The sequence below is a fragment of the Gossypium raimondii genome, chromosome 12 (assembly GCF_025698545.1).
Source record: "Gossypium raimondii isolate GPD5lz chromosome 12, ASM2569854v1, whole genome shotgun sequence".
Classification (NCBI taxonomy): domain Eukaryota; kingdom Viridiplantae; phylum Streptophyta; class Magnoliopsida; order Malvales; family Malvaceae; genus Gossypium; species Gossypium raimondii.
Window position 1 is genome coordinate 53148686 of NC_068576.1, and position 125186 is coordinate 53273871.

At 32.7% G+C, this 125186-nt stretch overlaps 15 protein-coding genes and 2 long non-coding RNA genes across 20 annotated transcripts; 10 read left to right on the plus strand and 7 right to left on the minus strand.

The window, feature by feature from the left end:
• Positions 1-828: 828 nt before the first annotated feature.
• On the minus strand, positions 829-1730 carry LOC105765140 (21 kDa protein). Its single transcript, XM_012584091.2, has one exon. It carries the CDS (start codon positions 1603-1605, stop codon positions 1000-1002), a length of 606 nt encoding a protein of 201 aa, XP_012439545.1. The 5' UTR covers positions 1606-1730; the 3' UTR covers positions 829-999.
• Positions 1731-3831: 2101 nt separating this feature from the next.
• On the minus strand, positions 3832-4631 carry LOC105762534 (21 kDa protein). Its single transcript, XM_012580292.2, has one exon. The coding sequence runs from the start codon at positions 4625-4627 to the stop codon at positions 4013-4015; it is 615 nt and encodes a 204-aa protein (XP_012435746.1). The 5' UTR covers positions 4628-4631; the 3' UTR covers positions 3832-4012.
• Positions 4632-10716: 6085 nt separating this feature from the next.
• LOC105765141 (21 kDa protein) lies at positions 10717-11616 on the minus strand. The gene has a single exon (XM_012584092.2). The coding sequence runs from the start codon at positions 11566-11568 to the stop codon at positions 10948-10950; it is 621 nt and encodes a 206-aa protein (XP_012439546.1). The 5' UTR covers positions 11569-11616; the 3' UTR covers positions 10717-10947.
• An 18064-nt stretch (positions 11617-29680) lies between these two features.
• LOC105765142 (MYB-like transcription factor ODO1) lies at positions 29681-31139 on the plus strand. Of its 2 annotated transcripts, XM_012584094.2 has the most exons (3): positions 29681-30078; positions 30177-30735; positions 30826-31139. In XM_012584094.2, exons 1-2 carry the CDS (start codon positions 29816-29818, stop codon positions 30703-30705), a joined length of 792 nt encoding a protein of 263 aa, XP_012439548.1. In that variant the 5' UTR covers positions 29681-29815; the 3' UTR covers positions 30706-30735; positions 30826-31139. The 2 variants fall into 2 exon arrangements, with proteins under 2 accessions (XP_012439548.1, XP_012439547.1); XM_012584093.2 differs by having other exon boundaries at positions 30177-31139.
• Positions 31140-38615: 7476 nt separating this feature from the next.
• Positions 38616-40426, plus strand: LOC105765143 (hypothetical protein). The gene is made up of 2 exons (XM_012584095.2): positions 38616-38784; positions 39528-40426. Exon 2 carries the CDS (start codon positions 39554-39556, stop codon positions 40097-40099), a length of 546 nt encoding a protein of 181 aa, XP_012439549.1. The 5' UTR covers positions 38616-38784; positions 39528-39553; the 3' UTR covers positions 40100-40426.
• An 8715-nt stretch (positions 40427-49141) lies between these two features.
• On the plus strand, positions 49142-51842 carry LOC105765144 (uncharacterized). The gene is made up of 4 exons (XR_008192184.1): positions 49142-49555; positions 49715-49799; positions 50873-51248; positions 51630-51842. It is a non-coding gene; the product is annotated as an uncharacterized LOC105765144 (long non-coding RNA).
• A 2516-nt stretch (positions 51843-54358) lies between these two features.
• Positions 54359-56691, plus strand: LOC105765146 (flavonoid 3'-monooxygenase CYP75B137). The gene is made up of 2 exons (XM_012584097.2): positions 54359-55393; positions 55809-56691. Exons 1-2 carry the CDS (start codon positions 54509-54511, stop codon positions 56430-56432), a joined length of 1509 nt encoding a protein of 502 aa, XP_012439551.1. The 5' UTR covers positions 54359-54508; the 3' UTR covers positions 56433-56691.
• A 3520-nt stretch (positions 56692-60211) lies between these two features.
• On the plus strand, positions 60212-64315 carry LOC105765147 (uncharacterized). The gene is made up of 8 exons (XM_012584100.2): positions 60212-60428; positions 60961-61086; positions 61721-61819; positions 62032-62174; positions 62646-62754; positions 63111-63218; positions 63553-63693; positions 63769-64315. The coding sequence occupies exons 1-8, from the start codon at positions 60357-60359 to the stop codon at positions 64165-64167; spliced, it is 1197 nt and encodes a 398-aa protein (XP_012439554.1). The 5' UTR covers positions 60212-60356; the 3' UTR covers positions 64168-64315.
• Positions 64316-65687: 1372 nt separating this feature from the next.
• On the minus strand, positions 65688-66468 carry LOC105765149 (probable calcium-binding protein CML13). Its single transcript, XM_012584102.2, has one exon. The coding sequence runs from the start codon at positions 66377-66379 to the stop codon at positions 65936-65938; it is 444 nt and encodes a 147-aa protein (XP_012439556.1). The 5' UTR covers positions 66380-66468; the 3' UTR covers positions 65688-65935.
• Positions 66469-76329: 9861 nt separating this feature from the next.
• On the plus strand, positions 76330-79847 carry LOC105765145 (probable LRR receptor-like serine/threonine-protein kinase At5g45780). Its single transcript, XM_012584096.2, has 4 exons — positions 76330-77182; positions 77538-77798; positions 77884-78765; positions 78860-79847. Exons 1-4 carry the CDS (start codon positions 76753-76755, stop codon positions 79339-79341), a joined length of 2055 nt encoding a protein of 684 aa, XP_012439550.1. The 5' UTR covers positions 76330-76752; the 3' UTR covers positions 79342-79847.
• On the minus strand, positions 79560-81994 carry LOC105765148 (putative transferase At4g12130, mitochondrial). The gene is made up of 5 exons (XM_012584101.2): positions 81283-81994; positions 80627-80880; positions 80352-80450; positions 80088-80246; positions 79560-80012 (listed from the first exon to the last, which is right to left on the minus strand). The coding sequence occupies exons 1-5, from the start codon at positions 81705-81707 to the stop codon at positions 79777-79779; spliced, it is 1173 nt and encodes a 390-aa protein (XP_012439555.1). The 5' UTR covers positions 81708-81994; the 3' UTR covers positions 79560-79776.
• A 7634-nt stretch (positions 81995-89628) lies between these two features.
• On the plus strand, positions 89629-90644 carry LOC105765150 (hypothetical protein). The gene is made up of 2 exons (XM_012584103.2): positions 89629-89801; positions 89890-90644. Exons 1-2 carry the CDS (start codon positions 89742-89744, stop codon positions 90481-90483), a joined length of 654 nt encoding a protein of 217 aa, XP_012439557.1. The 5' UTR covers positions 89629-89741; the 3' UTR covers positions 90484-90644.
• Positions 90645-96449: 5805 nt separating this feature from the next.
• LOC105765152 (hypothetical protein) lies at positions 96450-98244 on the plus strand. Its single transcript, XM_012584105.2, has 2 exons — positions 96450-96674; positions 96780-98244. Exons 1-2 carry the CDS (start codon positions 96585-96587, stop codon positions 98133-98135), a joined length of 1446 nt encoding a protein of 481 aa, XP_012439559.1. The 5' UTR covers positions 96450-96584; the 3' UTR covers positions 98136-98244.
• A 2614-nt stretch (positions 98245-100858) lies between these two features.
• On the minus strand, positions 100859-103161 carry LOC128035343 (uncharacterized). Its single transcript, XR_008191738.1, has 2 exons — positions 102197-103161; positions 100859-102112 (listed from the first exon to the last, which is right to left on the minus strand). It is a non-coding gene; the product is annotated as an uncharacterized LOC128035343 (long non-coding RNA).
• A 2087-nt stretch (positions 103162-105248) lies between these two features.
• LOC105765151 (SNARE-interacting protein KEULE) lies at positions 105249-113520 on the plus strand. Its single transcript, XM_012584104.2, has 21 exons — positions 105249-105505; positions 106954-107012; positions 107137-107218; positions 107364-107442; positions 107912-107962; positions 108070-108166; positions 108307-108339; positions 108861-108986; positions 109059-109247; positions 109338-109421; positions 109509-109607; positions 109910-109986; positions 110385-110481; positions 111063-111188; positions 111268-111363; positions 111840-111959; positions 112072-112149; positions 112483-112673; positions 112826-112916; positions 113020-113109; positions 113198-113520. The coding sequence occupies exons 1-21, from the start codon at positions 105433-105435 to the stop codon at positions 113249-113251; spliced, it is 1992 nt and encodes a 663-aa protein (XP_012439558.1). The 5' UTR covers positions 105249-105432; the 3' UTR covers positions 113252-113520.
• Positions 113521-114070: 550 nt separating this feature from the next.
• Positions 114071-117078, minus strand: LOC105765153 (methylsterol monooxygenase 1-1). The gene is made up of 5 exons (XM_012584106.2): positions 116582-117078; positions 116105-116427; positions 115068-115215; positions 114939-114971; positions 114071-114485 (listed from the first exon to the last, which is right to left on the minus strand). Exons 1-5 carry the CDS (start codon positions 116909-116911, stop codon positions 114405-114407), a joined length of 915 nt encoding a protein of 304 aa, XP_012439560.1. The 5' UTR covers positions 116912-117078; the 3' UTR covers positions 114071-114404.
• A 2666-nt stretch (positions 117079-119744) lies between these two features.
• On the plus strand, positions 119745-121465 carry LOC105765156 (UPF0161 protein At3g09310). Of its 3 annotated transcripts, XR_001124802.2 has the most exons (6): positions 119745-119961; positions 120059-120118; positions 120201-120341; positions 120434-120613; positions 120954-121017; positions 121139-121465. XR_001124802.2 is itself a non-coding variant. In XM_012584110.2 (4 exons), the coding sequence occupies exons 1-4, from the start codon at positions 119775-119777 to the stop codon at positions 120490-120492; spliced, it is 447 nt and encodes a 148-aa protein (XP_012439564.1). In that variant the 5' UTR covers positions 119745-119774; the 3' UTR covers positions 120493-120736. The 3 variants fall into 3 exon arrangements, 1 of the variants encoding a protein (XP_012439564.1); XR_001124800.2 differs by having other exon boundaries at positions 120954-121465; XM_012584110.2 differs by lacking the exons at positions 120954-121017; positions 121139-121465 and having other exon boundaries at positions 120434-120736.
• Positions 121466-125186: the final 3721 nt, after the last annotated feature.

A 125186-nucleotide genomic window follows, 5' to 3' on the forward strand; every position in this document is an offset into this window, starting at 1 on the left:
ATTTGACTTTGTTGTTCGACGAAATCAACAATCAGAATAAATAATAAAAATTGAATATTAAATTTAAAATTTGAGTATGACAAATATTTTTTTAAAATAGGAATATATTATAAATATGATGAAAATTTTATATTATAACACAATTATGATATATAAACAGGGATTAAGAAGTCGGTAATCAATGTTCGTGCTAAGTGTCCTATGAATTGTTGGAAGCCTCTCAAATTTCACGTGGTGTATAGTTTCATGTATGTGAATTAATAAAGACAAGACAGATGTGATACCCATTGCCCATTAAGCCCTAAGGGGACAAAAAGTGTCACGGTTTCCCTGGGAAGCATGTTGTTTTGGGCTTTTCTTTTTGTGATAAGTAGGACCCTGGATTGGGGAAACAAGGTTCACCTTCATTCTCCAATTCCAAACCCTTATTCGATGGAATTTGTTTTGCTATCTATCACTTTAGTGGAAGAGACTTGCGCATGATCTCTTACCCACTTGTCTTTTTCAGCCGGGCCATATTTATAGTAAAACAAGAGGAATTTTATAATAGGGAGTAATTTTCAGAGATTGAGCTAAAAATTTTGTTTTAAAATGGTTTAAACTAAAAATCTATTTCTCAAAATTGGAATTTTTAATAAAAAGGCTAATAGAGATTAAATTAAATTATTAAAATTAGGAAAATATTGAAATTGTAATTGTACCATTTAATTAAGAGGGCCTGGCTATGCCCTGATGAACCATGGGCAGTCTGTATTTAGCGTGTACATTCATAATTATCCACACAACATTTTGCCTTCACCTTCTAAACAACCCAGAAGCTCAACAAAGTGGAAATAGTTGCATGCAGCAACTAGCAACGCCCTTTTTCTTTGTATTTTCATACTTATTACTGCAAGCCTTGCTAATCGATAAGTAAAATAAGTGAGAAAAAAGAAAAAAAATGAAATACAATTTGCATAGGAAATGAATTGTACAAGTACATGCTTTTGTAATAACAGGTCACTTCTTGGTGCGGGCATACTGGTTGATAAAAGCCAAGGAAATGCTTGTCAACTGTGCAACTTTCTCGATTACAATCCTGACGGAGGCTTTGACATCACCATCCATTGTAGTCTCGGAGAAACCATCCATGCAAGTATCTTCATCGGTCAAAGCTGCACTAACCCATGTTTGGATATCACTCATTCTGAAAGCAAAGCTTTTGCCTTCAATCTCTTCCATTTCAGGAATAGACTTTGTTAGTTCATCGACCGAGTCACTTATTTCTTCCACGCAATCGTGAAGAGGCGCAGCCTCAGTAGGCTTTATGCCCTGCGTTTTGCAGAGCTCCGTCAGGTTTTTGGAAGCCGAGAACGTGGTGTTAAGTGTCAAATTGAGGGACTTGGTAGCTAATATTTTGGGATCGGCTTGGATTTCGGTTGCGTAGCTAGAAAAGGCGGCGAAACAGAGGTCAGGGTAGGTGGTGGCAGCACAGGAAGTTTTGATGAACTCTGTATTTGTGTCAGAGCTGAGAATTCTTCTATATGCTTGGCAGTAGTTTGGGTTAGTTGTAAAGAGAAATAAGATGAAAATAGCTGCTAGTGAAAAGGGTGGACTAACTGCCATTTTGATTTCTTTAATTTTGCTATTTCTGGGGAAAAGCTTGAAAGATTGATAAATGTTTGGGAAGAGAGAGGACTTAATTTATAGGAAGGAGAAAAAAGAAGCAGCTCACGAGTCATGACTGTGGTTCCAACAAAAACAGCTTGATAAATGAAAGGTAGCAAATGAAGCCAATGCTTTGGGGTTAAAATCGGATTGCGACAAATTGGATTTTGTACGTGATGAGAAGTTATTTTATTTGATAGGGTTGAAAGAAAAACAAATTTGTAATAGATGATGTAAAATATTAACGTATAATATTTGTTGTAGTGCATAAGTAATGAGATATATCATTATTAAATTAACTAAAAATTTTGAAAGATTTTTAAATAATTATTAATAATTTTACGATTTGGCTCTTACAGTATACTCATTTTTCATTTTGGCATCTTTTTTTGTTCCAATTTGGTATTTAAAGTACACTTACTTCACAATTTGGTGCTAAAAGTATATTTCTCTTATATTTTTTTGAATAACTTACATCAGGATGATCTAAAACTTTTTAGGTACCAATAAAATTTCGTCACACTATCAAAATTTTAAAATATGAAATTATTATTATACACCCATTCATATTCAACCTACTCTCCAACTTCAGTTTTCTTTTTTAAAAGAAAAACATAAGTAATTAACATAAAAAAATCAAATAACATAAGAAACTTTTTCTTATTAATGAAGATTCTATACAATATGATTTTTACTTTTAAAAATATATAATAGAAAATTTAAAATGAAAACTAAATTTCTTTTAAAAAATTGGTTGCATAAAAATAAAAAATATTAACTTCGAACAAAACAAAATGATTAAAAATTGTAAAAAGAAAAAGAAAAATGTTTGTTTATAATTTAAAAATTAATTATTTTAAGTAATTTCATTAAAGTTAAATTAAGTTGGAGAAAATAGTAGATATAGATAAATGTATAATAATACTTTGTTACCTTTAAATTTTAATGATGTGACACTATTTTATTGATGCCTAAAGGCTATGTTTTTAGGATGATCCTAATATAATTTATACCCATATTTTTAGTCATCCTTTTATAGATGTTAAAAAAATCTTATAACCAATCACAAAGCGTATTTTTATGAAAAAAACAAATTTTTTCTTTTATTAAATGCAATACATATTAAAAATATAAAAGATTAAATATATATAAATTTTAGAAAAAACATATAAATTATAAAAATATAGAAAAATAAAATTTATAAAAAACACGTTAATTGCAAAGAAATTAGTTGAAATTGATAAAATTATTACAAAACTTTCAAAAATATTTAAAAGTTTAAAAATAATTTTTATAAAATTATAAAATTCTAAAGAATATTTAAATTTCAAGTTTTTTGCAATTACATGAAATTTAAATACCTTTGTAATTTTATATATTATTTTAAAATTTATAATTATATATTTTAGAATTTTATAAAAAATTATTTTAAACTTTTTATATATTATATATTATTTTTTTACGTTTAAATCAATATAATATATATAATACTATTTTTTTTAAATGACACATGGTGTGTTCTAATTACATCATGTGGCCGATCAACACCCGACCAACAGTCGATTAAGGTCGGTCAAAGTTAAAAGTATTTTTTAATATTTTAATATTTCATATTATAATTTTTTATTTTAATATTTTAATTTTAAATAAACTTAAATGTCACATGACAATTTTTCATTGTCCAAAACATGTCACGTGTTTTTTCATTGGCCAAAGTTGCTTAATATTTTTTTTAACATTCATTACAAAATGGGCAAAAAATAGAGGAAATTGATATTTTAGGTACCAAATTGGAATAAAAAAGTTTATGTACCAAAATGAGGGATTAAATCATGAATTAAGCCATATTTTCATTTACTAATTTTTTAAATAATATATTTTTAAATAAAGTTTCTAAATTATAAAAGATCACATTAGTGATGATATTTTTGCAATGTTATAAGTGAGATTGCAACAAAAATAAAAGTTAAAAGCTGAAATGAAAAACCACGAAACGTTGCGGGTAAATTTTACAAATTAAATTTAGACTGAAAGTAAAATAAAATCTAAACGGAGAATCCGAACATAATTTAACAACATAGAATCTCAAAAGTTAAAGATTTTGTTGACAAAATATTAAAAATATTAAAATAATCACATTTCTGAATAAATGATAAATCTTATTAATCTTCGAAAGTGGTACAAGAAATTTAAAAGAAGAACAGTAAGATAATTAAAGAAAACAACACTCTGGTATTGCAAATTTAGCTCAAGCATCAATTTCTTCCAATGAATAATATTCCAAAAGCAAAAGTATTGGGTACATTAATTTGCAAAAACTGTAAATGCGAAAAACCTCACTCAATGGGCAACACAGATAGCAATATCATTTATGAGTGGCAGCATAGCGGTTGACGAAAGCCAAAGCAATGCTCGTCAAATGAGCAACCTTCACTACTCGTCTTCTCACTCTACTTCTGAATTTACGGTTAATGGATTTCCCAGACAAGCCATCCATGCAGGTATCATCATCAGTCAAAGCTGCACTCACCCATGTCTGTATATCACTCATTTGACTTCGGAAAGTGCTGCCTCCAGCCCCATGCCGACTTAGTTTCCCGATTGAGTCTTTCAGCTCATCGATAGAGTCCCCTAGTTCTTCCACACAAACACGCAACGCCGCCGCCTCTCTGCGCTTCAACCCGTGGCGTTTGGAGAGGGTTATCATTGATTTCGTAGCGAAACGAGTGGTGTTGAATGCCAAGGAGAGGGCTGTGGTGGCTAACAACCTAGGGCTACCTCCGATTCTGGTCGCATATCGAGAGAAGGTAACGAAACACAAGCTAGGTTGAAGGGTAGTACGGCAAGAGGTTCTAATAAACCGAGTGTTCCTTCCACTGTGACGGATCGGTGTCGCAGCTGAACATGAATTCAGGTTCGTTGCGAGCTGAATGAGGATGATGAGAGCAGTTATTGAGAAGTAAGAACCAGCGGCTGCCATTTGCTCTTGGTATAAGCTGAAAGAAACTCAAATGCTCTTTTAGATGGACGTCTTAATTTATAGAAAAAATAACCTACAGATATCAATTCAATAAATTATTAATTTCTTTATTAATATTATAAATTTATAAATTAATTACTTATTACCTTCTCTTAGAATATTGATGTTACCTACGACTTAATTAGTTTATTTAGCCATACTTTTTCATCCATGATTCAGGGAGAAACAAGCTGGACATGTGTGTTATAGAGTCAAACCGATTTAAAGGTCGGCTAGCTCTACATTATTTCACAAAATTGTGCTCACTGAAACCATAATTTATTGAAAAATACAATTTAAAATAACTCGATGACAGATGATGATGAAGACATCAACTTCTCAAAACTGCAGGATTTTTTAAATAATAGAAGATTGTGACTTTCCTATGTGCGAAAGAGAATGAACGTGCATTCACAACATCCTAATGCTTAATGTCGTCAATGGCCTGCATATTCTGCTACAGAATATCCCCAAGTTTCAATCACCCAAAACAGTACCATTAAATTAATCAAGAAATCAAAGGCAAGGCAAAAAGATATACTAATTAGTACGGTTTACGATAACAATTAAGACACATATGGAAGATAATGGGCAGCCACTTTAAATCAATGATTGCAGGGGAGATTATAGTGAAGATTTTCATCCATCGGATGCTGTTATATACCCCAAAATATTGGTGATATCAAACAATCCATGACTCCTATCTTTGGCTGGGTATCAAATAGATGTTATTGTATGAAAATTATAATTTCAAATTTTTTAAATGATGTATTCCTATTGGGTTAATTATTATTAATTGGTTAAATTATAGATTAAGAATTTAAAGGTTAAAATATGTTCCGAGTGTCCTTACTTTTTGTACATTTGAAATTTAGTTTATACTTTTATTTCAAGAATTTAGTCTCTCTATTTTCAATTTACAAAATCAGATCTAATTGTTGACAATGCTAAAATTCTTAAAATAAATTTATTAATGTGATATTTTAAAATTTTAAAAATAACTCACTAAACATCTAGCAAAAAAAGTTCTTAATGAACTAGATTTAATAATGTTATTAATTCTTAAAAATTCATGTGAACATTTTAACAATAAAAAATATATAGATTTATAGAAATTGAGATATTAAATTACGTAAAAATTAAAATATAAAAAATTAATTTCAAAATTGAGCAAAATGGATACGGAAATTTAATTATTTATAATTTCACAAAAAAAGTAATTGGCCGTGTATTGTGATATTAAGGAATGCATGGACATTGTATAGAAATATTGAAATCCGACATTATCATCAAGTCTCAGTATAGTTGGCTACCTTATTCGAGTTTCTTTAGAAAAGATAAAGATACAAAAGACCCAAAATACTTAAAAGACTAGGCCTAGGTTCTTCCATGGGCACTAGGTTACCCGTTGGGTCTCTGGTTGGCCTTATTTTAACTGCTAGTTTCATAACAGGGTCATCGTGTTTCAAAGATTAATGGAAAATTAACTTGGGTCAGAACATGAAATGAAAATTGTAAAACAAAAGATACATTGTTTGGTGAATTGATCAGACTCCATGGCCATGCTTCACCACCTTTTTGATGCTATGCCTCCTCTTACTCCAATGCTGAGTTCACCTATATCCGATATATGTTTCGCAGCTCCTGCACTGAATCACTTATATCTGCGCTCTAATCTATCATGGCTGCAGTTCCGTTGGTCTCAAGCTTTGGACCCTTTAAAAATCTTTTAACTACCTTGATGTCGCATGGGCAGTTAAAATCATGTACAAATGTTAGTAGAATTAACAACAAAAATCAAGTTAATTTTACGCACGAAAATATCAAAAATCAAAATCTGGTAAATTTTTTTAAAGAGAAATTCATTAATTCATTCCATAAATGAAACCATATAAATCGAAAGAAAAAAACAAAACAAATACCCATCGTAAGAGGTGAAGGACAAGCTCCATCAACACAATAAAAGTTTCAACCTCAGCATCAAATGAACATTATGGCGTATTGATAATTGACTCTATCACAACTCAAGTACGACATATTTGGAGTGATTGCAAACACTTAATACAATAAAGAAATCAACCCGGGATAGTCCAAAGCGGGCAACAATCGACAAAAGAATTGAGCATCCACTAGACTGGAGAAGACAATGACAAAATCATTCCTAAAATCACTTGCAAAAGAAAGACTAAAAAACGTGCTACAAGAGCAGACAAAAAATTCTAAATGTGAAGTCTTGTTAAACAATGGAAAACAAACAAAAAAATATATAAAAATTAAGACAGTACGAGTCCAAACTGACTCGTGAAATTATTTATTGTTTTGAAATACTCTCAAAACATAAACATATTAAGAAACCAACGAAGGGCCATCCACTTTCCAAATGAAAATACTAGTGGCTAGTGGAGTGTCAGTAACAATTTGCATTGTCATCTGTCAATCACAATTTCTGAAGACAACAAAATACCCACAAAATAAATCTTCAAACTAAAAAGAGAGAAAAAACCATGGAGTAAATGAGGAGCAAAAAAAAAAAAGAGAGGCGGGTGTCAGCTAGCTCGGGCAAAACAAAAGAGAAAAAACAAACGACTTGGAGGAAAAAAAGAAAGAAAAGTTTTTAAGGTTTTACAATATTTTTTAAAATTAAAATTAAAATGAAAATTAAATATTAATTTAATTGAAATAGTTTTGTGATCTATCGTAATTTGATATGTCAAGTTAAGTTCTCTAGTACACTTGAGGACCTTATTCTCAAGCAATTTAAGTATATTTTACATGTTTTTATCGATTTTTAATTTCAAACCTTAGTAAATGTTTTTGTTTAGTTTTGTCCCTTTTGAGACCCAAATTGGCTAAACGGTGTCATAAGGAACTTAACGATGTGATTGAGTTGGTGTAGGGGGATAATATTGACCCAACCTTGAGGAAAACATAATTTAGAGTGGGTATCGCGACACTGATTCCATGGAAGTCGCAACACCCAGACCTTTTACCTTGTGGATGCAAAACTTTAACAACAAATCAACATGGAGCTCACTGTCATAGGAGTCGTGATAACGAGGGATGGATTTCGCGACACTAAGCCCACGTTGTGATACTGAGCCTTTGGAGTCATGATACCCCTGAAGGCGTTGAAGTGAAAAAATTGAGGCTAACTCCAGTGGTGTCGCGATACCGATCATTGGGTGTTGCAACACCAAAGCATAGGTGTTGCAATACTGCTGCTTGACGAGTGAAAAATTGCAGGGTCAATTTTGTGTCCAAACAAACTTAAGTCTTTTTTCATTTAAAGGCATAATGGTCAATGTTAGTTTAAATGTTAGTATACTATAAAAACTACTTCATAAGCTTTTGAAGATGGATTTTGTTGGCTGAACATTTGTTCTTTAGTTTTTATATTTCTTAGGGTGGGTTTGGATGGGCAATGTGTTTACATTCGATTAGAATAAAAACAACGGTGGCAGTGAGATTAGATACTGTAGCGTAAGACAAAAAGTAAGCTAAACGCACCGCACCGTCCATTCAAACCCACAATTAGTTTATGTTTTCATTTTATTTCATTCTCTTTTTGTTGTAGTATTTTTGTTTCTTCATTTTTGCTGGAAACATTGTGGATGGAGATGTATTAAACGCTCGTGCTTCATCGGATGTATATCTATTAATGAGAATTTTCTAAACCCTTATCTTTTATATTTTATGCCTACCATGTGTTTGTTAAAATGCTTGTGTGGAATTTGAGTTTAATCATGTGCTAAATTGTTGTATTGGTTGATTGATGAGTGGATACTTAGCTAAGTTATTAACTATGCCTTGTTGGTTGTTTGTTCAAATGTATTAAATTGCATATTACACTAGAATTGACGCATTTAGTGGAAGATTTAGATAGAAAAGACCGATAGGAGACTCTATCATGTAGGAATTTGATACACTTGTGCCGAATAGTTAGACCAAGATGAGATCTATATGACTAAGTGAGACCGAGAGGAGAGCTTAGGTGGTATCTTTTAGTCTAAAATGAGATCAAGAGGTGATTCCTAGCTAACAATAGCAAACAATATAATCATCATAGGTTTATTAGTTTAGTAATCCATAACTCATTCAACCATCATTTTAATCCATCTTCATTGTTTCTAGTAAAAAAGGAGAAAGTTTAGTATTTTTATTTGTTAATTTAGATATAGTTCAAATCTTATGTTATTTGAACTTACATTAATAATTTTCGACTCAATTATATTAGTAATTACTTGTAATTAACTTAATAAACACATTTACTAATTTGGCAATCCCTTGGGTTCGATCCTTAAAATACTCAAGTGTTCCATTATAACATTAAAAAATATTACAACTGACATGTCACACTTGAAGTAACGCCGCTAAATATTTAAGTATAATAGTGTTGATTCATAGTCTTAATACATGCATACCAAGCACGGTCATTATGTTAGTAAATTTTAGTGATTTATAATTTTAGAGTGGGGTAAATTTTATATCACTTTCATATAAATGAATATTATTTTAATTAAAATAAATTAATTCAATTTCGCTCAACATATTTTTTTCATTTGACTCAAATTTATTTTCATTCTATTAGATTCGATAAAATTTCAAATCAAATTTAGTTGATAAAATAACACTCATCAATTTGATTAATTCAAAATTTTAATTTAAATTGACTTGTCTAATGCAAAAATAGAAAAAAATAAAATAATTAACAAATATTAGGTGCAGTGATAAAATATTTTGCACTTTAAAAATAAAATTCAAGTTTAAACTTTCAAGACAATTTAATGAAAGTGGTAAACACATACTCTAAAAAAATTAGTCTTCATGTATCTCAACGAAGAAAAGAATCTTGGTTTAACAAAAAGAGGTGTTGGTAAATTTTAACGAAAATAATTAGAATTTTTAATGAAAAAATTGATCTCATATTTAAAGAGAAAAAAGAAAAAACAGTCGGCAGATGCAAATGTAGGAGCTTTATGAGTTATGCAAATTTAGGCAAGGGAGAGGAGTTATCCAATCTAAACCCTAGCGTGTAGTCAAACAAATCTGTGCCAACCCAAATCATTTTGGTCTTTAATTTTCTCAAAAGAAGAAAAAGAAAGAGAAAAAGAAAAATGAAGATCGATGCTGAGGATAAAAATCTGTGATTTTTCTAGAACCTAGTGGCCACCCACTCAAAGTAAGCTGAGGCCCTCCTTAATGAAGACGGACCACAGTAATAACAAAACAGTATAAGTAGAAGAAAGATTTTCAATGTTAAATCGGTACTAGATCGATATTAAAGAGAAATTTAAACCACAAGCTAGATTTAAAGAAACATTTAAGGTTAAAGCATAAGGCACATTATATATACATCCTTGTGGTCGGATCAGATCATCAGTTCCATTTACTTTTCCTATGCAAATTGGTTCTTTCACATGGTCTCATTTCACTTTGTGGGGACTTGTAGTAATCTCTTTATCCATTCATGAATTTCTAATTGCCAGTCTCAGTCTTAAAGATTTCCTTTGGAAGATTCAGAGACTGACCCTTTATGATTGTCTTTACAGAAAGAGATAAGCTTGTCTACTCCACTTCATCAAAGAGGAGACATATGCATTCATGATATCTTCTTTGTTTTTCTTTTCTTTTCCTTTTCTGCATATTTTATTATTATAATCCAAAGTTGAGGAGCAGGTACAGATTTAAATAATGGTATATTTCACAGATATTCAATACACATGATTCAGAGCTCAAATTTTGTCCTTTCTTTCACTGTGGTTTTTTCTGCTATAATGTCGATTATTGATTGGCCAAACTTGAGAAGATCCAAGTCGTCCGCTACTTTGAATTCACATGCAAGACAAGCAAAACCACTGGAAATACGTACGTTTTAGGGACAGTCAGTACTTATGCTATGTCTCAAACCGAAACTTTAAACTGTCACAATCGGCTCCATTTGTAATAATTTGGAATTATCTTTCATAAGTTCACTTTCAGATCCACAACCTGTTCATTTTACAAACAAAAACAATTCCGGATTATGCGAATCTTGGCATGAAATGATCTGATTGGTTGCTGAACCAGAAGTAGCATATTATTCCATTATACTTAATTACTTCACTATCATACAAGGCAAGGAGGTCTCATTAGCACACACTTGGATTCATTATATGATATAGTTACATGTAATTCAAGCAGGCCCTAGATCCTTTTAGACAAAACCCTGACAGGTATAACCCTTACTTTTGGAAAACAGAGCAGTTTTTTTACATAAACCGGAGATTTTTTTAAGGTTGAAACTAAGGCTTCTCAGTAGATATAGCAGCTCGGTGTCTTGCAGCATAGCGATTCACTAATGCAAGAGCATTGCTAGTAACTTGAGCGACATGGACAACCCTGCGCCTCACTGCAACTTTGACGTTTCCATCCATGACTCTGCCTGCGAAGCCATCAAGGCAAGTATTCTCATCGGTAAGTGCAGCGCTGACCCATGTCTGCACGTTGCTCATGTGCAACATGAAACCCTCACCTCCAGCTCGTCCCATATGGCTGAGCTCCTTCACTGATTGGCTAAGTCGGTCCACTGTATCACCCATGTTCTCTATACAGTCTTTCACTGCTTGACGCTCTCTAGGCTTGATGCCCCTCACATGAGTCATCTTGGCAACATAAGCTGCAGCTGATTGAGCCCCGGATAGGCTGACTGATAAGGCAGTTTGAGCCAGGTGTTGCTCATTTTTTCGAATCGCGTTGGCATAACCTGACAGGTATTCAACGCATAACGCAGGATACCTTGTGGCTTTGCAGGATGCAACGATGTACTCCCTTGGGGTTAAAGCTGTCGTAGAAGCAGATGCAGCTATGCCAGCCAAGTAAAACACGAAGGAGAAAACTAGTACGAAAAAGCCTAATCTTGCCATGTCTTTGAACAAGACGAGATAAAACTGAGAATTGATGTTGATGAAATGAATATAGAGTGTGGAGTTGTTTAATTACTTATAGGGAAATCAAAAGGTGGGTTTCCTATATCGTCTTTTTTGGATTAAATAAAATGTTTATTGCGTTCCTTCTTTCGACTTCCTCCTTTAACTGCTTTATTGATATTGTCTTTTTTTGCGGTGATTGTTTATTGTTTTACCTTAAGTTAGGCGACAAGGCATTGTTGGCCTAATCTTCCTTTCTTTTGCTTTTAAAAGCAGACTATAATTAAAATGAATATGTTGGTGACAAAAGCACAATAATAGCTCAAGATTTGACTTTGACAGTCAAACATCATCGATGGAGGTTCAAATGCACTGGAATACATGTTTGGATGGTCTTTCATGGAGCAAATATCATGAACTAATGCCACCTACAACATTCCTAGAAACCCTGCATTAGACCACAATGAAGCATGGAGTTTAATACACCGCAACACGAGCTTGCAGTCAGTGCACAAGCTGATTACTAGTAGCTCATAGTTTTGCTTTCCTCCCGTTTTTCGATGTTTTTAACTAGATAAGCTTTCAAGTTCACCCGCAAGCCACCCTCGATGAATGTGCATATAAATTGCTAATCACGCCAACTAGCCAATATATAATTGGGTTTTATTGCGATCACTGTGCAGTCACTATTATCTGAAGATATTTATCAGCATTATTATTTGCAAATCCCATAACTCTGTTATTAATTCCTCACCAATTTATTTTTGGTCGTGGGATTAGATAAACTTAAGAGAAATTAATAAAAATTTTAAGTCGTGTATCCATTTTTTTTAGTTCTATTCGTCCTCACTTATATGGTATGGTGTATAAAAAAGTTATTAACAAATGAACCTCGAGGATACAATGAAATTTAATGACTATCTATGTTTTGCATTGACAGAAGCAGTCCATTGAGCCAAGCATAACAAGAATATCAATTTTTATAAAGTATTTGTGCACTAATTTTTTATAAAACAATCTAATATAAAATACGATGGGATAATAGAATTTAATTATTTATAACTTTTATTTGTAACTATTGAAATGTTATATATATTTTGAAAATGTTTTTTTTATGTATTTCTAAAAGGGAAGAAATTATATTAGGATCATTTTAAAAGTATAGTTTTAGGTGCCAATAAAATAGTGTCACGTCATTAAATTTTAAGATAACAAATATTATTATATACTCATTTGTATTTAATATCTTCTCTAACTTTAATTAAATTACTTAAATTACTTAATTTTTAAATTATAAACAAGCATATTTTCTTCTTTTACAAATTTTAATCATTTTAAATTCTTTTCTTCTCCAACATTTTCTTTTACAACCATCTTTTCTTCTATATTTAAAGTTCAGGATTTTGGGTGTAGGATAAGAAAATTACCAAAAACATATGTTATTGAAAAATATAATTAAATAATTAAAATGGATCATGAATAATGTGGTGAGAAGGGTCTATAAAATAATTTCTCTATGAACGAGTGTATAATAATAATTTTATATCTTTAAAATTTAATGATATAACAAAATTTTATTGATACCTAAAAACTTTAACCAAATTTCATTATTCAGAGATAATAAATAGTTAGAATATAGGCTTTAAATAATGAGTCAGACTGTGCTATCATCTTAATTAACGAATTCAGCAACAACAACAAATGATTTGTAAACACTAAAACCAAAGTCACCAGGAACCAATCGAAGCAGGCACTATAATTTTCACTAACATTTAGACATGTGTAGAGTCAAATACTTTAGATGGTCAAATATTCAAGAGTAGCAGTGGCTAGTCATGAGTTTTACTATGACACGCTTGATGAGCATAGAAGTATTCGTCATTCCCCTGTTTCAGAGAACAAATTCATAGCAGATAAGGCTGGGAAAACAGAGTGGAAAGGAAGTTCCAAAAGTAATGGCTAAATTGTTGATGGTGGTGATTTACGTGGTGTTGGGGACGATGGCAACCGTTACGGATAGGCAAGCAACTTGTGCGCAGAAGCTGGTGCCTTGTGCTCCTTACCGTAACAACTCCACGGCCAAACCTCAGAACTACTGCTGACTGCTGTAACCCTATCAGAGAAGCCGTCGCCAATGAGCTTCCCTGCCTTTGCAACCTCTACAAAGACCCAACTTTGCTCGCTTTTTTCAATGTCACAGTCGCTGAAGCTCTCAGGATCTCGCGTGAATGTGGCATCACTACTGATCTCAGCGCCTGCAACGGGATGTGTCTTACAGTCTATGAATGGATTGGATTTTAATTGTATTATATGATAGAATTGTTTATGATATTTACTCACTAAACTGAATGACTGATGATATTTATGCATGTCTAGAATTTTGTTTTCCAGCTACTGCTACTTCTCCTTCGTCTGCTCCACCCCCGCCAGGTAACAAATTATATATTTAATTTTCTCGAATGAACTTTCTTATTCTCTTTCTCGGGAAACAAAAGGAAGAAAAAAAAGCATTGCAGTTAACTCCTTTATAGAAACAAGTGATTCTTCGATGAGTTTACCCTGGAGAAACTGCTAGTGGTAGATAGCCGTCTGTGTCTGTGTCTGAGTTTTTGTCACTTGGAGATAACATGGGAACCCCATTTAGAAAAAAAACTTTTTGGGTTAGAAAGCAGAAAACATGTGAACACGAAGACTCTTCTTTCCAATACTTTCTGCTTCAGCCGATTCTAGGACTTGACACACCATTTTTTAGTTCCTTACAAAGGGCCTATGCACTACAACAAGATGCCTTGTCTAAGAATAGTGCAACTTGATGTTGCAAAAAGAAAAAAAACTTTGGTTGAAAAAGCTAAATTTAATTATCTGGAACTGAATAATATAATAGCCCAATTTTATCTGGGCTCAATACAAAATCAAATAAATAAAATAAGAGTCCAAAATTGCAGTCCATTACAAGCCTAATCTTAAAACATACAACTCAAAAAAAAATTAAAAACCCAATAGGCCCAAACCCCAAGTGACCCAAATAGTCAAACTAGGGTTTCAGCTTTTCTGAAACCCTAGCTATCCTTCTGTCCACCTGCTCTGCCACCGTGCCGCACGCCTCTGCCGCCGCCTACAACCACCTACTCCATCAACGCTTGCAAAAATGATAGAAAAGAAAGCAGAAACATGCAATAAACAGTGCAAAACAGTAGAAGAAAACAAAAAAAATGCATTGTAAATTGACTATAAAAAGCCAGAGAACAGATTTGTAAAGGGGGTTTTTTTGTAAAGGAAATATAAAAAAAATAGAAGTTATCTGAATAAGAACCGAAACAAAGTTTTAAGGTGATTTTTTTTTCTTTTTTATATTATTTTATCATTTTTTTATTTATTTCGAAATAACAAAAAAAGACCTTTTTACCTCTTTCGCCGACATCGGAGTGCTCGGGGAAGCCAAAGGAGTGCGTCGGAAGGAAAAGGGAAATTTTTTAGCTTTTTCATTGCCGTACCTGCTATCGAGGTCAAGCGACAGGCGATGGCCGATGGTCAACTTTGGGCCAATGCCCGAAGAGGGAGAGGGGGGTTGAGAGGTTTTTTGGTTTTTTTTTGGGGAAGTGAAAATGAAGGTTTTAAAAAAATTTTGATTTATATAGCAGGGCCAAACGACGTCGTTTTGGCCTGTGCGCATAGGTCCCAAAACGGCATCGTTTTGCCTAGGACCTCAAGTCCGACCCGCAACCCGACCCGTCTACTCCAGGATCCGCGTGTTTTTAAGACGGAAGGGCTAATTGCGCCTTTAGCCCTTCCGCTTTTTTTTCTTTTTAAATAAAGTATTTTTGTTTTTGTTTCAATTTTACCCCGTAATTTTACTGCGATTTAGATTTAGTTCTTGCTGGAACGATGCCGTTTTGGAGGGGAAGGAAAAATTCCCTATCAGTCCCTCCGTGCTATTTACGCGTTCAAGTTAGTCTATTCTTTTAATTTATTTCGAATCCGCCCCATTTTTTCGTTTTTAGTTCAATTGAGTCCATTTTTTAGCAATTTTATTATTTAATTAATTATTTTAATGTTATTATCATTATTATATTATACCATTAATCTTGTATTATTATTATTATTATTATTATTATTATTATTATTATTATTATTATTATTATTATTATTATTTACTCATTATACCTTTTAAATTTCAAATTTTGTTATATATATACATGCATACATTTTTATAATATGTATATATATACATACATAGATATTTTTTTATAATTTTATTTATTTTCGTTATTATTATTGTTTTATTTAATATTTATTTATTTATGTGTTCATTATTATTTTGAAAACGTTTTAGTCCTATTTGTTTATTTACTTATTATTTCATGTATAATTGATTTGTCCTTTTATTTATCTAATTTTTGTTGTTGTTGCTCATATTATTTATGCTTACATCATCGTATTTATTATTGTTTTGTTACGTATATTAACACCGTATTTTATTTCTACTATTTTGTGCTAGATTAATTTTATTCAATGCATAAATTGTGACTTTTGAATAAGCAAAACTTCGGGTTTAGATTCGAGAAGGTCGTACCCTAAATTACGGGGTTTCGATTTTCGTGATAAATCTATATACACGAATCTTTTCAAACTTAAGTTTTTAAACGATCTCGGGAATTAACAAAAGATCGTGCTCTAACTTACAGGACATGATCCATTTTCTAAACCCAAGATAGTTGAATATATGTTTAAATAAATAATTTTTTGGCATTTATTCACCTATCGGGAATTCGATACGTTGTGTCTTAAGGCATTGGATATGACATGTTGTTTTCTCGAGATGAGGATTTTAAAAAAAAATAATAATGACAATATTCAATGTTTGGAATTTTGAGAAATTGTGCTTTAACGTATTGGACTACGATTTCTTCATCTAACTTAAACAATTGAATGTCCTTTTGAATTTTATTGCATGAGTTTTTAAATGACAAGCTCATTTTTAAGGATGTGAAATATCATACCCTAACCCATTGGGTGTGATATTTTCTCTCTCCGAAATGAGAGAGTCTTAACATGTAATTTGATTTATACAAGTTTTTTTAATACAAGTATCGTATTTTAAAATATTTCCACATTTATTATATTAAGACATTAATTAATCAACAAGGTACCAATTTTGGGTGTGTCGAGGGTGCTAACCCTTCCTCGTGCGTAATCAACTCTTGAACCCGTTTTCTGAATTTTATAAGACCAAAAATTATCGTTTTAGTAAATTTAAATTTTTATTAAAATGATTTAATTATAAGGTGATCCGATCACACCTAAATAAAAAGGAGTGGTGGCGACTCCCGTGTTCATTTTCATTTTCAAAATCCAAGTCGACCCCGTTTTACAAAAAAAAATGGTTTCGACAAATAAGAAAGGCAACCTATTTGTTTGTAACTAGCTAACATGAGTTTGCAACTGTTTAAGCGTTCATGTTTGCACCTAAAATTTTTAGGACAAACGTGCTGAGAGGATACTATTGAGTGAAATTATCACTTTATTCTTATTTTTGATGAAATACAAGAGGAGAGCAAAGCTCTATCAGTAACGCGACTTGCGTCACTCAAATCTAGACCACATTTAAGGCGATGAACATTCTAACCATCAGGTCAACACACGATATTATATTATTCTTATTTTTTGTATCTATAGAGTTGTATCGAGGAGATATTCATAGGAACCGTAATGAGAAGCAACATTTGTTAGAGTAAATAATAATTCCTAATAATAACTGTGGATAAGTGGTTTGTGATGTGAGTTTAGTTTGATTAGAGGTGCTCATGGGCCGGGCCCAGAAAAAAATTTCAGCCTGCATCCTAGGCTCAGGCCCGGCCTGACCCGAAATATGGGCCTAAAATTTTGTTAAGGCCTAGCCCGGGAAAAAATTCCTAAGCCTGAGCACGGCCCATTTTTTTAATAAACATTAAAAATTTATTTTAAAAATAAAAAAATAAAAAAAAGTATTTTAAAAATAAAAAATATTTATTATATTCGGGCCGGGTCGGGCTTGGGCCAAAAAAGTGGTGCCCGAGGCCCGGCCCGTCCAAACCCATATTTCGGGCATATATTTTTACCCGAACCCTCCCATATTTCGGGCAGCCCATGAGCACCTCTAAGTTGGATATATTGTTCTTTTTATTGATTTTATTTTATAATTTTATAATATTATTTATATTTATGGTTTTGCTTATGATTCTACTGTAATTGTACTAGTGATTACCGGTGGTGCAGCCAAAAGAAGGTCAAATTTAAAAAAATTAAAACATTAAAATGTTATACATAATATTAGTATTTAGATAAATTAATGTATAATATAACTAAATGTAATAGTATTCCAAAACTATTAAAAGAAAAACAAGACATCAAATAAATAACTTTCAAAAATCAAGATTTACTGTGATCAAATTACATAATTGTATAAATTTATAATAGGCTTCAAATCCTAAAATAGATTTTCTTTTGTCTATTAGACTCCCTAAACACACTCATTATTATCTTTACTAAAACGCTCTTCCAAATTATTAACTTATTCATCATGATTTTTCGCTCCTTGTTAAAAGATTTCTTGTCCCTACTACATCATTACATTAATTCCACCCAAAACCAAGCTCTTTTATTGACTGATGAATTCATCATTGATTCAATTAGTGCATCATCAAAATTTTGAATTGAGATTTTCAATTTACAAATATATATAATATCATAATTACACCCATTTTCTTATTCCAACTTCTACTTAATTCCATAAAGATTTTATAAAATGAAAATAACAACCTTATAATTACTTTTTACTTTTTACTACCGGTGACTCATATTCTACTTGAAAGAGCATCATTATGACATGAATACCATAAGGCCATAGATAGCATATAGCGACTAATGAACTACCAAGTAGGAATTTGAAGACTTTGCGATTGCTACTACACAAACATGACTATTCAGATGAAAAAAAAGTATAAATATGTTGAATAAGAATTGTGTAATTACATGACCAATGCAGTCGTCATTGAGGAAAGAATTAATTAAATGAATAAATAAGCAAAGAAACACGAGCAAACTTTATATAAAAGGGAAAGCCGACGATGGACAAAGCTCCCCCCCCCCCCCCCCGGAAAACAATGTAAATCAAAGTTCAACTTGTGTAGAGAAATGAAAAGTGAATTTGGTAAAAAATAATACAAGTTGGGGTTTGGATTAAGAATCTGACCCTTAATTATATTTAGGAACCGAAGCTGCCCCCGCACTTAGTGGTGTGTAATGGTAGGACATTCAAAAGATGGGATTTTCTTGATGGATCAACACTGTCCCTTTTCGTGTTACAGGACACATTCATAGGCCTAAGGAATAATATGTGTAATAAAGATAGAGTTTGGTAGGGTGAAGTTTTGCTTACCTTCTGCTTTTTCCTTAGTTTGGTCTTGCAAGTTGCAACTTTCTCTCTCCTAGGGACGAATTATTTGGTTTAAAACCAGAGGGAGTGGTAGGTTATATTAACTGGTTGGTGAGCTTAGATAGCTGACCTATTGAGTATGATTGGAGGAATAGCATGCAATCACCATTGTTTTCAACACAAAGAGGGTGGTGTTTGTGGTAATTGGTGGTATGGATGCTGGGTCAATATCCTTTAGGCCTGATTGAAGATGTAAGAACTGATGGGATTAGGGGTGCTGCTGCCGACTTGGTTCCACTCGCTTATGGAAGTTAGGTCTGGTTTAAATTTCGAATTTCCAAGTTTTACTTAAAACTTATACATATTTGTAAGACATTAATCCAAAATTTCAAACCCATTTAGCATATTTAATATATATTTTTTTTAATTGTAACTCTCCTTTTACTGCCATTATACACCTTTTCTCTTATTAAATTTCTAGTAACATAATTTTCAATTTTTAATATTTACATATTTTATTTTATTTTCATATGATATATAATATAAGAAGTAAAATAAAATATACATATTATAAGCTTGAAAACGAGCTAGATTAAGTTGGACTTAAGCTTTGAATATTAGAGCTTGAACTTACCCTTATATTAAATGAGTTTAATTTTTTTATCGATGCCCATTTTTTGAATCAAATATTTTTGTCCTAACGTTTTCAAATATTAGATATAGTTTCAGTATTTAAGCAAGTAACCCAATCTGTGAACAAGTTTAGATAAAATAAAAATAAGTAAAAATAAAGTTTTTTTTATATATTTATATTATAGGAAATATGAAATTTTATATAAACATGATCTATTATTATATAAAAATATAACAAAAAAGGCCCATTAAACTATTGGAACATGTGGGTTTTGCTTGCTATATAACCATGAGTTGTGGTGTAGTAGTTGCACACCTCATCCATTAACCAAGAGGTCGGAGTTCAATCCCCACCCATAGAAATGGAATACATTTCTTGAGCAACCGTTTACTTCTTTAAAATGCACTTACGACAAGAGAATTTGTCATTACTACCGACAACAACCTAAGCCTACATTTCAAAAGACCAAAATAGGTGCTACCAAGCAAGGAAAATCCAAGCAAACAATAAAATCTCAAGAAATACCTATTTAATAAAATGACCTCCAAATTATATATTTTTATTAGTATAGAATTCTTATTCTATAAAAGTTTCGAAAATGTGAAAATAAATTAATCTCCCCACTTAAAAACTCCCCAAATTTTTTCTTCTCAAATTTCTCTTGTTTTTTCAGGTAATCTCTCTAAAATTCTTACAATATATGTGATCTATCTTTTAATACCTTCAAGTGACTCTTCCTAATTTGGTAACAACTATTCTTTCCTTCCAAATTTTATTGATATTATCTATAGAAAATTATGATTGTGGCTTTTCTTGTAATATATTAAGATTTTTATGCAATATTTTGAATGATTTTAAAATATTGATTTTGTATAAGATTTCTAACATCTTAATTGGGTAATAATTTTAGAGACAAATCCTTGAACAATTAGGATTGGTTGTTTTATAATATTGAATTTCTTGATTGTTGTTGCTAGTGTGTATCTTTTGTTTGTGTTTACATTGTGTTTGACATAACACCATTTTTGTTTTGTGATAGAAAGCTACTAATCGTATGTTGGTTTCATGAACTTTGCAAATTCAGAATTCATTTTTTTATTGTGTCTCAATTTATCTCATATTTACTACAATTTGCTCTAGTAATTTTATTTGACAAATAAGAAAAAAATTCAAATTTAGATATTGAATTTCAGCGTTGAATTTTATATCACTACACCAGAAAATGTTTTTAGCGGCTTTTTTTAGGCCTTTAGCGGCTCTTTTTAACGTCACTAAAGGCATTTGCGGCGCTTGAAGAAGCCGCTAACGACAACGTCGCTAACTTTTGCGGCGCTTACAGAAAAAAATGCCGCTAAAGAACATGTTCTTTAGCGGCGCCAAGAAAATAAACGCCGCTAAAGATAATGTTCTTTAGCGGCGCTTAAGAAAAAACGCCGCTAAAGATCATGTTCTTTAGCGGCGCTTGAAAAACGCCGCTAAAGAACATGATCTTTAGCGGCGCTTAAGAAGAAAACGCCGCTAAATATCATGTTCTTTAGCGGCGCTTAGGAAGAAAACGCTGTTTACATAAAATCAGAAATTTTGCGGCGTTTTCCACATAGCGCCGCTAAATCCAACCTTTAGTGGCGTTTCTACACTTGCGCCGCAAAAGCCATTCAATTCTCAAACAAAACTACACCATTTTGACCAAATATTTAATAACTTTTTGCGGCGTTTTTGCTGAAAACGCCGCTAAATCTCACATCTTTTATTTATTTATTTATTTATTTATTGTATCTTTTATTAATTGTATCTTTTAATTACTTTTGACAATGATAATACAATAATAATAAAATTTTATTAATTATTAAAACATTTGTACACTACTAAAAGTTTACTTTTATATACGTAATTAAATTTTAATATTTTAGACTAAATTGTTATAATATTTTCTTTTGCTTTTCTAGTTCTTATTTATTATTATACAAATACATAACGAATCAAGTATTATATTTTTGGATTTAACCCATTTTGATATATTTTTAAAATATTAATTTATATTTATATTATTTTCATTTATATTAATCTAGAATATCTAAGATTAAACACAAAAACGCTTAATTAATTGTTAAAAGCTAGCCCCAATCTGAAACCCTAAAATCATCAACCATATTATTTATCTGTAACCATCAAACCCCAAACTATAAACCACTATACTGTAAGCCTTAATTAATTGTAAATCCTAAACCCCAAACTATAAACCATTAACCCTAAACCTCAAACCCAAACCGTAAAACTTAAACCCTAAACCCGTCAATTAACCATTAAACATCAAACCACCAAACCATAAAATCCAAACCACAATATATCGTAGACATTAACCGTAGATCTTAAACCCTAAATTAACCATAAACATTAAACCCGCAAACCACAAACAACAACCACCAAATCATAAACTCTAAACCCTAAAATTGGCCAAACCCCTAAAGTCTAAACCATAAGTCATAAACCATAATCCTAAACCATATCTTTGGAAATTCAGGTGGCCAATGTGTTAGTTTAGTACATAACATATATTTTATATTATTTAATTATTTAATATAGGTGTGTTACAACGTGGCATGGATCCCAGTAAAATTAAAATGTTATTCTTTAATTAGTTTTCAAATAGTAGTATATATATATCTTTAAACCTTGAACATCAAACCTTCAATCCCTAGCCCAAAATAAAAAATAGTATTTATACCATAAACCCTAAAACTCTATAGCAAAAATAAATCCTAAAATAATGGAAAAATAAATTAAGTTTCTTGTGGCGTTTTTAATATAAAGCGCCACTAAAAGTTACTCTATAGTAGCGTTTCCAAATAAGCGCCGCTAATGAATCTATATGTGAAGCCGAAACGATGCGTTTTGGTCAAATTTTTTGCGGCGCTTAAGAAGAAGCGCCACTAAAAGCTGATCTATAGCGGCGTTTATGGGTAAGCGCCACTAAAGGCGCTGTAGCTCAAGACGAAACGTTGAGTTTCGGTTTAAAATTTTTCGGCGTTTGTTAGTTAAACGCCACTATTTATGGGATATAGCGGCGTTTTCTGGTAAGCGCCACTAATGCCTTTATACGTCAAACCCAAACGATACGTTTTGTTCAAAATATTTGCGGCGATTGAGGAATAGCGCCACGAAAAGCTGATATATAGCGGCGTTTTCAGCTAAGCGCCGTTAAAGGCGCTATAGCTCAAGACGAAACGTTGCGTTTCGGTTTCAAAAGTTTCGGCATTTTTCGTTTACGCGCCGCTAATAGCGGGCTATAGCGGCGTTTTACACAAGCGCCACTATTGGCTCTATGCCTCATTTCCAAACGCTGCGTTTTGATTCACATATTTTGTGGCGCTTGTACTATAGCGTTGCTAATTATGTGCTTCAGTGGCGTTTTTACAGAAGCGCCACTAATTGTACTATACCTCAATATTGTACGCTGCGTATTGTTTAACATTTTTTGCGGTGCTTACAGACAAACGCCGCTAATTGTGCTCTATAGTGGCGTTTTTATAATGCGCCGCTACTGCCACTATTCCCGAATATTAAACGATGCGTTTTGTCAGATTTATTACGGCGTTTTTGTTTAAAAACGCCACTAATGATGCTCTTTTGCGGCGTTTTCCTAGAAGCGCCGCTATTGTGGGATCTTTACCGGTGTTTTAGGATTAACGCCGCGAATGCCTGATTTTTAGAGGCGTTTTACCTACAAATGCCACAAAAAATGCCGCTAAAGCCCTCTTTTGGTGTAGTGCGTGGGATAAAGGGTTCAGGCTTATTGAATTGGAATGTGATAATACCTTGATAGTCGAGTTGCTTTTAGCTGGATGGCATGCCGATAATAAATTAGTGGAGTTACGCTTAGTATATTCCGAGATATTTGAATGAAGTGGTTGATCATATAACAAAAGGTACTATAATTAGGCTCACAGTTCTACCATGGTTTGAGGAGCCACCATCCTCTGTGGTTAATTTATTGTCGGGCTGATTGCAATATTTCCATGTAAATTTAATTTGAGAGTTTGATATAATTATTTTGTGCTATCTTTTTTTTATCAAAAAAAAAATAATGTGTGTGGTTTTTTCTAAGCATTTTATTTATTTATTTTTATAAAGAGTATAAGGAAACTTAATTAATTTGATATCAACCAGAATAAAAAATTACTGATATACCATCAGCAACTTAGACATACCAGACCAAACAAACAAATACCTCAATAAATACATAAAAGCCAAAGGAATTAAAACACAAAAATATGAACCACCATGTTCGATCATAAAACTCTCTTGACACCTGCTTCGGCTAAAGCTCCACAACCAAGGAGTACATCTTCCATCATTTCAAATAAATTGGAAGAACGTTCTTACTATAAAATTTTGATTTAACAAAAAAATAATTAACAACTTGGAGAAATTTAATTGTCATGAATGTACTGTCTAAGCTTTTTGGATGTCGATATTAGTGATGGTATTTTTTAGATCCCATCCTAAATATCATTGAATTCAATTGACTCGTCATGATCTTCTTATTTTTACAAAAGGGACAGTTGATTCAATAGTTGGGGTATGGAGTATTTTGAAATATTTCTATCAAATTTCAATGCTGCAATAAAATGTTGCTAAGATTTTTTTTGCACTGGCGTCTCAAATTAGGATATGGAATAGATTCATCTCACTACTAGGTTTAAAAAGGGAGAGTGGATGGATTAAGGTTGGTGGCAGTTTCTGTCTCATGGATGGATTAAGGTGAATGTGGATAGTTCTCTGTCAAGTACTAGACCAATGGCAATCATAGAGGAGTAGTGAGAGGACCGAATGGAGGATGGATGGGGGCTTTTTCAGATGGTAAGATGATTGCCTGATTTTTTTCAGGTTGAAGCTCTAGTACTACTCGAGGGCTTAAAGTTAGCTTGGACAAAAGGATACCACCAAACCAAGTGGAGATTGAGAGTGATAGTGCTATATTGATTTCTGTCGTATAGAATAGGTTTGCAGCGAGCAACATTTACAGTAAAGTTCAACTTATGCATGATTGGTGCTTTAAAGATTGGAATGTGACTTTCCGTCAGATTGTGAGGGACAACAATAGGATGGTAGACTGTCTTACTAGAGAAGCTCAAGGCGGGATGGAGAAATTATTTATTCATGTGGATCCACCTATATATGTGAGGAACTTACTTGAAGACGACTTTGTCGTGCGATGAGAATTCCACCTGTTAAAGATTAAGTTTAGTGTAGTTAGCCTTGGCTAATTTTTCATATTTACCAAAATAAAAAAAAAATTTGAAGAATATAAAAGAGTAGAGAAATGGGACTTTTAAGGAGAAGTATTAATAGGTTGGATTATGTCAATTTATAACTTTGTATAGAGTGAAATATTCTTTAAGCAGTAGATAGTTTTCTACTTTTTGCAGTAGTTTGTAGCATATTTTTTTAAGGGTGTTTAAATAGTCGATTTAGTTAATTCCTAAATCAAATTATTATTAACTGAATTAATCAAAACCATAAAAATTTTAACCTTAACTATTAATTGAATCGATTTTTTAAAAAATCTTTTAATTGATCGAAATAATTTCGGTTAATTTAAGCAGTTAATCGAATTAATGAAAAATTTTACATTTTTTCCTTTGTTTTGTTCAAATAAGTTTGAAACGATAAAAAATACCATTGCAATGTTTTTTTTCTTTTAATTCAAAAAAAAGAAAAGAAAAACAACAAATAACTCCATAACAACACTAATTTAAAATCATCATAATTAAAAACAAGAAAGTTTGAGATTTTGAGTGATGAAATGAAAAAAGAATTGATAAAAATTCAAGTCTGGTGTCAAAGTGATGCCCACTTAAGCTTTGTTTTGAGTTTAATGATGGAAAGAAAAAAAAAACTCAAGGCTTCTTTCTTTTATGGTTTTTACTTTTATTTATTTATTTAGTTTAAAATATATAAATCTATTATCATATTAAGCCTATTATAATAATTCGTATAAATCTATTTAGTTTTAAGTTCATTCTTTAATTTTTATATTTTGGGTTACATAATATATTAGACCTATTTAATATATTGAGCTTATAATATTTTATTAATAATAATTTTAATTAATTGATTAATTACCCGATTTAGAATCGAATTAACCATTAGTCAAAAAATTTTAAAAATCCTTAATAGATCCCTGATCGAATTAAATTCAATGACTGATCGATTAACTGAAATAACTCTATTAAAATCGAATTATACAAAACACTACTTATTAGATAATAAAAAATTTATTTAAAAAACCTGGAAGAATTTAGTGTAATTAAGTATGTTTATAAATTACAATATTTATGGACTAAGTTTTAGTAATCTGAGTAAATTTAGATTTAAATATTCTTTGTTTTTAAAGTTGTATAACAGATTTTCCAACTCCATCAAGTTTAAATAAATAAAAGGTATAATTAATTTCAGTATTTATATCTTTTGTTAATTTTGTCTTTATTATTATCAGTTAAATTTAATTATTAATCTTTAAAATTATATGTCATGTCAATAAATAATTGTTTTATATATAATCTATGTGTATTTCATACTAACATAATACTATTTATTTTATATGTCACTTAAATAAATAATTTAAAATTTATAAAAATATTTAAAAATCATTAAAATAAAATAATAGCATGAAGTACAACCGATTACTATATGGCTAGTCATATTTAAAATTTTAACGTTTTGATCATTTTCGTTAAAAACCAACAATTGATGATTAAATTCGATTTTTTAAAAGATTGAAGGTTAAATTTAACTAAAAATAAATGAAAATATTAAGGTCTAAATTTTATTATATGGTTGTTGAAATGATCATATGTACTCACCAATGCAGTGCTACCATAATTGTTTAACAGCAATATCCAGTATGATCATAGCTACCTTACCTCGCCGAATATGAATCTTCACCTTTTTTATTATATTTAAAATAAAATTAATGATTCATCAGTCACTTCACCCACCGTTTCACAAGTCTGCAAGTGTTCAGATTTCCGTGGTGTTTTAATAATAGTATTGACCATGGGCGTTGGCGAACTACTTTGTAAAGATATTGACACTACTAGTACTGTTGGGAAAGAAGCTCATTTCAGTTTCAAAATATTGCAAAAGGGAGAGTTCAAAGATCATGTGTTTATTCAAATCCTAGTGGTCATTGTGATAATTTCCAGACTCTAGCTTTTGATGCTGAAATTTATGCTATGCTGGTGCTTTTTCCGGTGTTACTGGTGCATCTTTAACTGGCTATTGCAAGACCAAGCTAGGTATTAAATTGAATTATTTTTTTTAAAGGGGTCAAAAACAAAACAAAAAATTATTCAAAGGCCTAAAAAGGCTTAATTGAATAAATAATTATCAGGAGGGACTAAAATTGAGAAAACTTCATTTAATCAAGGGGTGTCGCGAGATACCGAGCAAAGTCCAAAATTTGCTGGTGAAACAGTGGTGACGACGACAATGGCATTACATTTGCATGCTATATCTCGCATGCACGTTAAAGAGCAAAGTTTTGATAATTCCATACCCTGTTTTTATTTTCTTTTTTGGCGAAAGTATGTGTCAAATGCCTGCATGCACACATGATGTATTACAGTTTAATACAAAGAAGAAAACAAAAACAAAAAAAATACGTTTTATCCACTGAAAGTGCCTTGCAAGTTATTGTTCAACGCATGCGCGTGTTGTGTTTGTGCATGCATGTCATACAAGACTTAACCAGATAAGGGCAAGCATCGGGAACCAAATTGGTTTGAGTTATTTGACCTCATGAGCTAATGATTAATTTATATGCAAGGAATATGAGATTAGAAAGTACGTAGGGTTTTTTGGTTAGATACGTAATGAAGTCCAGCGTTGAGCTATATGTTGAGGAAAAGGGTCCACCTTGAACTATACCCACCTAAGCCAAGAGATACAAGTCAAACGTTTACCCTTAATCCACTCTACTTATTATATAGTATATATGTTCAAAATTTCTCATTATCAAGAAATGGTGTATGCGTCATAAGGTGTTGAAATGAGGTCTGAGATGGACACGTTTACATTGGGTCTTTTTTATAAAACATATTACTAACCAACAAATCAGCGGCTACAAATCTAGGTTTTCAATCAAATGCACGTGTCTTTCAAGGCATTATGGTACGTTAACTTGTTATCATATTCATACGTCCTCCATGTCAAAGATACTTGTGCTCTCTCTCTTATTAATTTGAGCAAACTCCCAAAGACTTATCTGACACAAAGGGGAGAAGGGTAAAGTAAATGAATCCAACCAATATGAATATAAGGAGTCGTGGAAATTAAGGTTTTTGAAACTGATATGAAGACCATTAGTTACTAATGTAAGTATTGGATCTAAACAATATTTTATTATTACAACTTGCGACAATCATCAATCATGTAATTAGAATTCCATTATAATTATATATATATAAAAAAGAGTAAAAATGAGATTGAGAGATTAAGAAACTGTAATTAAGCTACCCTAGATTTTCACATTTTCCTCTACAAACACCAAGGATTTACGGAATGGTGATTATAAATCCATTTATTTATTTATTTGAAGATAGGGGTGTTTGTGGAGGAAAATGTGAAAATCTAGGTACGAGCGAAGTCAGAACAATTTTTTAGGTGGGGTCGAATGAAATTTTAATTTTTTATAGTCTATATCTTTATAATTTTTAAAGAATTAAATTAAATTTTTATAGTTTTAGGGGGTCAAAGTATAATTTTACATTTACTAATTTAAAATTTTAAAAAATTTTAAAGTGCTTAAATAATAATTTTTCATTTCAGGGGCAGGGCCCCGGCACCTGCCAACCCCCTTAACTTTGCCTTTGAATCTAGGGGTAGCTTAATTACAACAACTTGGTAAGTGCTTAGAATCTTTTTTATATCCGTTATTAAATCCAAATTCAATATTTTAAAATAAAACATTTTTTAGGGATTTAGATCAATCTTAAAACTATATAATATAATATGTAAAATTTAATTTTATATAATTACATATATAATATTTTAATTAGACTCAATTTTCATAAATTATTAATATTATTATCATATATTGCATATAAAATAGTATATTAATATATTTTATTTTTAATTAAGTACAATTAAATTAAAATTAATGTTTTATACATATAATTAAAGTAAAATAAAATATTTATACGTATAATTACTGGAAATTAAAGTTTATATACACACTGAACCATAGAAGTTTATAATTCTCTTGAACTCTTGAAGAAGGGAATAATGTCACATTTATATAACCTTTTGGATTAAAATATAACATTATTAAAAAAATGTTAAATTTATTGGTGTGACATTTTGAAATTAAAAAATTTTACTTAATAGTTTTGTAATTTAAAAATAACATTGCAATTAACTTGAATTTGACAACAAAAACTTTAATAATATTATCAATTGAATCTAAATTTTGAAATCTGAAAGGTAGAGGAACTAAATTTTTAAAATAAAAATATATGGATTAAATTTTAAAACTTCAAAAAATACAGAAATTTATGACAAATTTTAACCTTAGTATTTAGGTCCTTCAATTAAAAATAATATAAAATATAATTACGTGGCAAATAATATTATGAAACAAATCCATAAATTTCCCAAATATAATAATGTCCGTAAATCAAAAGGTTAAAATTAGGGGGCACATGTAAACGTAGTGATGACGAAATGGGTGATGGAATGATGGAGTAAGCTTGAAATGAGGGAGGGTGAGTGGGGGGTTTTTTGTAGGAAAATGGGATGAAAATTTTTTGGGTGAATACTTCGATATAGCAATTTTGATTGGGTCATCCATCATCCCATCTCTCTCTCTTTTGTGTATCTACTCACACCAGAACACCCCGTTTTCGTTCCAACGTCGCTTTCTTAAACCAACGGTGGACCCGGCCTGGGATATCCTCCCACTCTATAATTTCCCAAATTATATTCATATATATATATATATATATTTACTAGGTTAAATTACATAATCTCCATATTATTTATTTATTTTTATATATCGGCCTTTGAAAGCTGCTCGAGGACTTTATATAAAGGTGGAAGTGGGGCTTTCGGGTCCTTACAGGTATAGAGTTGGTGAGATTAATTACTTGTCTTGCTATTGATACTACTTAGTTTGTGCTTAGTACGACCAAGTTATGGGTAGGCAGCCTTGTTGTGACAAACTGGGAGTGAAAAAGGGGCCCTGGACTGCTGAGGAAGACCAGAAACTCATCAACTTTATTCTTACCAATGGGCAGTGTTGCTGGCGTGCTCTCCCTAAGCTGGCCGGCCTCCGCCGCTGTGGCAAGAGCTGCCGCCTTCGCTGGACTAATTATCTTCGGCCTGACTTGAAGAGAGGCCTGCTTTCCGAGGCTGAAGAACAGTTGGTTATTGACCTTCATGCCCGTCTTGGCAATAGGTGAATTGCTTGGAGCAGTTTGATTATTATCTTTGATTGGGACAGCTTATAGTTAAAGCAATTAATTGACATTGGTTATTGTTGTTTTGTTTTATCAGGTGGTCGAAGATTGCAGCCAGGTTGCCAGGCAGAACCGATAATGAGATCAAGAACCACTGGAACACCCACATCAAGAAAAAACTTGTTAAAATGGGAATCGACCCTGTTACTCACGAGCCTTTAAACAAACAATCTAAGACCGAACAAAGTCCTTCCCATGGTCACAATTCTGCAGATAATCATATCACAGAGAACGACGGCACCGCCGCCAACTCGTCAGAGGATAATTCCAGTACTACACCAACTGAGAATTGCTCCACCACCGATGACTCCATTTTGTTAGACAGCATTTGCAACGATGAATCTTTATTGACAAGCTTATGGCTGGATGAACCTCCCCTGGCTGATGATTCATGGAACAGCACCGTACCCGCAGCTGAAACTTGTAATGATCAGACAAGCTTGCCATCTTGGGAAGACAGCATCGCATGGTTGCTGGACTGTCAGGATTTTGGGATCCATGACTTTGGGTTCGATTGCCTAAACGACAATGAATTAAACACGACCAACACGTACGCAAAACAGTAGCCTGATCATGCCCCATAGTTGGAAGAAGTTGTGAGTAAAAATTAATCAAAATTACCAAAGTTTTATGTATGTAGTTTGATCATCTTTAGGTCGTTTTTTTTTTCCATCTATTAATTTCAGAATATTGCGGGAAGGTCCTCGCTTCTTCAGAGGTTTCTTACCTACCAATTCAACACTGATACCAACCCCCATATCCTCAAGATGTGATATTTGTTGGTGCCTTGCAAATATTGTAATCTTTTCTTCTGTTCAAGACAATTATTATTCATCCAAATATAAAATAGAAAAAGGGAAAAAGAGAGAAGATTAGGGACACAGTGGGCATGATCAAAAGTGCTAGTGGGCTTTTGTGTAGTGATACCTTTTCTGTATATATGTATATATTTGACATTTATATATGGAATAATGGCAAAAGGAGAGTTACTTTGTTGTAATTTAAGTTTTCTTTCCCTTTTTTCTTTTATGATTTTAAAACAGGAACTTGGAGTTTAAATCTTATTGTTTTTGATAAAAGAATAGATATATTTGTTATTGAACTACAAAATTAGTTTCTTTTCTCTTAATCACGCTTATTAATGGATGATCATCTTCTCAAGATTGATTAAGATTTGTGGCCAAATTTAATATTATATCCCTACCATAATTGTTAAAAACCTTGTCTCTCGTTTAAAAATTCGATAATCAACAAGTTATCAATTCATAATAAATTAGTTAAAATTAACCATTTAAGTTTATGCGTTTACGAAAACTTGGATTATTTTCTCAGCTTTCTTTTAAATTAGAGGGACTAATTTTTTTAATTTTCTTAAAGGAGAGGGATGAACTTCAGAATTTGACAAAAAAAAAAAAAGAGAGAAGAATAAATTCTAGTACATATACCAGAAGAAGTATTTGCCTCTTAATAGTTAACTCTTTAAGTTGCTAAGATCACTCAACAACATAAAAGCAATAGGAATAGGACCACTGTTCCGCTTCCTATTAACATATTATTTTTTCCTCAATCATACACGATTACAGAAAAAGGTCATGGACAATCCAAACCATTCCAGCCTCAAAAACTTGCGACATACAATAAGCTTTACCAAAGTCAATAAAATTCGAAATCTACAATCGACTTCTTAACATTTTGATCCATATTTCGGTTGGAGCACACTCTCCATTACATATTGTTTTCAACTTTACACCCTAAACCATTATAATTAGTTCAATCCCACTCCTAATTAAATAAGCAATAAGTTGATCATGCTGTTTCTCTTTGCAGCGCTCTAGCAGGGATGATATCATTTTTCAGAGTTTTATCATTATCTTTTATGGATTAATTAACATTTCTTTTGTCCAACATTTATAAACAAAACAAAAAAAAAAAACAATTGTACTGAGTGCAGACAAAATCACAGATAACCTTTTGAAGAAAATTAGATTGTGAATAAAAAACTATTTACCAATGAGAAATACTTGAATTATGTCATCATGGACTTGATATTAAAGCTTTTTAATCCAGCCACAAGTTAATTGACTCATTTGTGACTTGTGATTAGACCTTAAATTCAAACAAGTATTTATCATGACTAAAAGGTTGATAATGAGTTGCTTTACACCACACAGTCTCTGCTTGCTGATGCTTATATGATTTAAATCCTCAAGAAACCCTTAAAATAATGTTTAATTTCGACATACATGAATGTGTGATTTGCAAGCATTTGGTATACCACATTATTTAAAAGCTCTGTAATCATGGTTTTTCTTAGGACACAAGCTATGATGTTTCATTAAATAAAAATCATGCGAACAAAATATAATTATTTTAAACATGATTTGAGTGAAATAATGGAGAAGTCTACAATGACACTGGGAAAGGTGAGTGATCGATGGAGGGAGACGCAGCATCTAAAATTCTCAACCTACATTACTCCTAGGGTGACCTGATCAGATTTCACCTCACAAAGATATATAGGAAAGAAGCTGTGACTACAAAGTGGAATGTTCAATCATGTGGGTATATTTTTTTGTGGCTAATGTTGAATATGAGATTGATCAGTCGTCTTCTTTAATAATTAGACCATTTTTGTTAGAATCTTGGAGATTTCAAGTATTCGTTGGAAACACTAGAAGAGTGTCCACTTCAATTGAGATGTGCAAGGAAATTTGTCTCAACCACTCTATTTGCAAATTTTCAAGTAGACAAATAAAATTATCATTTGTCTTTGAAGATTCAACTGATTACAATTTTATAATTAAAATTCTTTTTCAGGATTTTAATTTATTTTTTATAGGGACTTCTAGTATTTAAGTCAAAATTCATTGAAACACCACTAGTTTCAACTGACAACTAGTCGCAACATCTCTTCTTGTGCAGTTTTCGATCTCATGAGCATAATTGGCAACAACAAATTTCCTTTCAACTAAACAATTATGACCTGCGATTGTTTCATGATGAGTATCAAACCATAATTCTTACACCATTTATGAGCAAAATATAATTAACGAGATATAAGAAAAATTAAGAGTTTACATAGGAAATAATTTTTAATGTGATTATACTCTTTAAGCTTACACCCACCATCCCAAAAGAATAAAATATCATTTCATTTCACTCATAACTTTTGCAAAGATAAAGCTACAAACCATCCTTTACAACAACGTGTGACTTTTGTACAATATAGTTACCAACCATCCTCACATAAATAATAAATAAAATTCTACGAAGGCCCTTATATTAGGAGTCAGATTGCATTTTGTCTCTTCTATTCAAAAAAACGGGCAAATTAGTCTCTATACATTAAATGGAAGAGCAAATTTGTCATTTCTGTTAAAAACCTCATCCATTAATACAATTAAAAACAGACGTGGCTAACGGAATAATTAAACAATGACACGTGGCATACCACATATACCTTATGTTGACATATAAGGGCCAATTTTTAACTGTAGAAATATATGGAATTTTTAACAAAAAGACCAGTTTGCTCTTTTATTTAACATGCATTGACTAATTTGTTTAATTTTTTAGTAAAGGGGGGAAAATGCAATCTGACTCCTAATATAGAGACCTCTATGATACCTTTATCAGATTACATCCCTTCTAAACTTGATCTCCAAAAAAAAACTTAAGCAAGAAATTTTAATTATTAACATTTCTTACTTATTAAAAAAAGCGTAATGACAAAGTTAACTTTCAATATTTACATGTTGTCAGTTTGACCATTATTCTTTTATGAGCTAAATTGGTCATTAATTTTTTTAAAAAAGTTAAACCGCTTTTTTTAACGGAAATGCTAACAAAAGTATTAAATTTTTAACGATATTGGCGTGGCAATTTGCATGGTAGTCCATCCGTGTCTACTTTATATTGACATGACATTATTTTTCTTATATGGCATATCAACAAATAATTTAAAAATTATAAAACTATTCAAAAAATAAGAAAAATTCAAAATTATAAAGAAAAATAACATAAAGTGCATGTGGATTGTCATGTGAGCTACTATGTTTAAAATTTTACGTTTTAGTCAATATTGTTGTTTTAAAAAATTCAACTCTTTTAAAAGATTGATAGTCAAATTCGACTTTTTCAAAACATTGAGAGTCAAATTTAACTTGAAAAATAATAAGAACCAAATTGGTAAAAGATACAAATATTATAACCTAAATTTGTAAATTTATCTAAAAAATGTAATTTATCAAATAAACTTTAAGTATCAAGTAATCTTTAACCAAGAGAATCACATTAGGAGGCAATTATTTCTCTACAAATTGAGAAAAAATGAAGTTGGTCCACCATATTTGATATATCTCAAGCAAACATTTAAAAAGAGGTTTATATGTATTATAAATTTTATCACATGAAAATCATTTATTTAGAATATATGTGTATTAAAATAACATATAATAAATAATGAAGCATAAAATTTGAAGCTAATATCAAGTTGACTTGTGACACTAACAGAACCAATGACATTATCATTAAGAGTTTTTTTTTATATTAACAGTTTCTTTTTTTAAGTTTACTCAAGAATTATCATTGGTGTTTGTTTATGGATCCATTAAATACAAGTTCAAAGTATGAAAAGACAAAAAGGTCATCAAAATAATAATAGTAGTATAACACCCTGTTGACACCATTTTTTGGATGGAAAACGGGGTCGACTTGGGTTTTGATGAAAACGGAAAAAAACAGGAGTCGCCACCAATCCTTTTTGATGAGGTGTGATTAGGTCACCTCGTAAAAGTGGTTGTTTTTAATAAACGGTTTAATTTTATTAAAACAACAAGTTTGGTCCACGAAATTCAGAAAAACGGGTTCGGGAGTCGGTTACGCACGAGGAAGGATTAGCACCCTCGATACGCCCAAAATTGGTACCTAGTTGATTACTTAATGTCTTAATGTCGAAAATTGAAAACTTTGAAGAATTTTAAAAATACAATCCTTGTATTAAAATATTGAAAATTTTTGGGAAAAGGGGCATATTTTACGTTAATCGAGAAAAATGCATTATATCCAGTAAGTTAGGACACAATGTCTCGAATTCCCAATGCGCGAAGGAATGCCGAAAATTTAAAAGATATTTAACTATCTCGAATTTTAAAAAAGGATCACGACCAGTAAGTTAGGACACGATCTTTTTATTTTCGAGATCGTTTAAAATTTGAGTTTGAAAAGATTCGTGTATTTAAACTTATTGTGAAAATCGAAACCCAGTAAGTTAGGGTACGACCTCCCCAAATTTAAACACGAAATTTTGCTTATTCATATAAAATCATAATTTATGCATCAAATAAAATTAATCTAACACGAAATAAAATACGGTGTTAACACTCGTAATGAAACAAAAATGAATGCGATGATGTAAAAATAATGCGAGCAATAACAATATAAAAAAACAAATCAATATCATACCAAAATAAACAAGTATATGAACAAATAAAATTAAAACATCCTAAAAACGTAAATAAATAAATAAATAAATAAAATGAATAAAATTTTAAAAATATAAAAGATATATGTATATGTATATGTATATAAAAATATGAAATGTCTAAAATATAAGAGTATGTGTATACATGTATATTTAATAATAAAAGTGTGTATGTATGTTGCAGAAATGTATGCATATGTATATATATATATATGCTTTGAAATTATAAAATGAAAAAACTTTTATATGTATGTATATCTATGAGTTATAAAATATATGCATGTATATACATGTATTATAAACGTATAAGTGTACACATATATGTATATATACATATAAGGTATATAAATAAAATATAAGTATGAATATATATATAAATAAATTTAAAAATATATATACGTATATATATATGACAAAAGTATGTATATTATAAAAATATATACATGTGTATATAGATAACAAAATTTGAAGTTTAACAAAGTATAAATAAGTAAATAATAATTAATAGTAATAATAATAGCATCTAAATTTAATGAGAAAATAACCAAAACAACAAAGAAAAAAGGACTAAAATGAATTTAAAAGCAGGACTTTGGGGAAAATCCAAAATAAATAAAGGGAAGGACTCCTATGAACGCGCGCATAATGTGGAGGGACTAAAAGGGTAATTTTGCTTCTCCTCCAAAACGATGTTGTTTGGATAGGGACCCAATTGAAATCAGTAATAAAACAAAGGGCAAATTTAAGAATGTACAAAATCTGATTGAAAACATTAAAAACACGGAGGGGCTGAAAGCGCAATTAGCCCCTCCGCTAAGAAAACACGCGGATCCTTGGCAGGCGGGTCAGGTGGATCGGGTCTAAAGGCTAAACGACGTCGTTTTAGGGCTATGGTGCCAAGCCGTAAACGACGCCGTTTAGGAGGGGTATAAAACTCCAATTTTTTAGCAAAAATTCATTCTCTTCCACTCTTCAGAAAAAAAACAAAACATTCTCTCAACTCTCCCTCTTCTCGGTCCCTCCTCGGCCGGGGTTACAGCGAGCCACCACCAGTAAGCGCCATGCACTGCCACCCTACACTGGTAGAAAAAAGCGATAAAGGTTTTTTTCTTTCTCTTTATATTTTTTTTCTTTTTTTGCAAATGTAAACTGTTTTTAAAAAAATAAAAAATAAAAAAGAGGTAAAAAAGAAAAGAAATGCAAAACGAAAATCACCTTTGATTTTTATATTTCTTGTTTTTGTGAAATGTTACAAAAGAAAGAAAAAAGAGAATCCCCCTTTTACATTGTTTGGCTTTTGCCGAAAGAGAAGAAAAAAATCCTAGCAAATCCCCCCCTTTGTTTTCGATTAGAATGGCTTTTTATATCAAGCCATTTTACAATTTTTTTTATTTTTCTTTGCTTGTTGTTGCTGCTTTCTTTGTTTGTTTGCAGTGAGCAGCTTGGGCGGTGGCGAGAGCAGGTGGCCACTTGCTATGAAGCGCGGGCAATGGCGGTGCTAGGGCGAGCTAGGGACGTGCAAGCGCATTAGCTAGGCTAGGGTTTGAAAACCGAAACCCTAGGTTGACTATTGGAAATTTAGGTTGGTTGGGCTTTGGGTAGTTGGGCCGGTGCATTTGGGCTTCGGGTTTTGGGCCAGTGTTTAGGTGGGTTGAGTTTGGGTTATTTTGGGTTTGTTTAAGATGGGTTTGTAATGGGCCGGGCAAAATGGGCTTGTACACACCCCAAAAATCTCAATGTCACTAATAATAGTATTTCGAAAGATAAATAGCAAATTTTCCCAAAAGTTAAGAGTTACCCATTGAATAATGAGGTAAAGTCAAAATTTAACATTGAGAAAGTAAGTATGAATAGTGAAGGGTTAGTAAGGATTAAACTGCAAATTTATGAAAGATGGACTGATATTGCATTTTGTCATTTTAGAGAAATGGGTAATTTTTTCAAAAATATTTTTTTATGAATGTGATATGGATATGAATTGATAGGTAGAGTTTGAAAATTTAGATATGGACTAGATTGAAAAGTGGTGACAGGTACAGGAATTAAAGTGTAATCTTTTCATTTGTGGAGGAAGGATCTAAATGTAATTTTTTTTTCAACTTTTAGTAGATTTTTGGAGGCATAATCATAATATTGGAATATCCAAGTGTTGAGGCAAAAAGAAAGAGAAAATTTGTGAAGATTGAAGAAGAAGTATGTTGAATTGGATTGGTTGGTAATTAAAGAATTAAATTGAAAGTAAAATGGAAATATTTACATGCATACAAGTGGCAAATGACAAATAATAAAAGAATGAAAAATATGGGAAAAAAAAAGCAGACAATTCTCCATCATTGTAAATAGGTTCCTTGAATTTTGGGGAAGCTTTACTATGGTTTTCTTCAAAATTATTTTAGAAAACAAAATACTTTTTTCTGTTTTATTCAATTTGTTCTCTTTCTCATTTTCATGAAATTAAAGTGAGATTTCACCCCAAAGTATAATTTAAGAGTGTTTTGTAACCAACCATGGAGACTTGAAATAAAGATGGAAGTGAGAGAAAACATGGGTAAATTGTTTAAATTATTATGCTATATTTATTTAATTGTATAATTTTTTGTGAAATTGCAAGAATTAAGTGTACTAATTAATACTTGAACTCGACAACTAAGTTCATTTTAGTATTTGAACTTGAATTCCATCAATATTTGATTATGTGCTACATTCTCACTTGAAAATTAAAAATAAAATAAAATTTCTTGGTGATGGTGTAGCACAATTATAGAGTGTCACGTTATCAAACTTTTATATCATCCAAGTTAAATAACTAAAATGGACTTAGTTACCCAGTTCAGGTATGAAAGCAAAAAAAAGTATAGGTACCAAAACGGATCTAATTGTGAACAACTAAAAATTTCATTAACCCTATAAATTATTAAAAAAGAATTAAGATGAGGTTTTTTTTTTAAAAAAATTGATCTGGGCTTTTTTATAATAAACCCAACAAGTTAACTCAGCCACTAAGAAAAGAAGCTTCTCTCTCCTTCGTTATAGGGTTTACGAATAACCTCGATTTAATTCTCTTCTTTTGATATATCTCCGGCAATAAACTTCACCGTTTCATTCCATCCTAGAGTGCGGAGCTCCCTTCATTTGTCGGGTTTTGGCTCAGATCGACTGCCGGGTAAGAATTCGTGCCGTTGTTTCACAGTTCGACTCCTTATTTCTCTTCTCCTGAAGATTTTTCACATTTGAATCTCTGCCATTATCGTTTTTACACAGCTTTTCGTTTGGAATTAGGGGCCGACCATAGGCTGGTTGACTGAATCGGTTTCCGTATTGGGTTTTTTTTTTTTTTTTGTATTGTAAGCAATTGAAAGAATTGGAATCATAAATCCATAAATGGATTTTGGATTTCTTTGTCTTTGTTGTTTCAGAAAGTGATCTGTTTGTAATTTATGCTTTTCGTTGGTTTAAAATAGTTAATTATTTTGGAGTAGCATAGGGATACTGCATTGCCAGGTATCAAATTGTACAATGTGCTTGTCACAGGTTTCCAGTGAGAACTCTTCATTAGTATCTAAATTGTGACTTAAAATTTGTCATAATAACCCATGTTTTGTATCGGTATTATAGTGACTGAAGCGCTCATATATTTCATATACTAATTTTAATTTTATTATAGGATGGATGATCTATTTTCAGTCAATCATCCAGGACAGTTGTTTGAGTTTTCATGTTGCCCTTTGTAAATCCTCTGGTCTCTAGCTTGAGTTATACGTGTGTTTTTTGTGCTATGTTAGGCACTCATTAGTTATTTGTTTTGCCTAAGATCTTGAGCTAGATTCCTGGTGAAAGAGCTTGCTTAGTGAGAATAGGTGTGTTATGTTTTTAATCCATGGTATGTTTCTTTGTTGATGTTATTAGGTATTTCATCTTGGGTTGGTGGTGACATGGGTGATTTTCCAATCCAAATTAGCACCAGGCTTATCGACCGACTAACTGAAGATGATGAGAAGGTGAAGAAAAGAACAAAGAAAACTAAAACCAGGGTGCCACGAGAGCCTCGACTGCCAGAAACTAAGGTAGATCAGCCGCAAATATCTGATGGTTCTGAACAACAGAAAGGGACTAGTACAGGCACCGGATGGGCTGTTCCGCCTCCCTTGTTTATGCCTGTAAACCAACCTCCTTACTCTGTCAGTGCAGAATTGGATGCAATTCGATCTGTCGTTAAAGAGAGCGAGAACGTAGTAGAAAAGCTGCGGAAGCAGGAAAAGAACATGGTGCAGGAAGTAACACAAAAAGCCAAGGATCTTCATGATAAGGAGTTCAAGATACCAGAACCAAAGCCTATGCCTTGTTCGGTTGAGAGTAATGCTTGGATGACATGCTACAAGGAGAATACTAATGACCTTACTAAATGCGCTCCTCTGGCGCAAAATTTTGCAGAATGTGCTCGCAGAGTCAGGCAGCTTGCAAAACCAGCTGATAAGTAGTCTTTGATAGGGGCAAATTTTGAAGTCATAGAAGGAGTGCAAGCCACTTGCCATTGCAAATAAACCAGCAGACGAGAAAATCTACCAATTTGTTTTAACACCCTTGTAGGGTTACAGTTTGTGCCATTTTGGCATCTATCGTCTCATACTTTTTGTTAACATCTTCTACTTCTCCCTAAAGGCTTTGTTTTGTTACTTAATATGTTCAAAGCGACTTGAAATGATTGACATGATTTTCACCATTTTAATTTTGGTGCTTTAACACCAAATATTGTTTTCATTAATGTCACTATTTATTGAGATAAAGCAAGACTCTAAATTTGGTAATTTTTATTTTGTATAATTAAAGTATCTTTTGTTTTTGTGTTATAATTTCTAAAGATTAATCCTTTTGAGATTTCCTCAATAATGTTGTTGAAGTTGACATCTCTTCTTGGAATTTTGAGTGTGCAATGTCTTTTACCACTACATTTAATACTTATTGATTCAAAATTCTTAAATTTTAAACATATATAAATAACTCAAAAAATATTAACTTTATATTGTTAAAAAATTTTAAATAAAAAAATTTATGGCATGGTTTAAAGGTTACAACGGATGTTAAAAAATGCATAATTTCAACAGTCATTTTTCCTTTTCCCTTCAAATACTCTCCATCGGATTATAAGTGCTGTTAAGAGGTTTGCTCACTTGGGGCTGCCCTTGGTTTTGTGTGTGACAAGGATTAACAGAACCCAAGGCTTGAAAAGGTAAATTGCTCTGACAAGCCAGAAGAGAAATGGTTCTTAAAGTAGTTGCTGTAGCAATTTTCGTGTTTCTTATGTTGACGTGGAACATGTTTTGGTGGAGGACAACCCGCTAAATCAAAAGATAATGGCATCCATTTGATGAATTGCCTTCCAACTTACTCGCCCAAAGAATGTAGATGCCTTGAGGGGATGGGGTTTCGGGATTTTGACCATTTTAATATGGATAATGATTTAGCCTATCATTAATGTTTTAATTATATTATTATTTTATTACATTTTAAATATATATGATATTATCTTAGATTTATTTGTCGTTTTTTTCAATCTATTCATGGTGTACAGAATAATAATCCTTTTAATATTGTCTTCCCCGCTAGATGCTAGACAGGCATGGACAATGATAAAAATTTGAATGCTTTATGGGCTAGCCTTCCAAAGCACATCTATATTTTAACCTTCCTTGATTAGATACCCAATCGGAGCAATTCTCTTCCTAGACTTGGAGAATTATCCATGAAAGTATTGATTTGCTTAAATAGGGTCTTCATTGGAGCGTGGGAACATGCATGATATTATGATTTTGCATGACCAATGGATTCCTAGTTGTTTGCTTTTGTTTTGCGCCTCCTCCCTTCTATCAAGATCTTGGAATGATGCATCTTTATGTTCGTATTTTAACCATGAAAAGCATAAAATTATTGTGAAAATATTGATTAAACACCTACTTCATGGTCAACTTGGATGGAATTTCCCAAAGAATGATGGTTCCTTTAATAATTTCTCTAGGTGTAGATCACTCTCGTCTCACTCCCTTCGTGCTACGACCTCAGGTTGTTCTAGTTGCTGCCATGGGCTACCTAGTGCAGGCTGAAAACATTTATGGGGTCCCATTGTGGTCCCAAAGATTTAAGAACCTGCTATAGAGGGCATGACACGATGCAATGGCAACAAACTAAAATATTGCTAAATGGATCAGTGGAGTAGATCCCTGCAGCCTGAGATTATGGAGTGGAAGTGAATTTGATTAAGCACATCCTCTTTTCTGTCTGTCTTCAAGGGTCGTATGGGATGCTTCGAGGTTTAGCTACAAACCTCTACAAGAGGAGTTCTCGAGTGTTAAATCTTGGTGGGATAATATTAGTGGCTATTTTGAGTCTTTCATACTATTGGGTTTTTTCCCAACCAGTTCAATCATAATTAAATAAAAATAAAAAATGATAAATTACAACAATAGTTACTCGCTTATTCAATTCGTTCTATTTTCATCACCTAATTATTATTTTTTTCATTTTATTTATTTAACTTTTGAAATTAAATATTTTAGTCATTCATTAGTTAGTTGACTAACGGTAAGTCTAATGTGGGCTTTATTTTATTAGCTTAATAATAAATTTAATCTTCCAATGTTTTCATATTTTATCAATTTGATACCAAATTTAAAAAATTTAACAAATTTAGCTTGCAATGTTCACAAGATTTATCATTTTAATCTTAATTATCAATATTTTAAAAATATTTAAAAATCTCAAAATTAAAAAATATATGAAATATAAAATTATTTAATATTTTCACCCCAATCTTTTCATATAGCTGAATGCAGAATGCAAAGAAAGTCGTTGAATGGATTTCTTGGAATCGAAGGTTGGGATGTTTATGTGAGACCTAATTTTTGCCCGGCCCATTAACAAATAACCCAATTACAAATAAAATAAAATACCCCTGCCCAATTACTAAATCAACCCAAACCTAGACCCAAAATCTAAACCCACTAAAACTAAACCCTAATGGCCCAAATGGCCCAAAGTACAAATCAAAAAACAGAACCCTAGCCATCGCCTTGGTAGCACCACCGCCTTTTGACTTCCACGCCGCCGCCATCATTTCCTCTCTGTTGCCGTCGCCTCTAGCAACCACCAACTCTGCCACCTAATCCATCAGCATCAAATCACTCTGCAAACAAGGGGAAAACACGCAAAGTAGCAAAATAATAGAGAAAATAGAAATGGATCGGCTATAAAAGCCAAACACCATGTCTGTATTTTTTTTACAAGGGATTAACAACACCAGTGAATAATAAGGAGATAAAAACAAAAGAAAAATGTTGATTTCAATTTATTTTCTTCTCTGTTCTTGCGTTTTTATTTACTTTCTTCTATTTTATTTTTTTTATTTTTATTTTTTTGTTTATTTTCTACAACTCTTTTAACGAAACAAAAATAAGAAAAAGGAGTTACCTGTGCCACGCCGGAAAGGAGAAGACGAGCAGTTTCCCCTCGTTCTTCAGGCTTCGGACCTTTTTTTTTAGGTTTGGCCCTAGATTTGTGCCTAAGACGCTCTTGGCTTCGAAAAGAGGATCAAAAGATCCGACTTTGGAGTCGCCGGCCACCGCATGCGGCGGTGCTAGGGCGGAGGCGAGCCGGAGGCCTAGATCGGCCGATGATCGGCGCCAGGGCCTGAGAGAATACAAGAGAGAGAGTTCTCTCTCAGTTTTTTTTTTAAATGATGAATCTGATTTTTTTTCTTTTTTTTGAGTTTTTTTATAATATTTATACTAAAAGTGAAACGGCGCCGTTTTGAGATCCCTTGACCTGCGCAGTGACCCGGCCCAAGGGGAAGGATCCGCGTGTTCTGCCTTAGGGGGATATTTGTGCTATAGGCCCTCCCTCCTTTGTGGCGTATTCAATACAGTTTTTTTATTTTTTGCAATTTCGGCATCAAATTTTGTTTCTGTTTCAGTTTGATCCCTAGACCATGCGCTTTGATTTCGTTGGAACGGCGTCGTTTAATCGACAGGGGTTATTTCCCTATTCGGTCCTCCCTCTTGCGGCGCGCGTCACAATTTAATCCTTTTTTCATTTTTTTATTTCGATTTCACCCAATACTTTCGTTTTTATTTTGATTTAGTCCATATTTTAGCAACTTTATTATTATTATTATTATTATTATTATTATTATTATTATTATTATTATTATTATTATTATTATTATTATATATTGCTTTATTATATATACCCTTATGTATATATTTAATATTTACGTGCACATATAGTTTTTTTCATATATTTTATAAAAGATATACATGTATGTATTTACATTTGCATTTTAAACTTTTATACATACGTACTTACATATATCCTCATTTATTTGCGTAAATATATTTATATATCCTTTATACTACTAAAATATATATTTTGTATATATATTCTTTATATTTTATGATTACTATATATGTACCTATACTTTTATATTTTATGATAGTTATATACGTATATATGTATATGCTTACTTATATATATATATATATATTATATGACAATTTTAAAATACGTACATGCATACATTTTCATATTTTCATAATTTTATATATATACACTCATGTATATCTTTTATATTTTATAGTTTTATATATTTTCTTTGTTTGTTTTTATTATTTATTTATTTATTTCATTTCCATTATTATTTTGAATGAATGTTTAACTTTATTCGTTTATATACTTGGTTATTTTAGTATGTTATAGATTTGACTTTTATATTGTTGCTATTACTCGTATCATTTTTGGTATTTATTGTAGTTTTGCCATGCATAACAACGTAATTTGCTTTCACATTTTACTACGACTTCGTGTTTTTATTTCACTCGATATAACTAAATTTGTTTTAAAAAATGGCACTTCGTGTTTAGATTCGAGAAGATAGTGACCTAACTCACTGGGTTTCGATTTTCACAATAAATCTAAATACACGAATCTTTTTAAACTTAAGTCTTTAAATGATCTCGGGAATTAAGAAAAGATTGTGTCCTAACTTACTGGGCATGATCCATTTCCTAAACCCGAGATAATAAAATATCTTTTAAATAAATAAATTTTGGCATTCATTCGCGTATCCGAAATTCGAGGCATTGTGTCCTAACTTACTGGACATGATTCTCTTTCTCGAATAACGTGAAACATGCCCCTTTTCCTGAAAATTTCTAACATTTTAATACAAGGATCGTATTTTTAAATTTCTTTAAAGTTTTCAGTTTTTCGACACTAAGACCTTAAGTAATCAACTAGGTACCAATTTTGGGCATATCGAGGGTGCTAATCCTTCCTCGTGCGTAACCGACTCCCGAACCCGTTTTTTTTTTGAATTTCGTGGACCAAACTTGTTGTTTTAATAAAATCAAACCGTCTATTAAAAACAACCCCTTTTCGAGGTGATCCAATCACACCTCATAAAAAAAAGGGATTGGTGGCGACTCCCGTTTCTTTTTTTCAAAACCCGAGTCGACCCCGTTTTTCATCCAAAAAATGGTGTCAACAGTTTAAATGACCATATACTAATGCCAAAATTTTCAAGTTTTTAGAGGTTTTCCCTCGTCTTATTTATTAGATGGTTTGTTTTCCATTTAAAAAAAATTATTGGAATGGAAAGATTATTATATGAATAGTCTCTGGAAAATACTTAGGTTGCGAAGGTTTTTTTTACTCATAAATGATCGTTTGCTTTTCCTGTTAATTTTTATTATGTGTTTATTGTTTTTTCAGACATTTTCAATTTGTCAACTAGGAGTTTTACAATTCGATATTAGATTTTTTATTTTTATTTTTATTTTTTGTAATGACAAAAGCAAGAATTGAGCTGTCCAGTGGTCGACCGTCATGCCACACTATTCGTCTTAGATAGGAGATGATGTTGTCGATGCTTGAAGGAGATGTGTATTGTATATGGGAATGGGGAGAGAACCCTCCAATAACGCTGCAGCGCCACTCGTTTCCGTATCCATGTTGCGGATACTATGAAGAATGGAGAGTGTTGGTTTTGATTGATGGGAATGGTGGATGGGAGAGAGGCCGATTCTCGTGTCGGGCGGGATGTCATTAGTTTTGCATGAAGGGGCGGTTTAACACATGTGATTTTACATCGGTAGTGCATATGGTGTATTTTTTGAGCTACCTGCTGAGGACTCGGTGCTGCACCTGAGAAAAGGATTTCATTCCTGTGCTTCCAGATCTGCCAAAGTGTAATCAACCAACCGAAGATGGCTTCTCTCATCTCTAATAGTGCTTTCTGAAATTCCTGAATCCATGTGGTGATCAAAGTGTAGATGTCATCACCAGTTGAGGAATCTGACCGAATTGCCATGGGAAGGCGAATCACACATCTCTTGTGAGGGAGCAGATGCGAAATAGATGATCTGGAGTCTCCGTTGCTTTCTCCCAGATGGGGCACAGTGGCGATACTGGAATTTACATGGTGTACAGTCCACATTTTGCCCGGGCCCAGTACCCAAAACAAAGACCCAAAACCACCAAAAAAATTAATTAAAAATTAAACCCAAAAACCCGAAGCCCAACAAAATAAGCCCCAAATAGCCCGAATCATTACAGAAGGCCAGCCGTACCCCGAACCTTAGTTCCCTTCTGCCACCGCCGTTCGTCATGTCCCATCCGCCCCTCCTCTCTGCCTCTGTAGTCCGCCATCAAACACCTGCAAACAAGCAAAGAAGGGACAACAACAACAGTAGAAAGTAATACTACAATCGGCTATAAAAGCCGAAGCAAAATGTAACTTCGGGTTCTTCTAAACACATGAATATTCAAAATAAAAAGAACAAGTTTAAAAGTGATTGTTTTTTTTCTTTTTTTTTCCGATTCGCTTTTTTTCTTTGGATACATTTTTCATTCTTTTTATCTTTTTTATATATACGAAATAAATAGATTAAAAAAGGAAAAAAGAAAGTACCTAGAATCGCCCCGCGAATCCCATCGTCGGAGACTTTTTTGGTCGCCGAAATCGGGCCGAGAGAGTGCGTGAGGGAACCTTTTTCCTTCGACCTTCCAGCCAAGAAGGGTAGGCTTTTGCACGTGTCTGGAACGGGGTTTTAAAAACCTGACTTTTGGGTGCCTCTGGCCACTGCCCACGACGGGGCCGACAACCGAAAGCCCTAGGCCGAGAAGGGGAGTATTTGAGAGAAAATGGGAGGTTTTTTAAAAAAAAATTTAAAGAGGACTGCAGAAATGAATTTTTTTAAAGAAATTTTGGTTTAAGTAGAGGTGCAAAACAGCGTCGTTTGGGCTAGGGTTATCAGACTCCAAAACGATGCCGTTTAACTCTGACTCGCGCGCAACCTAACCCGCTTCAGGGGGATCCGCATGTTTTCTAGCGTATGGGTTATTTGCGCAATTAACCCTTCTGATTTTTCGGCCTGCTTCAATTTAATACCTTTTTTTAAATTTCTTCACCTACTTTTACTTTATTTTCAAATTGGTCCTTGGACCATTTGAGGAGACAGACACCTGAAACGGTGCCGTTTTCGATGACCCGAAACTCGACTTGGTTTCCAGATGGGATCCACACGTTTAATTACCGTCCTGGTCCTTCTGGTTTTAAATGGTTTACAATTTGGTCCTGTTTCTTGTTTCTTTTAGTTTTCTCCTATGATTTTGGTTTTATCTTTTTTTTTTTAAATCCCTAGTAGTTTTTCTTTACTTATAATTTATACCCCTAATGTCATTTTCAATCCTTTTTTGCAAACTGTTTTGTCCATTAGTTATTTTGTCTCATTTCTTCATTTATTTGTTAGATCTTCAACCTTATTTAATAATTAAAGTTCATTTATTTGTATTCTTTTTATGTATATTTGTATTTTTTATTATTTATTTATATATTTTATTACAAATTGTATCCTTAATTCCATTCATGTTTTAATTTGGTTCTTTATTTTAGATATTTTATAAATTATCCTCCCTATATTTATTTATGAATTTGTTACTTTGTCTTTATTTTTATTTATTGATATAGTCCTTTATGTGCATGCGTTATTGCCATTGCCATTATTATTGTTTATTTTATTTATTTTTATTGTTCATATTAACGTCGAAATATTCTCGTAAATTGTTTTTATTATTGTCATTTATTGATGCGAAATTTATTCATATATCAAATTTAACATTACATCAATTTTTATCTAAATTCGTAAAAAAAAGAAAGAAAATTTTGAAAACAAAGGCAATACGTATTTGGGATCTTCGAGAGGATTGAGCCCTAACGTGTTGAGTTCTAATTTTCTTCGTTGAATTTAAGTAATTGAGAATGCTCTTTAATCAAAAAACATAAATAAAGAACTCATTGTCGGGAATTCAATACGCTATGTCCTAACGCATTGGATATGACACGTTATTTTCTCGAGATGGGGATTTTTCTAAAAAATAATAAAGACAATATTCAATGTTTAGAATTTTGAGAAATTGTGCCCTAACGTATTGGGCCACGATTTCTTCATCTGACTTAAACAATTGAATATTCTTTTAAATTTTATTGTACAAGTTTTTTTGGACAAGCTCATTTTTTAGGAGGTGAAATATCATACCCTAACTCATTGGGTATGACATTTTCTCTCTCTGAAATGAGAGGGCTTAATATGTAATTTGATTTATACAAGTTTTTAATACAAGGATCGTATTTCGAATCTCTTCAAAGTTTCCAATTTTCGACACTAAGACACTAATTAATCAACAAAGTACCATTTTTGGGCGTTACGAGGGTGCTAATCCTTCCTCGTACATAACCGACTCCCGAACTCGTTTTTCTAAATTTCGTGGACCAAAATCGTTGTTTTAATAAAATCAAATCGTTTATTAAAAAACCACTTTTCGAGGTGACCCGATCACACCTCATCAAAAAAAGATTGGTGGACTCCTTTTTTTCGATTTCAAAATTAAAATCGACATGTTTTCGCAACAAAAAAATTGGTGTCAATAGATGGAATAGTAAAACGTAAAAAAGAAAAAAAATGAAATGACGGTGCCCACTGTGCTTTTAAGATGTTTTTTTTTCCATTTCATTTTACACCATGTTTGGTTCGGTGGGCCCCACTTAAGCCTCCTTTATTCCATTGTTTGGTTCATGGTAATGCTATTACGGGTGTAATACATTACTGCCCTAATCGGTGAAATCCACCGATTTCTAATCCGTCCCTTTTGCTCAGTTTAGGTGCTGCTTCACTTTACCCTCCCTGTTTTACCCTCTGCCTCTTCTGTTCCCCTTTGCCTATTCTGTCGATTTGCTCCCTTCCTTCCTTCTACCTTCTGCCTTCTACCTTCTGTCGATTTGCCCTAAGAGCACGTTTCGCCCGATTTGCTCTATCTGTTTCTTTTCTTTTCTTTTCTGTCGATTTGTTCCCTCTGTTTCTTACAGTTTCTGCCGATTTGCTCAGTTTCAACCGATTTGCGTCTTCTGTTTCTTTTCTTTTTCTTTACAACATTACGGTTGCCCTTCTCAACCAGTCAACCTGTTGTAAGTTTGAGACCATTTCCATAAGGATAAGATGGCAGAGAGACAATGACACTATGTTCTAAGTTGAAACTAGCTTAGAACTAGTGCAATTGCCTGTGTTTTAGTTGTTTTTTTTTGTCTCATGTTTGTGCCTCTTGATAAATTTTCATTCTGTCCTCTTCTTCCCCTCTCACTAAGACAATCTTCCTCTTGCCATTTGATTTCTTCTCTTCCCGAACAGGAAATGATGTTGTGTCCCTAATATGTTTTGTCCCTTTGATGCCATCTTTTCTTGTCTTTGGCATGTAATAGGATCTGGGCGAATAGGCAATCTGCTGCTAGGTCAAAGGAAAGGAAGATGAGATATATAGCCGAGCTTGAGCGGAAAGTACAGACACTTCAAACAGAAGCAACATCACTCTTTACCCAGCTTACTCTAGTACAGGTAGTTTCATCCGCCCAGCACCTTCTACTCTTTTGTTTCCTATACCAGTGTCCAGATTCAAGGGTCCGTTTTCATTTTCTTTTACTTTTATATTTCTTTTCTTTTATTCATTTAGATCTAATTATTCATTTGATTCTTCTCATGGTAACTTGTGAGCAGAGAGACACCAATGGTTTGACTGCTGAAAATAGTGAGTTGAAACTGCGCTTGCAAGCAATGGAGCAACAAGTTCACTTGCAAGACGGTGAGCGCCTCTCAAAAACTTTTCGGTTAAACCAATATCCTTGCTTTATTGATCTATTATTATTATCATTATTATTAATGGAAAGACATTATGGACTGTATGATATCTATTGATGGTTTGAAAGATTTTACATGTGATAATTTGGTTGAATGGGGACTGATATAGTAAATTAGATTGAAGCTGCAATGAGTTTGATATGCGTCCTTCACATATACTTACCGTTCTAGACATTTAATAGCAGGGGTGCTGTGTGTATGAAGGCAGGGAGAGATATCTGCACCTTAGTCTTTATTGTCATAAGATAGAGCTGGGGTTGGTCCAAATACTGGTACAATTGGCATCTGGTTCCTGAGATGCTACCCATTGTTTCAATGTCCTGTTATTTTGTCTTAAGGTCATTATACACTGGTATGGATCTTATACTTTAGCAAAGAAATAGTATTTCTGGGAATTTCTTACTGCTAATTTATCATCATAAGAGTGCAATATGTTGTTTCTCAGACTTGAAAATGCTTTAGAAGAAACAATTTTACCCTTAGGAGATACAGCATTTGATCATATGTTAGAAAATGTCCTTTGGTGATAGGATTTTCAGTGCTGTTATAAGCGATAATTGAATGCTAGGTTTATATATATGTTAATAGTACTGGTGACCCTACTTTATAAACGCTTGCCTATGTTAAAGAAAATATAATATTGTTATGCTGAATTAAAGTGGTTCTCAACTGGTTAGGTCGATCATGTGGTCGTATGCTGTAAAAATATAGTGTAACTAATTATATGTGGGATGATGAAGGAGCTGCAATATGTGTTTTCAACTTTCTTATGCAATTTTAGCTAATTTCTAAACATTTTCTCTCAAAGAAGTAGAATTCTGTTTATTGATCATTAGATTGATCTTTCGGCATATAAACTGTTACATAATTGTGCTTCTATTGCCTAATTGGAAAATTTTGAAACAAGGATAAGTTACTCTAGTCCATCGTAAAGTTATAAAATTGCGACTGCTGTTGTTGTTGTCAATAGTTGTAGTATAATATGCAGTATATATCTAATAATTTGTGTTTTGGTAGGTTCATACAGACATATGGAACACACATAATAGTCGGCATGGCTATCGGTGGTCAAGATTTAATGTGTCAGGCAAAATTCTTCCTCTACAATTCCTACATCCGAGCTTAGAGGGTATTTGGAGGACCTCGAAGATGTTATGTTTTCAGATGGGAAAAGCCCTTCATTAATACAGAGAAAGTCAAGAGATGGCGAACAAAAAGTATAAGCACCTCATTTATATTTAAGGGCCCTTTCTTCTTTTGTTCGGTAAACACTGATATTTTTACTAAATGCTGTATATTTATGTAGGTGCCCGACATCTTTAACCGTATTTTGCAGTCAAGCGCCATGCAGTTGGCCAGCATTGCAGAAACATTGAGCGTTCGGCACATTGAGGTATTAAGCCATTGAGGGCTTGGTGGTGATTGGCAAAACCCCTTTGCTTTCGAATCCCTTGTCCTCTGTCTCTATGGTTTTCTGATTCTAGTTCTTTATTCTTAAAAATCAGATCTAAATTTGTTTATTGTGATCGCGATTCTGTTCGTTCTAAATAACTTTCTCATTGACAAAGAAAGTATGTGTTCCATAAAGAACTGCAAAAAGTTCAAAAACAAAGAAAGTAGTGTTAAACCACTAATGAACATGTCTAGAAGTGTGTATATGGTATATGCCCCATGTTTTGAAGTCTTTACTCTTTAGCATGTCTAAGAGAATGTGTATAGTATTTGCATGTTGAATTTTATATAAGCAAATTAAGTGGTCAGTTTACTAATGCAGGGAAGAAGCAGATGAGTTGTGCCGAACGCTGGAGGAGAAAGAGGACAGTTCATGTACTGCCTCAAATTAGTTTTCTTGTATCACAATATAATGAAGCTTGCTAAACAAGTTATGCGTGCAAATTAGTTGGAGAGGTTTTTTGTTAGGTCATGTAAGACTTTTGTTGGTTAAACTATTAGAAATTCAAGAGCAAATTGGGTCCTCTAATATAAAAATGAGCACTTTAGTCCTTATATAATTCGTTTTGAAGCAAACAAGTAACTTTTGAATAGTTTTAATATTTTTCTTATCTAAATGCTCGTGGAACAAATTGAAAATAAACATGTCTAAAAGTTTAATCATAAAAAATCCATCTTTCTACAAACAAAATATAACAAAAAAAAAGTTAAAATGAACGAAGAAAACAACATTGAAGACCAAAATTGCTGCAAGTCAAATCTAGAAACAAAAATGAAATTGAGAAAATAAAATTTACGTTCTAAATTTTAGAATTCGAAATTGTTGATGCACAAACAATAGAATCCTAATTTGTCAATAGACAGAAAATCACTGATGAGATGAGTTGAAAGGTGCTTTACGATCGGAAATGGAATACATAATTGGGAATATGAAGAAAAACCCTAATTCATTATGTTGTTGAGTAAATTTAACTTGGATTGCTGATGGTAAAGTAACAATCATAAAATCATTATTCAAAGTCAAGTTCAAATATTTTAATATTTGATAGAAGAAATTGATGAAGTTTGTTGATACAATCATAAGAATTTTATTAAATTATATATTTTGTTAAATTATATTTAATAATAATTATTTTAAATTATATTTTATAGTATTATATATTATGATTTTAGTAAATTCATATAAGAATATTTAATACTAAAAATTTTATTAAATTATATATTTTGTTAAATTATATTTAATAATAATTGTTTTAATTATATTTTATAATATTATATATTATAATTTTAGTAAATTCATATATTTTATTAAATTATATATTTTTATTAAATTATATTTAATAATAATTATGTTAAAATATGATTAAATTATTTATTATTTATATTAATAATCTTATTAAAATTTAATAACAATAACAATAATCATTTGCCTAAATAAATTTATGCTAAGGGTATTTTAGTTATTTTAGTTTTTTTCATTATGCTATTACACCTCCATTCCATTCAACCAAACACAAGATTACTATTACGCCTCTATTCCATTACATTCAACCAAACAATTGATTTGCTATTACACCTCTATTCTAATACAGCGAACCAAACGTGCTATTAGACTTTCAAGTTTTAAACGTAAAAGGAATTCTCTTCCTCTGTTTGCTCTCACCGCCGCCCATGGGAAAAGACTCGGCGTCGCCGTGCTCCGCAGCGCCAGAGCTCCAACCGGCCTAAATAAACACTCTGCGGCATTCCTCCCAAACTCCCCATCTCGATTCTAGGCTTACTTTTTCGAAAATTAGTCCCAAAAATTGTTGATCTAAGTTTTATGCTTGAAGTATACCTTCTCCAATCTCCACTTCTAGCCATCCGATTAGCCTGATTTTAGAGTATGTTGTTCCTCGTCCTACTCAATCGCTTTTCACCGTTTGGATTTTTGAAAGAAAGCTCTGAACCCTTCTTTTTCTTTTAAACTTGAATCTGAGTTTTTTGTGTTGTTGCGATTATATATATTTTTGGCTTTTTTTGTTATTTGGTTGAGGGAGGACTTTTTTTTTTAATTCTTGCTGTTAACCGCTTAGGGGTTTGATTTAGGGGGGTTTTCTAACCGGTGGTGGATGGGATGTGTCGTCAGGGGTGGTTGGGGTTTAGGTGCACCCCAGGGTTGCGGAGTTAGTGGCCATGGGCGGTGCAATAGTAGGTTGGTGCTGCCATGGCAGAGGGTTGGTAGTAGTTTATAGGGGCTGGCGGCTAGGGTTTGACTAGCACCTTCAGGTTGCCATGTATGGGATTCAAACGGGCCCGATGTGTTGCAGGCCCAAGTTTGAGATAAATGCTGATACTAATACTGGTAGACGAAGTTATAAAAAATAAAAAAGAAAGCTATATAATAAAATATAGATAAATACGGATAATATAAGAGAATAAATTATATTAGATAATTTTAAAATTAATTTTAATTTTTTCTTTGCTTCTAAATCGTCTTTTAGTCTTTTAGTTTTATGCTGTCAATTTTTTTTAATTCTTTTAGTTTCGAGGCAGGTAATTATTTCTCATTTCTCATTTTCTTTTAATTTTTAATCAAAATCCAAAATTTGATGACATCTCCAGTGGTGTTTATAATTTCTCAAATTTCGATTTTTACTAATATTTTTCTAGATTTTTAATGGTTGGTTTCAGTTTTTCTATTTTCATTTTTTGCTTATGATTTTTTCAGCTTTTTAATATTTTCTAGATTTTTAATGGTTTGTTTCAGTTTTTCTATTTTGTTGTTTTAAATTAGTAATTGATAATAAAATTTAATTTAATATTTTAAAAATAATAAAATATATTTTTACTCTTGTAAAATTTAATTCTACCTAAAACAATTTCGAACCTCGCCCTAGATTGAAGTATTTTTAAAATTACTTTATTTTTGGTTTTTTCTCACATAGTTTGAACGCTTCTTTTCCCAAACTTTTAAATAAATTAAATTAAATTAAATAGAGATGATGATATTGTAAAATAATATTTGTATTTTATTAAAAATTAATGGTGTGATATTATTTTATTAGTTAGTAAGGATGAAAGCAAAAGATCCCTTTTTGCCATATTCCACAAATCACAAACAGCTCATTCTTGGTCTTTTGTGACGTATTTCTTGATATATGCCTCCATCTGCCCACCTAGATTGTTATTCGTTAACTAGTTAGCTCCCTTTTTCATTTCATGGCTCTCCTTTTCACCTTTGTTATTGCCTCTTCAATTTTGTGGTTAACATGGATCTACCTTAAATCCAAGAAGGGGAAGCCGCCACCCCCACCAGGCCCTCTAGGCCTCCCCTTAGTGGGAAACCTTCCCTTCCTTCGTCCTGACCTTCACTCCTACTTCTCTGAACTAGCTCACATCTACGGTCCAGTCGTGAAACTCCAGCTTGGCAGCAAGCTTGCGATCCTGATAACCTCCTCATCCACGGCTCGAGAAGTTCTTAAAGACCAAGACATCGCGTTTGCTAACCGTGATGTGCCTGTGGTTGCCAAGGTTCTAACCGGCGGCCGTGATATAGTTTGGAACCCCTATGGCCCGGAATGGAGAATGTTAAGAAAAGTATGCGTTATCAAGATGCTTAGCAATGCTACTTTGGATAAAGTATATAGTCTTCGCCGTCAAGAAGTACGAGAAACTTTAGGTTATTTATATAGTAAGGCCGGTTCGCCTGTAAACGTGGGAGAGCAGATGTTTTTAACTATCTTGAATGTGTTGACCAATATGTTATGGGGCGGGTCCATGGAAGGGGAGGCCAGGGCGAGCCTTGGTGCAGAGTTCAGGCAAGTCATCTCAGAAGTAACAGAACTTTTGGGTCTACCTAATGTTTCGGATTTCTTCCCGGCGTTGGCCCCTCTTGATTTGCAAGGTGCAGTGAAACGTATCCGAAAGCCAGCGGAGAAGTTGGACGCAATTATTGATAAGATAATCAATCAAAGGTTGGAGGAGAAGCAAAGTGGGCACACAGTAGAGGAATTCAAGGACTTTCTACAATTCCTATTAAAGTTGAAAGATGAGGATGATTCCAAGACCCCAATGACCATGACTCATATCAAAGCCTTGCTACTGGTGAGTCTTCTTTGATTCTTTTTAATTATTATTTGCAATGGTATTATTATTAATATTTTACAGAATTGATTTTGGTACCACCATGAGCACACAGATAGTTTACAAAGTGACTTCTAAAAACAGTTCATACAAAGAAAGGTTTTAATTAGATGCGTAAAAAAGAATTTAATAGGTGGGCCTACATGACTGATCCACCAGACTATTCATCGTGGTCTCTGCCAAAAAACCAAAAAACTAGAAAAATATCTCTTTGGCATTATTATTGGTTCTCAAATGGATTCCCCGTCGTCCAGGAGTCGGTAATTATTATCCTTTGTGTTCCATCATGGCCCCATTGAATTATAAAAACAATGATGAAATTGAATTCCAAATTTGCCTTGGTAACTTTGGTTATATTATATTTATATTGAAACAGGATATGGTGGTGGGAGGATCAGACACATCATCCAACTCAATTGAGTTTACAATGGCTGAAATCATCAACAAACCAGAAGTAATGAGAAAAGCACAGCAAGAACTTGATGAAATAGTGGGCAAAGATAACTTCGTGGAAGAATCCCACATTCACAAATTGCCATATCTCCTTGCAGTTATGAAAGAGTCATTGCGTCTGCACCCGGTTTTACCACTCCTAGTCCCTCATTGTCCTAGTGAACCCAGCACCGTAGGTGGCTACGCCATCCCTAAGGGTTCAAGGGTGTTCGTCAATGCTTGGGCAATTCACAGAGACCCTTCTATCTGGGAAAACCCATTGGAGTTCAACCCTGACAGGTTTTTGAACAGCCAATGGGATTTCAGTGGGAGTGATTTCAGATATTTTCCATTCGGGTCTGGCCGAAGAATCTGTGCTGGAATAGCTATGGCTGAGAGGATGGTGTTGTATTCGGTTGCCTCACTGTTGCATTCTTTTGACTGGCAAGTGCCGGGGGGTGAGAAGTTAGATCTTTCTGAAAAGTTTGGGATTGTTTTGAAGTTACAGAATCCACTTGTCGCAATTCCCACACCAAGGTTATCAGATCCAGCTCTTTACCAGCCATAGTTTTTTGATTTATTTACATCCCTTCTACTCTCGCTCATTTGTATTAATACAACATAGGCCTCCATCAACCATCAACTTATTAAACAAACTGAAAACATACAAGGCATGTTCGTTTGTTTATGTTTGTTTAATAAGTCATCAACCTTATTTATTGTTAAATTATAATATCATTGTAAAATGTAATCGTACTTTCCCAGGGATGCTGTTGTGATGCCATACGACTCGAGTCATAAATACAGACCAAAAATGGGTTAGAGAATCCTTAGTTTATACTACAATACACTTTCAAAATGATAAAATTTTCTGTAAATTACGAATATTTTATCATTCTTTTGATCATATACTAATAGATTGACTTTCGTGAGATATTTGATTGGACACAGTTCAAAACATATTTTCTGTACCACCCAAAGCTAGTCCTCATGTTGCTCCCTGACACCGTGTCGACGCAAATGACAATATCTCTTGTGACTATTGATGCCGAATGGGCTTTAGAGAATCAAAACACGTTTTTGTCCTAAATTGAAACTATCTAAGCAGGAGAAAAAGTTTGTCCAATTCTGGTTTTGATACTTATACTATGCCTTAATTAATTTAAAAGTCCTCTTTTGGATCAAAAATATATTTATACTATGCTTAAATTTTGGATTTAGAATTTATATATATTTTTAAATTGTACAATTAAAAGGTTTATTAAGTTGAAATTTTATCAATTACCAAAAAAAAAATCTAATAAATTTGGTTTAACCAATTTTTTAGTTAATTCAATCGGTCTATTCCAAGCAATTTGTTCAAATTTAAGTTCAATACCTATGTCTTAATTAATACACCTTTTTTGTTTGTATAAAAAAAACAACATTAAGTGAATACATCAAAACCAATTAAACCCATATAAAGGTATCGCTATCAGATAGCAAAACCCCTTGTACTAAGGTCGGGAATCCTCAAACAACATCAAATTTAAGGGACTATTATTCACATACTTGGCCATTCAATTAGCAACCACATTTTGGGCTCTCAGTATATGGCGAATTCTTATCTTCCGATCTCATTTGAACAAACTATTGATTAATCGAAACTCAACCATACTACTATTGGCAGCACTATCCGCTAGTAGAGACTCCACAAGAAACGCATTATCACATTTAAACTCTAACTGTCTGTAATCCTTTTCCCAGGCTATGTGCAAACCTTCAAGCATGACTTGTGCTTCAATTTGAAAGATTGTTTCCCTGCCAACCATCATTGAGAAACCACACAACCATCTCGCATCAGCATCTATAAATACCCCTTCAACCAAAGGTTATAACTAGTAGATGATACTGCTCCATCCTTGTTAAGTTTAATCTATCATTGCTTCGGTGGTGACCAATATATAGCCGGCACCATAAAATTTAGTTGAAGCCAACTTAAGTTTGAATTAACATAACTCCATGCTCAAACAATACCTATATCTATACCTTGTAATTTTTTTCAAATTTCACCAGAATATATCTGTCTTAATTAATATACCTTCTAATTCATCATCATGCTGATATTTTTTTTTCATAGTGATAACAACCACAAATTGAGGAGTGATAGGTAATGGAGATTTTTTTTTTCTTTTTTGGAAGTTATGGGAGATTTTTTTTTTTTAAATAAGGGCCCAATTTTTCTTATATAGTTGAATGCGAAATGCAAACAAAGTTGAATGGATTGCTTAGTATTGTAGTTGGGATGTTGAAATCACTATATGTGGCTAAAGTTATCCACCATATTGCTTATTTTAATTGTTTATCTTTGTAGTTGCCTCGGACCAACGGCAACTTTTCACCTTATTTTTTTCAAGGTTTTTAGAGGTTTTCTCATTGTTATCTTTCTAGTTGCCTTAGATCAACGTCAAACTTTTCGTTTCTTCTTTCAAGGTTTTTTTTTTTTTAGAGGTTTTCTCTAATCTCGATTATTGATCACATATTTAATATTGAGTAAACCATAAAAATAGTCACTTTTGTTTGCTTCGGATTACATTTTAGTCACTTATATTTGAAATGTTACGTTTTAGTCACTTACGTTATCGTTTTGTTATGAAGCGGTCACTCTACCGTTAAGCTCCGTTACCTCCTTACATGGCAGTTTAAATTAAAATTATTTAATTAAAAACCTATTTTCATCCAACAATTCGACATTCAAGTTAGCATTTAAAAACTTATTTTCGCTTGTCACTATTTTTGAAAATGAACATGGAAGTAGTGGGCAATTAATTCAATTTGTAATAGTTTATTAGCCAACAAATATTTCAAATACTAAACAAAATCCAATAAAATTGGTTGAATCAATTTTTAAATTAATTCAATCAATTTTTTTTTGGTTTAATGGTTGTTTCAAGTAATTCGATCAAATATCTTTATTCGATTTGAAACACTCGTCAATTTTCGATTGGATCTATTCGTTCAATTCAATTCTAACAATACCAGTTAAAATTATTTTTTTATGAATATATATAATTGGGGTACTTGATATTAAAGTCGAATTTTTATATCTACAACATAACGTTGTTATCGTTAGATCATTCCTTCTAAATTCTTATTGTGGTGGTGTTAATTTTTTAATGCTAAAGAGAGATGTTTTTTTGGGAAATGCCATCAATATTTTAAGTGAATTAATACAACAACCAACGGTGAGATTATTGACTTCATAAAGGAGAAGAAGCGTGGTGAAGAGGGTTTCAAGGAGAGGGCTTTCCGGTCTAGGCCTTAATAAGGAAACAAAAGAGATATGGTTTACAATGTAAAATACATAAATTCCAGGACTCCCTTACCCACTTCCGATTTTTTATTTTTTCATAATATATAATAATAATTTAATTATATTTACTGTGGTGTTTGATACACTGATAATTAAACTTGTTCATCAACGGATCACCCTGCCTGACCCAAAGATTCACCCAAAAAATAGAAGATTTTAAGAAAAATATAAGTCTAAAAAACGGGTTTTAATAAAAAATAAGATCCGTTTTCTAAACAGGTTAAGCCTCGGGTAAGCTTTTTTTGACCCGAGCCCAATCTGATTTTGCAAAAAAGAAATGCTACTATTTTTTTTACTGTTTTTTGATTGTTTTGCTATAATTTCACTATTATATTACTACTATTTTGTTGTTATTGTTTGAATATTGTATAACTCTTGTTTTATTATTAATTTTACTAGTATTTGCTTGTTAAGTTGCACTTATTTTAGTTTTATTTAATTATATATATATTTTAAAATTATTTATTGGGAAACATTTATTTTAATGTTTTTAGTATATTTGATGTATTATATTTTTGTAAATTTATTTTTATATAAAAATAATAGTATAAAATTTTAATATTGGTTGGTCGGGCTTAGGCAAAATTTTAAGCCAATTTTTTGGGTTGACCCGAGCCTAAAAACATACCTAAATTTTTCTACTTGGCCCGACCCGGCCCGTGGATACCCTACTAATAATGTATTTTTTTAATTTCATAAGCAACTTTCAAAACCTTCTGATTCTATTTGTAGAGTCTAAAAACTCTACTACCATTGTATCAAATATTTTTATTATATTTATATTTAATCGCATGTGTTTGAGGATCAAATTGATAAAATTTATAAATATAGGTTTAAATTTATTAAACTATTTAGACTTAAAATTAAATAATAAATATATAAATATTAAGAATTAAATAGGTTAGTATAACAATTAGAAAAAATTCATGTCATCGTCTAACAGTGAGTGATTAAATAAAACATTAGTGATGAAATTAATTTTTTAATTTAATAATAAAATAAAAACAGGTTAATCCCGATGCCGTACCCTTCATGTGTTCATGAATAAGAGGAGAGAGTGAGAGATCGTTGATCGAGTTAATTGATTGAATCAAAACAATAGAACCGAATAGAATTAATGTAGGGAGTGTAGATTCAGCAATGAAAGGCGTCTCCTTGGCGCCTGGAGATTACATCCACTTCAAGTCCCAAGTCCCCCTTCACAAGATACCTGTAAGTATTCTTTCTTTTCTTTTCCATTGAATTTCAATTCTTCTTCATGATTTTTCTACTATTTTGTTTATGGGTTTTGTGGTTTTAGCTATTATGGTCTAATTATTATGTGGGGTTTTATGAGAATTCTGATCACGGAATTGCAGAATGTTGTTCTGGGTGTGCCTGGAATTTGCCTAATTCTGTGCTTTGTATATTCTGGGTGTGAATTTCTTTCAAGTGTGAATGTCTTGATTTATGTGAGCTTAGATTTTTACTCATTTGGATAGATTTTGTGTTCGATTTCAATTTGAAATCTTAAGGATTGCTTTTTGGCTTATGCTAAATGATGAATTTGTTATCTCACCCGATGGCTTATGCTATTTAGTTTTTTGTTCATGAAGGTACATTCTTTGTTTATGCCTTTTTCAATTCATTATTATTATCGCTTCAAGACTAGGATGGTTGACCAAAACTTCTTGTCGGCTATTGCATTTCTTTTTCACCAATTGTGGGTGAATCTCATTTTTGGAGTTTCTTATTTCTCTCACAGATTGGCACAAAGCAATGGCGATATTATGATTTTGGTCCCAAAGTAGTTCCTCCTCTCATATGTCTTCCTGGAATTGCAGGGACAGCAGATATCTACTATAAACAGATCATGTCCTTGTCCATGAAGGTTGTTAGCTTTTATTTTATTACATTTGACAAATTCTGGATAGTTTTTCTTTTTTATTTATTCTTTTTGCTTCTTTTAGTTCTTGGAGAAGTCCTTTGGGAGCTGATATAGGCTGTTATATCCAAAAAAGAATAGAATGAAACCTCCATAGGCTATCAGTTGCTGTGTATGTCTATATTCTTGTCCCCTTATTGCTTTTAATATTATAATCTATTAGATACTTCATGGTTATTGCTTTGACTCTTACTTTTTCCAAGTACTCATGTCCAACACTAGTTTCTGATCCATATCCATACATGAGTGTGGGGATATGATCCTCCAAGAACTCCCCAAATACAAGTACTTGGAAAAAAATTGAACGTATCCTTTTTGTTGTTAGAGTTAGTTCTTGGCAATTTGTGATCTTATCTTTTTTTTTTTCTTATAACTAGAGTTTCTGAAAAAAAGAAAATAACCATTGCCAGCATGAAGTTTCTCTGATTTTCTTTTCACTGATTGGTGGAAACGTAAACTTATTTCCGAGTAATGATTTACTTAAAATATTATATTGTTTATTATCAAACATTATTTAGACAAGTGAAGAAACTTTTACTTCTAGTTCAAGTCTAATAATTTAAATTTTGCAAATATTCAGGGCTACCGGGTGATTTCTGTTGATATTCCCCAGGTTTGGAATCATCAAGAGTGGATTCAAAGTTTTGAGAAGTTCTTGGATGTCATCAATGTTCATCATGTGAGAGCTTAATATATCTGTGGCCTATGCCCTTTTCAGTGCATATTTCATCTTTACTATTCCTATTATATTTTTCTGAAATAAAGAGTAGGCTCTCTATGTAACTTGGAAATATATTGCTTCTGCTTTATTAGTTTCATAGTAAGTCCTAATAGTAATTTATGTTGAATTATAACATTTGTTTAGTAGACTGAGTAACCTGTTTCATACAGATACATTTATATGGTACATCTCTAGGAGGATTCCTAGCTCAACTTTTTGCTCAACATCGTCCAAGACGGGTTAAATCCTTAATTCTATCAAATGCATTTTTGGAGACACGCAGTTTTGCAGCAGCAATGCCTTGGGCACCTATGTATGTCTTTACATTTCTTTTAATCAACTCTAGGCTTGGTATAATAAAAAATGCTTCATTTGTTTTTGTTGGATTGTGCATATCAGTAATTCATTTGCATAAGATTTGCATTACTACTGGGCTGTAAATTCATCGGCATTTTGAAATCAAATAACCGCATGTGTGCAGTTAGTGCCACATCAAGTTAGAACAAGTTTCCTGGAAATTATTAAGTTCCTTGTAAAATTGACTCTTTACTTTGCACATGCATTTCTTGGATAGTCTTTTCTTATTTTTCCTATATAAGCTAGTCTTTTCCTTGGTATAAATTTACTTATTGCTATACATAGTTTCTTGGGTATTGAGTTCAATCAATATTCTTCTTTTTTTAGTTCCAGCTGTTATTTCTAGGTGTTTCTCCTTAACTGATCTTTATTACCTCTTGCATATAAATGTGAAAATGTTCTCAAGATATTAACTTGCCACATGCAGTGTTGGTTGGAGCCCATCTTTTTTGTTGAAACGATTTGTCTTAACAGGAATTCGTGATGGTCCTCATGAACCTTTTATTGCTGATTCTGTGGACTTTGTTGTTTCTCAGGTAGGTTTCTAGCCTTGCAACCACTAATCAGTGAATTTGCATCCTCTTCCTCTGTTTGAATTGGTCATCCTGTCGATAAATGGTCTCTGTATTTCTACATGCTGCATGTGAGTACAAATGTAGTTTTGTTGGGCTCTTAACTTGGTTCTATGAGTTTAGAAATGTAAAACCAGTCAAGGTGGATATTATTCTGTTTATCATCTTTATGTCAAGAAACTATTTGTTTTTCCTAAAATTGCTCTCACTCTCTCTCTCTTTCTCTCTGCCATTTTCTCTGGCTCTTTTTCCCTTTGTTTATCTGTAGTAAGAAAAAAATTGTTTTCTTTATTTGAGGCCATTTGTGGCTATCATTTCAGGTTGAAACGCTGTCAAGAGATGACTTGGCATCCAGATTGACTTTGACAGTAGATACTGCAACAGTTGAACCTCTTCTACTTTCGGATTCATTTATTACTATAATGGATGTAAGTTATCTGAAACTTGCTTTTCATGGGTGCGTGCGCTCACTAACATGTTTCTATTTTTCATGCTTTTTAAGGAAAATAATGTTTCTTTGCTAAGCTGGACAAATGATGGTCTCTCCATTAATCCTTTCCTTTAGAAGTGAATGGAATAGATATTGTACTTGTATTTATTTTGATTTTATAACATTTTTTTTTTCTTATAAGCACAACATGATTTCCTTATAGCAGCATTTGCATTCCATATACATATTCATATTAGGAAGTTGAAAAAACTAAAGGTAAAGCTTTATCTGATAGCTCTATTGTTGACATGGTTTTGTATATGGGCTTGAAGACAAACGACTACTCTGCAATTCCTCAACAACTCAAAGATCAGCTGAGTGAGAGGTATCCAGGTGCAAGGCGAGCTTATCTGAAAACAGGAGGTGATTTCCCATTTCTTTCCCGTCCAGATGAAGTCAACCTACATCTTCAGGTATATCTCACATATATAGTATTGTTAATACATCGAGCAAACTGTTTCTTTCAACTGGTATATCGAACATGGCAGCTACACCTGAGACAAGTTGGAGTTGAAGCTCGGCCAGATTTGGTTCAGAGCATCCCAAAAGGTGGCACCGGTGGGAGCCCTAGCAAAGAAAGTGACAAAAAGAAGGATCCAGATGACCAACCTAAAGATAATGGAGGCAACCCTGAAAGTACATCTGAAGAAAGCCAGTTACCTCCTAGTTCAGAAATTCACAGCCTTGATGATCAGCTCCTTAGCGATGCAAAAATATGTTCCATGGGTCATAAAGATGCAATTATTTTGATGCAGTCTCAATACACTGTAGTCAATAGAATCCTTCAATCAGCTTGTGAGTTATTTATTTTCTCTTTGCTTCCCATTTATGTTGAGTCATCGTACGTTACTTCAAATAATGTTTGGAAATTCAGACAACTGATGTAAGTAGCATAGAACATAGTAGCACTTTCTTCTCCATTGTTGTTCATACAAGCAAACTGTTGCAGAGCCGCTCGAGTTTTCCATTGACAGTGTTGTACCTGTTTTGTTATTAAAGTTATTGCTATTTAATTCAGATAATTTTTTTCATAAATCACTGTTATCTATAACGCTCATACATTCTTCAACGCCTAAGCATATATGAAAACAATGTTCAAGCATCCTTTCTAGAAAAAATAAAGGGTGCTATATAGTGTTTGCTGTCAGTGCCAGCAGCTACACAAGGTTAAATTGCTGCTGCTGATTGCTAATAGTATAGAAAGAACCAGAACATAAAATCTAATGGTGAACCAGTGAAGGTGCGACTAGGAAGCAAAATGCCCTTCGTCTACTTTTGCACATAAAAGGCAACCTAAGACACTCCATTAAAATAATGGATCATGCATCACTGCCCCACAGCTTTATTTAAAGCTATCAATTAAAGGACCAATCTAAGCTGGCAACGCATCTTTTCAAGCATGTGACCCCTAAGGAAATAGAATCACCTGACAACATGATTGCTTATGAAATCTCGCCATCTAACCTATTCTCAACAATTTGTAGATTAGGATAGTGGTCCTTGGTCCTCCACTCAACCAAACCTTTCTGCAACCATCACAAGTTATAGTTGGATCCCATACTTAAATGAAGAAACCCTCATAGCAAACCCACCTTAGACTGCAGCTCATGCAAACTAATGTACCATCAGTTTATCACAAAGCATACTATTTCCTACATAAATCCTAGTTCTGCAAACTTTATTGCTATTGGCATCAGTTGAGTTCAGATTGATGTAAGATGAATTGGATACAACATCGGAAATTGATGGAAATCAATGATCAGTTAGCTTTGAGCCCATAAGTCATTGCCAAGATGGTTGATAGCAGTGACCCTACAGATCACTAAGGTTCTTTAGAACTCAATGCTATAAAACTATAAAGATGGGTTGGGAAGAGGGACTTTCATAGACATATCAAGAACTATGTGCTCTCATAGAATTCAAGGATTACGTGCAAACATCAACCCCCCTTTCCCTAATGAGAGACAACTCAAGATAGTATTCAACCATAATTAATGCCAGCTTACAACCACTGGCTGCTGCCACAAAACGATACCCTAGTTTCATTTTGATTTCATCTTTCGCTATCAATGATACTGTCCTTAATAGAATCAGAAATTCCCTCATCCACAACCTGTTCTTGGCATCTTTAGTCATTGGGTAATTTGGTCTCTCAGAAGGCATTTTGCATGCTATCCTAATAACAATTAACATAAACACCTCTCCTCTCCTCTCCTCTCATTTCACCAACTCTATAAGATTAATAGATAGAAAACTACAAAAACACAAAATTGGCAATAAGAAAGCAATAAATATTATATTACAGAAATTAATCTTAAAAATTTAGAGAAATTTAAAAGACAGAACTTTGGCATAAAGAACCGAAAGGACCAATGAAAAATTTCTTGGAACAAATAGCTCAAAAACATGGAGGAAGATATAGAAATTTATAATACAAAATTAAACCAAACACAAGAATATTAATATGAGAATACATAAGTACCACACACCAATCAAATTCTCTAAGAAAGAGTGTTACCATTAGTTCCAAAGGTTCCATAGAAACAAACCAAAAAGAAACAAAAAATTGAAAACACAATATCCTCCGCCGGATCAAAGCCTAGTTCCCCCAAAAAGAAAAAAACAAGCAAGGAAAACAAACGTTAATAAGCTTTCTCACTTAGCAACCATCCTGGCAATGAATTCCTCGTAACGGATCTTCCCATCTGGCCCGACATCCACTTCCCTGATCCACTCATCGAACTCCGAGGGCTCCAGCTTCTCTCCGATGCTAGTCAGTATATGTCTCAGATCTGCAACGGAGACAAAGCCAGTATTGTCCTTATCCAGAACCTTGAAAGCATCGCGTAGCTGCCTATCGAAGGGCTCAGGTTTCATATGCTTGGACATGAGATCTAAAAAGCGAGGGAAGTCAAAGGGCGCCGTGAGCTTCTCTTCAGCGATAATAGCTTTGAGTTGGGCTTGGGTGGGGTTACCGCCGAGAGACCTCATTAGGATCCCTAGCTCCGATGGAGCGATCTTGCCGTCACCGTCGGTGTCGAAGAGAGTGAAAGCCTCCTTCATTGATGAGACTTGCTCGTCGCTCAGATCCTTGCCCATTTTGTGTACGGTTTTTGAGTTGTGACGGAAGCAAACAGAGAAAACTCGAAGAAAGGAAATAATGAGTTGAAGTAGATTTGAAATGAGAGGACTGAAGATCGGACGGTTAAATGTTGTGTCTTGTAAGAAAAGCGATGTCGTTTCGTGAGTTATGAGGGTGTCATTTGTCTTGTCCCATCTATTAGTGGAGATCCATTGGGAATTGAAAATGGGTCCACACCATTTCATTTTAATCACAATTCTAAATGATGAAACATGGAATCAATTTCAATCTCTATTTTTAATCCTATCTTTTTTCCTACATCTGTTCAACTAGAGGTGTTCATGGCTGGGCGGCCCGGCCCGGCCCGACGGCCTGCCCAAAATATGAGAGGGTTCGAGTAAAAATATAGGCCTGAAATATGGGTTTGGGCAAAAAATGAGGCCCGTTAAAAAAACGGGCCGGGCTTTGGGCACGACTTTTTTGGCACGGGCCCGGCCCGAATATATAATAAAAAATATTTTTTATATTTTTTAAATTTTAAAATATTTTTAAAATACTTTTTTTAAATTTTTTTAAAAAATTGGTGTTTATTTTTAAAAAACGGGTCGGGCTCGGGCCTAAGAAATTTTTCCCGGGCCGGCCTGGACCAAATTTCAGGCCCATATTTCGGGCCGAGCTTGGCTCGAGCCTAGTATGCGGGCCGAAATTTTTTTACGAGCCCGGCCCGGCCCATGAACACCTCTATGTTCAACTAGGGCTGTGCATAATTCGGTTAACCCGATTTTTTTTCGGTTAACCGACCGAGTTCGGTTAATCGGTCGGTTAACCGAAAAAATTCGGTCGGGGGTCGGTTAATTTTTTTTATTTTTTCGGTTAACGGTTAAATCGGTTCGAAACCGGTCGGTTAATCAAAAAATCGAATAAACCAATTTTGCGGTAGGGCCTAAAATAGGTCAAATTAAGCCCGCCCAATTTTTCTCAAGCTCAACACCAAACTTTTGGGTAATTTTCGGGTAATTCGGGTAATCGGGTAATTCGGGTAATTTTTAACCAAAAATAAAAAACACATAATTTTTGGTTAATTTGGTTAACCGACCTTATTAACCGAAAAAAATTCGGTTCGGTTAATTTTTTTAAAAAAAACTCGGTTCGGTTAACAGTTAAAAATTTTAGAAGGTCAGTTAATTCAGTTATAGTAATTTCAGGTCGGTTAACCGGTCGAACACCCCTATGTTTAACAGCTTGTTTTAAACTTTCTCATCCCTACCCCTTTTATCATTTATATTTTAAAGAAAATTTAAAAAAACTTACAAAATTTAGGGAGCGCCTCCATCAGTTGGCGAATATATTCTTTGTAAATTCTCAAAAGAAATATTTATTTGGTATCCATTTGGCTACCTTGATTTCTAAGGATTGGGGGTTGTGCCTCCTTGTTTCAGTAGCATCTACTAATACTTAATTGAATACATCCTTTAAATTATCGGAAGGGTTCAATTCACCATTGGTCGTCCTCGCAAACTTCAACCCTTATATTTTAGCATCGTTAATGCACTGGTATGTTGTTGGTGATTAGACTCTTAAACGTGGTGACACTTGAATTATGAAAGATCTTTTTGAATGCCACTATTCATCAAGCTTTTTTTTTTTTGTTGTAGTTTTCTTTTTATATCCGCATGTTACGTTTGACTAATCTATCCTATAGTCTCTAAATAAAATTTTACTTCCAAAAAAGATTATTTCATTACATTTTTAATTGATTTTAGAAAAAATAATTATAATTTATTTTTATTAGTATATATTATTTTCAAAATTCAATTATTTGTCCGGCTCGATATATTAGATGTATGAACGTTTTTACTTGAGCAAAAACTTTTATTGACCATTATTAGTTGGCAAATACAGAGATTTTAGGCTTTGAGACTCACAATGTGCAGTTATATACGAGAATCTCCGAAGTCTTACCATATGCGATTTTCACATGTGGGTCTAAGTCCAGTTTGTTAGTTTTAGTCTAGATTGTGCTAGTCCATAGACTATTTGTGCTTGTAATTGTTCGTTTCTATTTTTACTAATAATCCCTGTTCTTGGATCGGATTCTAACGAATCGAATCTTTCGACAATTTGTAATAAACTCTTTCTTTAGTGATCACTCGAATATATATTTGTATTTATATTGTACTTGTAACACTTTAAACAAAATCTTATTTTTTTCATATTAAATAATAAATACAGACTTAATTTTATAAATTCTAAATAAAATAAATATATGTAGAAGACAAATTTTGGGGGGGGGGGATTCGGGGGATGTTAAGGCCCAAAGGATAGAGAAGTTGAGGGTGGCCCAAGGAACCACCCCTTTGTTTTGGGTTTCCTTCTACTAAATAAGTTCCATCTTATTCTTGCTCACTATCAATGACCATGGCAATTTTAAGGGTTTGCCAAGCTATTAATACATAATTTTTTAAGTTACAACTTTTGACTTGTGAAAAATAATATTTGAACTACTTTTTTTTTAACAAACTAACAGTAATGCGATAATAAATATAATAATATATTATGAAATGATCAATATCTGACTTGAATCAATTTTCTACCAACATCGGACTCTCTGTAAAATTTACACTTCATTACAATATTTGAACTACTTTTATCATCTAACCTATTTAAAATAGACCGTTTATATTTTGGTCATTGTTTTGTTGCTTTTGATTTTAGAGTATTATTAGTTTCTTATTTTGTGCAATTCCAGGTATTGATTGTATTTAATATCAAATATATTTTTAATTATTTATTTTAATTTTAAAATAATAACTGACCATATTAATTTTTAGAAAATGACTTAATTTTTATTTTATTTTAAAAATATTTTAAAAACTTTTTTAATTATTAAAACAATATCGCTGTTTTAGAATTATGTTTTGGACAGAAAAATTATAGAAAACATTTTTCTTAAATTTGATATTGAAAATATTAAAATATTTATTAAAAGTTATGATGTAAAATGAAAATATGTTTTAAATTTGATTTTATAAAAAAAGTGTTTATAGAAAAACTAATTAAAATGTTTCATTAAAAAATAAAATGAAAAAAACAATGAAAGCATTTTTAGTTTGACTTTGTAAAATAATTAATGGTGGATACTACCTAATTTTAAAAATTAAAAGTGTGTAAAGCATTGACAGTTTGAAAATATTAAAATTGTAAATAACCTTAACGATTTAATTATAAATTTAAAATTATAAATAGCATTAATGTGAAAATATTAACGAAAACACTTGAAGGGTGAAAATAAAATTATTAATGGTTTAATTATAAATTTTAAAATTTATAAAAATTAATTTTTTTACTTTTTAATTTTTTCGAGGCAGATTTAAAAAAAGCTCAACTAATGTCGCAAATATATCAAGCAGCACCTAAAATTAATGTAGCAAATAATTCATTTTCATAATTAATTTATTCCTCACTTCATTTTTTAATTAATTAATTTTAAATAATATTTTATATAAAAACCTTTAAAACATTTTTTTATAAAACTTCTAAATTATTTTCATTTTATTAAAGATTAAAATTTATTTTTACAAAATAAAAATTAAAATTAAATTGTATATCATATTCATAAAATTTTCAAATACCTAGTATTGGTTTTCGATTTTCCTATCAACACTAACTTTTAAAGAGTGTTTTGGATTTTCCGGTGTCATTTTTTCCACGTCGCTTCAAGGTGTGATTAAGGAAAGTCACATCTTTCTTTATATTTTCCAAAAGATAAAATCTCCAACTCTCAACTCTTCCATTTACTTGCCCGTCATTAGGGGCGATGTTTATGGCTATTATTACACTAATAATGCCTTCATACTTTTTCTAATTTATTTTTTAAAAACAAATATGTGGGATATTTTACCAATGGCCAACTGAGACATAAAAATATAAAGGTATTTATGAATAAATTACAAAGTGCAGTAATTCAATCAGATTTCCAAATTCATCCAACTTTTTCTTTCCCGTAGAAAAAACAAGTCTTTGGTCTCCACGACATTTGACTAAATTAGTAGCGGTAGTTATTAGATACCCATCAATCTCAAACACATGAACATGTCTGCGACCAATGATGAAAAGGAAGACATTAAATCAATATTACCATATTTCAGTCTTGTTTTTATATTCTGTACCACTGTACACATTTAATTATTTGTCTTAACGTGGTTGGAATTTGATGGGTTCAATTGGATCAGAAAACAATTAGTGTATTAGCTAGAAGAGAGAGATTAAATTAATACAAGCTGATTAATTTTGATTAAAATTTTTGATCAAAATAAATTTTTATTATTAATAAAATTTTAATAATTTATTTAATTAAATGGGACCAATTGATGAATTTAAAATTGACAATTTAGTCCATCCAACTATAAAAATATTGCTAGATAATATACTTTTGTTCCAAATACGCGTATAGTTGCTTTCTTATGTTTACTGGAAAATTGCGAACAAGCCCTTTAAAGCGTATTTATTTGCCATTAACTTTTGGGTACAACTCCAATGCCAACTCTCTTTCCACCAATTTTGATCACTTTCCTTTTTCCTAATCAATGGAAACGACAATGGTGCGGAGATACTTGAAAACTCCACCACCACTTAATGGAATGGCGTGGTTTTCTTTGTCATACGTCATCATGACCAAATGGTTTTTATTTGGGTTTTATTTACAATTTTCTTTGGCTACATACTTGAATTTGTATTTTGTCACCTAGATGTGTATCACTTCGCTAACTTTGATAGTATATATTGATATGACATTAATAACCAATTTATTGGTGACACATACTAGTCTTTTAGTATGCCACATAATAGATATGAATTAAAAGAAATTAAAAATATATAAATTAATAAAAAAAATACATTTTTTTCAATGAATTGGACAAAAAATTATACTTTTTAATTAATTTATTAATTTTAATTTTTTAATTTATGCTTATCACATGGTATGCTCATAAGCTAATGATATTAGTGTGAATGTACCAACTTGGGTGACAGAATATAAGTTAAGTAACAACTAGGTACTAAAAAAAAGTTTAGGTATCAACTAAGTAAAAAAAAAAGTTCAGGTACCAATTAAGTACTTTTAGACAAGTTTAGGGCAAACTACATCTTAACCCTTTTAAAGTTGAAAACAAGGCCTAGTTATTTAAATTTTAATGGTTAAAATATGCCATAAGTCTCTATAGTCTTTGTAAATTTAAAATTTAGTCCATGTGCTTTTATTTTTAAGATTTTAGTTCCTCAACTTTTTAGATTTCAAAATTAAAGTCCAATTGTTAACATTGTTAAGATTATTTTGTTAAATTTATATTTATTATAAAATCATTGTTTTAGTTACATTGCTACCAAGTGAGTTTTTTTCAACTTCAAAACGTCACACCAATAAATTTAACAAAAAATAGTGCTAACAATTGCACTTGAATCTTGAAATCTAGAAAGTAGAGAGATTAAATTTCTAGAAATAAAAGTATAAGGATTAAATTTTAAATTTGTGAAAAGTGTAGGGACCTATGGCATATTTTAACCAATTTTATTTTTCTGCAATTCCCTAAGTTATGATTCAAATTTTAAATTGGTTTAGAGCTTCAAAATATTAGTATCATATTAATCAAAACCTATAATTAGTCTAACTATTAGTTGTCTCAAATCTAACGTTAAGTCAAATTGCAAATACATTTATATTTACAACATGTTCTACATTATATTTGAATTTATACATTTAACATCTAACCAAACCACTAAACAAACAAAAATAATTTATTGATACATATTACTTTTTTTAAAGAGATTGATATAATAAAACTTCGAAAATTAAAAAAAATAGTTTAAAAAGTCCGGTGTAATTATTATTATTTTCTTGTTTCCTCTTGTATATACAAATAAAATTCTTTGGTTTAACGAGATTTATTAGTTTAGCAACAAAGCATGTTATACTCTTGAAATAATAAATACTACAAATTTCATGCATCAATTACAAGTTAAAGTCGAAGTCCCGTGACTCTATTTCTTTTATATGCATATTAAAACAAACTCTTGCATGGAATAGATGAATTATTAATGTATTATACCTTAAAACCCCACAACCATCATACTCCTAACACATGAACCCCATGACTAAAACCCTATATATGTACCCTAAAAAGATGAAGAAAAGCGGCTCTTTCCATCTTTTTTTCATCTCCTCCTTCAAAAGAAAACTCATTTTAATACTCTAATCATCTCTTCCATCGTCCATTTATCTTTGGAGGAAACTATTGAACTGTGAAGTTAAGATGGTGCGGACAGCCAGGTGTCGGCATTGCAACACAACATTTAAACAAAGTTGTAATCAGAGATCTGCAATTCCGACAAAAGAATCCCCATGATGGACCCTTTTCTTTTCCCCTCTACCAAAGGCAACATTAGCAGCAGTAAGTAATTAGTGATAAAAAAGAGAAGCACGTATTCAACTGTTGACATGATTAGCTTCGAGAGGGTAATTAATTATAATTTACGAGAATCCAAAGATTACTACAAATAAAATGATGTTGGGTCATTTCCACTTGTTGCTCTACTGAAACAGGTAGGGAGAAAATTATGATATAAAATTCAATTTTTTGTTTTTAAAATATTAATAGTATATCAATCAAGTTATTCTGACAGTTTAGCCATTAGTTTAGATAATATATTTAAGTAAACACATATGTACTTATTACATGAATAATTTAGATATGACGTGCTTAATAAATAAATAGCCCTTTTAAATGCTATTGATACTTTTTTTATTTAACACAACAGATATAAATTGTCCATGCAATAAATGTACATGTATTTATAATTTAATCAATACATTTTAAGTATACTCTAAATCAAATTCTAAAGTGCTTAACACTTAAATTGAATGTTGGACCAACGAAAAGACTTGATTGATGCAAAAATAATACTTTAAAGACTCATTTAAAATTTAGAGACCATTTTAGACATGTTCGTGAAATTAATCCCTTTAAAATAATAATAATAAATTAAATTTAAAGTCGGTAGTGTACAACTTGGGTGGGGGGTAGTTTGGTATTCCTTGTAGGCTCTGATTTCTATAAATAGTCAAAGGCCCATGTGAGGGATGGCTTGTTTTGTTAGGCTCCCTACCCCAATTCCCATTGACCTCCACAACAGTTCTTTATATTTCATGCTGCACAACTGCTATTTAATATAATAATACATAGTTTGAAATTTTAGCCATCTAAAGGAATATCTGTTCCCAAAACAGATCTCTAATTAATAAATTCCTCGGACTTGGTTCTGATTTCTCTATTTTTTTTAAGAATATCGCTTCTCCTACTCGTATCGAATAGAACATGCTGAGGTAAACCTTTTTCATGTAAAACCTGCTTGATTTAGATCGGGAGAATCGTACGGTTTTATGAAAGCATATGTATATGGCTCGAATCCATAGTCAATCCTATTTCCGATAGGAGCAGTTGACAATTGAATTTCCATTATTTTCGTATTCGTAATAGTGCGAAAGGAAAGCCTGGCTCCAAGTTGTTCAAGAATAGTGGCGTTGTTGAGTTTCTCGATCCTTTGACTTAGGATTAGTTAGTTCTATTTCTTGATGGAGGCAGAGAAGGGATATAACTCAGCGGTAGAGTGTCACCTTGACGTGGTGGAAGTCATCAATTCGAGCCTGATTATCCCTAAACCCAATGTGAGTTTTTCTATTTTGCCTTGCCCCTCGACGTCCTGTTCCTGGTAAAAAATATAGTGAAATCACCTTTTCTATTCTTTCCCCAGACCCTGCTAGTAATAAGGATGTTCATTTCTTAAAATATCCCATATCGTGGCGGCAGCAGGAAGGGCAGATTATCCCGACGGGAACAAAAGTAACAATGCTGTTTATAATGCTACGGCAGCAGGTATAGTAAGCAAAATCATACGAAAAGAAAAAGGGGGCACGAAATAACTGTAGGGTGGATCTCGAAAGATATGAAAGATCTCTCTCCAAGCCATACATACGACTTTCATCAAATACGATTTTCCACAGAATTCCATATGTATATATGAGATCGAGTATGGAATTCTGTTTACTCACTTTAAATTAAGTATCCGTTTCCCTCCCTTTCCTGCTAGGATTGGAAATCTTGTATTTTACATATCCATACGATTGAGTCCTTGGGTTTCCGAAATAGTGTAAAAAGAAGTGCTTCGAATCATTGCTATTTGACCCGAACCTGTTCTAAAAGAGTCGAGGCAAAAACAAATCTCTAATTAATAAATTCCTTGGATTCATTGTAAATTACTTGCAAAATTCAACCTAAACCATATATCTATAACAATGTTATTGACAGTTTTCATGTTATAAAATTTAATATATATTTTTTGCCATTGTAACTTCATCTAGAGAGATGTTAATATCAAAATTTCAACATATAGCTTTAATTTTATTGACAATAAATATTATCATTGTCAACGACAGATTTTGGGATTGAGTTTTGGTAGAATTTAGTAATTTTTTTCAATAAATTTAGGAGTTTAGTGAAATTTTTTTAGAGTAAACAATAAAAATAGTCACACACTTATGTTTGAAATGTTATCTTTTAGTCACTTACATTATTGTTTTGTTACGAAGTGGTTACTTTACCATTAAGCTCCATTACCTCCCTAACGACGGTCCTACGTGGCAGTCCAAATTAAATTTATTTAATTAAAAACCTATTTTTATCCTAGCTACTGGACATCTAATTTGGTATTTAAAACCCATTTGGACTACCACGTAGGAAGGTCGTTAGGAAGGTAACGGTAGAGTGGCCACTTTGTAACAAAATGATAATTTAAGTGACAAAAATGTAACATTTCAAACATAAGTGACTAAAATGTAATCTGAGGCAAACAAAAGTGACTATTTTTGTAGTTTATCCATTTTTTAAAATTGAGGGTTTAATTGTAATTTTTGTGAGATTAACAAATATTTTTAAAAAAATTAAGAGAATTTAATTATTTTTAAAAAATTTAAAAGTATAATTAGAATGTTAAAAAAATTAAAAAGAAAAATCAAAATTTTGAAGGGGGTTACTCGAAATATTAGGGTTGAAATAAAATGCAGCCGTAAATTTCAATTATTTTTTATACAAAGAAATTCAATTTAAAAATACGCTTGAAATTCAAATTTGTTGGTCTAGATCTTTCACTAACTCAAATGAAATTTTATCCATTTTGGAAAACACTAATTTCTCCATTCATATAAAGTCCAAACCCATATGAAAATAAGTCAATGTACGGTCAACTCATCCATTTACATTTTAGTTAAATTCTGCTATTAGTCCTTGTACTTTATGAAAGTTGTAATTTACTCATCTTTACTTCATGCCCTTTTAAGTTTTAAAATTTTAGTCCTCACCAAACAACAATTGTTAAATTAATTCAGTTAAGTTTTACTATTTCTAAATTTTGATGCAGCAAACATATTATCATATGTGTAATATCATGTTAGCTTGTTATTTTCACATATTACTCACTAAAGATTTAGTTAATGGATTAACGATGGTCATTTAAGTCAATATTAAAATTTAAAAATTTGAAAAGTATAAAAACTTAGAATGATCCAATTAGAAAATATGAACTAAATTTATAACTGTACGTTTAGTATATGACTAGTAATTGAATTTAGCTAAATGAATTTAATTGTTATTGTTCGGGTTAGGACTGAATTTTCAAATTTTCAGATCCGAAACGTACAGTGACTAATGTGAACCAATTCGAAAAATATAGAGATTAAAATTGATCAAATTTGAATATAAGGACTAATCCACAACTTCCACAAACTACAAGGATTAATACCAGAATTAAACAATTACATCTCCACTTGCTTTGCTTAAAACTTTTCTGAACCCCAAAGTCACAAACAGATCTACCACCAAACTGTTTTCACGGCCAAGAAACTTCACCATCATCACAATTCACAGGGCAATTTCTTGATAATCAGACCTTAAATCAAAACTAAACTACTAAACAAAGAAAAAAAAAGGATCTAGCGATGGAAAATTGTTTCCGATGGTCACGGTCATGATAGCTAGCTGTCATCTTTCATCATCGCCCATATTTCTTTATCAACTATTCAACTCCCTTATTAAATTTGGAATGGGAACATGTTGAGTTGCTCCAAAAGTCGCTATTAATTGTGCATTTTCTGTTTCAACTTTGGCATGCACTCATCTCTACACTTACTCCGCTTTTCTTGCCTTTGTGTCTTTTCTTAATTACCCCCTCTCTTCTCACATTCTTCTTCTTGACTTTCATTAACTACTGGACTTACTACGAACATGGCTTCTTTTCTTTGATCTTATTTTTCAACCCTGGAAGATTTAAGCTGAGGGAAAAGATGGGTGTCTCTCAGTTTCGGTTCTTTCTTGTTCTTTTCTTCGTATTCTACGTTCCAAAGTGGGTTCATGGGAACACGGAGCTTAGAGCTTTAATGGAGCTGAAGGCTTCTTTAGACCCAACAAACAAGGTGCTGGAGTCATGGAGGAGTGACGGTGACCCTTGCAGTGGTTCTTTTATGGGTGTGGCCTGTAATGAGCACCGTAAGGTGGCTAACATCTCGTTGCAGGGAAAGGGTCTTTCTGGTAAACTCTCGCCTGCTATTGCGGGATTCAAGTGTCTTTCTGGTTTGTACTTGCATTACAATTCATTATCTGGAAAGATACCACAAGAACTTTCACAACTTCAGGAATTAACTGATCTTTATCTTAATGTTAACAATCTGTCTGGTAGCATCCCTTCTCAGATTGGAAACATGGCTGGTCTACAAGGTTAGTTCATCATCTGCTTTAACATTCCATATACCTTTCAACTGTACTTCAAGTTCCTATTCAAGAACCAACCTAGTTTAAGGTGTAGGAGATATCTTTCCGTTTCCGGGACCCTACACTTCACATTCCGCCAAACAAATCACATTGTTTACGATATTTTCTGTTGTTTGCCCTATTTGATATTAGCTACCTCGACAATATCAGAAAGGTTGAATTCTTATGCTACCAAATTGTTTGCTTTCCTTTTGTAGTTTTTTACTGGATTGTTAAGAAATTTTTAATCTTTACTCTTTGTTTGATATCAATTATCGTCCAAGTTGAGACATTCACACAGGAAACTTGTTTGCCTTTGTAGTTCTGCAGTTGTGTTGCAACCAGCTGACAGGGAATATACCTACACAGATTGGGTCTTTGAAGCAACTAAATGTTGTTGCTTTGCAATATAATAGACTAGATGGTAAAATTCCACCCAGCTTAGGGAACTTGAGAATGTTGAAAAGACTTGATTTGAGCTTCAATAGCCTCTTTGATGCAATCCCTCCAACGTTAGCTGATATCCCAGAACTGGAAATTCTAGATGTCCGAAACAATACTCTATCCGGACTTGTTCCTTCAGGTAACGATGTTTCTCTTGGATTAAGTACTGTTTTTTGTGTTGACTTTTGAGACTGATTTGTAATCTGTAATGGATGATAACCAAGGTTTGAAGAGATTAAATGAAGGGTTCCAAGGTGACAACAATCCGGGTCTATGTGGAACCGGTTTTCCATTGTTGAGACGTTGCGGTCCTTTTGATGGTGTGAACATCAACCAGGTTGAACCATTCCGGCCACATTTAAATAATACTGCTCCAGAGCCAGGGGTTAACTCTCACCCATCAAATGTCCAGGGACATTGCAACCACACTCATTGCTCACGCCCATCGAGATTCCCAGAAATGCCTGTAATTTCAGGGGTTACTACGATGGTTTTCATTTTTACGGTTGCCGGACTTTTTGCAGTTATTCACTACCGTAGGCAGAAACAGAAGATTGGAAATACATCTGGTTCTTCCGAAGAGAGCTTTAGCATTGATCAGAAGAAGGAAATTCTAAGGAATGGAAGTGTTTCACCACTCATAACACTTGAATATTCATATGGATGGGATCCATTAGGCGATGGCTGGAATGGCATTGGATTTTCCCAGGAGCATTTGAATAAGTTTAGGTTCAACTTAGAAGAAGTCGAGTCCGCAACTCGATGCTTTTCCGAGTCGAATTTACTGGGAAAGACAAACTTTTCGGCTGTCTACAAAGGGGTTCTAAAAGACCGTTCTATTGTAGCCATTAGAAGCATAAACGTAACCAGCTGCAAGTCCGAGGAAGCAGAGTTTGTTAAGGGATTGTACTTGTTAACCTCCTTGAGACACGAAAACCTTGTCAGGCTACGAGGTTTTTGTTTCTCAAGGGGCAGAGGCGAATGTTTTCTCATTTATGACTTTGCTTCCAAGGGAAACCTATCCAAATACCTCGATCTAGAAGATGGAAGTGAACCTGTTCTTGACTGGTCGACAAGGATTTCCATCATCAATGGCACTGCAAAAGGTCAGTTTCAGATCAGGCTTATGCTGTGCATAAAATATCAATAAACCACCATATGTTTCTCTTTTGAATGGTTTCTCTTATTTTGCTCGAATAGGTGTGGAATATTTGCACAAAAGTGAAGCAAACAAACCACCCATAGTCCACCGCAACATATCTGTGGAGAAAGTTCTCATCGACCAACAATTCAACCCATTGATTGCTGACTCTGGTCTCCATAAGATTTTTGCCGATGACCTTGTCTATTCAACTCTGAAAGTGAGTGCAGCCATGGGTTATCTAGCACCGGAGTACATTATGACAGGACGTTTTACGGAGAAGACCGACGTGTTTGCATTTGGGGTGATCATTCTCCAAATCCTGTCTGGTAAACTACTACTCACAAGCTCAATGAGGTCGGGGGCGGAAACTAGCAAGTTCGAAGATTTTGTCGATAAAAATCTCAGGGGAGAGTTTTCTGAATCCATGGCAGCTAAGCTGGGGAAAATTGCACTTAATTGCACCAATGAAGAACCTAATGACAGACCAAGCATGGAAACAATTATTAAAGAGCTAAATGATTACAGTGTCAGTTCTTGATGGAGGCATTATCTTTTACCCCAACTTGAGAAACTGATGACGATGATGGTGGGATCAAAGAGATCGCTGAAACTTGATTTTTGTTGGTGGTTGTAGATCTTTTTGTCAAGTACTATGATGGTTTGAAGTATAAAAAGATGACAATATCGTGTAAAGTGGAGTTGCAGATAGGAGTTTCCTCACTGATGACTAGCAAACAAAAGTAGTACGGAGAGATATTGGGAGAAATAACTTTCTAATCATACAATTTGATACATAGATTTTAATTCGTACCTCCACAAGCATTGAGCCAGCAAAACGAGCCAAGCTAGTTGACATTAAGGTTAATAGCATGTCTCTTGGAGAACATCATCCCCTTATTGCTTTTATTTTCTTTAGTGAGGAGAAAACAAGTTAGCGGTTGTAAAATAAGTTTTAACAAGTTGTACGATCGGTCTATGCAACAGCAGTATGTTGTTGATCTTGAAACCATTCTGCAGGCCACCAATCTGGTCTAATTGCCATAACCTTTATATCTTCTTGCCCCTGTATCGTCAATGTGTCTTTGAATGCATCGTCAAGCCGCAAGACACCCATTCCACGAAAGCCAAGTGCAGTGGTTACACTCCCTAGCTTCTTACCAGAGGCAGTGTTGATCACCTCTGAACCAGGGGTAACTTTCCCCTCCACCTCTGAAAAAACAAAATGTATCAGTTGTGTTGTTGTAAGATAATTAACTTCATTGAAGCCCGACGGAGGGAGACTACCTTTTCCGTTATTATCGAGAAATTTTAAAGGAAGCAAACGCTTGCGAATAACCCCCCTATGGTGTGTACGAGCTATAAGTTCTTGCCCCACATAGCACCCTTTATCGAAACTGATTGCGTTTAGACCTGCGAAATTGTATTCGAGTGGAATCGCTTCCCCTAAACAACAAAACGATGTCAAAACTGAGACCAGATAGATGAAACATCTTATAATAAATTGAAGAAACAAAAATAAGATGAATAGCCATAAAGCAAAAACAGCACCTTTGGGAATTTCAGTTGAGCCCTCAGCAATTCCCTTCTCTAATCTCCACATAAGGTAATTCTCCTCATCTGTTTCTTTATCCGACTCAACTAATGGCGCTGCAACAGACAAAAAAAATAGGAAATTGCTCTAAGGCTTTAAGCAATAGGTGAGTTGCATGACTTATTAAGAAACAATGCCATCCTAAATCGATTATTATCTCGAAGCCATGACTTGTATTTAAAACGTAAATTAAGAATGAATTTCAGCCGCAACAAAAGATCGGTGAACTCACGCATTGTACCAGACGGAAAAATCCCCCTAAAACCTAGACAACCTAATCTGGGATCCTTAAACCATTGCCATCCAACATCACTGCTATGTGAAGCTGACATGTCAGCACGATCAACACCACCACCCCAACCAACGGAATCCGCCTCTGGTTCCTCGACAGTAGGGGTTTTTCCAGAAAGGTCACGCCCGTACCTCTGCCAGCAACTGAAGTCTTCTGCCACATTATCAATATCTACTTTAGACCTCAACCGGTATCTGCAACAGCAAAAACAGGAACAGTCATTAATTGAAATTCTAATGTTAGCATTACTATAAAAGACAAGCACGTTTCTCTAGCTGGTAGTACTATAGTCATGCAATGAAGATACAATAACATTTTCAGATATATCTCTTTAACAAATTATTTTTGAAAGAAACAACAGCGCCGTAAGAATTCCATACTGATTATGAATTTAACAAATAATAATACTTTGAGGAATCGCTAAGACATGCAGAATAATAAGTTATCTGATAAAGCTAAAAACACAGAAAAATTGACCATGAAACTTAACCGAGAGATCCTATGAAATTCAAATGCAGAAGATAGACAACAGAAATTTATCCTTTTGAAAATCAACATTTAAAAAATTCAGGAAAATAAAAACTAAAAATACCCACTTCTTAAGAGTCGCCAACAACCCATCCGAGATCGAGTTATCAACATCAGCTAAAATCTCCACCGACCCACCAGACCCATTACCTGGACCCGACCCAGTCCTGTCCAGCTTCTCCTCCGGCCGGGGCGGCCTATATAAGAACAAGTCATACAAAAACCTTCCTTGAGGCGTCAAAAGAGCTGCATACATAGGAGGAACTACAACAGAGGCCACGTTCGGCGTAGGAATGGGGGAGTTCTCTTCACGTGGGGGTTCACCGAACCTCCGTACATCGTTTGATAAAAGACCCTGAAGGAATTTGATGGTGTCGGGTCCTGAAAACCGGATTACAGAGCGGGATTTTAAGTGAGAGCATAGTGGACCAGCGTTTTGGAGGCTGTGAAGGCAACGATGGTGGGAGAGAAGAGAGGACCTGAAACGGTGCATTTCGGAGTCGTTTTGGACTGGAGATTTGAATTGTTTCTGTGAGGGTTTAAAGGAAGAAATGCAGGGGTTTAGAAGTGTTCGTCGTGGGCAACTTGGATGGTGGACACGTGGGCAGTCGGTCGAGTTTTTGATACGTGGCACACTGACACGCTAACGTTGTTGTTCGGAGGAAGAAAAGACACCAGATGTTCGATGAAATTCTTGAATGAGATTGGATTTGTTAGAATTCTGAAGAAGAACATGGGCTTTGGGTTTATATTTGCATATATTGAGCAGTTGACATGGCAATGTGTCAGGTCTTTGTACCATTTACCACTCCAGTCCCTGGGGCTTAGGCTTCCTGCCTAATCTTTTCTTTTTGGGCAATGCGGCTTCCTGCCAAATCTATTTTTGTTCGATAACATTTTTTTTAATTAAAAAAAGATGTTGGGCCTTTAATTCTCAGCCTACTTTTAGTTTAATTGGATGTAAAATATGTGTATTTAAAAATAACATATAATAAATAATAAAATATATAGTTTAAAATTAATTAATAATAACACATAAAATATGTATGGTATTAAAATGAAAAAAATAGATTAAATTGTGATTAAAATAAAATTTAAACTCATAAATACATCAAGTTAAGAATACAAAATAAGTACAATTATTTATCGTGGTGTTGTCATCAATTTTGAGTTCAAATCCCATCATGTTGCTGTCACCAACGTAATTATCATGGGTTCAAATCTCATCATATATATATTTTTATTGTTTTTGTTTTTAATTTAAGAGACTAGAATAATTCTGAATAATATAACTTATTTTTTAAAATATTATTTTTATAATTTTCCTAACCGAGTTGGTGCCCGATTGACTCTTGACACCAACTCAATTAAATTTTTTATTAATAGTACAGATTTCGTAAATGAGAAAAAAATCATTATTATAAAATATTATATTTAAAAACTATGAAAATTTATCAAAATTTGATATAATTTCTAAACAAATCATAATAAATTAGAAAATAATAAGTGTTTAAACATACTCAAATCACAACCTCCAATTTGCTGGAATAATAAGAATGTTAATTAAACAGATATTCAGTGGACCATAATAATTGATCATTAGCACTTATAAAAACAATTTATTAAAATGGATTAGATACGATAACTTGTTTGGGTGTTGGGGATGTGTTGTTTGTATGAAATCCACAGTTTTGAGATACGTAAAATTGGCATTTGATCATTCTTTAATATTTAATAGGGTTCCATCCTAAAAACAAATATGTAGTGTTAGGAAATGTGGATTTGTAAAAACTAATTAGGCTCGGCCGCCAAAAAGGATTAGCCTAATTCTTAAATGGTCCTAGTCAGTTATAAACTTTTTCTCAGGTTTTTTTTTTTTTTTTGCAGCTTCTCCTCTTCTCTTGTTATGTGTCCACGTGTAGAATTTAATTTTAAATGTTTTTATATTTACCTATTAATGTTTTATTTAGAAATTACAAAATTATTATATGATATCGCGACGTTAAACATATCATGTCGTGATGAAAAATGATCTACAATGTCATAGTGAGACAAGGAATTCCCTCATGTCGCGACGTCTACCTTATAATTTTAATACTTTACAATTCAGTCTTGGGTAAGCTTTAGAGCTTTCGTATTATTTGCTTATAACACATGTTTTTGCATGTCTAATGACATGAAATAATATTTAAATGGATCGTAGTTGCTCCAACAATGAATGTGACACCTTATAACTCAGACTCGACAATCGTGTTGGGTATAAGGCATTACACAATACAGATTTAAAGGTTAAAAAAACGAAAATTTAAATAAAAAGCTAAAATAAATTTTTTCATAAAGTCGAAAGACTAAATAGATCATTATACTTTGTTTAAATCCTATAATCAACCACTTAAAATGTTAATTGACTTTATACCTAGTGAAAAGATAGAACTAAAGTTTTGTTTCATTTTGTAATGAAAATTTTACCTAAATATGTAATCATGGTGTTGGGGAGACATTAGAATTTGGATCACCCCCTTTACCTAGGGTTTTTTACATAAATAGGTTGAAAAAAAAATTTACTGAAATAGGGTGTCAGAAAAAGTATTTACCAAAATGGGTTACTTTTTTCATTGGAGCCTATTAGATAGGCGCCAATGAATAAAAAATAATAATTTTTTTGAATAAAATATTTTTTATATTTTTAATAATTTTTTAAAAAATACGGGTCAAAATACGGTCAATGGGTCGGGTTGGGTCGGGTGGCGCCTATCGGTAGGCGCCAATGAAGGTGCCTCATAGAGGCGCCAATGAAGGTGCCTTATAGAGAGCGCCATTACTAGACTGTCCATGGGCCGGGTAGACCAAAAAATTTCACCAGACTCCTAGGCCGGCTCAAATATAGGCCTAAAATTTTGTCCAATAAACACCCAAAAATTTTAAAATAAAAAAAAGTATTTTAAAAATAAAAATAAAAATATATTTATTGTATTCGGGCCGAACCCTCCTATATTTCGGGCGGGCCATCGGGCCGGGCCGCCCAGCCCATGGACAGGTCTATGGCGCCGAAGGCCTCATAAATTTAGGATTATGTTATAAATTTTTGTGTTTGTAATTATTTAAAATTTAATTTATTAGTAATAAATTACTAAATTACTAATAAGTTACTAATAAATTTATAACATAATCTTAAATTACTAACAAATTAATTATAAAATAATTACAATATTCATACAAAAAATTACAATATTACAATATATACCGACATTCAATATTCATACAAAATTATAATATTACAATATTCATACAAAATTACAATATTCATATAAAATTGCAATATTTTTTGTTATTAATTATTAATTATAAATTATCTATATTTAGTATGAATATTGTAATTTTTTGTATGAATATTGTAATATTATAATTTTGTATGAATATTGTAATTTTTTGTATGAATATTGTAATATTATAATTTTGTATGAATATTGTAATGTCGGTATATATTGTAATATTGTAATTTTTTGTATGAATATTGTAATTATTTTATAATTAATTTGTTAGTAAATTAGGATTATGTTATAAATTTATTAGTAACTTATTAGTAATTTAGTAATTTATTACTAATAAATTAAATTTTAAATAATTAAAAACACAAAAATTTATAACATAATCCTAAATTTATGAGGCCTTCATTGGCACCTAGACCTGCCCATGGGCCGGGCCGGGCCCAAAAATTTTTTTTGCCCGACTCCTAGGCCCGGGCTCGGCCCAAAATATGGGCCTGAAATTTTATCCGACCTACCAGTAAAATCATAGGCCCAAGCCCGGCCCAGCCCGACCCATTGGCGCCTCTCAGAATGGCACCACCATTGGCGCCTCCCAGGTAGGCACCACCATTGGCGCCTCCCAGATAGGCGCCAATACTATGTATTATACGGGTTCTATACTAACCCGAAAAAGTATAAAATTATATTTTATTCAAAAAAAAATTATTATTATTTTATTCATTGTCGCCTATCTAATAGGCTCCAATGAAAAAAGTAACACATTTTGATAAATACTTTTTCTGACACCCCATTTCAGTAATTTTTTTTTTCAACCTATTTATGTAGAAAACCCCCTAATTTAAGATATTTGGTTGTCCTCATCTTTTAGGACTTGAATCCAAGTCCGTACAATTAAAGATGTTTGTGAGAACAATTAATTGGTATGGGTTGACCAAATGCAGGAACAACGACCATGTAATTATCACCCGCACTATCTCTATTTAATAAGAATAATCAAACTTCAACCCACTTGTTTTGCCAAAAAATTGCACTTCAACCTCATTTTATAGGTTAATCATGTGATAGTAGGAAAAGCAAAATCAAGTCTCTATATTTTATAAATATAACAATTACCTTAAAAAAAACATTTTAAATTAATCATTTTTTAAAGTAAGAAAATAAATGGCTTTCATTTTATGTTTTATGTTAAAAAAATAAGTAGTTAAGCGAGCAATGATGTGGGAATGCGTAACGGTTGGCGTCAAGACAGAGGCCGCAGCTTTTTAATGTGGGGTGGCCGTAGCGTCTGTATCATACGGATGAAGAAATAAAATATGTCTGCTGTTTGAGTTTTGACTTTGGGTTTACAGTTACACCATCTCTGTTTATTTATATTCAAATTGAACAAATTTTCAAACCAAAAAACAAAAACAAGATAAACATGAACAATTCGGGACGAGACAATAAATAATAATTATTGAAACATGGCTGATTCTTTTATAACTTCAAATATCCGGTTCACATTCAATTTTGATTTTTTCTCAATATACCTTAACTAAAATATTTGGGTTAATATACAAATGTATTATATTTACTGAATCTTATTTTTTTTAAACCTATGAGTTCGAGTCTCAATAAGAATGCTAGTTCTTACTGTTCATATGTTATGATATGAATATACCACACTAATTCGTTATGTATAGATGATGAGATTTCATTGATACAAAGCCAATTCCAATAGACTTATTGGAGGGTCCCATTGGCGTGCATCCAGTAGGAATTGAACCTACGAATTCGTCAATTATGAGTTGGGTGCTTTAACCATTCAGGCACGGATGCTTAGGGGGATCCTCGTACATGGTGAATAACTAAATTCCAATTGAAATGAAATCTTTAGGATAAATCAATGCAATTTAGGAGGAATCAATGAAAGGACATCAATGCTACCTAAAAGAAATACCAACTTAATTCACAGTTGTCAAGTTTAGTTACAGGTCAAACAAATTTAAATGTTTAAATACCTTTATATATATTATCCCAAAAGATTTATATATTTATCTAGTTGAAAATTAATTTTCGTGACTTCAAATGTATAGTTTGCGTGAAGCCACGATGTGAGGAAATAAAAGATAAAAAATATATTTATCTTTGAAACCAAAATGGTAAATATTCTTTTATAGCATTGGTTAATGGTTTTTTTTGGTTAAATTAGGGTTTAGGTAAAATTTGATAATATGGTCATGTCATTATTTGAAAATTATATATAAGAAAAAAGAAATTATATATTTTTAAATTTTCAGATGATAATGTGACATAACATCATAATTTTACGTCATCACACCTTAATATAAATCAAATTCATATATCAAGTGGACAAAAAGATACATGTATCAAAGTGAATTTAATTATCAAGTTCAAAAGTAAAAAATTATATTAACCCTTATGTTTTTGGTAACTTCTTTTAAAAATCTTATATAAACTATTAAAAGACATACATACTTTTTTCACCATAAAAGATATAAATATTCTTATGTCCAATGATTTAAATTTAAAAGAGAGTAAACATATTTAAAAATTATACTCAGACCAAAATAAAAATTTCTGCTGACACTATGAAAACATGTTACCTTATTTTATTTATTAAAATTTGTTTAGCTTCTATAAAGCTTGTAAATATTGAGGAGTAAAATCAATAGAATAACAACTATTCATTAAGATAAATTAAAATAAAATATGTGTTTAAATTTTCACCGCCTTACGTAAGAAAACAAAAACGACCACTTACGTATTAGAGGTTTGCATGGATTGGGTCATGCTCAACTAAAAATTTAGGCCAGAGTCCGGCCCAAAAAATAGGTTTAAAATTTTGCTCAAGCCTGACCAGATAAAAATGTTAAAACTTGGGTCTGACCCGGCCTGCCCATATTAATTTTTATATAATTTTAAAATATATAAAATACAAAAAAAATATTTTTGTACTGATTTTTTTTGTTAAGTGAATTAAAAAGTTGCTTTTATAGACTTTTTTTATATACTTACCTTGTATCACATTCATTTTTAAAACACATGTTTAGATGTATATTTTTAAATTAAAACCCTATTATTGAAAGGTGAATATTTGGTACATTAGATTTCAAAAAAAGAAGAAGAATATTTGGTACATTAATAGTGTATTTTTTCATTTTATATGTAATTTTAAAAACTGTACTCATGTGTTTTATAGTATTTGATTATATTCGAATGGGACATTTGTCAACCTCCTCATTCTACTTGTGGAGTCTAAAAACTCCATTAACAGTATACTAAATAATTTTAAAAAATATACATGACAATTTTTAAAACTATTTGTAGAATAAAGAAAAGATACACTTCAATCCAATATACTAAATACTAACTGTAAACCACTAATACTGCAAAACATCTTAAAAGGTATTTATTTCACGAAATGCAATCCCAATGAAGTGTTGGAGTTGGATTTGTACATGTTGAATATTAAGTGCATTTTTAAAGTATAAATTGATAATATTGTTAAATATTTATGAAAATGGAATGAAATAAATTTTTTATAAAATTATAAAAATCGAAGTTGGTATTCCACCTTAAATCAAAATTTATATATACTTTAATTTTTAAAAATGAATAAATAGCATAAAATAGATTGAAGAGTTAAATCATCCGTAAAATGATGAAACTAATCCGTTGTTATCCGAAATCAACAAATAAAAAAATAATAAATTAGTAGAAGCCATGAAAAAGAATGGTAGCAAATATTTTAGAGAATTTGTGAGCTAACATGAATGATTTATATATATTAAGTATTGATACGAAATACTATGCCATAGGTTGAACACTGTTTCGATTTGAAGACGAATAATATTTGATTAATTCGATATTCTTGATTTCATGAAAGACTGCCTTCAAAGAGAAGAAAACAATATTCGTTACCAGCAGGCATTATCTGATTAAACTACTTCATATCCCGTTTTTGACCTGGGAAATGCTTATTCTAAACCTAGTTTAATGGCTTAAAATAATCAGTGAAACTCAAGCAAATCACCAATGATCGTTGAATTTCTTTCTTTTCTTTTTAATGGAACCCAACTCCATACCCTAACCCATCATTATTTCCACATCAGGGCTGAGTTGCATTTTTTTTTTTGGGTGGGTGGTGGCAAACAAACCGGCCGAAAAAGTCAAAACGCGCATGGATTGGACTCACTGAGTCAAATTTAAGAGGCGCCGGAACTGAGCCTAGCCAGCCAGTCAGCCGCAGGAGATTAATACGGTACGGCGGTCTTTGGCTCATACGGACGGACGGAAATAACGTTATACGGAAACCCATTTTCAGTTTGACTTTTCCCTTCGTCTTCTTCTGGATGTTTCGTTTGGACCCCCCTCCCCCTCCCCAACCATTCCTTTTCACCTTCTAAATTAATCCCGCTTGAAGAAATTTTTAATATATTTTATTGGATCCGACGATTATGCAGTCATTCTTTTTTATTAAATTAAAATATAATTTATTAATTATATATTTATATTTATATTTTTAAATATATGTTATCTTTTTTACAATTTTAAATCAAATGAAAAATACGTAAAATTACACTCGTGACTCAATAAACATGTAATTTAAAAAAAAATTATTAGATATGCACTTTAATTAACATTTCTTAGAAAAGCATTAGCATGAATGTCAAAATTGCATATAAAATATAAAAGTGGATTGATTGCTAGAAGCATAAATAATGGCATCAAAGTTTAGTTATAGTAAATATTGAGAAGAGGGAGTTGGGCAAGTTGATAAAAGCCAAACAGGCTAGCATTAGCTTAAAAGTTTAGGATAAATTCCCCCAACTTAATTAGATGTGTAATTATATCTTAATTAGCAAGTTGGAGAGCACAAGTAAGCCCTTATCTTTTCGTTGTAATTAGGGTGGAACATCATGGGTATTTTAAGAAATTATTTAACGAACTTGACATTTGAAATATCCTATTAAAAACCAGGTTTTTCCATAGCAGTCATTGGGAAAAAAACACATTAATACTAATCCACAGAAATCCTAATCCGCCACACGTTGGATTCGTCAGGGCCACATTGTCAACGCCCCTCCCAACACAACAAAATCCAATCAGTTTCCCATTACTTTAATTTTTTTAAAATTTTTGTCTGCAATATAAGGCAGCCCACACCACCAAACTTTTCATTTCAGCTTGTCAAACAAGAAAAGCACAACTTTAATACGCTAACAGGAGAGAAAACGAAATACAAACAGAAAAAAATGAAGCTAGTTTGGTCTCCGGAGACAGCATCCAAGGCTTATATCGATACTGTTAAATCTGTAAGCATTAATCAAATTGTTTTTTTTGGGGTTTTTTAAAATTCATTTGATTGATGTTGGGTTTTTTTTTTTGTTATTGGGTTTGTAGTGTGAACTTCATCATGAATCTGGTGTAGCAGAGCTTGTTTCAGCCATGGCAGCCGGCTGGAACGCGAGATTCATTGTGGAGACATGGTCACAGGGTGGCGCTACCGCGACAAGCGTTGGCCTGGCCGTTGCTAGCAGCCATACAAATGGAAGACATGTATCTATAGTCCCCGACGAAAGATCAAGATTAGAATACGTCGAGGCCTTAGAAGAAGCCGGTATGTCACCGCCCGAAGTCATCGTCGGGGAACCTGAGGAAGCAATGAATCTGTTAAACGGCATAGATTTCATGGTGGTGGATAGTCAGCGAAGGGACTTTTCCAGGGTATTAAGGCTAGCGAAACTGAGTAACCGAGGGGCAGTTCTTATATGCAAGAACGCTAGTTCCAAAAATGGTTCCAGTTTCAAATGGAGAAGCGTGATCGATGATGGTTCACGACGGCTTGTCCGTTCTGTGTTTCTTCCGGTAGGGAAAGGCTTGGACATCGCACATATAGCCACCAGTGGGGGAAATTCAGGTTCAGGCAAAGTCCAAAGGCGGTGGATCAAACATGTTGATCGTCAATCTGGGGAAGAACATGTCATACGAAAATAGAACAATCTTGTATTTCTAGAAGAAAAAAGAAGAAGAAGAAGAAAAGCATAATTTGTATATTTGTTTCAACTTTCTTGATCTTGACTATTGACTTTTATAAGAATTTGAACCTGAAAATTGTTTAGAACAAGTTTCCAAATACAATCACCTGTTTTGATGGAGATTTTGTAGCATATTTTCTATTTTAAACAATCTGTTTACCAATTTCCTTTTCTTTTTGATAATATGATTTTGTGAGAATTGAAGAATCACAACCTTGTTTCCTGTAAGAACCAGTTTAATCTACACATATTATCCACGACTGATTTGATGTACCACAGCAGCGTATGTTGGTTATAATTACAACAAGAGAGTATAACCGCAAACAAGTTTTAACAAGAAATAAGGACAAAACACTCCTTTAAGCTCCCTTAACTGTCTACTTCATGACTGATTTGATGTTCAGACACCTTTAACGAAGGATTTCTTGTCTGAAAGGGCCTTGTTTGTTTTCGAGGTAATTTTGCTTCTCCTTCCTACTGCAGCCCATGTAAGAGAATGGAAGCACAAATAAACAGTAATCTAGATCCAATCACAAATATCATTGAAAAAAAGAGGGGAGAAACCACCCACATATTGTTGTCTCCAAAACAACACGGAATCACAAAGCAGCCAAAGCGGGTGGCAGTGTCCACTTGTAAATGTGAACAACTCTTACATCTTTGCAATTTTCTTCTTTTTTCTGATCTTTTGTTTACTGCGGCAGCATCAAAGATTTCATGTTTGGTTCAAGTAAAGAGGACAATGATGAAGATGGTTGTGTCGCCAAATATTAAAAGATCAGCTACATATCATACAATCGCAAACAAAAGATCATGTCGCAGTAAACAAGATATGTTGAATTGCATCTTTATTGCAAACTGTCGAGACACTGAACATTACACAGTATGTTGCAACATTTAATAGCAACACTCAGAGTGATGTTAGGACAACCAGACAATTTTGCCTTGTAATTATTTTTATTGCTTAATATCTATTTGTTATTCTCTTGTACTATACACAAATTTTCACTTTGATATTTTTAAAAAAAATTAATTATTCTTAAACTATAAAAGTAAGTGTTTTTTACAATAGGAAAAAAGAACACCATCACCTTATCGATAAATTGAAGCAAGTGCGTTTGCCTATATAACTTTAGCCTTCGAAACTCCCTGTATCCCCTTTTCTCTTGCCTCTTTTTGCTGTCTTGGCCTCTCTATGAGCGGCCACTCAGCTGTCGAGCCGACGCCGCTCATATCTCCAACCACGGTTGCTCATATCAACTTACTAATTCAAGCGTTGAAAGCATTATGAGTCAAATTACCATTACATACCAAAACCATCAAATTAGGCCATAAATTATAAGACACACCTAGATAAATGCTATAAACTATATACATACAAAACGAGCATAAACTTAGTCTAAGCCGAGTCATTGAGTCTCGAATGCTTTCAACTTTAATCTACTGAACTTGTACGCATCCTATACACATAAATAAATAAATTGTACGCTGAGTAATGTATACTCAGTGATGATAACATAATCTGAAAAACAATAAAACTATGAAATCAAGCTTAGTAACATGTTTAGAAATCATCTTATTACATAATAACGAGCAAACTATCAAAGCTATAAATCAGGTAAGTTTTCATGTCAACCGACTTGTAAATCACCCTTGGGACATTCATTTAATACATTTGATTGTCCAGTATATCAACGCACCCTCAAAGTATTAGCACATCATTTTGCATAATCCATCCTTCATATTCATGTTTACTCCTTAACCATTAACCATTACATTACACGTATATTTAATTATCAGCACAACCCTTATTAATTGACTCAGATTTGAGGACAGATACACGGATCAATCCACCAATACACCATTATACGCACCAAAGTGCTAGTTAGGTATAAATGCACCTAAGGTATTTGAGATAGTGATACATTTTTGACTCCCAGAATATTAGAGAACCATCACAATATAATATGCACCCAACGTTAGATATCTCACCTATTAAAACAGACTCTATAGTATGCCAATTGTACTCGTAACTCTATCCGATATTGTTGATAGGACATTTTCCTTCACCATATATAATAAAGTCATATTCACATTCAACCATATAACATAGATAACCTTTTGATATCATTATTACCAAAAATACACAATTGAGTATAAACCAAATCATTTTCGCTATATGCAATCTCTTATATACATATTTCAAGCATTTTTGATCGTATCAATAGTCAAGTACATACGTACCTTGAATCATGTTTGATGAAATATTGTTCGATTAGATTACCTTGAACTAAAGTATAAATTGAAGTCAAATTATAAGTGCATAACTTAACCTTCCAATTACCAATTAAAAATAAATCTTTTTAATATAATTAATCATATAAACACTTTATTTCAACAAAAACTAACATATTCATTTGAACTCAACATCGTACAATTTATTTCAATAATAATGTCAATCAAATTAAATTCGTCATGCTACTTTATATTCTACTTAAAGCATAGCATACTTACCTTTCCATCACATTCACCTAGCAATTATATTTTCTATTAATCTATTACCATTTAACTAGTAATATTTAACTTTTCACATTCAAATCCATCAAAGTACAACTACCCCTTTTTGTTAACTACTTAGTAATTAGATTAAAGAAAACGAAGTGTGCTAGCACAAACCGAGATTGTTGTATTCGCTTTTGTCCCTTTATGTTTTAATAATGTCGTTAACTATGTTCGATAAATTCAATTACGATAATTAAACATTTCGAATATAAATTACAACAGTTTAAACATGAAAACATTTATTTTAACTTGATCCCTCAAATCACTAATATCTGTCATGCTCATTTCTCACCATTTACCTGATCAAATTTATATTTGAATTTATAAATATAATACAGAGATCTCGTTTTATCATTTCTCATTACTAAACTTTAAATTTTTATTTTTTACAAGTAAGTCCCTAATAACAAGTGATTCAGATTTGATTCAAGCTCGACTCTATACTTTCTACCACATTTCTAACATACTCTTACCATAAACTAACTAACCTTTAACATGCATAAATCTAATCTCTTAACATCCAAGTTCCTAACACATCCAACAATGGAAATTAAGAGTCCATCAAGAATTTAAAGGAGAAAATTTTCTTCCCTCTAGATTTTTGGTTCGGCAATGGGGAAGAACTAAACAAAATTTCTTTCTTCCTGCTCCTAGCTTTCACGCGAGGAAGAAAAGAATAAGGAAAGTTTTCTTTTTTGTTTCTCTTTCCCACTACCATATAATTTATATTAAATAAAAGTAAACCCTTATTAATCAATGGTTAAAAGCCAATTAAGATATGGTTAGTGCTAATGGACCGCAATGATCATGACTTGCCACTAACCATTGATTAATTATGGGTTAATTTACTTTAAGGACAACTTTAATTACTAAACAAGGACCTGTTCAGAACTTAATCAAATTTATTCGTTTGGTTCACCTCGCAATTTAGTCTCTGCACTTTAATTAACAACTGATCTAATTTAATTTCACTTAATAATTCGACCCTATAATTTCGTATTCAATATATAATTATTCGGTTCAAAATTTCGGCTAATTCAATTTAAGAAATCCAGCCTTGAAACCAACTTTTTTGACATTATTGAAAACCGAATCGTTACAATAAGTTTAATTGTTGATACCCTCTCGAAGGCTTTGGATTAATCGATGTGCCCGATGAGCTCCGTTGTGACAACGATGACCTCTCATTTGATCTTGGCCTTGGCTTTGCTCCTCGCTGATGGACTTGCTGGATATGGATACAACAACCCTACTTGTATGGGCTCCTCCAATCACTCTCATTCCTCTCCCTACTTCAAGCAGAGGTGGCTGGAGTTGTGTTTAGGGTTGGTCTCCTTAAGGTTTGGAGTTCAAACCTTGGAGACGACTTTGTTGGAAGAAACAACTACTAACGTCGAATATTAACTCTAAAACAGACATGAAAAATATAAAAAAAATATGTACATACATTAAATTTACTTTACAAAATCATATCGAAAATTAATATTTTAGCCTTTTATCACACTTTTTTTACAATAATATTAAATACTTGAAATCTAAAACTACATTTCTCAAAAGACATTTTAAAAACAATACAAAACCAAACCTAAATACCAGTTTTAATATAAATTATTAAAAACTACTTGAGGAGGTGTTTACCTAATAATTTCATTCAATACATTTTTGTTGTGAGCAGACGCAGCGAACAAAGTGAAGAATAAGGGCTTCAAATTCTTACTGGGCCTACATTAACCCAACCCTGAAATGCTCCCTTAATCACAAGTCTATTTTTAACTGTGTTGAGATTTTCATTGAAACTCTCGCATGCTCCATGTTTTCTCCTACTTAATTCTCCCAGACCTCGTACTCCAATTTCAAGACTGTTTAATCTATGTTTTAAACATCCGAGTTCTAACATTCTTTTAACCATTTATTGGCATCAATTATATATATCCTAGTTGCTCCTACATTAAATACAATGTCCCTTTTAATGCTACTCTTAAATTTCCATAGCAAATTAGTCCACTATGAGAACTGCTGGCATTACACCATTATCCTTCTAAAGTTTAGCACCTTATTAGAAGCCTTACAATATAATATTCCAATTGTTCAATACTTCATTTCACCCCAACATGTATAGGCCAAAAAACCGCACCAATTGGCCATCAAAGGCACAGCAGAAGAAACCAGCTCCAGCTGCAGAGGAGAGGGAAAAACGAATGTAGACACGTACACGTGATTTCCATACAAAAGACATAAAACTAGGACACAACAACCAAGTCAGCGGCTCCAAACTTTTGTTGGCTGACTCCGTCACTATCAGTCAGCCTAGCTAGCTGGGTAGGCCACGGACCACATCACCTCACCACTCCCTATCAGTCTCTCTATAATCCCATTGTCTCATCTATTTATTTCTTCCCATGAGCTCACATGCAAGACTGATGAGCTCCACCACGGGGCCCGGGCGGCGACCTAGTTGGTACTGTGAATTGCAGACCAGGTCCACATATGGATACCAGTCAATTAATGAAGGTAGTTGAAGATTTTAGGAAGTAGATGGGGGAATTTAAGAGGGTCTTAAATGTGACAACATCTTCACAAAGACTGTAATAAATGTTATCGAGATTGTTGATGACTTCATATAGGAGGCTACTGTTTTCTTTTTACTTCCTCTTTGATAAATTTGAGAAAGATTATGTTCCTATTGGTCCCATTGTGAATGCCTTAACTACTCCCTAGTGTGTGTTTTTCACTGTTTCTTTCCCATTATACAAGTTATATAGTACATGGTGATTTTAGGATGTTTCTTCCTTTAGTTTCTGTAGCAAACGTAATAAAATTTAAAATGAGTTGATGTAGTTAGTACAAAAACTGTCCATTCAACCCAAAGTGACATGACTTTAAATATAAAATTTATCTTTAATTAATTTTTATTGAAAGTTAATTAAAAAATAAATAAGTTAATGTAAACTGAGATGGCTTGAGATACAGATAAGGTGAGGATCAACTAATTAATTCGTTGGCTCTGACACTGACACAAGTACCGCTACATCAATGCTAAAGCTAAAGCTAAAGCACCACTACCAAATATTTACTCTACAATAATACTCTATTTTCTCTCAACAAAAATGGTCATAGTTTATATTCTTAAGGTCAATTTTAAATATTTTAATTAATTAAAAATCAAAATGAGACAACAGGAGAAAATAATAGAAGGGAATAAATATGATATTGATCTTGGAGTTTGGCTATAGGTATAGGGTGTTTGGATCCGTTGTAGTTGGCTGCATGGGACCACCCCTCATGACTTGCTTTTATTACAAGAATTCTATCGTTCCTGGCAATCAAGCTTTTAAGGTAATTGATAAATGGTTAAATGTAGTTTTAGGTTATAAACTAAGGTCATCTTTTCGGATTTTATCTGTACTTATTTGGATTGTAGCTTTCATGGATATTATAATCAGTAACAACCAAATAAAAGAGACTGAAACATGAGATGACAAACCCAAAAGAGAAAACATGGCTCCTTCTTCTTCTCCTTCATCTTCTTGTTCTGCTTCTTCCTCTAAATCTCCTCCTCCACCTCATCAGTCCCCTTTTTTCACTCCAGTAAGTTCCTTTTTTCATTTTCTTATCATTATTTGGGTATTTTCTTAAAGGCTCCTCGTTTTGGCTGATGAAATAGTTTGATTTTCTTTTTGGTTTGTGGAACAGATTCAAGAATGTGAAAGGGAGGGACAAGAAGATGGTGGTACTACCCCAAACGTAAGCAGGGACAAAGCGGTGACCCCAAAGCACTTCGCAACGCCCCTCCATGCTAAAACCACTGCAAAATCCTACGCCAGGAAACGTCACGAGTCTGCTGGAAATGGTGGTGATGGCGAAGATGGCTCTGTTTCTTGCAACAAGTGCAGGCCTCACTCCAGGGAGAAGATCTCCGTGGTTCCTTTAGACAACAACAATGGAGTTAACAAGCATTCCTTTTCCATGGCAAGTCCTAATGGGATATTCAAGTCCATTTTCCATTCTTTAACAAGAAAGAGTCCCAAATCAACTGATGTGTTTACATCCAGAGAAGAGCAGTGGAGAATTGCTGTCGCTGAACTCACACACAAACTTATTCAAGCTACAAGAAAGAGAGATGAAGCACTGCTGGAAGCTTCGAGGTTGAAGCACTCCATGGCTGAGCTTGAGAAGAAGCTTGACAAGCTTGAAGTTGACTGTCATAATTTGAAGTCAGGTCTGGGAGAATGTAACAGCAACTCTCCTTATAGAATGGGTAAAGCTCATCATCCTCATCAAGATAGGGTCATTAGAGCTAATGAAAAAGTGATTCAACAATTCTTGATCTCTGTCTCTGAAGCTAGGTCTTCCATCAGACTTTTAAGTAGATCACTCAGCATGCAATTAAGGCACATGGGTAGCAAAGTTTGTGAGAGGATATCTCTGCTATTACAACCTTATGATATAAAGGTTTCCCACTCGAAGAACCCCAAAAGCCTTCTTCTTTATCTCGAAGCTTTGTTGAGCAATGCTTTCTTCGAAGATTTCGAATCCGTTGGGTTTCGGAAGAATGCTGTGAACCACATATTGAACCCCATCGATCGTTGTGAAGCCAATTACGGGTCTTTCAATAACTTACAAGGTTTAACATGGGAGGAGGTCCTGAATAAAGGGACGAGATATTTCAGCGAGGAGTTCAGCAAGTTTTGTGACAGGAAAATGAGTGAGATCGTGGCTATGTTGGGATGGACCAGAGCTTGGCCGGAGCCATTGTTGCAAGCCTTTTTTGTTGCGTCAAAGAGTGTGTGGTTGGTGCACCTTTTGGCCAACTCGGTGCACCCTGGCTTACCAATCTTCAGGGTGGATAAAGGGGTAAGGTTTGATTCACTATACATGGAGGACATGGGTGGTGAAAGAGCCATGAAACTGGTTCCGAGCATGGTTCGGATCATGATCACACCAGGGTTCTATGTCTATGGCAACGTAATCAAATGCAAGGTTATTTGCAGGTACCACAACAACCTGGATACTAGTTTAATCAATAAGGGCTTAACCCCATCCCCTTAGTGTTGTGAATTTACTTTTGCACTTTGTAATATTTTGGTGCTAATTATGTTAATGTGATAGCATAAATTATCTCATGATATGAAAAAGAAAGAGCAAAGTTGAAAACCAATGGCACATGTGGATTGGATGAGGCTTTTGGATCTTCCACTGTTTGTTTGTTTATTTAATAGTATCAGTTAATGGTCAGTTTATTGTCCAATTCCAAATTCCCTTCTCTCCATGGAAATCGGGATATGGGTACTGCCAAATTTCCACCCAGAACTGTGTCTGGATATTTCAAGATATATTGTTTTAAGAAAACTTCCAATCCCAAAATTATTAACTATTTAAGGTGGAGGTAAGGTTAGGACAAAGAGTTGAGGACCACTCAACACAATGTTTGAAGGGCATTGTCTCTAGTGATGCAGAGAGCAAGAGGTGAAAGAGTAGATTATTCCCTATTTGAAACATCCTTTGTTTATTTTCTATCTGGCTGTGATTTGGGGTCTGTTGTTTGTCCATACTCCATGGTCAAAAGCAATTTAGAATTATATCTTAATAGGGTGAACATTGAGCTTAAGTTACATAATCCATTTACCTCTTCTCTTCTCTTGTCCTTTGATTTTGTTTCTCTTACGTAACCAAAAAAAAAAAGGGAAACAATTCTATTTATAATTGAGCTCCTCTAGATTTAAGGATACAATTTAAATTATATTGACAATCGATATCAAAGTCCATCCACAATATTTATCATGGTAACTCTAGTTTTATTAGAGTGTTCTATTAGGCCACTAAAGCTTCAAGTAGATGAGTTTTTTCACTTGTTCTATAAATCAGATCAGTACAAGGCGATCAAATGAACTGTATTTAATCACTTGACCTCTATAATACGTTCTGTGTGCATTTGTCACGAGTTTTAATCTGTGCATTTGTCACGAGTTTTAATCTGCAGATTGTAACATTAGGCATAAGACCAGAATTGGAGTTGGAACCCTCATAAATCATTTACCTTTAGACCATTAACATTGTGGTAATTTAGTACCAATTCTACATAAAAGGATATAAGCTAAAGTACTAAAAAAGCCTTTCAAAAATAATTCGAAAATTAATTGGGCCCCTAATTAAAAATTATAATCAATTGGATCCTTTGAATTGTTATTTCTGTTAAAGTCCTTGATGGACTGTAAAGTGCTAACGTGGCGGCTAACATGGGAAAATGTTGATGTGAAGAGCTTAATTAATTTTCTTTATTTTAGGAGGGCTTAATTGATTTTTAATTATTTTAGGAGAGCTTAATTGATTTTTAAGGATTATATGAAGTTTCTCAATAAATTATATATTTTTAAAATATTAAAATATTTTAGAAATTATAGAAAATTATATAAAATAACTAAAATGAAAACGAAAATATAAAATTTTTAGTTAAAAGCTATAAAAATATTATAATTTTTTTGAAAATTATAGAAAATCTTTCAAAATTATTAACTATCATAAAGTTTTAAAAAATATAAAAACTATTAAATTTTATAAAACATTATTAATATGTTATGAAATAATGATAAAAATTAGAAATGATAGAAAATTATATAAAAATAATTAAAATGATAAAAAATCTATAAAAATTAATAAAAGTTATAAGAACTTTTTGAAAGTATAAAAGTTGTAAAATTTTAAAAATATATAAGAAAATTGTATATATATATTTTTTTTATTTTGAAGGTTTCAATTAGATTTTAATGGGATAGCTTGAAGTATGATGGTAACTAGACTTAGATGGGGTGTTGAGTAAAGGACTTGAGCAATAATAGATTGAGAGTTTGGTGGTTTTAGATGAGTGATAAGTAATGATTTTAGTTGAGGAGAGATGACCATTGCACGTTGATAAGGATGGTTTATGGTATGATGTAGGGCATAATGTGTAGGAAAAAAAAAAAGAGTAGTAATTTTTATTAAAAAAATTAAAATTTATTAGAAATTACTAAAATATTATAATTTTTTTATAAAATTATAATAAAATACAAGTTATAAAAAATTATTAAATTATTGCTCTTTTTATAAATTTTTATTATTTTTGAATTCTTTTATATAATCCCTAAAAATCAGTTAAGCCCTTCTAAAATAATTAAAATAAATAAATTAAGCCCTCATAAAAAAAACCAATTAAGCCCTTCAAGTCATCGATTTTCCACATCAGCCGTCATATCGGCACTTAGCAGTTCATCAGGGCCTTAATGGAAGTGGCAATTCGAAAGGCTCAATTAATTGTTATTTTTGGATTAATGGTCCAATTGATTGCATTTTTTTTAACTAAAAGCCTAATTGATTTTTGAATTATTTTCGAGAGACTTTTTTAGTACTTTTAGCTGAAGAAATAATAACATTAAAAATGCATTGTTGGGGCCTCCTTGACCTTGAGAGGCTTATACGATAAAGCTTCTATAACACAAGCACTCCATTAGCTAATATGAAAATGAATGGGGCGCTTTCATGTTCTGTGGGATTACCAGTGAAAAATGAAAGTAATATAAACATGACGCACATGCATAATGTGCTAAAATATACATACAATTAAGTTTTAATATATGAAAATTATATATATTAAAAAAACACAAACACGACATTGTTATGCTAAATATGGATGAATTGGGACATAATATATACAATTGAAAATAATTAAAACAAATAATATGAACACGGTACCAAATTTATGAATGCATTAAAATATACATAAAATTAATTAATAACATAGAAAACTTCAAAAGTAAAAATAAAATAAAATGAATGCGTAGATACAATTAATAAGGTTTAAAAGTTAGATAAATAATTGTATTATCACCCAAGGAGTAGATAATTGTTACAAATCTAAATATAAAGTTAACCAATCAAAACACGTCAGCTTCACTAGACTGCAATTTCTTTTAACAATTTCATTATAAGGTTTGATTATATTTGCTTTTTTAGATGCAATGCCTATAACTATTCATAACTTCTTCTAACATTTAAATTAGAGGATAATGTGCTTTAGCGTATTCGAATTCACGTCCTCTTGTACTGACAATACTATCGATGCCAATCAAATTAAGATTCAGTCAGCACAAGATTGCAACCTTTTAAATTGTCTTTTGTTACTCTCATCGTGTATCAAGTACACATAGGCACACCAAGCACGCTTCATGATAAGTGTAAGAAGAAGTACCTCTTTGTAGATCATATTAGAAAAAAGTGCATTCAAGAAACAAATGACTTCTACTTTCTGTTTCCCTCTCACACAGCTTGCATCTTCAACATCAATTCCTCTTTTTAAGTAACCTGTCTTTCGTTGGCAAACTATCCAGTGCTTTGGTATATATATGCAAAGGAAATCAGACCAATTTGTGCCAGACCACCCTATCCTTTTGAACACGTATTTTAGAAACTGAAATTAATAAATTCTGAATTGGAGCAGTTCACTTTGAAGTTTCAGGATTTTCCTCCAAACCCAACTCATATTGGGTCTAGGAACCATCTACCAAAAATAAACATCCTTCGCATAACTCCTCAACCAAGCAATCTAGATTGAACCCTCACCAGTAAGCACCTGAGGAATTAACTTCAATCTACATGCTTTATTCCAACTCTCCAAGTCTTTCATACCCAAACCATCTTATGCTTTTAAGAAGAAAATATGACTCCAACTAATTTGAGCCCCCTTAGCAGCCACATCCTGTCACACACAGACACACACACACACAAAAAAAAAAAAAAACTCTTCCCAAGCTGATTAATCTTCCTCAAATCTGATTTAGGCAAAATGAAGTGGTTACTCCAAAATTTTTGAATATTAAAAATAACATACTGAATAATTTGCATTCGTCTAGCATAGCTATGAAAACCAACACACCAATTCGAGATTCTGTTCTTAACTCTTTCAATCAAGGCTGCACAATCTTACACTGCCACATCCCTAGTAACGAAGGGAAGACCTAAGCAATGACCAGGAAGCTTACTCTCTGTAAAACCTGTAACAAATATGATCTCATCAATAATACCAGTGGCAATACCAAAAGCAAAGATTTCACTCTTGGCAGAATTAAGTAGAAGACCTGAAATCAAGTAAAATGGACTTAAAACACTCCAAATATCAACAACGGATTCAAGAGTTCCTCTAGAAAAAAAACGAGAAGATTGTCAACAAAACACAGATGAGTCAGTTTAATCTCGTGGCATTTAAGATGAAACTGAAAAACTCCATTAGCATCAACAACATCAAGAAACTTAGAAATAACATTCATGGACAACACAAACATATAGGGAGATAAAAGATCTCCCTGCCCGATGCCTCTTTTGCCTTTAGAGAAACTATTCATCCCACCATTAATGGAAATAGAATACCTAGGAGTAGTAAGGAAAACTTTAATCCACTGAATAAACAAAGTAGGAACATCCATAGCTTTCAACACCGCAATAATCATCAACTCCTAGCTGAGAGAATCAAACACCTTTTGTAGATAAATTTTCAACGCACATCTAGAAGATAATGAACATCTATTGTACCCTTTAACTAACTACTACGCCATAAGAATGTTATCTGAAATGCTCCCTTTTTTTACAATGGCACTTTGGCTTGGAGAAATCATAGTAAGAAGATACTTTGTAAGTCTCATCACCATGATTTTAGTGAAACATTTATACATCTTCGAACAACATGAAATGGATCTATAATGTTTCACATGATTAGGACTAGCAGTCTTAGGAACCAGGACTGTAGAGGATGGATAAGGTCAAGTCTGTTAATACAACCACAAATAAATTTATAAGAATTAAATAGTACACACCACAAGAAATAATGTGTGAAAAGGAATAAATAAAAGGATACAAGAATTTACGTGGTTCAATTTTAAAGACTACTTCTATGGGCAAAGACGACAATAAATTTCACTAAAAGAAGAAGATAAAGATTTTAAGTGTTTTGATACTCAAAACACAACTTTAAAAGTTTACAACTCACACTCAAAAAAATACCCCACAGCTATTATACAATTGCTCTCAAATTAGCTATTCACTAGTTAATTCACTCTCAAAATCGACTTGTCTGATGACTTAAAACTAAGGCCAATTTATACTAATTTGCATGGTATTCAAGTTAATAGCCATTTAATATGGCTTGACAATCGGAACGTCAAATTTCTTTGCAGCCTTTGGTGCACCAATTTGGTGCATGAAAATCTTGATTTTTAGGGGTTTAAAAGCTTATGAATGCGAGCGAACTTCTGACATGGTTTCAGTGCTCTAAATTGGAGATATAATTGTTGACTTTGGCTTGGAAATTCAAGCCACATATAACAAGGACAATTGTCGTCGAGTTAAAAGCAGGAAAAAGTTTCAACATTATAAAGAAAAATACGAAACAACATCAACTAGATCAGCCCCAACCACATTTCAAACTGTAAAAATAGAATGTCGGTAATGATAATATATCGCAAAGAAAAGATAAATAAAAATAAAGAACATACAAATTTTTACGTGGAAATCCTTTCGAGAAAAAAGCCATGGGCAGAGGAAAAAAAATTTACTATATCGAATTCAAATAATTACAAGAGTAGATTCGACTACATCTCTTTATAGGTTAAAAAAATCTAATTCTAATCAAAATCAAATATGTTATGCTAATAAATGCTAAATATATTATACTCATAAATATTAAATCTTCTAGAAAGAAGATATATTTTATTTAACTTCACTTGCAAACAATCCCTTAGAATTTGGATCACACAAATTTAACACTAACAACTCTGAGAAAAAGCAAAGTAAACTCATCTGGACCTGGAAATTTATCATTCCCCAAACTAAAGTAACTCTTGCAGCATTTGAATTGAAACCCCTTTAACACTGTTATCAGCTACATTTATAAGCCCTTCATAGAACTTAACAATCTCATTTGGAATTTGTTCATAACATTCAAGATGATTGTCATCATCATCCACCAAAACTCTACTTGATTGCTTCTTTTGTTTAACAACAACCATAAAGTGAAAAAATTTCGTGTTTTGATCTCTTTTGCATAACCATTAAATACTAGCTCTTTGCTTATAGAAAGCCTCTCTCCGCCTCTTCCAAATCTTAAAGACCAGCCCTTAATCTACTTGCTCAACATTCCAGAACTTACATTTGATGATAAATAGACTAATTAAAGATCCTCTATTTCCTTCCTTTTCATTATCACCCTAGAAAAAAATACCAACATAATGAGAGTAATTAAAACTCCTCAGCACCTTTTACAACCATGTGTTTAAGAAGCAGTCGATACATAGGATTACCCAAAATTGGTTCATTTCAAGACTTTACACAGTAGACATAAACTCCTTGTTTTTACCCAAAAATTAAAAATTTAAAAGGCTAGGAGGGAAGTGGACTAGTTTGCTAAACCAAACATTTGCTATACAATAAAAAAAAAACTCTTGTAGACAAGAATTCCACCATAGAATGAGACACATGATGAACCTAATAAGGATTTAATAGCACTTTATTCGCAAGAAAATTATCTTTCTGATGATTAAACCACGTAAACTTGTGACTAAAATAAGGATTCCAGCACTCCCAATTTGGCAATACATAACTTGGAAACCTTTCATGTAAGAGGAGACCAATTGAGCACCACTAAAATCAAAACTTTTATCAGGAAAAATAAATACATTAAAGTTGCCTCTTAATAACCAAGACTGATTGATTATTCACAATAATTGAGCTCCTAACAATATCATCATTATAATCATGAACTTTTCACTTTAAAAAATATTGACTCTTATTTAATTAAATATTACAATAATAATTACGTGAATCAAATTAAAATTTGAATACATTTAAAAAATAATTGACAAATTATTTTGTTAGTGTAAAAAAGGACAAACGAAACGGACCTTTTCCCAAACGGAGGATATCGTAAAACTCAAGGAAACGAGGAAACTTCCCAACAGGGAATTACAATTACGATCAACAAAGGCAAGCGATCGATGTCATAAAAGTAATTTCATATTCACGTCGACCCCCGGTCCATTACCTTTCCTAGTCCCAAACGGGATCGCCAAATAAATATATTTTTGCCGTTTTTTAAATAAAGAAAAATAAAATCCCATAACATCAACTTGCCCTTTTCCGCTTTTAACTTGTTTAATAAAAATAATCACAATTAACTTCGATTTGGCAAAAGGGAAAAATAGCTCCATTCCCATTCCCCTCTTTTGTTTGGTTCCCTTCACCTTTTCTCCTCTGATTACTCTACGATCTCCTTCACCCCGGTTCTCCATTTTAACGGATCGGTTCATCGGAGATTTCAGAAACGATGTCGTATTCGGATTCCGATTCTTCCTCCGCCTCTGGTGACTACAAGAATTTCAGGCAAATCAGCCGTGAAAGTTAGTCTTTCTTCATCTCTTTGCTTAAAGTTTCTTTTGCAATCCAATTTAAAGTTCTAATATCAATATTCTGTAATCCTTATGCTTAATCTATCTCGTTTGACAATTGTTCGTACTAGTTTGACTTAGTCATAAAATTTCAACTGCATATTCTTCGGGATTAATTTGTCAGTTAAGTTGATTCCCAAGGACTAATTCCGTAGCTAATGTTTTTCAGATTTGACTGAGAATAAGCTTTTTAGGAAGTCCTCTTATTTTCATAAAAAAAAGTTAATTGAAAATTAGAAGGAAAATTTGGAAAAAGAAAAAGGGGGGGAGGGGGTAAGATATCGTGATTTTTTTTCGTAACTCAAATGCGTAACTGTATTTTTCTTGATTTTTTGTATAAAACATGGATAAAAAATGTCGAATGACCTGGACATCGAACAATGCTAACTAAAACCTAAATTTAGCGACGTGACTGTGCTACATGCTGGCACTATTAGCATTTTCTTTCTTTTTTTCTTTTTAATACAATACCTGCTTCTACCATACCCCCAACCCTTATGTCATAGGAAAATATGTGCTTAAGTGCACTCGAACCCACGTCCTCCTTGGTGATCTGGTTGTTGCAATGGTAACAATTCCGATTTCCAACCGAGCGAAAGACTTAATCGGCAGCATTTTCCTATTTTTTGTTGCTGAGAACCATTTTAATCATTGATCAACATCTTTCTGGTGACTAGAAGAGAGACTTTTTGTATGAGCTATGGTTGCTTATACTGTATAAAGAGTATCCCACTAACTTTCTGCTACAAAATTATGCATAATATGAAGACAAGAATAAGTTAAAGGTAGCCTTTGGGAACTTGAATTTCAAAAGTACTGTAAATTGAGGGTTAATGCACATACAAATGTAATATTCAAGATTATTTCTCAAATTTATGGATTTGTTGTACGCCTATTTAGTAGTGAATTTGAGATACCCTGAGTAATTTATGAATTTGACAAATTCATGCTTTTTATACTTTCCAAATATACATTAGATTGGAAACCAACTAATTTATTCATAAGGTATGCATTTCAATCATACAATTATATAGTAAATGAAATGCAAATCCATATTTTCAAATTCATATTCCAGAAATAACATAAAAGTAGTTGTGATTTTTGCACATTGTAGAAGATTAGGGATGTTTGACCAGTATAGTTGAGGCATATGGTTGTTAAAAGTGAGGTGTCCAACAGTTAGAAATGCCACTGCCCCTAGGCAAGTCTTTTATTGACTAGCGAAAGTTTTCTGCCTGGGCTTCATCTAGTGTTTGCTGTTCCTTTTCTTTCAAGGTTATTATATTATTTGGACTTTGTTTTATTTTTTATTGTTTTTTCATGCATTCTTTAAGCATGATCTTGTTCCTGACTAATTTGCGCCTGATTTAATGTTTTATATATAATTGATGCATATAAAGGATTATTACATGAAATGCTTCGTTCTGCAAAAGTGAAGGATTCAAAGTCTACTTGGAAGGTATGCTAACCATCTTGTTATTCTTTTTGGCCATTTATTGGCTGGCTCTATTTATTGCTATTGTTTTATTAGTTGCTAGAAATGCCATTTTTATATCTCTTGTTTTTCAATCCCTTCTAAGTAGGTGTTGATCATGGATAAAGTTACAGTTAAGATAATGTCTTACTCTTGCAAAATGGCTGACATCACAGCAGAAGGAGTTTCACGTAAGCCATGTTTCTTTTTTATCTTTTTGTAACTGTTGCATAACAATTGGTCTCTCAGGGTGTAGAATTAAGCTGAATCTTAAATCTTGAAGCCTGAAGGATCATTTTCTCCAGCTACTTTAATGATTCTAGTCTTGTTGTGCAGTGGTAGAAGACATATACAGGCGTAGGCAGCCATTGCCATCGATGGAGGCTATATACTTCATTCAACCAACCAAAGAGAAGTAATGTATCTTCCTTTTACTATTAAGTCTTTAACTAGTGTATTTTCCATTTTGGACTGGGTTTTATGTGCAGATCACATTTTAATCCATTTTCTTCCTACACTTATTTAATTTTATATTTACAAGAGCATAACAAGTAGTCCATTTTCCAACAGTTGCAAACACCATATTGAGCATCTTTCCTGTGTTATGTCTACATTCATAGTCTTGACTACCTATATCTTAGATGAATTCTTAATAAAGTTCCAATATCAGAAGCTAACCTTGCTATATTTTCTAATTAAAAGTCTCCCCCTATTTAAAGATGCTTGCATGGATGTATGCCTTTTGCAAGATGAAGTTCTGTTAATCAGTTTTAGGAGAGCCATTTATGTGAGACTTATATTCCATAGTGTAACATAATCCTATTATTCCTTAGTCCATGTGCGTGTTTTCTCACCCTTATTTCTGCCCTTGTTTACTTTTGCAGTGTTATTATGTTCTTATCAGACATGTCTGGAAGGACACCCTTATATAAGAAGTATGTGCAAGACTTACTAAATAAATGTCCTTATATTCATGGTTATGTATCCTGAATTCTGAGTATATTAAGTTTCTGATAAACTTTTTCATTGGCATGTGGAAAAGGGCATTTGTTTACTTCAGTTCACCTGTTCCAAGAGAATTGGTTGCACACATCAAGAAGGATTCAAGTGTCTTGCCTCGCATTGGTGCATTGAGTGAGGTTAGGTTTTTGTTTTTCAGATTGGCCATTGCTTGAAGCATCGATTGCAAACTAGTCACATTGTTTTGTCTTCCCCCGGCCCTTCCATTGATTGCTGAGCTGTCAGTAGGTGCTCATTGTTTTTTGGCTGGCATATGCAGATGAACTTGGAGTACTTTGCAATAGATAGCCAGGTATTTTTTTTGGTCTCTAAGTTGAATACCATACAACAGACAGATTGTCAGAATTAAAGTTGCACAAATTCAATTGAAATAGTGTTATTTTTTTAGCTTATATGAGGAATTTCGTGGTGCCTTCATATCATTTTGAGAATCAATGAATTTCGGTTTGCTTTGAGCTTGCATAAAAATTTCAAGGTCACATTTTGAGATGCAAATTTTGGTTAAAAACAAACAATATGAAAGCCTTTGTGGTTTAAGCTTGAAAAACTTCAGTTGAGGAATAAGTATTATATTTATATGCTTTTATATAACCGCTGACATGTCATATCTTAGGGAAGGAGATTGTTTTCTAAAACTTTAACCTCGATTTTTAAGCAATGTCTTTCATGGCAAATTTATACGGTATATTTATAACTCTCTAGTGAAGCTTATATGATCAAACTTTGTCTAGCTAGTTGTTTCTCCTAATGATGTTAGATTGGTAATGGCTTGTCACATTGTTATCAACTTAACTTTGTTTTTCTTCACTACAGGGTTTCATCACTGATAATGTGAAGGCTCTAGAGAACCTTTTTGGTGATGAGGAAAATACTCGCAAGGGTGATGCATGTTTGAATGTGATGGCTACCCGCATTGCTACAGTTTTTGCTTCATTAAGGGTATATGCAACGGTTTTTGAATCTTGATTCTCAAATGCATGGAACATTTTCTGAGACGTGTTTATTTTTCAGGAGTTTCCTTTTGTTCGTTACCGGGCTGCCAAGTCTCTTGATCCAATGACCATGACTACTTTTCGTGATCTAATTCCCACCAAGCTTGCAGCTGGAATCTGGAATTGTCTTGTGAAATATAAATCAATTCCTAACTTCCCTCAGAAAGAAACATGCGAGTTGCTCATCCTTGATAGATCTATAGATCAGGTTTTCATATTAATATTGGTTGCAAGTAATGACATCTGCATTGTATATTTGTCCAGTTTTCTTATAACAAATGGTTTATTTCATATCTAGATTGCTCCTGTCATACATGAGTGGACTTATGATGCCATGTGCCATGATTTATTGAATATGGAGGGGAATAAATATGTGCATGAGGTATGCTCCATCAGATTCAATGTGTGTTCTTAAATTCACCGGGAATTTTCTTTTGGTTTCTGTTTACTAAGCAAGTGTACTGTTCAGGTTCCAAGCAAAATAGGAGGCCCTCCTGAGAAAAAGGAGGTTCTTTTGGAGGAGCATGATCCAATATGGCTTGAGCTTCGCCATGCACATATAGCAGATGTATGTATGGTGCTTTTGTACCTTCTACACATGACCTACATTTAACCTTTCATTTCACTCAAGTACCAATATTGGATATTTTTCAGAGAAGTCAAATTGGCTTTTCAAAAACAAAAAACAAAAAGTAATAAAATACATCTCAAATTAGAGGTGCATATAAGATCTTGCCTCCCATTTATAAGGAAAAACTTGAATAAAACTGAACACATCTGTGTATGGACCATATCCTTGTCCAAAACCCCTGAGTCTGATCGACATAGCGTTTCATGTTAAATGCTGATTGACCCTTGGTTTATTGTTAGGCTAGTGAAAGGTTGCATGAGAAGATGACCACTTTCATATCAAAGAATAAAGCTGCACAGCTTCAACATGGTTCAAGGTTTGTGTAAATGTTGGTTTTACTTTGTTTTATTCTAAAGAATGAAGTTCTAGGGATGTTGTTTCACCTTGCACTTTCTGATTGTTTCATCATGTCGTGATCCATTTGATAGAAAATTCTTTCAATTGAATTTGAGTCTTTATTTTATGCTCCTATATTCAGTATTTGATTATTGAAGCTGATAGTTTTCAGCTCAATGATTTATCTACCTGGTCATAGTCATTTGCAAAGATTTCACAACAAATTTCTAATACTGAAATGCAACTTCTGACAAATTGAGTTAAATATTCTGTATCTGATGAAGCTATAACATTTTCTACTTACTGATCCTATTTGAAAATTTTAGCTATGACATGACTCTTGTTTCACCTTGAAATTCAAATGTATTTATATTATAGAGACGGCGGTGAAATTTCAACAAGGGAACTACAAAAAATGGTTCAAGCATTGCCCCAATACAGTGAACAAATCGACAAGCTCTCCCTTCATGTAGAGGTTAGTTTCTTGTCCATTTGAAATCATGGAACTATTTGCCCCTGATTTCTGAATTGGTTAGCAATGAGAAGCTATCTTTCTTACCAGCCATTTCATACCTACCTTTTTTGAGTTCTTTTAACATATTCTTTGTCACTCTTTCATTTGAATTGCTAGATATTACTTTTTGATTCGTAATTAGCTCTGTAGCATCTCTTTTTCTTTTATCCTATATTTCGTTAGTCAATATCCAAATTTTATTAAAGCCTTCTACGTGAAACTAATAATTCACATATTTGGATGAGTCATGGGAGTCTTCACTTTTTATCTGCTCAGACTCTACATGTGTTGCCAGACTGATACCATCTCATTTCGGAAATGAATGCACACTTAACTTATTAGTTGTACCTTCTTTTCATTTCAAGAACAACCAATGTTTGCCTAAAAAGGATGATTGTTAATGCTTTCAAGCTTTTTTTGTTGCCTGACCAATTTCAGATGTATAAATTAGGATATCTTATAACTGAAAGAGAATGTACCTTATTATCAAAGACATATTGTAGGATCCATGGTTTCATGCTGGTTTGGTTTTATATTTGCAGATTGCTGGAAAAATAAACCGAATAATCAGGGAGCAAGGGCTTCGAGAACTTGGGCAACTGGAGCAAGATCTTGCTTTTGGTGATGCAGGAATGAAAGATGTAATTAAATTTCTCTCTACTAATGAGGTAAGAACTTTTACAAGTGTAAATGGATGTATTCTACTTTGTTAATGTTACTAAAAAATAGAAATATCACTTTTTGCAGGTAGCATCTCGCGAAAATAAGTTGCGCTTATTGATGATTCTAGCTGCCATTTACCCTGAGAAGTTTGAGGGTGAAAAGGGTCTTAATTTAATGAAGGTTGCTTTTATTTTCACTATTTTTGTTCTTTCTGTTTCATCCCCACCCTTCCCTCGTCCTTTCCTACTACAGGATTACAAGAATATCCTTTTCATACAGTGTTTGGTAGGAATGAAAGAAGGAGAGGAGGATGAAAGGAAAAACTACTCTTTTCTTTCCATCATTTCCTTTAAATTAGGAAGGAAATAGTCAAATAGGTGACAGGAAGTAAATGAGTAGATTTAGACCCTTTCTTTTTCTTGTAATTTCAGACATTCCAAATGTGAAAGATACTCTTTCCAAATTTGGACCTCTATTTTCCATTATTCTTATCAAACACAATGAAGGAAAAATAACGTTTCTTCCTCTCCTTTTTTCTCTTTCCTCACCTTTTCCCCTTCCCTCCATTCTTTCCTTCCTACCATAGTATGGACGAGGTCAATTGTTAACAGATAGCTAATTATAGTTATCAACCAAATGCTTTAACTTTTTGTCAGTTAGCAAGACTACCACTTGAGGATATGACTGCTGTGAATAACATGGCATTGCTTGCACCTCCATCAGAGGCCAAAAAAAGTTCAGGAAGTGCTTTCTCTTTGAAATTTGATATGCATAAGGTAACCTTTTGGTTGTTCAATTCCTGCTTATGGTGGTTGATCTGGTGTTGCTATTTACTAGTAAATATGGGTTCTTTTCTTCTTTCATGGTCCTTTGCTTGTGAATTGCCAGAAGAAGCATGCAACTAGGAAAGACCGCAGTGGTGGGCAAGAAACATGGCAATTATCTCGCTTTTACCCTATAATAGAGGTGAGACAGAACCACTTCTGTGGCATGCTTTTCCAATGTATTTAGTTTTATACTATGTCCAGATTGCAGAATGCTATTTAATTAATGAGTGCTTCTCAACTTAACCCAATAAATTTGTCTAAGGCGGTGTACTATATTTCATGTGTTTCTAAATCTTTCAACGAGAGTATTTTTTGCAATTGTCTTGTTATATAATCGATTCCTACAGGCTAGATCTTTCAACAACTTATCCAAAAAGAAAGTAAAAAGATGATCTTGCAATTTTCCATCTGACACTTTAGGAGTTCATGGCAGAACAGCCGGTAACACATGGATTTGTTTGTCCATTTTCAGGAGCTTGTTGAAAAGCTTGGCAAAGGAGAACTATCAAAGGATGATTATCCTTGCATGAATGATCCTAGTCCAACTTCCCATGGCACATCTCACACTGCATCTGTACATGAAGCTCCAGTTGCTCATTCCATGAGATCAAGGAGGACACCAACATGGGCTCGGCCTCGTGGCTCCGATGATGGGTATTCGAGGTCCTGACCATGTCAATTACCTTTATACTCATTATCACTTTTTTCCCCATTGCTGTATCTGCCAGTCAGGACCGGCTACCATTTCCTTAATGCTATTGCTTTCCTATTTCTATGTGATCTTTGTTTTAATTTTTTTTCCTACCTTATCTCAGTGATTCGGTACTAAGACATGCATCGAGTGATTTCAAGAAGTTCGGCAAACGCATTTTTGTGTTTATAGTTGGTGGAGCTACAAGATCTGAGGTAAGAAAAAATTAAGATATCCTTCCCCAAGACAATGTGATTATATTGTTAAAATGATTGAGCATTTCTGATACTATTTTATCTCCTAAATGTCCATGTACAGCTAAGAGTCTGCCACAAGCTTACGGGAAAGTTGAATAGGGAAGTTATTTTAGGCTCAACCAGTCTTGATGATCCTCCACAGTTTATCACGGTATTGAATTTCGAACGCCAAAATTATTCTCATTTCTACTTGGCAGATATTCTTGGCCCACTAACTTTTTATTTGTCATGATATTCAGAAAATGAAGCTGCTGACAGCACACGAACTGTCTTTGGATGATCTACAAATATAAAAGCTGGAGTAGGAAACTAGGAATGTGCTTCTTTACTCCATCCTGATTTGATTTGTAATCATAGATTGTGTCATGCCATTTCATTCTTACCCATTTTTTAACACTATAATGAGAAATGCCTGCCACTTCTTGATTGTTCATTGGGACTTGCCTGTCTGGCATTCGTTGTCATTAGCGTCGGAGCTTCATTCTGGGTTGTCTATTGTAATTGATGCACAGTAAGAAGTAACCAAGAAATTCGCCTGTATAAAATATTACTGTTGTTGTAATTGATAGAAATAACTCTACTGAATTTTGGAAACATAAAAACATAATTGAAGCCTTATCCCATTTTGTTTACCAAAGCCCCAAATTATCTGGATTTATCAGTCCGTCCAAGATGGTATATCCCTACGAATAATAGGATCCCTACACCCTAATTTTTCCATTTCCAGTTCAATAGACATTTCTTAAAGATGGTGTTCAGTTCTAATTTAAATTCATCTTCATCTCTAAGAATATGTAGACAAGGGCAAATGGACAAATGGATCATTTAAGAATCTGCCCATAACCCATTCTGGTTGCAGCAACTAAAATTAGATCTAAAAGGCTGAAACTGAATGGAAGAGATGAAGATTGTGGAAAATGTGGGTCAAAATTAAGAGCTAGTAGGGATGAAATTTAAAGCTTAGCGGATGAGTTTTGCATACATTGAAATTGTAGGTGCACTTGGCCGTCAAATGCAAAAAGAGGCCCGTGGGGTGTGCATACCAAAAATTTTCTTTTCAACTTGACATCAAATATGGAGAAAGAATATGGCAAAGTTGAGAAGATGACCAGTGATCAACAAATGGAGATACTATACTTAACCCTTTAAATAATTTTGGGGCACAACCCAAAATACACACCATGATTCTGATTTATAGTTTCTTAGCTTAGACAAAAGGTTGTAAACACAGGACAGATTTTAAAACCTAGACAATGAGAACTGATATATATTCGTCAAGCTACACCCCAAATCACATTTCAAAATGGCCGTGTTACTCTTCATCTGAATCACTTAAGAAATGTACACTAACAATGATGTCAAGTTGAAATCAGATTTCCATGAGTCGTCACGTGCGAGAGGTATGCTGAAGAAGCTGCTCCAGCAAGTTGCTCTGTTGATGAGCGTCTATTCTGATTTAAGATCTTGGGTAGGAACATAGTATGAAGCCCCATTCTGAGCACCATTAGGTTTAGATTGCTCTTTCAACTGAATCATGCCAACAATGAAATACTTAGAAGAAGAAATGAAACAAAGCTCTCATTCTGGAAATCATGATGTGTGATTACATTACAATAACTAAGGAACAGAACCCAAGGCCATGCGTTCAAAATGGACTCTAGGTGAAGTATATAGTAAGCATGAAAAATAATTTTTGATGATTGAACTCGATGATGCTTGTCTTTCAGTCAAGCTCTATGAGTAACCATCAAATGCTTAAGAGTAAACTATTTTTAACTTTTATCCATATCGTCCACCAAAGATATATTAGTATCCTTAGAAGCAAGTTAGAAATAGCTCGGTTTAAACCAATCAACCCATTCACATCCTATTACAGTATATTTTGTAGATAATCGTAATTTTCCATTTGCTAAACCAAAGTTGAAATGATGGCTTTTGGCAAGTAGCAAAGGACACAAACAAAAGAAGTGAGCAACTTACCTTCCTTAGGACCTTCTTATGGTATCGATAGCCCTAATCACACAAGAAAGAAATTTGTTACCAAATTAAACTATCAGCTGATAGCACTAAATCAAAGAGAAAAAAAGTAACCATGCATTGCTTGATTACCTTGTCGGTGCCATAGATATAATCACAATAAGTAAAAACTGAAGCAAAGTTGCTCTGGCTTTGTTCTCCAACATAATGATGGTAATCATGGTAATCAGCACCACCATAAAATGGGATAAACCTTGTGGGTGCCCAGGGGAAATCATATCTGCATAACACAGTTTATAACTAAGCTAGGCTTCCAAGCATGAAAGTCATATGTTACTTCTTTCATCTCTATGCTTCTTTCATCACTCAAAACCACTTGCAGCAATTATTCTTAAGGAAGCTTTATGAGATAATATATTAACAAAGGGCGAATTTTGTACACTCAATAACCATAAAAGAAAACATACATAAAACTACAGTAGCATATTTTTCAAGATGTTGTTCCTTCAAAACCTGCCCTTTATGACAGCAAGAGTCAACTTATACACAGGAAAAGATGAAAAGGAAAATATTTGCAAGTTCTCTGACTACAGATTCTGCCTCCATAATAGACCCAAAACCAATTTATATCAGATTTAGTAATTAGTCAGATTCAGACATCAATGGTAGAGTTACATGCAAGTAATTTTCAACTATATGAGCATAGTAGGATATCAATACCAGTAGTTTGTGCTTTAGTTATTAACTAAAATAGCTTCCTTGCAGAAACTCTTAAAAGAGCCGCTATATGACTATATCAATAGTAACCATGGATATCTTGGCAACCCAGTTAACTCAAAAAAGTGAGCAAAATGACTATACTTCACCAGAGCAGAGCGGTCATTGGGGTCGCCGGAAATAAATTTTGAATTATAGCTTTCATTTTGAACAAATATAAGGACATTATGGCATCTTTTTCATAATTTTAGCTAAAACTGCATTCCACATCTTAACTGGTTATCAGTAGTAAACCCTGCTAACTATTTCAATGTACAAAAAAGATTGTAGGTAAAAAGTAAAGTTGACAAGAGAAGACATGATCCTAGCATGCATCAAGCAAAAGTAAAATCAAAAGAGCAATGACTAAATTGGAAAAGTAAAATCAAAGAGGTTTAGCAGAGAAAGCATACCCACTGTGTGTCTCTATTGCTTCGATTTGCCGTAAAGCTATCCACAGCCAAAATGTGATCATATGTCCCGGAGCAATTGCAGGCCCAAGAAAAGATGGAATTCCAAGGATCAAAATTTCCAGCCAATGAGCATATGGTGCAGCAAACCCAATTGGAGCAGCGTATTCATGGTGAACCCGGTGAATGTTCTCATAGCCCCATTTACAATGTAGGAATCTGTGAATCCAATAATTGGTATAATCTTCTATCATGAAATATACCGTCAACTGTGACAAAATCTCCCACACTGATGGCAATGGCAACCCTGTTTGAATCCCAATCATCTGCCAAGGACACACATACAATCTCAACTAAAATGCAAATCTCAAGAGAAAAAACAAATTTTCAACTATTAACAAATCATATTGCCAAAATCTTCAGCTTTCACAAAAATTGGAGCTGAAAAGAAAATCCCAAAAATTGGAGGGACCATTTTACCTTGACTGAAGGATAAGACACTAACTGTAAAGGACCCACGACAAGAACGAACATCCGCATTACATCTTTATAACACTTGAACATCTCAGAGAACGACAAGCTAACTTTGGGCTGAATCTTGTACTTATGGAATTCCAGAGATTTCATCATCTCCACAAAAACCAGCGGCAAAGGCACCAAAGAGAATATCAGAAACAAAAACAGAATGTTGTGGCAGTAAAGATAGTAATCCGATTTTTTAGCCGAGTAATTGAACCACAATGTCTCTGCCATCGTCAGGTTGCGTCCGAGGAATGTAACAGCCTCCTCGATTGTATTAAACGGCAACATTTTTTTATGCGTAGCGGCGGTGGCGGCAGCGACTGGTGGTGGTGGTGGGTTTATTGCAGTTAGAAGATGCTGGAATCGACTGTACCTTGCATGACTTAAATGGTAAATTATATGAAACTGCGGTTCATAATAAAGCGGTAATTATTATTATTTTCTTGGTCGTTCGTTTGTTTCCACTAGGAAGGAACCAAAATATATACTGCTGTTTTAGTTTTTTTTTTAGTTAAAGTTGCTATGTTTTTTTTCTTGAATTTTGCCTATATCTTTAGTAATTTTGTTAATATTAGTTAAATTTATTTTTAATAATTTATTATTTTTTAAAATTAATTTAGGATGTGTTTGATAAAAGTAAATATTGATTTTGAATAATTTTGGATCAAAGATAAATATATTAATTTGATTTTTAATAAAATAAAATCAATTTAATATTATTTACTAATGAATACTTATCTATCTACTTATCTCATTCCAATAATTTTTTAAAATATATATTAAATAAAATATTAAATATACAAAATTTTCAATGGTAAAACACATCATAAAAAGGTGATATTATTAGAAAAACCTTTAAAAAATTATTTTTTCTTCAAGTGTTTGCTTATTTTTTGTTTTGCCCAGCAGCAGTGGTGTCAGCTTCCGGGCTAATTATTGCTTGCCTTCTTCTCCCTCCCACCAACCCTCTCTTCTTTTCTTTCTTTTTCTCATTTATTTCACGTGTCTTTTCTTTTTTCAATTTGCAGATCTATTATGTGGGTATTTTTGTTGTCTTCACAAGTTATGATAAGTAGATGATAGCGTTTGTCGTTTGCTAAAACTCCATCGGCCACTAGTAGTTTTTCTTGGAAAGTGGGTGACTTTTCGTCAGCTTCTTAATTTGTTTTGAGATAAATGATTTCATGAGCCGATTTAAACTTGTTTTGGTCTTAAGTTTTATATGTTTTTTTTTGTTTGTTTTTCTATTATTTAATAAGTTTTCAGTTTTAGAAGTTTTTATCTATTCTTGTTGTACATTTTTTAGTATTGTTTATGCATATAGCCCTCTAATTTGGTGAATACTCCACATATTCATATATGGTATAATTTTATCTACTGCGAATCAACTAATAGATAAGATGTTATTAATTTATTTTAGTTAAATTAACTCTATTTTATTTTAAATGATGTGAAATTATAATAATTCACTAATAATATACAAAATTCTCAATGAATCATATATTAACTCATATATATTTATTATATTTCAGCCCTTTTGACAAAAGAAATAATAAAATTTTAGTAATTATAGATACTTAAGTGTAGCAGGTTAAATTATACTAATTAGACATATAGCACACGTGATTTGGGTAAAAATTTACTTAATAAATACATTTATTAAAAATTCACCTTTTGTTATAATCATAAAATTAATTATTTATCACCCATGGTGCTCTGGATTAAACTTTTATTATAAATATTTTTATTTATTCTGATAAATAAATAATTTAATTTATATTATTGATTGATAACATCAATGTAGTAAAACACTTAAAACAAATATCCAATACAATTAAAGATTTTACAAAATAAAAATTAAAAAGCAAACATACGTTATATTAAGAAAAGTTAAAAAAGTAAGACATAAAAATAAAATAAGTGGTTCATGTTCCTTTATTTCAGTGGATAGTTATTTTAAATAAAATGTCTTTTTATTATTGTAATATGAGTTACATCTCGATCAATCAATACCACTTAACTCGTAATATTAAAATTTTATTTCATTGATTATTTAAAATATGTTGTGTGTTGACAGAATGCGATATTTTTTTTTCAAAAAAAGAAATATTCATCTGAATAATTCGTGAAATTTAGAATAATAATAAAATTTGTGGCCAAGAATTTCTCAAGAAACTAGATGCGTATGTATGTAGGTAAGCTGACGGCGGTATGATCCACAATTTTCAACTAGTTCTAGTTTAGAACTGAATCTTGTACTCTTCTTCGGCCACGTGACCCGCCAGTTGGATGCTGCCCCTTAATGCGCTCTGCCTTGGACCAGGTACACGTGATTCTTTTTCCTTTGGAACTTTTAATTTAATCACAGAAGCCTATCTATCTATACCTATACCTATATAAACAAAGATCCCATAGGATCTTACATGCCGACACCTGGCATGGGTTTAGAGATAATGGTAGATGGCTCGGGCAGCCAGCTATATCTGATGGGTTATGGGCTTAAAGTAAATTTTGGTGAGAGAAAATTAGAAAACAAGCTAAACTATATCATTAGTCATTAAATTATGAATAAATTTTTGTTTTGATCATTTAATTAAAATTTTATAATTTGATCATTAACTTTTTAAAATTTTTTATTTAAGTCATTGTATTGTTAAAATCAATGTTACATGACTTTTTATATGCACTGTCTGTACCAATCAAAAGTTCTCTTTTTCTTTCACTTTTACAATTTAGTTTTTTTTCATGAAATAGATTTGTACACCATAAAACTACAAACCAAAACTCAAACAATTTATTCTCTAATCTTGACATTAATCATTAGATTAACTTAGATCTAAGATATATTCTTTTACTCGTCGATAAGTACTAATTCATTGTACTAATTGTGAATGGATCTTGATAGACTTGAAATTATGTTTTTAATTCATAAGAATTACAATAATTTTTTTTGTGTATTTACTTTTGAAATTGTATTAACAATATTTTTTTATAAGTTCCTGTACCTCACTCGGAAGAATACTAGGTTGTATTTGTTATTCAACATGGGGAACAAGTCCATTTGGTGTGAAACGACGCCGTTAGTATAGGAAAATGAAAAATATCTTAACAATACTAAAGCACACAAAGAACTGAAGTTACATAAACAGTCATGGCGGTTGTTAACTCTCTTAACTACCAATGCCCCTTCATTCCCTTATTAACTAAACCCAAAAACCCTAATTTCAATTCTCTCAAGTTTAACCCAAATCAAGCTTCCAGGTTTTGTTTTCCCAGCCGTCGCTGCGTTCTCGTTAATGGCACGCTCCTAAATTCTCACCGAAACACTCCCGAAGAAGGTCCCTTTTTTACTCTCTGTCTTTCTCTCCCAATACCAAGTCGATTAAAAGTTCCAATTCCATATTCAACTAATTAGGTTTTCTTTATCCAATTCAGATGATGAAGTTGATAATTTAGGGGTTAAAGCTGCTTTATCCATGCTCAAATTCTACAAAAGTAAGTCTATTTTTCTTTCTTTCAACAAAGAAAAAAGCTGAATTGTTCTTGCCGAATTAAACTGAGTAGTAAATGAAAACAGGGGAAATATCGCCTGTAATACCAAAGAGTTGCCGGTTTGTTCCCTCGTGTAGTGAGTACTCAATGGAAGCATACAAGAAATATGGGGTTGTAAAGGGCACAGTTTTGACAGCTTGGCGTCTTTGCCGTTGCAATCCGCTTGGTAATTTAACTTTTTTTCCTTTAAAAAAGAACAGAGAGAAAGATTTATAGTATTGATAATTGGGTCTAATTGAAAATTTGTGGTGATTTTAGGTGGGTCAGGATTTGATCCTCCAAGGTGGTTTGATGAGGAAAAACCCACAGAAGAATGAGAGATATGGTTTTGTATTTCTCAAGTTATCCACATCAATATCTATGCTTAATCGTTGAATTCTTGTTGGAACTTATATGAGAACAGCAGCAGTGCAGCTGTGTTTTCAAAATCTAGTTTGAGTAAGAAACAAACCTGCTTTAGAGAGGTCACCCTGCTCTAGTTTATATTAATACAGTAATCAATCGCCACCCTAGCTTGCTACTGATTTTTCATCATGAGTCCATTTCACGCTATTTCTTTCACTTTGACTCACTCACTTTTTCAAATTCTTCATTGTTTCACATTTCACACTTTCATTTCTTACCAATCCATTGCGTAAAATAGCTTAGAATATAATATTTCAAATATAATATATATATGAAATAATTGAGCATATTAAAATATTAATTTATTGATGAACAAAATTAACATTGATACTAGAATGTATATATATTTTCTTTTTACTAATTTCTAATTTAGGTTTGGTGGATATGTTGCTCGCTTGGTTTCCTCCTCGAGGAAAGCTCTTCGCTGTGGTCTTTTGGTATGCCTTCGTCAATCTCGTCTCCGGCCTCTCTTGGTCATTGCTTGTTGGCCCTTTTCCCCCTTTGGGGAATTTAGGGATTTATTTTGTTATTGCACCTTTTTGGGTGCTTGTTTTGTAGATTAAGCTGTTTTGGTGCCCTTCTTTGGCTTTCTTGCAAGTACTGCTGGCCCCAGTTTACATGCAGGAGCTACGATGAATCTTCGCATTAAGGGGAACGTAGTTCACACTAATGATTAGTGCTCTCCTAAACGAGCATTCATCCATCCTGTGCTATTGCACTAGCGGTTGTGGCACGTCAACAATCATTCACTGCCTGGCTAGATTTTCTGTCAGCTTGGCATGGTAACTTCTGAAATGACATACATGCTATTAGGGTTGACAAAAAAAATTGATTAAATTGAGAAATTGAGTCGAACCAGCAATTCAACAATTTGCATCACATCAATTCGGTTCGGTTTTGTTTTATTTCTTTGGACATTGAAAAGTCCCAAAAAACGTTTATTTTTTTAAAAGCCCAATATTTTTTGAGCATATGAGTCCAATATTTAAACTCATTTAAAACCCAAAATAAAGCCCATTGCTTCTAAATTCTAAATATAGTTTATATTATGCTTTTACATATTCTATAATTAAATAAAAAATAAATCTTAAATCTAATTTTAGTGTGTCAGTCTCTCACGAATTTATTGCTCATTTATTATTGTTGTTAAAACTTTCAAGAATTCAAGTGTTTATATATATTTTACTTATTATGTACTATGTTTTTTATTGTTGTTGTTGTTACAACTTTTAATTTTTAGTTATCATTATTAACATTTCTAAGTTGAGTGTTTTTATATCATTACACGTTAAGAATTATAAAATATAAATAATTTAATATTTGACTATGTTTAGTGAGAGTGATTAAATCAAGGTTTAATTACATTTTAATAATCATTTATAATTATAGATTTTACAAATTATTTTTTAGATAAATATATTAATTGAGATTTTATATATAATTGAAAAAATTAAAATTATCCAATAGTGTCTAAGAAACATAAAATAAAGATAATTTTATCTAATTAAAGTTGAAAAGGTCAAATCCAAAAATAATTGTCTAAATAAAATTTAAAACTCAAAATCTAAAAATAATTTGAAAACTCGAATCATTTAGTACAATTCGGTAATAATTAGTTTCTTATGCCTATTAATTTGATTTTATTTAAAAATAAAAATTCAACATTCTGAGTCGAATCAAAAAACCAAACTGAATCGATATCATCCCTATTTAATTGTCGCCGAACCGTTTTTAAGGTTATGTGCCTTGACTCTTTTTCGTTTTCCGGCCGAATGAGGTATTATTGTTTTTAATAAAAAAATTGTTATGAGAAAAAGGACGGTTCCCATTTGTCGTTTTATATAATTGCATGTAAATGATGAGTCACGAGTCGTGATGAGTCTTTAGTTAAAGTAGAAAATATATTATTGGGGGAAAACCCAATGAAGAAGCAATAGCATGCGAGATGAACATACTATTGATGAATACTATTAATCCTCAAGATTTTTACAGGATCATGATTAGGAATGTATAGTTTATCCATGGCTTCACAGTAAATGATAAGTTATGTTATATAAATCATATAAAACCAATGGGAGTAATATTGATATTTTAAGAGATTTCAAGATTAAAATAATTTTTTCATAAAAATTTGGAAATCACTTTATTCTTTTTCATTTAAATTTGTTGATTTCAAATTTAATTACTATGACTTTAAATATTGTATTAACTATGGTTTTTTTAGTATTCCTCTACTCTCGTAAGGAATCTTTCCTTGCGAGACGTTCAAAGGAGTACAATGAAGAAAGGATGTTGATAACACCCCTTTCAAGTACTTCGGGCGTCAATAGTTCTGATGTCCTAGTGTCCTACTATAGCTTCATCTTTCCTCCATTGTGCAGAATGATAGTTCTATTTTCCCTTGAGTTTGGACTATGTTAATGTCTTGAGGATTGTCTTTGGCTTCGAGAAGATTCTTCTTCTTCCTTTCTCAGCTTCTCTTTATCCCTCCAAACTCTTTCTTGAGCATATTCTTGAAATTAAGCCTAAAAAAATTCATTCTAGACTTGTAACTCTTGATACTATTGAATTGTAGGTCGAGAATCCTTTTCTGCCCTTAGGTCTTAGCAATATTCTTCATTTTGACAATTTGCGAAATGTATGATAATCCTCTATCTCATCTTTTTGGTCTCAATGTCTAGATCCAACCTGGTGTTGATCATAGGAGGCATCTTTGCCTTCTTGTCCATGGTGATAACTTTTTGAGGGTAGAGACATAACTTTTCATTTGCTTCCCACAGATGGTTGTGCCTATTGTTATAACAATTAAGTTATATAAGGCGTTAGGGTAGGCAACGATGGTGGTTCTCATTGTAATGGTGTAAAGAACCACTGGGTATGGTGATTTTTCAGAGTTGTGAAAGATTTCGAGTAGTGTAGGTTGTGAAATTGATCTTATGTATCTTTTCTTACTTTGGTTTTGGTGTTGAGAAGAGATATTTATAGAAGACGATTGGCTTGACCAGAGCTTTAGCCATCAAGTACTTTGCTTCATAGGTGCAGAGGGTAAAATGGTGCATATCTTATGTTGGCAACGCTTAGACCATTTTCATGACTGGGCTTGGCTTCATGGAGTTTTCCCTTTAGACATAAGCATCAGGTGATGCAATGAAGAGTAATATGAGTAACGCATAACAAATATCAACTTTGCCTTCTTCTTTTTTTTTTATTAATTTGTATCATATGAAAAAGAAAAGTAATCCATTTTTACAAGGCAAATGTGATGATAAAAATGGTTCACCTTCAATAAAGGAAGAATTTGTTGTTACAATTGTAGCAATGAAAATTGAGTATTTAATATTGAAGGTAATCCCAATAAAATTATCTAAAAAGATATTTTCATTTTATAATATACTATTTTTATATATTATATCATTTATATAATTAAAAATAAATATCTATGTTATAATATAAATATTAAAGAATATGTTAATTTATTTATACTAACAAATTTAATAAAATAATATATAATTATTAAATATTAAATAAAAATGTTTATATATTTTGAGTTCTATGTAATGGCCTGACGGTAAGGGTGTTCATCGCCCCATGTATAGTATGAGTTTAAATCACGCTAGTTGTGTTTGTTGTTCGAATTTTACCTTGTTATTATGATTCACCAGTACTAATGTCAATTAGGTTAAAAGCGGAACATATAACGGGCTATTTTTTGTAGACAAAGGCAAAAATGCCTTTTTCTTTTTAACGTTTTCAAATCCAATGGGTTATAGATAGTATTTGTATCCCTCAATCAAATATGCTTTCAGTACCAAACAAACATAAAAATGGTCAAAATTTAAAAAGTAAAATAGTCTAAAAAAGATGGAGTGCTTATTAAAGATGAGTTTTGGGAGGCCAAAATGGAAGATTCCCATGTTTTAAGGGTTAAGAAACGAATCAAACATTCGGGGTAAGCAAATATTTAATTAATGAAATTTGTTTGGACTTCATTGTTGCGTTTTCTGCTTTCAAGTCTTCTTTGGACATATTCCCCAAACCCAATATTTTTACCTCTTTTATTCCTTTCTTTGTTTAGGCGAGCCACATTTATAGATCTACCCTCATTTCATAGCTTTTCCAGTAACTTAATTTATTAAAGTTAAAAGATCGAGAAAAGAAGTTGATTGAGTCTTAGCTTGATTAACATCGGTATTGTTGTCAGTGTAAGATGACGTGAGTTCGAGTGCACTGAAGCGTATTATCCTTCTATTTAAGAGTTGAGGGAGTCTTAGCAAATATTTATGCACATTTTATTACTTCCATCATTTGTGTATCTTCTATACTTATTATTTAATCTATTTACTGAGTTAATGTCACCCTCAGTCGGGTCACCAACTTGGTTAGAAAAATTACAGACATGCCCTTTCGTAATTAAAATAAGCTATATTATTTAAATGTACTTTAGTTTTTTTATTTAACAAATAACCAATAAAAAAATATGCATAGGATTTTAACCCAAATTAAATGCATTAGTAAAATTTTTAATTTACCACTCAACTAGAGTTTTATTTTAATATTTTTTATACATTTTAATTTTATTATGCACACTCACCGATTAAGTCTTTAC

Coding starts and splice junctions, on each gene's coding strand:
- LOC105765140 (XM_012584091.2), bottom strand. CDS start 1,605: ATGGCAGTTAGTCCACCCTTTTCACTAGCAGCTATTTTCATCTTATTT.
- LOC105762534 (XM_012580292.2), bottom strand. CDS start 4,627: ATGGCAGCCGCTGGTTCTTACTTCTCAATAACTGCTCTCATCATCCTC.
- LOC105765141 (XM_012584092.2), bottom strand. CDS start 11,568: ATGGCAAGATTAGGCTTTTTCGTACTAGTTTTCTCCTTCGTGTTTTAC.
- LOC105765142 (XM_012584093.2), top strand. CDS start 29,816: ATGGGTAGGCAGCCTTGTTGTGACAAACTGGGAGTGAAAAAGGGGCCC. Junction 30,079..30,176: donor CATGCCCGTCTTGGCAATAG/GTGAATTGCTTG, acceptor TTGTTTTATCAG/GTGGTCGAAGATTGCAGCCA.
- LOC105765143 (XM_012584095.2), top strand. CDS start 39,554: ATGGGTGATTTTCCAATCCAAATTAGCACCAGGCTTATCGACCGACTA.
- LOC105765146 (XM_012584097.2), top strand. CDS start 54,509: ATGGCTCTCCTTTTCACCTTTGTTATTGCCTCTTCAATTTTGTGGTTA. Junction 55,394..55,808: donor ATATCAAAGCCTTGCTACTG/GTGAGTCTTCTT, acceptor ATATTGAAACAG/GATATGGTGGTGGGAGGATC.
- LOC105765147 (XM_012584100.2), top strand. CDS start 60,357: ATGAAAGGCGTCTCCTTGGCGCCTGGAGATTACATCCACTTCAAGTCC. Junction 61,820..62,031: donor ATGTCATCAATGTTCATCAT/GTGAGAGCTTAA, acceptor TGTTTCATACAG/ATACATTTATATGGTACATC. Junction 63,219..63,552: donor CATTTATTACTATAATGGAT/GTAAGTTATCTG, acceptor ATGGGCTTGAAG/ACAAACGACTACTCTGCAAT.
- LOC105765149 (XM_012584102.2), bottom strand. CDS start 66,379: ATGGGCAAGGATCTGAGCGACGAGCAAGTCTCATCAATGAAGGAGGCT.
- LOC105765145 (XM_012584096.2), top strand. CDS start 76,753: ATGGGTGTCTCTCAGTTTCGGTTCTTTCTTGTTCTTTTCTTCGTATTC. Junction 77,799..77,883: donor ATCCGGACTTGTTCCTTCAG/GTAACGATGTTT, acceptor ATGATAACCAAG/GTTTGAAGAGATTAAATGAA. Junction 78,766..78,859: donor CATCAATGGCACTGCAAAAG/GTCAGTTTCAGA, acceptor TTGCTCGAATAG/GTGTGGAATATTTGCACAAA.
- LOC105765148 (XM_012584101.2), bottom strand. CDS start 81,707: ATGCACCGTTTCAGGTCCTCTCTTCTCTCCCACCATCGTTGCCTTCAC. Junction 80,881..81,282: donor TTGTTGGCGACTCTTAAGAA/GTGGGTATTTTT, acceptor TTGCTGTTGCAG/ATACCGGTTGAGGTCTAAAG. Junction 80,247..80,351: donor CTCAACTGAAATTCCCAAAG/GTGCTGTTTTTG, acceptor TTTGTTGTTTAG/GGGAAGCGATTCCACTCGAA.
- LOC105765150 (XM_012584103.2), top strand. CDS start 89,742: ATGAAGCTAGTTTGGTCTCCGGAGACAGCATCCAAGGCTTATATCGAT. Junction 89,802..89,889: donor ATATCGATACTGTTAAATCT/GTAAGCATTAAT, acceptor TTGGGTTTGTAG/TGTGAACTTCATCATGAATC.
- LOC105765152 (XM_012584105.2), top strand. CDS start 96,585: ATGGCTCCTTCTTCTTCTCCTTCATCTTCTTGTTCTGCTTCTTCCTCT. Junction 96,675..96,779: donor AGTCCCCTTTTTTCACTCCA/GTAAGTTCCTTT, acceptor TTTGTGGAACAG/ATTCAAGAATGTGAAAGGGA.
- LOC105765151 (XM_012584104.2), top strand. CDS start 105,433: ATGTCGTATTCGGATTCCGATTCTTCCTCCGCCTCTGGTGACTACAAG. Junction 107,963..108,069: donor AGGACACCCTTATATAAGAA/GTATGTGCAAGA, acceptor CATGTGGAAAAG/GGCATTTGTTTACTTCAGTT. Junction 111,364..111,839: donor AGGGTCTTAATTTAATGAAG/GTTGCTTTTATT, acceptor ACTTTTTGTCAG/TTAGCAAGACTACCACTTGA.
- LOC105765153 (XM_012584106.2), bottom strand. CDS start 116,911: ATGTTGCCGTTTAATACAATCGAGGAGGCTGTTACATTCCTCGGACGC. Junction 116,428..116,581: donor TGTCTTATCCTTCAGTCAAG/GTAAAATGGTCC, acceptor TGTCCTTGGCAG/ATGATTGGGATTCAAACAGG. Junction 114,486..114,938: donor ATAAGAAGGTCCTAAGGAAG/GTAAGTTGCTCA, acceptor GGCATGATTCAG/TTGAAAGAGCAATCTAAACC.
- LOC105765156 (XM_012584110.2), top strand. CDS start 119,775: ATGGCGGTTGTTAACTCTCTTAACTACCAATGCCCCTTCATTCCCTTA. Junction 119,962..120,058: donor CCGAAACACTCCCGAAGAAG/GTCCCTTTTTTA, acceptor TATCCAATTCAG/ATGATGAAGTTGATAATTTA. Junction 120,119..120,200: donor CATGCTCAAATTCTACAAAA/GTAAGTCTATTT, acceptor AAATGAAAACAG/GGGAAATATCGCCTGTAATA.